The sequence below is a fragment of the Apium graveolens genome, chromosome 8, assembly GCF_009905375.1.
Source record: "Apium graveolens cultivar Ventura chromosome 8, ASM990537v1, whole genome shotgun sequence".
Classification (NCBI taxonomy): Eukaryota; Viridiplantae; Streptophyta; class Magnoliopsida; order Apiales; family Apiaceae; genus Apium; species Apium graveolens.
In genome coordinates, this window is record NC_133654.1 from 57,198,597 (window position 1) to 57,342,775 (window position 144,179).

The window sequence follows — 144,179 nt, forward strand, 5'->3', positions numbered from 1 at the left end:
CAGCTTGTCGAGATCTCTAGTCTTCACATCTTCACTATGACTTATCGATATCTCTGAGTTCTCGAATGAATGTAGACTTGTCGACAACTCTGAGTTCTCTAGTGAAGGAATGACTTGTCGATATCTCCAATCTTCAGTTCTTTAAATTGGCTTGTCGTTATCTTCTTGAGTTCTGGAGTAGCTTTCCTGACTTCTCCACTCCCAGTGGATATTGCTCATCCGTCGAGTAGATATATAGCTCATCCGTCGAGTAGAAATATAGCGCATCCGTTGAGTAGATATTGCTCATCCGTCGAGTAGATATTTCTCATCCATCGAGTAGATATTGCTCATCCATCGAGTAGATATTGTTTATCCGTCGGTACTTTCTGGAGTTCTCGAGTGACTTCTTTATAACATTAAATCTGTGACTTGTAGAGATCTTGACTTAGAATATTTTTCTCCAAACAGATTTATTCAACTCCAAGCTTCTTCAAAATTCTTCTGAGGCATGATCTTCTTGATCTTCTTCCAGATAGAATCCTTAGGCTTGATACTGTTTTAGGAAAAAGACTCCAGTATGCTCCTTTGCATTTTTATAGACTTTAAGTGTTACAAGTACAAAATACAAATTAAGATAACAATACAACTTACTTAGGGTTGAAAAATTGTCTTAGTCTTGTTTAAGTACAGGCATGTCTTTTACAACATTTTATAAAGAATTTATGGATTTGATAATTATCTTTCTAAATAATTATATACTATTTTATATAACCGGAAATTGTCCAACTTCAACCATTTTTGTATTTTTACAACCTAAAAATCTTCGGAAAACTCCTTCCTAACCTAATTTGATTATTCTGAACATTTTCCCGGGAGACTTTCTCCTTTTCAGGGTCAGAATACTCAGTTGGATCTTTAGGAGCATAATGAGCTGGTATGACCATGTCTCCATCTGTAGATTCCTCAACTCTTACCATAGGAATGAAGGGTCCATTCTTGAGGATCTAAATATAGAATGGATTGGCCATCTTGATAAACAACATCATTTTCTTTTTCTAAAGATTGTAGTTAGCTTTGTCAAAGGTAGGAATTTTGATGCTACTGATTTTCCATGTATTCATTCTTCCAAGATATTGAATCTGTTTACTTTCAGATTTTGCTTTGATACCACTTGTTAGGTAATGAATCACACATAGTGGGGGGGGTGAATGTGTTTTTTCTGATTTTAGGCTTTTCTTGAAAGTTAATGGTTAAATAAAGTAAATTAAATCATGTATTGAAAAATGTTCATGCAGAATCTAAACTTGCAGAAAATAAAGAACACAAATCTTCAAAACTCACTTAATTTTTATATTAAAAATTAAGATTATTTTGCTACAAAATTTCTAAGCTCTTTGATGTTAAAGAGCTCAGCTTCTTCTTGAGAGTGATACAAGAGATTTGATCTAAATTGTTACTTCTAACTAGAGGACAAGTGGTAACTTTATAACTCAGTTAACTGTTGGTTTACACAGTGGATAATAAACATGCTATTAGCTTTTCTAAACTGTCACTTGTCATTTCTATTTATAGAAAGCAAATCTTCCATTTCTGGCTTAGCATATCTTTAGCATCCCGTGTTCACTTTAATCTTCCTCTGTCAGGTAATCTTTGCCATTGATCTTGCACACTCTTCAAACTGCTTTTTGTAGACTTGTCAATCTAGCTGTTGGATTATTTGTTGATTGTTTATCTTGGATATTGAACTAATCTGCAATTCTGTACTTTGAGACTGTACTTCGAGATCTCCAGTTTAAATTAATAGAACACTTGACATCTCGATAAGTACATAGGCTTATCGAGATCTCTAGCATTCTATATTGAGTTTGACTTGTAGAGGTCTTCAGCTTGTCGAGATCTCTAGTCTTCACATCTTCACTATGACTTATCCATATCTCTGAGTTCTCGAATGAATGTAGACTTGTCGACAACTCTGAGTTCTCTAGTGAAGGAATAACTTGTCGATATCTCCAATCTTCGGTTCTTTAAATTGGCTTGTCGATATCTTCTTGAGTTCTCAAGTAGCTTTCCTGATTTCTCCACTCTCGATAGATATTGCTCATCCGTCGAGTAGATATATTGCTCATCCGTCGAGTAGATATATAGCTCATCCGTCGAGTAGATATTGCTCATCTGTGGAGTAGATATTGCTCATCCATCGAGTAGATATTGCTCATCCATCGAGTAGATATTGTTTATCCGTCGGTACTTTCTGGAGTTCTCGAATGACTTCTCTATAACATTAAATCTGTGACTTGTAGAGATCTTGACTTAGAATATTTTTCTCCAAACAGATTTATTCAACTCCAAGGTTCTTCAAAATTCTTCTGAGGCATGATCTTCTTGATTTTCTTCCAAATAGAATCCTTAGGCTTGATACTATTATAGGAAAAAGACTCCAGTCTGCTCCTTTGCATTTTTACAAACTTTAAGTGTTACAAGTACAAAATAAAAATTAAGATAACAATACAACTTACTTAGGGTTGAAAAATTGTCTTAGTCTTGTTAAAGTACATGCATGTCTTTTATAACAATCTCCCCCAATTTGTAAGAAGATTGCTTCACACAAATTCATGCTTATTAACAAGATTAACCCTAAGTTTAAAACTGATGGAAGATAAAATTAAAACATAAAGTTTGATAGAATTACAGCTTGTGCAACATAAGATTCACCATGTTTCATGATTACAAGAATCTGGTAAAGTCAGTTTTTACATCTGCTTCTTCTCTAAGTTTATCCTTCATGTGATCAAGAATTTTAAGTTCTTCTATGATGAGTGTTCCACTTAGAGCTTCCACAAGTTTTTGCCTTGCTGCCTTAGGGTAACCCTGGTCCAGATACTCTAGGCTGAATCTTGAGAATCCACCAACTTTGATGTTTAGAAATATACCATCTTTAGAAATTTTGCTCATTCCTTTTACTTTCAATTCTTCTGATCTTTTTATAAACATATCTATTTCTTCATCATGTCTCCTGTTAGATATATTTCATAATGTCATGTCTAATATGATTTATGTTTAGTTTTCAGATCTTACTTAAATAGGACAAATCAGTACTTAACTGAAATCAGCACTTATACTGAAGTCAGAACTTAAGTTATCGGTACTTAAGGTTCAGGAGATATTTATCAGGAGATAATATCGGGACTTAAAGGAAACTTTTAGATAAGGAAGGCAGCTGATTTACAGGAAGAGAAGATCGAGACAAACATAAGAAGAGATATGCATGAAGAAGGAATTCTATGAAGAATAGAATACTTGGAAGAAAAGATATCTGATTGATATATTTTAGGAAGCAGAATTATATTCCATATCAATTAGCGATTATCTTGTAACTGTTTAGTATATAAACACAGACATAGGGTTTACACTATAAGTGTTATTATTATCGAGAAGATTATTCATTGTAACCCTAGCAGCTCTCGTGATATTTGTTCATCACTGAGAGAGGACAGTTCCATACTGTAACAGAGTTTATTGTTTTGAATAAAGTTTGTTTTCTGTTACTTGAGTTATTAAAGTTCGATTTGATTGTGCTATACACTGTATTCATCCCCCTCTACAGTGTGTGTGACCTAACAAGTGGTATCAGAGCCTATCTGTTAACACACAAACAGTTTAAGATCCAAAAACAATCATGTCTGGAGTAGAAACTCCAACTAAGCCCACCAAAACTGAAGAACCTCCAAAGACACAAATCCAAAGCTGATATGAGACGATTAAAGTTCCCATATTGAGACCATCTGAATATCCCATATGGAAGGTGAGGATGACCATGTTTCTGGAAGCTACTGACCCAGAATATCTCGATAGAATTAAGGAAGGACTTCACAAACAAACCAAGCTCGCTGTTGCAGTTGCAGGTGAAGCAACAAAGTCTATACCAAAGGAGAAGAGTGATTACACTGCTGAAGATATCGCATCAATTGCTAAGGATGCTAAGGTACGCACTTACTGCATAGTGCCATTGATAATGTAATTTAAAACAGGGTAATAAACTGCAAGACTGCAAAGGAGATATTGGATGCCTTGGAAACAAGATGTCAGGGAACTGATACGATTAAGAAGAATATGAAGACAATACTTAGTCAAGAGTATGAACACTTTGACTCAAAGGCTAATGAGTCATTGACTGATTTATATGATAGATTTATCAAACTCTTGAATGATTTGTCACTGGTTGATAAGGAGTATGATCTTGAAGACTCAAACCTTAAATTCCTGTTGGCTCTTCTTGAAAGCTGGGATTTGAAGGCAACAACAATAAGAGACAACTATAATCTTGATAAAACGACTCTTGATGAAATTTATGGGATGCTCAAAACTCATGAACTTGAGATGGAGCAAAGAAGTAAGAGGAAAGGAGGAAAGTCAAGAATAGTTGCTCTTAAGGCTGAAGAAGAATCCCCCAAGGCAGCTACCTCAAGGAAAGGCAAGGGTAAAGCTCTCTTCACAAAGTCTGATACTGAGTCATCAAGTTCTGATAATAATGATGACTCAGAATCTGAAAGCTTGCCTTAGACGGATGCTGATGAAGAGATGATGAAGCTGTGTGCTCTTATGGTGAAAGGAATCACGAAGATTGCATACAGAAAGTTCAGGAAGGGAAAGAAGTTTTCCAAGAAAGGTGCAAGTTCTGATAAGAAGAATTTCAGAAAATCTGAGGGCAAAGGAGGAAAGTCTGACAGAGGAGATTATACAAATGTCAAATGCTACAACTGTGGTGAGAAAGGCCACATATCTCCTGATTGCAAGAAAGTGAAAAGTGACAAAGGCAAGGCTCTTGTCACAAAGAACAAAAGCTGGACAGACACCTCAGATTCTGAAAGTGAGGAAAATTATGCCTTGATGGCAAATGCTGATATGGCAAGTGCTGAAAGCAGTTCTGAAGCTGCTGAGTTAAAGGTACCTCAAACTACTTATGCCTTTCATATTGATGATATTAATGAGTTGGGAAGATATCTTAAAACCATGTTCATTAGCTATAGAGATCAAACTTTAACATGTGAAAGATTAACTTCTGAAAATCTTGTTTGCAAAAAGAGGAATGATTATTTAGAAAAAGAGTTAGTCATGTTCCATCAAACTCAGAAAGATAGAGATGATGTTTTCTATGTTAGAGATGAAGTGCTTAAAATAAATAAATCTCTAAAAGCTGAGTTAGAAAAGGAAAGAGAGATTATCAGGACTTGGACTAACTCTGGCAGAACAACTCAGAATTTGTTAAGTAGTGAAAACTGGAAAGAGGGCTTAGGTTAGGGAGAGGATAAGAATGATAAAGGAACTGTAGATATTAAGCCTATAGTTGTTAAACAAAAGCCAAAGTTAAAACTTGTTAAGTTTGTAGCTGTAAAGTCTGATACTGAGAAATCAGAAGTTAAAAAGGAATTAACTTGTGATAAACTAAAACAGGAAAAAACAATTGAAGTAAACGTAGGCTTAATGACAAAGAAGCAGCTTAAGCATAAGCTGAAAGATGTTAAGAATGCAAGCAAGGTAAAATCACCTAGGAAAAATAGGAATGGAAAGGAAGGTGTGAATAAAAGCAATGATTATAAGCCTGTTCCTGATGCTCCTAGAAAAACATGTCATAACTGTGGAAGTTCTAACCATCTGGCTTCTTTTTGCAGGAAGAATAAGAACATAAACTCCTTACCTTCAAAGTTAGGAGTTAAGAGTCAGTCTGTTAGATATAAGCCACAAAATCCTTGTTTTCATTGTGGTAGTTTATGGCATTCCATTTATACTTGTAAGGAATATCATAGTTTGTACTATGATTATTATCAAATAAAACCTTCTTTAAAGAATGATAGCATCGTTCCTTCTAGTGTAAGTTCTGATTCAAAGTCTGATAGTGTAAATTCTGACAAGAAAAATGTTAACATAAACTCTGATGCTAAATCCGCTGCAAATGTTAACAAACTTAATAAGGCCAAAGGATCCAAGCAAATCTGGGTCCTTAAAACTAATCATTAGTGCTCTTTGTGATTGCAGGGCAACAGGAAAAACATCCTAGTTCTGGACAGTGGATGTTCAGGACATATGACTGGAAATAAAGCCCTGCTATCAGACTTTGTGGAGAAGGCTGGCCCAAGTGTTTCTTATGGAGATGGCAACATTGGAAAAACATTGGGATATGGCAATATTAATCTTGGGAATGTCATCATTAAAGAAGTAGCTCTGGTCTCAGGACTTAAACACAATCTGTTGAGTGTCAGTTAAATTTGTGACAGAGATTATCATGTGGATTTCTTTGAAGAACACTATGAAGTTGTAAGTAAATCTACATGCAAAGTTGTTCTGAAAGGATACAGGCATGGTAACATTTATGAAGCCAAGCTTTCAACAAGTACTGATGGTTCTGCAATCTGTCTGATGAGTAGAGCATCAATTGAAGAAAGCTGAAATTGACACAAGAAACTCTCTCATTTAAATTTCAACAATATAAATGAACTAGTCAAGAAAGATCTTGTGAGAGGACTGCCAAAGTCAGTATTTGCTCCTGATGGCCTTTGTGATTCTTGTCAGAAGGCTAAACAAAGGAAATCCTCATTCAATAGCAAGACTGAATCATCAATTCTTGAGCCTTATCACCTTCTACATGTTGATCTATTTGGTCCAGTAAATCTCATGTCTATTGCAAAGAATAAATATGCTATGATCATAGTGGATGAGTTCACCAGATACATATGGGTGTATTTCTTGCACACAAAAAGTGACACTGCATCTATCTTGATTGATCATGTCAGGCAACTGGATAAATTGGTCAAAGATTCTGTGAAAATAATAAGAAGTGATAATGGTACTGAGTTCAAGAATTTGATAATGGAAGAGTTCTGTAAAAACCATGGAATCAAACAGGAATTTTCTGCTCCTGGAACTCCACAGCAAAATGGAGTTGTTGAAAGAAAGAATAGAACTCTCATTGAAGCTGCACGTACAATGCTTGATGAAGCAAAGCTTCCAACCTATTTCTGGGCTGAAGCTGTGCAGACTGCTTGTTTTACTCAGAATGCAACACTAATTAACAAGCATGGAAAGACACCATATAAGATGGTGAAGAAAAAGAATCCAAATCTGAAGTATTTTCACGTATTTGGATGCAAGTGTTTTGTTCTTAAGACTCATCATGAACAGCTATCCAAATTTGATCTAAAAGCTGATGAAGGCATCTTTGTTGGATATCCACTTTCCACAAAAGCCTTCAGAGTCTATAACTTGAGAACAAGAGTAGTTATGGAATCTATCAATGTCTCTTTTGATGATAAGAAGATTACTGAACTTGAAGATTTCAATGAACATGATCAGCTGAGATTTAAAAATGAAGACTTAAATTCTGATATTGAAAATCCTGACAGTCTAAATCCTGATACTGCAAACTCTGATGGATTAAACTCTGATGTTATTGAAACTGTGGTGACTACGCCAAAGGAAGATGCACCTATGCAGGGGGAGCATACTCAAGATACAACCACATCTCAAGAAGCATCAGAATATACATCTGGCTCTTCAAGTTCTGATTCATCAAGCTCTGATAAGCCAAGTTCTGATAATTCTGAAAACTTATATTCTGAAGAATCCAACTCAGAGAGCATAGTTTCAGGGGGACCATCAGAAAATGTTGATGAAGATAGCATGGATCACGGGGGAGCATCCAGTTCTAGAGAAAACCTTCCATCTGCAAGGAAGTGGACTAAATCACATACACCTAACTTAATAATTGGAAATCCTGATGCAGGTGTCAGAACTAGAACATCTACTTCAAGTGAATGTCTTTACAATTCTTTTCTTTCTCAGACTGAACCAAAGAAAGTGGAAGAAGCTCTTCAAGATGCTGATTGGGTGCAAGCAATGCAGGAAGAGTTAAATGAATTTGAAAGAAACAAAGTCTGGACCCTAGTGCCAAGACCAAAGAACAGATCTGTTGTTGGTACAAAGTGGTTATTCAGAAATAAAACTGATAGTGATGGCATAATTACAAGGAATAAGGCAAGGTTGGTTACAAAAGGATATTCTCAACATGAGGGAATTGATTATGATAAAACATTTGCACCAGTTGCTAGATTGGAAGCCATAAGGATATTTTTGGCTTATGCTGCTCACAAAAAGTTTACTGTCTTTCAAATGGATGTGAAAAGTGCTTTTCTCAATGGAGAATTGGAGGAGGAAGTATATGTTGAACAACCTCCAGGCTTTGTAGATCCCAAATATCCTAATCATGTCTACAGGCTTGATAAAGCACTTTATGGCCTTAAGCAAGCTCCAAGAGCATGGTATGAGACTTTAGCTCATTTTCTTCTAGGAAAATGGATTTAACAGAGGAACTATAGACAAAACACTGTTCTACCTCAACCATGGAACAGACTTACTTCCGGTCCAGATATATGTTGATGATATCATCTTTGGTTCTACAAATGACAGACTTTGCAAGAAGTTTGCCAAACTGATGCAGTCAAGATATCAAATGAGTATGATGGGGGAACTTAGCTATTTTCTGGGCCTTCAAGTCAAGCCGAATGAATAAGGCACTTTTATTTGTCAAACCAAGTACACCAGAAATTTGCTGAAGAAATTTGGAATGCAAGATTGTTCAAGTGCATCCACTCCCATGCCCTCTGCAACAAAACTGGATAAGGATACTGGTAAATCAGTAGATATTACTGATTACAGAGGTATGATTGGCTCTCTACTCTATCTAACTGCTAGTAGACCTGATATCATGTATGCTACCTGTCTTTGTGCAAGATTTCAAGCAGATCCAAGAGAACCTCACTTAACAGCTGTGAAAAGAATTTTCAAGTATTTTAAGGGAACAGCTGATCTGGGATTGTGGTATCCCAGAGAATCAGATTTTAAACTAATAGGTTACTCAGATGCAGATTTTGCAGGTTGCAAAATTGACAGGAAAAGCACAAGTGGAAGCTGCCAATTTCTTGGAGGCAGATTGGTTTCTTGGTTTAGCAAGAAATAAAAGTCAATTTCCACATCAACTGCAGAAGCAGAGTACATTGCTGCAGGAAGTTGTTGTGCACAGATTCTTTGAATAAAGAATCAGTTACTGGATTATGGGTTAACATATTTTAAAATCCCTATTTACTGTGATAATCAAAGCGCTATTGCTATGACAGGTAATCCAGTTCAACACTCAATGACAAAGCACATCAGCATTAGATACCACTTCATAAGGGAACATGTGGATGAAGGTACAGTGGAATTGCATTTTGTTCCATAGATATGGAAATCTATTGACACAAGCAAATTCTGATATTGAGCTTAGTTCAGTTTACTTTGTCTATCTTATTACTAAGTCAAAAACTAGAATCATGCTTCTCATCTGTTAAAATCTGATGTCAGTAAATCTGATGAATGTACTAAGTGTTGATAAATCTCACTCATCAAAAGAAAAATTAAATGAAAAAGAAATAAAAATCAGGTACTCCTTTGAGGTCTAGAGTAAAAATGTGGAAGGGACGACCCAAGTGCATTGTTGGTATTAAGTAATATGCATCAGAAAAGCAAATAATTATTTTTCTTAGTGACTTTTCACACTCTATGATTACTGGAGAAATACTCTGTTAATAGCATAAATTCTGATAAGCAGTCGTGACTCACTTACACTGAGAAGCCACTGTAAAATGGAATTTCAAAAGATGCATAAAATAAGCACAAAACAGTTGAGGTGGACTCATGCATGAACTCATTCAATAGTAGGCTTCCGAATAATGACAGATTTTAAGTACAGTTTTAGTTATGCCTTATTTCTAAGATGTATTGAAGTGAATCAGACCTTACTCTTTGTCTGATATTTCGCTTGATGCACACACTAACACTCCATATGAATAATGAAAATTACTGTGGCGTTCAATGGTGTTTTAGATGAACAGTTTATGTGTCAGATTGCATAAATTCTGAGGACAAGTTCTGCTGGAAGTTCTAATGATTAAGTTCTGAAGAACCAAAATCAGAATTTGTGTGAAGATTACAAAGATAGGCATTCACTTTTCGAGTAAAGAAATCATGTTCTGATGACTGTTAAGTTCTGATATAAGTCTAAGGGTGTGTTTGGTATTGCTGTTGCAGACAGCAACATCAGCTTTTCGCTGAAAAACAATTAAAAACTGTTTGGTAAAAATTAAAAGCTGCTTTTCGGAAAAGTGCTTTTGGCCTAAAATCTGCTGTTAGAGAACGCAAGTCCTCCCATGCTTTTAGAAAAAGTGCTTTTCAGCTGTTGCGGGAAGCAGATGTTGATTTCACCATCAAACCTTACCAAAAACATCATTATTTTTAATTTTTTCATCAACACATATACGTATCAAAAAAATTACCAAACAGTCATCTGATTTTTACAACAACACTTTTTTCAGCAGCACTTTTTCTAACAGCACAACAATTTTTAACATCAATCACAAACAGAGCCTAAGTGCTGATATTAAATTCTGATTCTTTACTTGACTTATTTGTGGTTAAAATCTGAAACAGTCTTATTTTTAAATCAGAATATGTTTTGGTGGAACATTAACAGTCAATACAATTAGGGTAAGTGGTACATGTCCATGCACAGTAATATTTACTTGTTTCTTGTGCGCATTAAACCCTGTTTTACACTTCAAATGACTGTTTTTCTTCTTTCCAGTCTAGGGAGACGAGGTAGAATTATTTATACCTGTCAGCATTAAATTCCCTTGCGTCTCCTGGCATTCTCTTGCCTATATAAACTAACACCTCAATTCAGCCTACACATCATTACTTTTCTCACACACTCACTCTCATTTCCTTCATACTAACACAAACATAGTTAACTACAATATGTTTTTGAATTATGAGACCTTCAACATGGAGCTGAGCTGTGAGGATTGGCAGCAGGAATGGCACGTAACTGTCATTCCTGATGAGATTTGGGACTTGATTCCCCAGGAGGTTCTCACACACCTCCTGTTCTTTTACATGGACTACCATCGCCATCTGGAGCGATTGGAAGAAGAAAGGCTGGAAGCTCTCCGCCAACAAGAGTGAATCATTCGACTCGCTATTCTTTTTGTAGAAAGTCGGAAGAAGAAATAATTTGTTTTCTTCAAACCTATAGATCTGTTTATCCTGATGTTCAATCTATCACCACATCTCTAACACCACACCAACCATCAGAACAAACCATAGATACATCTATACCTCAACCCTCCCTCAGAACATATCTTAAAACATATCTCACACCTTGAAAGACATCTCAACCTTCATCCTCAGCACCTACTGTGAAGTCTTCATCTTCCAAGCCCAAGAGGACAAAGACTGTTCCTCAGACACCACAAAAGAGAAGGAGGATTGTTCTGAGAGATGAGTCTGATAGTGAGGAACAGGTTTCTGCATCAGAACCTGTTGTTACAGAAGCTGAGAAGGTTCCTTCTCGGAAGGATTCTGGAATTGGGGGATCTAAGCTTCTCAAATGGCTTAGAAGAATGATTTATGCTGAACCTCCCAAGGAATCCCCACTTTCAAAGAGATACAAGAAACAGAGAGCTAAAAGGCCAGCTTCAGATGATGAGGAGGCAGCAGCTAAGGAAGGAGATCAGGAATCTCTGATCTCAAAAGAACCAGAATTTGCTGAAGCTACTGCATCTCCTTCTTCATTGTACCCAACTCAGGAAGCTGCTACTGACAAGGAAAACACATTATCTGTGTCTCCTGTACATGAAACTGTATCTCATGTAGACCTAGGCACAAGTGCTGAAATTGATATTCAAAACCTGGTTGTGCCTGAGGTTCTCTACTTAGAAGCTCCAACAACAATTAATCCATCAACAACACCTGTTACTGATGCTACTCAAACTCCAGAATTGTCTACCACACCTTCTCTGCATCTAGATATTGATGATCAGACTATATATGAGCATCAGGATATGGCTATTGATCAGAACTTGGAAACATATCAGCACTTAGAGGATGATGCTGAAGCCACGATTGCTTCTCATATTGTTGTTTTATCAGAAGATGCTGATTCTGTAAGTTCTGATACGGCAAATGTTGATGATACTGTTAATGCTGCTCCAAATGCAGATGCTGATGAAGCTGGTCCTTCAGGACATGCACCTCCACAAACTGTTTCTAAATCTGAACTAGTCAAGAAGTTTGTACGAGGAGAAGCACCAGTACCTTGGAGTAAAACTCCTAGAGGACAGGAGTGGATTAAGGAATGGAACTCAGTTACCTTTGTTCCATCTGAAAAGATTCTTGCTGAGCACTTGGCAAAAGCTGATGAAATGTTAATTAATGATGATTTCAAGACACAGCTTCGAGTCACTGCATTGAGTACTAGACATCTGCAAGGTCTCCATTCAACAACTCATGCAGAGTTACGTCAAGTTAAGGAAGAATTGCTCAAGCAAGAGATGACTAGGAAACTTGATAAGAAAAAATTCTTCCAACCTACCTTTGACAGAGTTGCTTACATTGAGAAGACCCAAAAGAAACAACAGTCTCAGATTGATGATATTTTGAAACATCAAGCTTCTCAGCAATCTCAACTCGATGAAATCCAAGCCTCAGTGGAATTGCTTATCTCTCTTCTCTTACCTGCTGATGCCAAAAAGGGGGAGAAAGTAATTAAGTCCAAATGCAAAACTGATCAGACACTGAAGGGGAATGATGATGAAAAAGATGACCAGGGAAACTCTGGAATGGGTGGAGGTCATGGTCAAGGTAGAAGTTTTTCATCAAGAAGAGCTGAAATTACAAGTCACAGGACAAGTTTTGATGCTGGAAAAAGAATTACTTCTGCTACTGGTAAAAGGATAAGTTCTGACGAACTTTTGGATCTTGATGAAGAGTTATCAAGACAATTATTTCTAAAGGAGAATCCAGGAATGGACTTGGAAAGTTTGATGGAAGAAGAAGCTATACTTAAGTCAGAAAAAGTCAAATCTAAATCTGAAGCTTCTATTGGTAAAAAAAACTTCCAAAAGTCAAAGGCATTGTGATAAAGGAAAGAACAAAACTTGAAGCAACCAAGACTATATCACAATTACAGATAGATCCAAGGTCTAAGGGCAAAGAGAAAATTGGTGAACCTATCAAGGTTTATGTGCCTCCTATGGATGAAGAAATTACTGTTGAAGATGCTGATCTTGCTCTGACTTCAATAAAAATTTCTAAGACAACCTCTGACATGGCTCAAGTTGTTCAGAGTAAAGATAGAGTTAGGTCTGATATCTCAAAGAAGCAAGTAACCTCTGACATAGCTCAAGTTAACTTGATATCAGAAGATAAATTAAAGGAAACCTCTGACATTGCTCATGTTAAACCTTCAAAGATACTCCGACCAGGATTCACCAAAGCCAAACAGACTCAACCTTTGAAGACTGCTGCAAGTGGTTTTGAAACAAGAGTGGTTACTGGAAAGGAAGCAAGAGATAAGACTGGATTGGGAAGTGCTGATCAAAGAAGAATACAGAACACAACCAATGATCCAACTTTCTTAAGTGAACCAGGTATTGGAGCAACTCCTGAAAGATTGAATCAACTAGAATCTGTACAGATGGTTTACCATACCTACTTGAAAGAACACATCTTGTTATACTTCATGACAAATGGTAGAGTTTATCATATAAGGGAAAATGCCATTCCACTGAAGTATAATGAAGAATTGGAACATGTATTAGTCTTACTTCAAGTGAATGACAAAATAACAAAAAGTGCTGCAAACTATTTGAAGAGTTAAATTCAGAGACAGAAAAGGCTTTATTCTGTTAAGTCTGACAGCACATATCTTCCAAAGTACAGAGATCACAAGGGTGATATTGTTGAGATGAAGCCTAACTCTGCTAAGATTATAACTACCTTTCTGGGTTACAGGGCTGTGGAATTCAATCTTGAGTCTGACAAGGCATATTTGATCAGACTGGATCAGGACATAAAGAAAGCTAAAATTAATGATCTCAGGGCTGCAATCTTTCAAACTGGTGAAGATTCTGTAGAACTTAAAGATGCTAAAAGGAGGATGATTGATGAACTCAGATATGCTGAGAGATGTTTGTTGAAGAACTATCTCAGAACAACTCCTGACATCAGAGAGATCAGAAGATGAAGCCAAGTCAAGATCTACAACTGCTCAAATTTTAATATGAATACAGACTGAAGTTGTTATCAAAAGTTAAAGTTGGTAAAGCTTTAAGGACTGTAAGTTGTAGTTATCTAGCAAAATTCTCATGTATTTGCACTTAATGTTTTTGACATCATCAAATATATGTTAACTTGTATATTATGCTAATTTATAAGTTGGGGGAGATTGTTAGATATATTTGATAATGTCATGTCTAATATGATTTATGTTTAGTTTTCAGATCTTACTTAAACAGGACAAATCAGTACTTAACTGAAATCAACACTTATACTGAAGTCAGAACTTAACTTATCAGTACTTAAGGTTCAGGAGATATTTATCAGGAGATAATATCAGGACTTAAAGGAAACTTTCAGATAAGGAAGGCAGCTGATTTACAGGAAGAGAAGATCGAGACAAACATAAGAAGAGATATGCATGAAGAAGAAATTCTATGAAGTATAGAATACTTGGAAGAAAAGATATCTGATTGATATATTTTAGGAAGCAGAATTATATTCCATATCAATTAACGATTATCTTGTAACTGTGTAGTATATAAACACAGACATAGGGTTTACACTATAAGTGTTATTATTATCGAGAAGATTATTCATTGTAACCTTAGCAACTCTCGTGATATTTGTTCATCACTGAGAGAGGACAGTTCCATACTGTAACAGAGTTTATTGTTTTAAATAAAGTTTGTTTTTTGTTACTTGAGTTATTAAAGTTCGATTTGATTGTGCTATACACTGTATTTACCCCCCTCTACAGTGTGTGTGACCTAACATCTCCTTCTTCTTTCTTCAGCTTCAGCCTTATCTCTTTTATTTGTTTCCTCCCTTTCAATCAACCATTCAGCCAGAGATGATCTCTATGTCCTTATAATAGTGTCCTTGCCTTTTAACAAACTTAACACTCTCTTAATTTTTGCAGGAGTCAAAAAATCCATTAAAGTTTTGTCTAGAAGAGTGAAGGTACCATCCTTAAAATAGACTCTAACTTCTCTCAGGGATACAACCTAGATTTTAACAATTTCCTCAGCTGGATGTTGGAAATGGTCTTCATCTGAGGTGCACCAATTTAGAGGTAGAAAGTCAGATTCTCTAAAGCAATTACAGATGGCCCTTTCAGTGACTTCTACTTCCTTTACATGCTTGACTTTATTAGGCTTTCTCCCAATAGATTTGAGATTGAATTTTAGTGAAGGTTTGGCTAAAGGTAGGGTTGTCATTTTCTTGAGATTTATGAGGCTTGAGGTGATTGGAATTTTTAGGAAGGAGTTGGCAGTTTATCTGTGAAGAAATTTTGGCTTAGATGTTTTGGAAGGTTTGATTTTAGAGATAGTTGATGTTATGGGTTGAGCTAAGGTTTGAGATGGTTGTATTTGGATTTTTAAGGTTGTTTGAGTTCCTGAATCATCATGAGGTTTTCTGCTCTTCCTCTCCCCTCTTCTCTTCTTCTCTTCATCTTTCTTGTCATCCTCATTGTTCTTCTCTCCACCCTTGCTACCAGATGGCTTACTAGACTGACTCGGATTTGAGCCAGAAGGATTCTGATCATTCTTCTTGTGCTCATCATCATCCAAGTCATCATTGTTAAACTTAGTTTTGGGCAAGTTGACTTCTGCATTGTCCAGATATCTCTTTAGTAGCTTTATCATTTCTAAATCATCATGGTTCTTGTTTTTTTTAGCTTTTAAGCTAGTTCCTAGGATCATGATAAGCTTCTCATTGCTCCTGACTCATTGTTTAGGGATATTGAAAAATCTGAATTGTTTGGTAGTTGGACAGATGTATGCTATATCTTTGCTTGGCTATAGATATACTTCAGGAAAGGCATCTAGATGAGCATCTTTCAATGCAGTTAGTAGCTTGGTATCTTCACGAGTTATAGCTCTAACTTTGCTGATAAATATATCTAACTCAGATGCCCTCCTTGAGACAAGGCAATTGAGAGACACCTGCATACATCTGTCTGTCAATGAGTCATTTATATTAACCACTATCCTATCTTCCAGAAAGTCGTCCTTGTTGACCTTGATCACTCTTATGAAATTAATTGTCTTATCCAGGGCCTTTTTATATGTGAAGTGATTATTGTTGAGAGAAGCTTTTAAGGCATTGAGTAGTTCTTCAAACTCTCTGCTCAAACTAGGTCCTTCAGCAGACTTAATAAGTCTCTCCTTGTCAAGATCAACTTCTTTAGCTTTCTTACCAGCACCCTGAACTTGAAGTTGAGATGACCTTGATTGTGCCAACTTGGCCTCTATCTCCCCCATAGTCTTGTTGGCAGGCATGAGAAGGGGAGTAGGAATTTCAGGCCTTACTTGTTCAGGCAAAGAAGGTAGTGGTATGTTGAGTTTACCCATGATGGCTCCTAAAGCTATAGAATTCTGCATTTGAAGATGCTTATGAGAATTCACCAGAGTTTGGTTATCTGTTTGTTGGATTTTGACAAGAGATGTCAAAACCTCAACTTATGCAGTGAGAGAGGAGTTGGAGTCTTGCAATGTTGTGACTTGACCCTGTAGACACTGAATTTGATAATTTTTGAAGTGGATCCAGGCTGATAAGAGCTGCTAGATGTGCCAAAGTGTTCTTCTATAGCCTCTTTGATCCTTTCCATTAGAAAAGCTGAGGGCTTAAATCTGCTTTGGTGAAGTTGATCCAGCTGAACCTTGGTCTCATTTGAATGAGTAATTTGTTTCTGGATCATTTCATGGAGATTGGTGAACGATTGTTTGAGGTTTTTGACTTCCTTCTCAATGGAGACAAGATCCATCCTGGTCATTTTCTCAGAAAATTGTTTGAATTTGGAAGAGATCTGCTCTTGAGATGGTATGATCTTGTCCATTGTCTCATTCACCAGTTTCCTGATTCTGTTTTCATGGGCAGTAAGTTTGATTTCAAGAGCCTTACCAAACAGATGAAATGCTTTAAGTTGAGCTTTGTATACATCTGTAATGGCATCATAGACAGCTTCTGGATTCAAGTCTCTTGCATTGCTGCTCAGAATAGTAACATATTCTTCTCGAAAGCTGGCTAGAACTTGATTCATCTCTAAGGCAAAGTCATTAGACAGCCATGCATCCACATTCCCATCTAACTCAGCATCATTGACAATTTTCTCTTTTTGCTCCTCAACCTCTTCATTGTAAGCAAGCATGATAGCTTGATAGTCTTCGTTGCTCATGTCTGAAGTTAGAAGATGCTGTGAGATGTTGGCCAGTCCAGAGATCTGCTCTAGTAGTAGATCATCTAGAAGTTGGTTGAGAGGAAAATTCTTGTAGCCACTGAGAGAGTATGTGAGGTTGTTGAGGTTGAGAGGTGGATGGTTTATCAAAAACTCCTGTGACTTAGATCACAGTTTGACTCACAGATTGCTCTATGGTTTTGACAGTGTGTTGTCCTCTACTTGTAGTGGGAACCTCCAATTGAATTTGAGGGGATTTGATTAGGTTACTGTCATGTACACCAGCCTCAAACCCTTGTGTGTCTTGCAACACACTGGCACTTGAATGTGCTATGCTTTCCTCCCCTATAACAGGATCATGGGCAATTGTACTCCTAGCTTCAACTGCAGAGGCAATTTCTGCTAGGGTTGTGAGGGGAGTTGTTCCTACATGAGGAACCTCCAATTGAATTGGAGAGGATTTAGATAGCTCCCCCTTAGGAGTACTACCCTCAAACCTTTCAGTCTGTAAAGACTGTTTTGCACATGAAGGTGCATTAGTGGTATCCATGGGGTCTTCAGTAAAGACTGATGAACCCCTCATGTTTATGATGGTATCATCAAGGTCTACCCCAACATGTAGCCTCTCACCATCTAAACGAGGTGTCTGGATGGTGAGCAAAGCTTCTTGAGATAGGTCACTTGATTTCTGGTGAACTTGAGAAATGGATTCAAGTGGAATTGGAATAGAAGAAATATTAGATAGAAGAGATTGTTGCTCAGTTGTGAGTGTTGGCAGCTCCCCCTGAATAGATGAGGGAGCTTCAAGGGATGTGCTCTCACAGTGTGTGCCTTCCTTATTTCTCCTACCATACATTTGAATTGCTTCTTGTGCAGGCTGTGCAGACTCACTCCTGGTTGTTTTTACAACTGCATCCTGTTGGGAGGATGTAGAGGAGAATAGATTGTCCAGCTCAGTTTGTTTACTTCTTTGGATCATTTGACCAGAGGTGGTTCTTTTCAGCTCTCTCCTCACCACTCTCAGTTATCACAGCTAAGTTTATCCCCTTTCTCTTCTTTTTACTGACCTCACCTGTTAGGTCACACAACATTGTAGAAGGGGGTTGCATACAGTATTACTACAATTAATTCGATTTTGAACACAAGTAACAGTTAATAGATATATTCAGTATGATAAACTCTATTACAATGGAACTGTTCTCTCTCAGTGATGAACAAATATCACTAAGAGCTGCTAGGTTATAATGTATAATCTTCTCGATAATGATAACACATATACTGTAAACCTAAAGTCTATGTTTATATATTACACAGTTACAAGATAACTCCTAATTGATATGGAATATAATTCTGTCTCCTAAAATATATCAATCAGATATCTTCTACAAGTCTTTCAGTCTTCTAACTCTTTCCATGCATATCTTCTTTTGTTTTAGTATTAATCTTCTACTATAAATCAGCTTCCTTTCTTATATGAAAGTCCTCCCACACTTAAGTTCTGATATGACCATAAGTTCTGACTTCCAGTAAGTCCTGATTCCAGTAAGTCCTAATTTGTCCTATTGTTAAGTTCAGAAAACTAAACACAAATCATATTAGATATGACATCTCAAATATATCTAACAATCTCCCCCAACTTGTAAATTATGCAAAATATACAAGTTAGTAGATTTGATGATGTCAAAAACATTTAAGTACAAATGCAATAAGAGTTTAACTAGATAACTAACTACAACTTACAGTCCTTGTAGCTTTTACCAATCTCACTTAGTCAATCTGAATCCATAATGATTCTTGACAAAGCTTGATATCAGCTTTTCTTCTTTAATCCTCAGGACTTGAGAGAGTGTAGTCTTGACTTGCTTCATCTCTTCATTCTGACTTCCAATCTGATAGATGACAGTCCTTAAAGCAGAGATATGGTTTCTTTCTAAACCATCATTCAGTCTTATTACCCTAGGATGAGAAGAATCTTCATTGTAGCATAGACATTTCCCTTTCAGAATCACTTCAAGCTTAGCAGAATTCTTCTTCATTGGAATTTCACTTCCATCATTTTCAACAATACTAGGAATGAATTCTGTAACTCTTGAACCAGAAATTCTAGCTTTATCTCTGATGGTCTTCAATATGAAGTTTGACCATCTCCTGGTAATATCAGAATTTACCTCTAAAAGGAAATGAAAGAATTGAAGTTCTTTCAGTGATTTGTTCAGCACATCTGATTCTGACATCTGATATGTCCTTCCATCTTCAAGAAATAGAATCAGATTTTCCTTTACATTGTGCTTGTCATGAGCATTCAGTACCACTTGAACAGAGATAACCTTATCAAAATGTTTCTGTGTAACATCTTTAAGCGGTCTGTTAGTCAATAGAATTAGATCTCTAGTAGCAACTTCAACTCCTATTTTAATCTTTGCTTCATCATAACCTAGTCCAACCCTGTCTCTTGGTTCTCTAGCATTTAACCCAATAGTCATGACAATAGATAACATTTGGCTTTTTTTAGATCTGATGGTTTGATATTTTTCCAAAGAAGTTTCTTTTTATCAGCTACTTCCATTTTGTCTAAATCAACTTGAGCACTGTCAAAGGTTGACTTGATGATTTTATCAGAACTTGCTGTTTCAGTTAAAGCTTGCTGTTCTTTACTCTGAACAACCTGAGCCTTGTCAGAGGTTGTCTTTGATTCTTCAGAAATCTTCTTTCTTTTTAGAGTTTGAACATCTTTATCTTCAGCAAGAATATCATCAGTACTTTGAACCATTTTGCACACTGGCTTTATCAGAATTTGAGGAATTTTCATCTCCAGTGGCCTGATTGGGTCATCAACTTTTTCTTTCCCTTTTTCTTTCGGATCAATCTCAGTTTGCGATCCTGTCTTGGCTTTAGATGCCTTAGAAATTGACTTCTCCTTGATCACAATGCCTTTTTCCTTAGGCCTTGGAGGTTCTTTGCAACAGAAGCTTTTGGCTTTAGATTTTTCTTTTTAGCTTTAAATCTAGCTTCTTCCTCTTTGAGATTTTCTAAATCCTATCCTGGATTATGCTTCAGAAATAATCTTCTAGCAATTTCCTCATCAAGTGTCTGAATCTTGGGATCCTTCTAGCAGACAGTAGTCCGCTTTCCCTTGAGCTTCAGAGTTTGCATGAACTTTTGAGAATCTTGACTTCCACCTTGTATCAGAACTTCAGGCTATATCAGACTTTGCTCATCAGAACTTGATATCAGATTTTGAGTTTCAGTACTTGCTATTAGATTTTGAGTTTGAGCAGCTTCAGAACTTGTTTTCTTTTGAGTAGAAGATTTGCTTGCATCAGTAATTAGTTTCCTTGAAGAAACCTTGCTGCTTTGCTCTTTTCCTTGAACTTGACCTTTACCCTTGCTAGAGTTTCCCTGGTCATCAGCTTCATCATCTTTCTTCTTCAGTAATTGATCATTTGAGCATTTGGACTTAACTAACTTCTCCCCCTTTTTGGCATCATCTGATAGTAGGAGTGAGAGAAGAAGTTCAACTAAAGATTGGATTTCATCCAATTGAGCCTGTTGAGAAGCTTGATTAGCCAAGACCTCATAGATTTGGGCATGTTGCTTCTCTTGAGTTTTCTCAATTGCTTCTATTTTTTCAAGTGAAACTTAGTATATGTCGATTCAAATTCAACAGTTGTTTGTCAAATCAACACAAATTATTAGTAACCACAATTTTAATCGAAACATTCATCAAGATATACAGTTCAAGTAGATGAAGTAACGATTAACATGTTTCAAATGAGAACATTCACATTCATATAATACGAGATAAACAAAGACTAAATCTTGCAATCAACAGAAATTTCATTAAAATATCAAAGTAGTACATTTTATGAAATTTGTAGATTACATGCAAAAGATTACAGGATAATCCTAGTCTAAGATCGGTTCCTCCTGCTGCTGACAAATATCACTGCAAGACGGATGATCCGTTCTTGGTGAAGAAGAGCCTCTCTCTCATAAAAGATTTATCATTTATATTATTTCCTAATAAGATGGAGTTGATAGTTCATCTTAAAGAATAAGAGATTTGTCTTAACCTCTTGTGGAACCAAGTTCCATATCTCATCAGGAATGGCAGCGACATGCCATTCCTGTTCCCAGTCACAACACCTGAACTCGACATTGAAGTTTTCATAGTTCATAAACATGTTTACAAGAACCATTTTTATGAAGAATGAAAATGGTGAGAATTAAAAAGAGAGAGAATGATTTTGTGTTGTGAATAGAAGATGATTTGTCTGAAATTAAATGGTTGTTTAATAGCCAATGGAATATCAAGGGACTAGAGGACTGATTAATGATTAAGTGTAGAGTTAATGATGCCTCTGAAAGGAATATGTCCTAAGTTCAATCATGTATTAGGATTTAGGAATAACTTTTATGTAATCTGTTTTGATTTCATTGATATTAATAAAAGACTTGTTTTGTTTTTATTACGGGCTCTATCTATTTAAGTGTTTAAATAAGATATACCATAGTTTAGAGTAAAGCTTTTTATGGATTATGATGAGATCATAATAGTGAGACCTAAAAAGATGATAACTCTAAACTTAAATAGTTCCTGGTCATAGGATTACTAACTGGTAATTAATAATCCGCAAAGATCGGTACATACTATGCTTGCTTCATTATGAAGGATGTCTGTTCTCATAGACATTTGTGTGGTGACACTATAGCTAGTATGTAGGTGCTTATTATAGAATAAGTTCACTGAACATGACTCGCACAGCTGAACAACTGATGGAGTTCACTCACGTGTCAGCAGTTGTTCACATAGTGATAGTTGTACAAGTATCCTTAGACTTGAGGTCATCATAGTCATCTTGTGTACACTGAATTATGCTTTGGTTTAGTTCTTAGTCTCCAGGGACAATTATTAGGGCTCTTCTGGGTATAGGAATTTGTACACGAAGATAGTGTATGATCAATAAAGGATCTACCCCTTCCAGTGAAGGAAGCGAATGTTCAAGGCTGATCCACTTATGCTAGTTCAGGAATCTCTGGCCAGAGTAAATGAAATTAGAAAGGAGTTTCTAATTTGCATAGAACTACGTATAGTAAATGGTAAGCAAGTGATTGAATTAGATAGGCTTGACACGAGATCCATGCCTTGTATTTAATCGGGACATTGTAGGGTAGAAGGAGTTTATTGTACGGTAACTATTCACTGAATAGGTTCTTGGTATTCTATGCAGTGAATTCATATTATCCGGATAGTCGCGATATGCTGAGAAGTATCCCTCACGATGTAGAATAAATGTGATTAATTAATTAATCATATTTAATAAATTAGAGAATTTATATAAATAATGATAAAATAGTTTTATTATTATTTATTTCTACTACCGGCTTAATATTGAACCTACAGGGTCACACCATAAAAAGAGAATGATTTAATGGTGGAGGAATTAATTAATAATGGCTAATAATTATTTATTTATGAAATAAATAATTAATTGGCAAATTTAATAATTGATTAAATGAGATTTAATTGATTATAAATTAATTAAGAAAAGTTCTTAATATTATTAATTAAGGATTTAATTTTTGGAAATTAAATCAAGAGAGAGAATTATTTCTAAAGTGTTTAGAAAAAGGATTAATAATTAAAAGGTGTTTTAATTATTAATGGGAATAATAAATGGGATAATAATAATATTATTTATGGGAAAATTTCAGCTGAAAATTTTGCCTATAAATACACTATTATAGACCCTATTTTATTCTAACCCCATCGAACCCGAAAATCCAAAAAGTTTGGAAAACCCAATTCTCTCCACCTCCTTCCTCCTCCTTAACATCGTTTTCTTGGTGGATACCGGTGGAGTGCTTCACACTTAAGGAGCAACTGCTAAGGATCTCTGATCGTTATCTCCGAATTATTTTTAAAGGTTAGATTCGATCCCTCGAATTTTTATTCACGATTTATATGCTTTTATTTGGATTTTGTATGTGTAAAAGTGTTTTGCCATGATCCCGCTGCGTTAAAAATCCAACAATGGTATCAGAGCATAGGTTGTATACATATAGATCTGTGGTAAAAATTTCAGAATTTTATGTGCTTGTATGAATTAATTATGAATTTTACAAGTTATATCATGGATTAATTTTGTCTGATGAGAAATCGTTTCTCTATATAATTTTGAATGTTGATCTGGTTTCTACAAGTGTTGTAGATCGTCTGGGTATTTTTTTCATAATTTTATGATGTATAGATTTTTTATTATGAATTTTTGAAGTTGTATCAATTAAATTCGTAATTAAATAAATCATATATATATATATATATAATTTGATAGTATGTATGTAAAGTATATATGCGGCTGTTGCCTGTCTATCTGTACTATTGTCTGTTGATTGATGCTAGACGGCTGTCAGGCGCTGTCAGGCGCGGTTTCCGAGAAAGCGGCGGCTGCTGAAACAAAAAAAAATAATAATAGGGGTGTCACGCATTCTGGGAATGCGTCAATGCGTTACACCCTTAAATGGCTTAAAAGGTGTGTAACGCATCACCGGAATGCGTTACAGGGCTTGTAACACGTTCCGGTAATGCGTTACAGCCCGTCTGTTGATTTTAAAATTGATTTTCTGGGAGTTTCGTAACTCCGTTTTAGGCGTGCAATATACCGTTGGATTCGTTTTTTCGAGACGGATCTAATGGAGTGATCAATTTTAGTTTATATAAAAGTTTTGAACTGTTTATATTCCATGAAGTGTTTTAAAGCTGTTTTTGATCGTTTGAATTGATTTTAAATGCTTCATGTGATACATAGAGATGTGTAATGCTTAGACTATTGTGCTAGATGATGTAACATGCCTACCTTGATGTTTATTCATGTTGATATATGTGATATATGCTTAGTTTATCATGCGATGATAGATTTAGGTGAACTTAAATAAACATAAGGCGTTTGTTAGACAACCTAGTATAGTGAAATTGTTTCATAACCTTAATAATAATATTATGAATACAATCATGAGATTCTTGTGTTTATGAAACACGTAATTGAATATGAATTTTCGATATGAGAGAAAGGATGATTCTGTCAACAACAAATTTCTATCTGTAAGAAAGGGTTATTAAGTGACGCCTCTTGACAATGCTCCACCCGATCTGGGAATCATCTGATTATTGATTATTGATTTGAAATATTTAATTTAAAAGGAAGAATTTCTTTATAATATGATTATGATTGTAACATAATATAATCCCTCTAAAATTAAATAATATCAAGTAGTAATTGGCCAATGATACAACGGGCTTGTGTCGGTCATAGCCTTCCAACATGGTAGAAAGTAGTTCTTATTTTTGAATCATTGTCGGTTCATGCTACAGCCGAGGGCTTTGATTTCGAAATAAGAAATACTTGTCTATTACATAGAGATGTATACATTGAATAAGAATCTAAAGGTCGTTACGTGCCACAGCCGTGGGCCTTTGGGGACTGATTCAATTGTACGGAATATTGGGTTAGACTCGACTTAGAATATTGAGTTTGTCGTGCCACAGCCGTGACTCAATTATTCAAGAGGCTAAAGTTTGATTAGGGAATAACATTAGATATAATTGACAAGAGTTGTTTGCCTATTGAACATTACATGGCGTTTCGTGCCACAACCGGGGTTGTGTAATGGAATGTAGGATCCCTATTCCCACTAACATTATGAATGCTTAATTTTTCATGTAGGGGGTTGAATAAATTAGGAAAACTAGTGGGAGCCACTTATGAATAAAGACCCGATTCATATTGTGTTTTGAAATTAAATCGAATATTTGCTAAGTGTTGTTATGTATTTATCATTTACAGATTTACTTTGTACGTTATGTCTTCTGCACTATCACTTAGGAGCATACTGGATGCTCACAAATTGACTGGTCCTAATTATGCTGACTGGCTTCGAAACTTGAGAATTGTTCTCAGGATTGAGAAGCTGGAATACGTAATTGACTCACCTAAGCCTACTGAACCTGCTAGTGATGCACATAATGATGAACATGTTATGTATCGTAGGTGGATAGATGATGCAAATGTTGCTCAATACATCATGCTAGCTTCCATGAACATTGAGCTACAGAAGCAACATGAGCATATGGATGCTCACACTATCCTCATGCATCTACAAGAGTTGTATGATGTGGCGGGGAGGACAGCTCGATATGAGATATCGAAGGAGTTGTTCGGTTGTAGGATGTCTGAGGGATCATCTGTGAATGACCACGTACTTAAGATGATCAATTTGATTGAACGTCTTGGACAACTTGGTTTTTCCATGGATGGGGAGCTGAGCCAAGACTTGGTCTTGCAATCGCTTCCAAGTTCGTTCTCGCAGTTTGTTGTGAACTTTCACATGAATAAGTTGGATGTCAGCCTGCCTGAACTCCACAACATGTTGAAGATTGCAGAATCGAATTTTCCCCCTAAGAAGAGTTCTGTTCTTCTAATTGGTGAAGTTTCCAATCCTAAGAAAAAGAAGAGGAACCCTTCCAAGAAGAAGAAAGTAGGTGAGAAAACGCCGGTTCCACCAAAAGCTGAAGACCCCAAGAGCAAAGTTGTTTGCTTTCACTGTAATAAGGTGGGGCACTGGAAGAGGAACTGCAAGGTTTACCTTGCACAATTGAAGAAGAAGAAGGGTAGTGAGACTACCGCTTCTGATTCAGGTATGTTCATGATAGAAATGAATATGTCATTAAATCAAATTTCTACTAGGGTATTAGATACCGCCTGTGGTTCTCAAATCTGTAATTTGTTGTAGGGACCAAGGAGAAGTAGGACTCTTGAGGAAGAGGAGGTGATTCTACTGATGGAAATGGAGCAAGAATTGCTGCTGAAGATGTAGAATCATTTCATTTACATAGGCCTACGGGCAAGACTATTATTTGAAATAATTGTTATTTTGTTCCCTCGATTGTGAGGAATATTATTCCCATGTTAGACTTGGCTGAATTTCATTTATTATTGAGAATAATGAATGTTCTATTCTTAGAGATAATATTCTCTATGGACGTGGTGCTTTAAATAATGGTCTGTATGTATGTGACATAATTTACTTCAGATTGAACAAACTAATAAAAGAAAAGGGATGATGAAAATCTCACTTTATAGTGGCATTGCAGTCTCCATTTAGTAGACATGGAGAGAGGGCTGCAAATTTGCTAGGAATGGTACACACAGATGTATGTGGACCAATGTCTACGCAAGCCATGGGTGGATTTTCGTACTTCATTACTTTCATAGATGATAGATCTGGATTCAGATATGTGTTTGATGAAACACAAGTCTGAGGCCTTTGAAAAGTTCAAAGAATATAAGTATGAAGTGAAGAAACAACCAAACATAGTATTATAACTCTTCGATTAGATCGAGGTGGTGAATACTTGAACGAAGAGTTTCTGGATTATCTCAAAGTAAATGGTATAGTCTCCCAGTGGACTCCTCCAGATTAGTATCTGAAAGGAGAAATCAAACTTTGTTAGACATAGTTCGGTCCATAATGAGCTATGCAAATCTTCCAGTATTCCTATGGGGTTATGTATTGGAAACCTCAGCATATTTACTGAATAAGGTGCCTTCCTAAATCTGTTTCTCAAACTTCATATGAGATATGGAAAGAAAGGAAACCGTGTCTTAAAAATGTTTAGATTTGGGCATGTCCAACTTATGTCAAGAAAGTTGACCCAGATAAGCTGGAATATCGATCCGTAAAATGTAGTTTTGTGGGATATCCTAAAGAGACTTTAGGGTATTACTTTTACACCGATCATCGGGTGTTTGTCTCCAGACATGCTACCTTCTTGGAAAATGAGTTTATCCTTGAAGGAAACAGTGGGAGCAAAATTGAACTTGATGAAGTTCAAGAAGCACAAACTACTACAGATCGAGTGGAAACACTTGTTCTGACTGAACAACCTTTTGTGGAACAGCCCATTCATAGATCAGGGAGAGTGTCTCGCCAACCTGAGAGGTATTATGGCCTTGTCATTAAGAATGACAATGAGTTGTCGATCATTGATGATGACGACCCTGTAACCTATAATGAGGCTATGAGTAGTGTTGACTCAGAGAAATGGCATAGTGCCATAAAATCCGGAATGGAATCTATGTATACGGTATACAAAAGATAGATTATAGCAGATGGCCAGGTGGTGACCTATAAGGCCAGGCTTTTGGGAAAATGATTCAAACAAAGGCAATGGATTGACTTTGATGAAACCTTTTACCTGTAGCCCTGTTATAATCAGTTCGGATTTTGCTTGCGATTGCTGCTTACTACGACTATGAAATCTGGCAGATGGCCAGATGGTTTTCTTTCCAAGAGAAATGAAAACCTAGTGTGTAAGCTACTGCGAACCATATGTGGTTTAAAGCAAGCTTCTCGAAAGATGGAACATTCGTTTTGATGAGACAATCAAAGAGTTTGATTTTATCAAAAACGTAGATGAACCATGCGTCTACAAAAGGGTTAGTGGGAGCGCGGTAACATTTCTTGTATTGTATTGAATTAGAGTTGACACAAATAACAACATAACAGACCCACTCACAAAGCTACTTTATGAAAGTCACTTTGATCGTCATGAAGATAAGATGGGTATTAGATACCAGAGTGATTGGCTTTAGTACAAGTGGGAGATTGAAAGGAATATGTCCTAAGTCCAATCATGTATTAGGATTTAGGAATAACTTTTATGTAATCTGTTTTGATTTCATTGATATTAATAAAAGACTTGTTTTGTTTTTATTACGGGCTCTATCTATTTAAGTGTTAAAATAAGATATACCATAGTTTATAGTAAAGCTTTTTATGGATTATGATGAGATCATAATAGTGAGACCTAAAAAGATGATAACTCTAAACTTAAATAGTTCCTGGTCATAGGATTACTAACTGGTAATTAATAATCCGCAAAGATCGGTACATACTATGCTTGCTTCATTATGAAGGATGTCTGTTCTCATAGACATTTGTGTGGTGACACTATAGCTAGTATGTAGGTGCTTATTATAGAATAAGTTCACTGAACATGACTCGCACAGCTGAACAATTGATGGAGTTCACTCACGTGTCAGCAGTTGTTCACATAGTGATAGTTGTACAAGTATCCTTAGACTTGAGGTCATCATAGTCATCTTGTGTACACTGAACTATGCTTTGGTTTAGTTCTTAGTCTCCAGGGACAATTATTAGGGCTCTTCTGGGTATAGGAATTTGTACACGAAGATAGTGTATGATCAATAAAGAATCTACCCCTTTCAGTGAAGTAAGCGAATGTTCAAGGCTGATCCACTTATTCTAGTTCAGGAATCTCTGGCCAGAGTAAATGAAATTAGAAAGGAGTTTCTAATTTGCATAGAACTACGCATAGTAAATGGTAAGCAAGTGATTGAATTAGATAGGCTTGACACGAGATCCATGCCTTGTATTTAATCGGGACATTGTAGGGTAGAAGGAGTTTATTGTACGGTAACTATTCACTGAATAGGTTCTTGGTATTCTAAGCAGTGAATTCATATTATCCGGATAGTCGCGATATGCTGAGAAGTATCCCTCACGATGTAGAATAAATGTGATTAATTAATTAATCATATTTAATAAATTAGAAAATTTATATAAATAATGATAAAATAGTTTTATTATTATTTATTTCTACTACCGGCTTAATATTGAACCTACAGGGTCACACCATAAAAAGAGAATGATTTAATGGTGGAGGAATTAATTAATAATGGCTAATAATTATTTATTTATAAAATAAATAATTAATTGGCAAATTTAATAATTGATTAAATGAGATTTAATTAATTATAAATTAATTAAGAAAAGTTCTTAATATTATTAATTAAGGATTTAATTTTTGGAAATTAAATCAAGAGAGAGAATTATTTCTAAAGTGTTTAGAAAAAGGATTAATACCTTTTAATTATTAATGAGAATAATAAATGGGATAATAATAATAATATTATTTATGGGAAAATTTCAGCTGAAAATTTTGCCTATAAATACACTATTATAGACCCTATTTTATTCTAACCCCATCGAACCCGGAAACCCAAAAAGTTTGGAAAACCCAATTCTCTCCACCTCCTTCCTCCTCCTTAACATCGTTTTCTTGGTGGATACCAGTGGAGTGTTTCACACTTGAGGAGCAACTGCTAAGGATCTCTGATCGTTGTCTCCGAATTATTTTTAAAGGTTAGATTCGATCCCTCGAATTTTTATTCACGATTTATATGCTTTTATTTGGATTTTGTATGTGTAAAAGTGTTTTGCCATGACCCCGCTGCGTTAAAAATCCAACAGCCTCATCTCCCTAGACCGATGTGTAATAATAACAGTCGGTAAAAAGTTAAGGCAGGAGTTAATGGGCACGAGAAATAAGTAACAATTACTGTGCACATGCAGTTTTCCAAGACAAACACGTTTATCACTAACCCAAATGATTATGACTGTTTTTATCTCAACTAATTATATTCTGATTAAATATGACCGTTACAGTATTTACCACAAATAAGTCAAGTAAATAATAATACCACATAAGCATCAGAGTGTCCATCAAGATTTAATATCAGAACTTGACTATTATCAGATTTTAACAGTCATCAGAACATGGCTTTTGTACTCAAAAAGTGAACGTTTGTATCTGTGATTCTTCATACAAATACTGACTTGTTTTCTTCAAATTTTAATCATCAGAACTTCCATCAGAACTTGTCCTCAGAAGTTATGCAAATGAAACTTAACTGTTTATCAAAAACAACTTAATCACCGCAGTAATTTTCATCATTCATATGAAGTGAGAGTGTGTGCATTAGCAGAATATCAGATAAAGATTAAAGTCTGATAAACTTCAGTACATCTTAAAAATAAGGCATAACTAAGAAAAATGCTTAAAATTTATCGTTAATAAAGAAGTCTACTATAGAATGAATTTATTCAAAAGTCCACCTCAACTGTTTGTGCTCATTTTATGCATCTTTTGAAATTCCTTTTTACAGTGGCTTCTCATTATAAGTGAGTCACAACTGCTTATCAGAATTTATGCTATTATCAGAGTATTTCTCCAGTAATATGAGAGTGTGAAAAGTCATCAAGAAATTTTTATTTTCTTTTCTAATACATATTACTTAATACCAGCAATGCACTTGGGTCTTCCCTTCCACATTTTTACTCTAGATCTATAAGGAGTACCTGACTTTAATTTTCTTTTCTTTTCTTCATGTGGTTCATCCTTAAGATTTACTGACATCAGAATTTGGCAGATAAGAAGCAAGAATCTAGTTTGTGACTTAGTAATAAGATACACAAAGTAAATTTGACTAAGCTCAAAATCAGAATTTGCTTGTGTTAATGAGTTTCCACATAAACAACTAATTCAAACATGGGATTTCTAGTATGTTAAAGACTACTAGGTCAGCATCTAGCACAGTAATCCTCATTGGATTGAACAGTCATAGAACATTCAAATCACTATTAGAGTATATAGATCCACATCATAAGATAATTAGCATTTAATGTATTTCATTTTAAGCACGGATTACATGAAGATAAGACAATCTGTAAATACTAATCATAAATTCTGATGCATGAGAACAAAAACTAAGCAGATTTAGAGAAAGAACGTGAAACCATTCCAAGTTCATTTACCAGTCTTGGAAAAGTAGCTTCACATAGTGGTTTTGTGAAGATATCTGCTAGTTGTTGATCTGTTGGAACAAAATGCAATTCCACTATACCTTCCATGACATGTTCCCTTATGAAATGGTACCTTATGCTGATGTGCTTTGTCATTGAGTGTTGAACTGGATTACCTGTCATAGCAATAGAACTTTGATTATCACAGTAAATAGGTATTTTAGAAAATTCTAACCCATAATCCAGTAACTGATTCTTCATCCAAAGAATTTGTTCACAACAGCTTCCTACAACAATATATTCTGCTTTTACAGTTGATGTGGAAATTGATTTCTGTTTCTTGCTAAACCAAGAAACTAATTTGCCTCCAAGAAATTGGCAGCTTCCACTAGTGCTTTTCCTGTCTATTTTGCATCCTGCAAAATCTGCATCTGAGTAACCTATTAGCTTAAATTTTGATTCTCTAGGATACCAGAATCCTAGATCAGCTGTACCCTTGAGTTACTTGAAAATTCTTTTCACAACTATTAGATGAGGTTCTCTTGGATCATCCTGAAATCGTGCACAAAGATAGGTAGCATACATGATATCAGGTCTACTAGCAGTTAAATAGAGTAAAGAGCCAATCATACCTCTGTAGTTAGTAATATCTACTGATGAACTAGTATCTTTATCTAACTTGGTTGCAGTGGCCATGGGAGTGGATGCAGTTGAACATTCCTGCATTCCAAATTTCTTGAGTAAATTTCTGGTGTACTTGGATTGACAGATAAAAGTGCCTTCTTCATTTTGCTTGACTTGAAGTCCCAGAAAATAACGAAGTTCTCCCATCATACTCATTTGATATCTTGACTGCATTAGCTTTGCAAACCTTTCACGAAGCTTGGCATTTGTAGAACCAAATATGATATCATCAACATATATCTGTACCGAAAGTAAGTCATTTCCATGGTTGAGGTAGAACAGTGTTTTATCAATTGTGCCTCTATGAAATCCACTTTCCAGAAGAAATTGAGCTAAAGTCTCATACCATGCTCTTGGAGCTTGCTTAAGGCAATAAAGTGCTTTGTCAAGCCTATAGACATGATTTGGAAATTTTGAATCTATAAAACTTGGAGGTTGTTCAACATACACCTCTTCTTCTGATTCTCCATTGAGAAAAACACTTTTCACATCCATTTGAAAGACTTAAAACTTTTTGTGAGCAGTATAAGTCAAAAAGATTCTTATGGCTTCCAATCTAGCAACTGGTGCAAATGTTTCATTATAATCAATACCCTCCTGTTGAGAGTAGCCCTTAGCAACTAGCCTTGCTTTGTTCATTGTAATTATGCCATCACTGTCAGTTTTGTTCCTGAACACCCACTTTGTGCCAACAACTGATCTATTCTTTGGTCTTGGAACTAGGGTCCAAACTTTATTTCTTTTAAATTCATTTAACTCTTCCTGCATTGCTTGCACCCAATCAGCATCTTGAAGAGCTTCTTCCACTTTTTTGGTTCAGTCTGAGATAGAAAAGAATGATAGAGACATTCATTTGATGTTGCAGTTCTAGTTCTGACACCTTCTTCTGGATCTCCAATTATTAAGTCAGGTGTATGTGATTTGATCCACATCCTTGCAGATGGAAGCTGATTTCTAGAACTGGATCCTCCCCCATGATTCATGCTATTTCCATCAGCATTTTCTGATGCTCCCCCTGTAGTTATGCTTTCTGAAACTTCAGAATTTAAGTTAGATCCTTCAGGACTTGAAGTATCAGAGTTTCCAGAATTATCAGAATTTTGCTCATTAGAACTTGATGAATCAGAGCTTGAAGAGCCAGTGACAGGTTCTGATGCTTCTTGAGAGTCTTGTGTTGTGGTAGGATCTTCAGCTTGCTCCCCTTGGACAGGTGCATTTTCCTTTGGAGTTGTTACCACAGTATCAACAACATCAGAACTTAACCCATAAGAACTTACAGGATCAGGATTTAAGTCATCAGAATTTACAAAATCAGAATTTAAATCTTCATTTTCAAATCTCAGCTGATCATGATCATTGAAATATTCAAGTCCATCTTCTTATCATCAAAAGATACATTGAAAAACTCCATGACAACTCTTGCTCTTAAATTGTAGACTCTGAAGGCTTTTGTGGAAAGTGGATATCCAACAAAAATTCCTTCATCAGCTTTTAGATCAAATTTTGACAGCTGTTCAGGATGAGTCTTAAGAACAAATCACTTACAACCAAATACATGAAAGTATTTCATATTTGGCTTCTTTTTTCTTAACTTGTTTATGAGTGTAGCATTCTGTGTAAAACAAGCAGTCTGCACGGCTTCAGCCCAAAAGTAGGTTGGTAGCTTTGCTTTATCAAGCATAGTTCGTGCAGCTTCAATGAGAGTCATATTCTTTCTTTCTACAGCTCCATTTTGCTATGGAGTTCCCGGTGCAGAATATTCTTGTTTGATTCCATGCTCTTTGCAGAACTCTTCCATGATTAAATTCTTGAACTTAGTGCCATTATCACTTCTTATAATTTTAACAGAATCTTTGACTAACTTATCCAACTATCTGACATGATCAGTTAGAGTAGTTGCAGTTTCATTCTTCTTGTGCAAGAAATACACCCAAGTGTATCTTGTGAACTCATCCACTATAACCATAGCATATTTCTTCTTTGCAATAGACATGACATTGACTGGACCAAATAGATCAACATGCAGTAGGTGGTAAAGCTCAAGAATTGAAGATTCGGTTTTGCTCTTGAAAGAAGATTTTCTTTGTTCTTCCTTTTAAAATGAATCACAAAGGCCATCAGGAGCAAATACTGATTTTGGCAGTCCTCTCACAAGATCTTTCTTTACAAGCTCATTTATGTTGTTGAAATTTAAATGAGAGAGTCTTTTGTGCCAATTCCAGCTTTCTTCAATTGATGCTCTACTCAATAGACAGATTGCAGAACAATCAGAACTTGTTGAAAAAGTTACCATGCTTGTAACCTATCAGAACCACTTTGCCTGTAAAATTGCTTACAACTTCACAGTGTTCTTCAAAGAAATCCACATGATAACCTCTGTCACAGATTTGACTCACACTTAGAAGATTGTGTTTAAGTCCTGAGACAAGAGCTACTGTTTCAATGATGATATTTTCAAGATTGATATTGCCATATCCCAGAGTTTTTCCCATATTTCCATCTCCATAAGAAACTCCTAGGCCAGCTTTCTCCATAAAGTCTGATAGCAGGGCTTTATTTCCAGTCATATGTCCTGAACATCCACTTTCCAGCATTATGATATCTTTCCTATTGCCCTGCAATCACAAAGACCACTATTGGTTAGTTTTAAGGACCCATACTTGCTTGGATCCTTTGGCCTTTTTAAGTTTGTTAGCATTTGCAGGGGATTCAGTTTCAAAGTTTATGCTAACATGCTGTTTATCAGAACTTATATCAGACTTTGCATTAGAATTTACACTAGAAGGAATTAAAGTAACTTTTTTCAAAGAAAGTTTTATTTGATAATAATCATAGTACAAACTATGATATTCCTTACAAGTATAAATGGAATGCCATAAACTACCATAATGAAAACAAGGATTTTGTGGCTTAAACTTAACATACTGACTCTTAACTCCTGATCTAGGAGGTAAAGAGTTTATATTCTTATTCTTCCTGCAAAAAGAAGCAAGATGGTTAGTGTTTCCACAGTTATAGCATTTCTTTCTAGGAGCATTAGGAACAGGCATATAATTATTGCTTTTATTCACACCTTCCTTTCCATTCCTATTTTTCCTAGCTTCCATTACCTTGTTGACATTCCTAATCTCTTTCAGCTTATACTTAAGTTGCTTCTTTGTCATTAAGCCTATGTTGACTTCATCTGGTTTATCCTGTTTTAATTTGTCAGAAGTTGACTTATCCTTAACTTATGTCACAGACTCTTTCATCTTTTCAGAATCAGACTTTACAGTTTTAGCTAGAAACTTAACAGGATTTACCTTTGTCTTATCAGTCTGTTTAACAACAATTGGCTCAATTTGTTCAGTTCCTTTTTCACTTTTATCATCTCCATAACCTAAGCCCTCTTTCCAGTTTCCACTACTTAACAAATTCTGAGTTGTTCTTCTAGAGTTAGTCCAAAATCTGATAATCTCTTTTTCCTTTTCTAACTCAATTTTAGAGATTTATTCAATTTTAGCAATTCATCTCTAACATAAAAAGCATCATCTCTTTCTTTCTGAGTTTGATGGAACATAACTAACTTTTTTTCTAAATAATCATTCCTTTTCTTAAAAGTAAGATTTTCAGAAGTTAATCTTTCATATGTTAAAGTTGGATCTTTATAACTAATAAACATGGTTTTATGATATAATCTCAACTCAATAATATCATCAGTATGAAATGCATAAGTTGTTTGAGGTACCTTCAATTCAGCAGTTTCAAGACTGCCATCAGAATTTGCCATCAGGGCATAGTTCACCTCATGTTCAGAATCTGAAGTGTCTGTCCAGCTTTTCTTATTTGTGACCAGTTCCTTGCCTTTGTCATTTTTTCCTTTCTTGCAGTCAGGAGATATGTGGCCTCTTTCACCACAGTTGTAGCATTTGACATTTGAGTTGTCTCCTCTATCGGACTTTCCTCCCTTGCCTTCATACTTTCTAAACCCTTTCTTATCAGAACTTCCACTTTTCCTGGAAAACTTCTTGCCTTTTATGAATTTCCTGTAGGCTATCTTTGTGATACCCTTCACCATAAAAGCACACAATTTCATCATCTCTTCATCAGCATCCATTTCAGATAAGCTTTCAGTTTCTGAATCATCATCATCAGAATATGATGACTCTGAATCAGACTTTATGATAAAAGTGTTTCCTTTGCCCCTCTTTGAGAAATCAACTTTAGGAGATTCCTCCTCAGCCTTAAGAGCAATTTTCCTTGACTTTCTTCCATGCCTCTTGCTCCTTTGATCCATCTCAAGTTCATAAGTCTTGAGCATACCATAAATTTCATCAAGAGTATTTTCAGTAAGGTTATAGTTGTCTCTTATGGTAGTAGACTTCAAATCCCAATTTTTAGGAAGGGCTAAAAGGAATTTTAGATTTGAATCTTCAAGATCATATTCCTTGTCCACCAGTGACAGATCATTCAAGAGTTTCACAAACCTGTCATATAAGTCAGTTAAAGACTCATCAGCTTTTAAGTCAAAGTGCTCATACTCTTGAGTGAGTATAGTCCTCCTGTTCTTCTTGATTGCATCAGTTCCCTGGCATCTTATCTCCAGAGCTTCCCATATCTCCTTTGCAGTCTTGCAATGTATTACCCTATTTGACATGACATTATTAATGGCACTATGCAGCAAATGCCTTACCTTTGCATCCTTGGCAATAAATGAGATGTCTTCCGATGTGTACTCACCTTTCTCCTTTGGTATGGTCTTTGCTGGTTGATCAGCAACTACAACAGAGAGCTTGGTAGGCTTATGTGGTCCTTCATTAATTCTATCAAGGTATTCTGGATCTGTAGCTTCCAGAAACATAGCCATCTTAACTTTCCATATGGGATACTTAGAAGGTCTCAGTATGGGAACCCTAATAGTCTCATATTGACAGTGGGTTTGAGTATTTTGAGTTTCTTCAGTTTTGGTGGGTTTGGTTGGAGTTTGTGCTTCTTCAGACATGATTGTTTGGATCTTTAATGTATGTGTGTTAACAGAAAAGCTCTGATACGACTTGTTAGGTCACACAACACTGTAGAACGGGGTTGAATATAGTGTTACTACAATCAAATCGATATTGAACACAAGTAACAATAAACAGATATATTCAATATGATAAACTCTGTTACAATGGAACTGTTCTCTCTCAGTGACGAACAAATATCACTAAAAGCTGCTAGGTTACAATGTATAATCTTCTCGATAATGATAACACATATAGTGTAAACCCAAAGTATGCGTTTATATAGTACACTGTTACAAGATAACTTCTAATTGATATGGAATATAATTCTGTCTCCTAAAATATATCAATCAGATATGTCCTACAAGTCTTCCAGTCTTCTAACTCTTTCCATGCATATCTTCTTTTGTTTTAGTATCGATCTTCTACTGTAAATCAGTTTCCTTATATCAAAGTCCTCCCGCACTTAAGTTCTGATATGACCTTAAGTTCTGATATGAAGTTCTGACTTCCAGTAAGTCCTGATTCCAATAAGTCCTGATTTGTCCTGTTGTTAAGTTCTGAAAACTAAACACAAATCATATTAGACATGACATCTCAAATATATCTAACATCATCCTTTTGAGAAGATGAGGTAGTTGGTTTCCTAGCTTCTGAAGGTTGTGAAAGAATGGTTACAGCTTGGGAAGATCCCTATTGGTGATCCTATGTTTGTACTTCCACAGGTTCAGAAATCTTAGTTGTACTAGATTGTGTATTAGATCTCATGTTAGGCATAGGATAAGGATAAGTCCTAAATCTCTCCAACAGAAATGAAGTGATTTTCAGACTTACATTGACCTTATTCTATGTAGTAAGTGAGCCAAATATTATTTTGGACACTTGCTTACAGTTGCCTGTCTTAATACTATCTATACCATTCAACCGGTGTATGTCAGCTACTTTATTATTTAAAATGGACATAATAAATCTAGGAAATAAAATTTCCTTACCTCTAGCTGTCAGAGGCATAACCATCCTGGTTGCAAGTTCATCCAGGATCAGCAGACCAACATTCAGGTGTCTGTTGTGGGCAATTGAATAGACCAGCTTTTGTACAACACTTGAGATATTGTCATATCCTGTTTTTCTGCAAGTAAAGACCCTTACTACAGAGTCAAAGATGAATGACCACTCCTTCCTTAGATTGGTTCTGTTTAAGCTTGATAGGTTGATTCTCCCACCATAATTGATGAAGTCCATGAACTCAGTCAGCTCATCAGGAGTTGGTACCTCCACCAGATTCTCAAATGGCAGCCCCAAGGCTCTATTCACATCTTGGTTATTGAATTCCATTCGTTGGCCTCCAATTGTGCATGTCACCACCAAAGAAAGAGAGTTGTTGTTAACATCAGTCCTCACTACAGCTGTAGTCCAGAATTCATGTAGCATGTTTAGATACAGTACTGGATTTGCAGTCAAAGCACATGCAAGATAGGATTCAGACAACAGCTTCACAAACCCCTTGAGACTATTAGGAGCTTGGTTTGCATCAGTGAAAGCAAGATAATTGGTTCCTTTTTCTGGGATAAATGTCCTAGCAAGATTTTGGGCCATTGTTGATTGATGAGAATGAATAGGTAAGAAAAATTTCTGAGAAGGAATGAAAAATGAGGGAGAAAACGGTTTCGAATTGAAAGCTAGGTCACTTTAGATCTCGAAAGTTGTAAGTAAGAGTATGTATCGAGAAGTCTGGGTATTTATAGTAAAAGTAGATGACTTGTCGAGAAATCAAAAATAGACATTTGGAGTTTGTCTATCGAGAAGTCATTTTGAGAAGTGAAATACATGTCGAGAAGTCATTTTAAATTACTCTTATAGAGAACTCAAACTTTACTTATCGAAATGTCAAATAAATACCCAATTTTTCCAAAAAGTGGACTGAACTAATTCTAACTTTTACTTGAATAAATTCAAAATAAAATTAGAATAAATTTTCCAAAAGTATTTTACCAAAATAATTTATCAGTTTAAATTATGTCAATTCTGAGTTATTGATAAGTCAAGAATTGTACTTGTAGAGATCTATGTGAATGAACACTATTAGAGAATTCTACAAGGACTTATCGATAAGTCATTTTAAACTTATCGAGAAGTCACTCGAGAAGTCAGTAAATTGACTTATCGAGGACTTACTCGAGAAGTCCTAAAATGACTTGTCGAGAAGTCAATTTATACTTATCGAGAACTCAGCTTTCTAAAGACTTTTGGTTATTTGTAATTCTGCCTTGTGTTAATTTTACATATTAAGAATGTAAATTAACAACTGAGCAGTTTACTTAGAATTTGAAAAATTCCAAGTTAATTGAATTTAAAAAACAAATATACATAGATTTCTGAAATATTTACAATTCATATTTCAGTTAATTTCCCATTTAATGAAATTAATTTTAATTTACTGGAGATTAATCTGCTGCAACACATTAGCTGAGTTCTTGCTTTAGGATGAAGAATTGAGCAATCCAATTTCACTTACAAATCTAGTGAAAGTTGCTTCATCCAAAGGTTAAGTAAAAATGTCAGCTAATTGTTTTTCTGCTGGTACAAAAAAGAGATTGATGCTATATCAGGATACAGGTCTTTGAAAGATAAAATTGACATCTTCCACTGGAACTCTTTTCGCCAACCCTCCATCCAGCAAAATCTGTATCTGTGAGTCCAACAGCTCCAAAACTGATTCCCTTGGGATACTCTAATCCCAAGTTGAGCTTCCTTCCAGTATCTGAAGATCCTCCTTCTCCCCCTGAGGTTGTGCAGTCAAACTCAGGTGTATGAGATGAGCTTCCATTTCCATGATTCTCTTGTTGAGTAGTTTCTTCATTTCCTTAGTCTGACAGACTTCACAAAATTCAACTTGAGCAAGCTCCATCTTAGGCATGTCTCTAACCAACTCCTTTTTGACAAGGTGTTAATTTTCTTGAAAGTCAAGCGAGACAGATTTTTAAGCCAGAGCTTGTTTATTTCTCCTGATACCTTGGTGTATAAGCAACAAATACCATCCATATTTGTTGAGTCAAAATTTTCAACAAACAAGCTTCCTTTCTTTGCTCCTTTCAGAGCAACTTCACCGGTTTTCTTGCTGATAACAGTGCATTCTTCTTGTTGAATAAGACTTGAGACCATTGTCTATAATATGCTAATTCTGAAAAGATTCACTTCAAGATCAGCTACCAGTGCTACATCATTTAAAGACAACATTTTTAGAACAATCTTGCCATATCCCATTTTGTATCCTTTGCTATTGTCTCCAAAGGTCACCAATGAGCCAGCTTTCTCCTCAAACTGTGATAGCAGGGCTCTACCACTAGTCATATGCATGGAACATCCACTGTCTATGATCTAGATGACTTTCTTCACTTGCCCTGCACACAATGAGTCTTAAGTGTGTTTGGAAACCCAAGCAGTGTTGGGTAGTTTCTTCTTCATAACTTGTTCAGTAGAAGTAGAATGATTAATTTTAGAATAAACAAAATTCAGTGATTGTTGTGCATGTTTTCCTTCTGATGTAGACTCATTTCTTGATTCTTTAAGGTCTACTCTTAGTTTGTGGCAACTCTTCATTACCTTCATATTGCAAGGAATGCAGTCAAACTTGTCATAGAATGAATAGGGATCATTAGAATTTGCTTCATTGTATTTGCAAGTTCCTTCAGCTGGCTTGCTAACAACCTTTTTACAAAGGTGAGTTAGATGATTTGAAGAGCCATATTTTTCACACTTCTTTCTAGGAGCATTTGCAACATAAGAAAAATTATTGCTTTTGTTTATCCCTATTTACCCATTTCTATTTTTCTTTCTCTTTCTTGCAACTTCAGTTTTGGTTTCTTGAACAGGAGTCTTGGGACTCTATTTGTTCATGAGTTTCTTTTCAGTAGTGAAAGACTGAACTGATTCTTCAGTTTTTCTCTCTTTATCTTCATCAGCAATTTCCTGCTTGATAATCAATTCTTCTTCACTAAAGTTGACTACACATGCTTTGAATATAGGTGCATTGACCTCTTTCGAAAAGGTTGAAGCATTCTCAGTCTTCTTGGCTTTCCCTTTGTCACCTACAGTTTTCTTTTTGTCACTCATGTCATCATAGTCAAGGCTAACAGCAATGTTTGCACATGGCTTATTCTTCTCATGATACCGTCTGACCAGTTCAGATGCATTTTTGAAAGATTTCATCTTTACTTCATTCTTTTCTAGATTCTCCCTTAACACTACTTCAATTTCATTTACACACTTGAGCTTGTTCTTAGATAAGCATTTTCTTGTTTTAATGCTTCAAGCTCAACTAGAAATAATTCAGTTTCTTAATTTTCACTCTCGAGCTTCTTATTTATCTTTGTTAATCTGCTAACTTCTTCATTAGCAGCAACCATGCTTGTGTGAATGTGAAACATTTCCGTGCTCATCTTTTAAGAGTTGGTGTATGTGCTTTTGATGAGGATGATTCACCTTGCTCCAAAGCCATTAGAGCATAGTTTCTAACTTCCTCATCTTCATCATTATCTGAATCATCCCAACTTTTTCCCTCCGCAATGTAAGCTTTGCTCCAAAGCCATTGACTGATCTAGCTCATCCAGTTCTTCAAGAGTATAGAATCAACCTTTTCCAACTCTAGTATGACTTGCTCCTGTAAATCAATTATTCTCTGCTCACTTGTTGAGGCAACTGGAATATGAGATCTTGGTTCATCATTAGCTGTTTGACCTTCATTTACTATTAAAGCACTTGAACCATCTACAACATGTCCTTGGCCAGATATCAATGATTGCCTTTGAATCATCTCTAGTTCATAGGTTTTGAGAATTTCATATAGAACTTCCAGAGTTATTCTGCTCAAGTCTCTTCCTTCTCTGATTATTGATATTTTCTGTTCCAAATGGTCAGGGAGAGTAAGCAAGAACTTTAGATTCACTTCTTCAGCTTCATAGTATTTGTCATAAAGCTGTAAGTCATTTATCAGCTTATTGAATCTTTCAAACACATCAGTAATGCTTTCCCTAGGCTTAGCCAGGAAACCCTCATACTGTGAAATCAGTATCCTTCTTTGATTATATCTAACCTCCTCAGTTCCTTCACAGAGTATTTCAATCTTCTCCCATGTTTGCTTGGCAGTGTCACAGTTAACAATATTGTTTTACATCACATTGTCAAGTGACTCAATCAATATCAATTGTAAGCTGCTTTCCAGGGAGACTTTCTCCTTTTCAGGGTCAGAATACTCAGTTGGATCTTTAGGAGCATAATGAGCTGGTATGACCATGTATCCATCTGTAGATTCCTCAACTCTTACCATAGGAATGAAGGGTCCATTCTTGAGGATCTAAATATAGAATGGATTGGCCATCTTGATAAACAACATCATTTTCTTTTTCTAAAGATTGTAGTTAGCTTTGTCAAAGGTAGGAATTTTGATGCTACTGATTTTCCGTGTATTCATTCTACCAAGATATTGAATCTGTTTACTTTCAGATTTTGCTTTGATACCACTTGTTAGGTAATGAATCACACATAGAGGGGGGGGGGTGAATGTGTTTTTTCTGATTTTAGGCTTTTCTTGAAAGTTAATGGTTGAATAAAGTAAATTAAATCATGTATTGAAAAATGTTCATGCAGAATCTAAACTTGCAGAAAATAAAGAACACAAATCTTCAAAACTCACTTACTTTTTATATTAAAAATTAAGATTGTTTTGCTACAAAATTTCTAAGCTCTTTGATGTGAAAGAGCTCAGCTTCTTCTTGAGAGTGATACAAGAGATTTGATCTAAATTGTTACTTCTAACTAGAGGACAAGTGGTAACTTTATAACTCAGTTAACTGCTGGTTTACATAGTGGATAATAAACATGCTATTAGCTTTTCTAAACTGTTACTTGTCATTTCTATTTATAGAAAGCAAATCTTCCATTTCTGGCTTAGCATATCTTTAGCATCCCGTGTTCACTTTAATCTTCCTCTGTCAGGTAATCTTTGCCATTGATCTTGCACACTCTTCAAACTGCTTTTTGTAGACTTGTCAATCTAGCTGTTGGATTGTTTGTTGATTGTTTATCTTGGATATTGAACTAATCTGCAATTCTGTACTTTGAGACTGTACTTCGAGATCTCCAGTTTAAATTAATAGAACACTTGACATCTCGATAAGTACATAGGCTTATCGAGATCTCTAGCATTCTATATTGAGTTTGACTTGTAGAGGTCTTCAGCTTGTCGAGATCTCTAGTCTTCACATCTTCACTATGACTTATCCATATCTCTGAGTTCTTGAATGAATGTAGACTTGTCGACAACTCTGAGTTCTCTAGTGAAGGAATGACTTGTCGATATCTCCAATCTTCAGTTCTTTAAATTGGCTTGTCGTTATCTTCTTGAGTTCTCGAGTAGCTTTCCTGACTTCTCCACTCCCGGTGGATATTGCTCATCCGTCGAGTAGATATATAGCTCATCCGTCGAGTAGATATATAGCGCATCCGTTGAGTAGATATTGCTCATCCGTCGAGTAGATATTTCTCATCCATCGAGTACATATTGCTCATCCATCGAGTAGATATTGTTTATCCGTCGGCACTTTCTGGAGTTCTCGAGTGACTTCTTTATAACATTAAATCTGTGACTTGTAGAGATCTTGACTTAGAATATTTTTCTCCAAACAGATTTATTCAACTCCAAGCTTCTTCAAAATTCTTCTGAGACATGATCTTCTTGATCTTCTTCCAGATAGAATCCTTTGGCTTGATACTGTTTTAGGAAAAAGACTCCAGTATGCTCCTTTGCATTTTTATAGACTTTAAGTGTTACAAGTACAAAATACAAATTAAGATAACAATACAACTTACTTAGGGTTGAAAAATTGTCTTAGTCTTGTTTAAGTACAGGCATGTCTTTTACAACATTTTATAAAGAATTTATGGATTTGATAATTATCTTTCTAAATAATTATATACTATTTTATATAACCGGAAATTGTCCAACTTCAACCATTTTTGCATTTTTACAACCTAAAAATCTTCGGAAAACTCATTCCTAACCTAATTTGATTATTCTGAACATTTTCCATGTTTTGACTTTTTCCATCCTGAGTACGGTTTGAACCATATGAGTCCCGAAGCAAATTTTTCGATACGGTAGTCATTTTAATAGATCGATAAAACCCGTATTCTCGAGAGACGAGACATTTTGATTATACTATAACATTATCTTCTCGTAGGGTGTATAATAAAAAGCCCGGTTTTGATAATTATTCTAAACTGGTACCAAATTGAATTGTTTATATTGTTACATAGCGGCTAAGTAATCTATTTTAGTATCTGATATGATCCAACAGGTACTAATATTTTGTAAGTATAAATAGCATTTTCTTATTTTATTTTATACAGATAATCATAAACAAACAATTAAATTATACAATTTACAGAGAAAAAAAACTTGAATATTCATCACGTTCTTCAAAATCAAACCTAAAAACAAAGACGTTAGCGAAATCAAGCGTGTGAGTAACCGAACTGAAGCTCGTGAAAAGTACTTTCAGAATCTACAACTTCTTTACTGCAGAAATCAAAAGTATTTTATTTATATTTATTTTAATTTGAATTTAACTATGATTAATATATGAATTTTTGATGTTGATGTTGTTTGTTTGATTTGATGATTGTATCTTGTAGATAATTTTGTCCTGATCATTTTGGTATATTATATTTTGAATTTGGAGTTCAATAACATATGGAAAATTGAGTTTAATTCTTGAATTATTAAAATTAGGGTTTATAAGGGGTATGAATGTTCTCAATTGAATTTAGGGCTTTTTGATTTTGGGGTTCTTTGTTTGTTTAGATGATTGAAATAGCTTCCTCGCGTGATTTGCAATTGATTCATATAGTTACTTGTATCAAACGATTCATATATATATATATATTAAGTCGAGCCATTGATTTTTTTTTAGTTTTGAGTTTTTATTTTTGATTTTCTGAAGTTCTGTGGGTTTGTTGGATGAGTTGAATGGTAGTAGTTAATTGTACATGTTATAAGCTTTATTTTGACATAAAATCCCTCGAGTTTGGTTCAGGTTTGAATGCTTTCGGGTTTTGGCCGGGTTTATATTCGATTTCGCCAGAGAAATCGATAAGATGGTTGATAGCTATTGTTGTTGCGTTTTTGATAATCTGGGAAGCATTTGGATCGATTTGGGACAAAAATCCTTGCAGAAGGCCATGTTTTGGGCTCGTTGGAGATGACCGGAACTCGGCCGAAATCTGGAGAATTTCCAGAAACCGGTGAGTCGCCGATCGTCTTCTCCGCAGGTCCAACGGCTACTCCGCCCTCTGTTGTTGTCGTTCGATCCTGAAACCCCAAACCCGTTTTCAGAACTTTGTTTGTATGATTTATTTTAAAAAATAAATCTTAAAAATCCAATTTTAATCCCAAAAATATTCTTTTAATTTCCAAAATAATTTAGTTAATTATTCTAAATATTTAACTAATTTTTTTAATCCAGGATATTGATTTATTTTATTATTTTCAAAGATATAAATTTGATTTATTTATTTATAATTTATTTTAATTAATTATTTATGGATTTAATTAATTGATTAATTTATTTATTATATTAATTTTATTTATAAATAGTTAAATAAAATATAAATATCTATAATTAATTTATATAATTCCTAAAAATCATTTTGAGCCTTTGAAAAATGCTAAAGGTCTTTAAAATTCCATTAATATTATTATTAATTGAATTATTCTTATTTTATTCATAATAAATCAACCGTTCGTCCGTTTAATACGAAACGAATGCCTATAGACTCAAAAAAAATATTCCGCTTTCAGTAAAAATACTTTCGAGAACTAATTTTTTTGTATCAAAAGGTTGCTTGTTTTACGAGTCATTTTGAGTCAGTTAATGATTGATAAATACTATTTTTGACCCTATTTCAGTTATAAAAGTTTCGAGTCCTACCTATTAACGATTTAACGTATGTGTTACATGAATTATGTGTTCATGTGTTATATGAATAACATGATTACGTGCTATGTGACCCGCATGCTATCTGTTTACATTTTCCAATGCCATGATTAGGTATAAACGATCGGGTAGACGTCGAGACATAGAGTTATGTTGGTTTAGTTTTGTCTTGTTAATTGAAATAGTAGTTTTTTATGATAGATACACCTAGTTCAAGGCATTCAAAGCCAGACAATGATAGTAAAAGTAAAGTCTGATTGTGTGTGGTAATTAAATGAGTAGATACAGACTAGATGTGAACATAAAATGGTGACTGAAGACTAGAATGCGGATCAATTGAGGCAAGTATTCTCAAACTTTCTATTGCAAGTATTTCTTTCCTATTCTAAATCCAGAATAGTTATAAGTTTTTATATTTCACTGCAATTACTCTTAATTATACCAGTACCTTTTTGATCTTGTTCCTAATTATTATTGGTGATCTCTTGAGCACATACCTATTATTCTGGGTTATTTGCAAATCCTGAATCGGGATGTTTTGAAATTAAATCGATTTGGTATCAAAACACTCTACGAACTGGATGGTTATGATGAGGGCCAGGAATGAACTAGACCCTATGGGCCGAGGATGGACCTGGCTACCTTGTTATGACGTGAGTCTATGCAGTTAGGCATAGGTCCGTACTGTATCCTGACTGATCAGCAGAGTATAGTGCATATATTGGTTCTAGTGTCTAGTCTAATTTATTGTTGATCGCCATTAATGACATTCCTTCTTGACAAAATTTTATGATTACAAAACTTGAAATAGACCTGATTCAAGAGATGAATCAGTGAATTGCTCGTTGTTTTTAATTTATGAATGCGGGCTAATAAAGTCCAATCTTTTATTGCTCAACTACTTCAAATAAATAAAGATGTTTATAAAATTATTTAAAGATTGTGTCCGGGAATTTCTTTAGATATTGATACTTGGAAACCAAATATGATACTTGTTGGGCATTTTTGGCTCACTCTTGTTTTGTAAATTCTTATTTCTTTCAGTTTCGAATAAGGATAAAAGTGAATAGCTCTTAATATACAGAAAAATTAGAGAAATCCCAGCTGTGAGAAGTTGGAGATGTTAGAGTGAATAAGACGAGGAAGTTAGTAAAGAGGTAATAAAATTGTATTTAGTTGTTATAAATTTTAGAAGGTTAGATTCTTTTTTATACCATAACATGTAAACGATCCATAATTGAGGGGTTTTTGTACATTTATTTTAATATACAGATTTATATTGTTTAAACTTATTTGGTGACACCCAATCCTGACCCAGGGATTTGGGAATGTTACAAGTTGGTATCAGAGCTACATGTTATTGGTCTGAAATAAGAATAGGGGGAAGTAAGATAGGATTGATAGGTCATATAAGATAGGAAAGACCCTAAGTATACTCATTTTGAGTTTGAGTCGAGTGTGAGTTAAGATTGTTATTTAGGATATTGATTATTAAGATAATATGTTGATCATATAGGTGTGAGGTGAATATAGTGACACTATAGGTATATTGAGTATCCAGATCCTATGGTTGCGAGGAATTAACAGATCGACGAAATTGAGTAAATTTCCTTGATTTCCCTGTGGTTTAAAGTGAAACTGAGATTGATTCTTTTACGAATATTGTATAAGGATAGATAGATGAATTTTTTTATGATCCAACTTAGAATTGTGTAGTAGGGCAGGATCCAGGCAGGACACAATGAGTTGATGAGACAACTAGCATTACAAGTTTCAAAGGAACTACTGTTGTGAAAAGGTTCTTATCATTTGTCGGGCACTGCGCAAAGAACGACATATTTACCTTATTAGGTATACGTAATGTTAACAAAAAGATACGACTTTATCTATGGATAGAACATCAAATTGCGTTAATTGGTTGTAATTATGACATCAAGGACAACGATGAGGATATTAAATGTTAGCATTGAAGTTAGAGTTACGAATATGATAGTATGCAACGGTAAATGAAGTTTTCGTCGATTAATGATTGGGAAATGAATATGAGAAGTAGAAGATATATCAAGGTGAATGCACCCTTATGTGGTCATTTCTTTAATTAGGTACCTTATTAGTAGATTATGAGAATAAAAAATAGCTCATATAGTAATGACGACCATGTGCGTGATTTTCAAAATTTTAAAACAAGTTTTCGAAAATGATTTTTTAATAAATTTCTAAAAGATCTTTACATAAAATGAGTTTTAAAATTTGGTTGTCAAATTACTACTTGAGCTTCTTGTTTGTTATAAACAGTAGATCACCTGAAAGAATAGTTGATCTAAACTCATTATTAATGTAGAGGGCCAAGTAGATCCGCTAATATAAAAAAGTTTAAAATTTTCTCAGAAAAAGAGTGTAAACTTTGCTTAATAGTATCAACACTGGAAGCAATGTGCGGAAACACTATTTATCCAATTTATGAAACTATTAAAGTTTAAAAATATTCGTTGATCCAAAAGAAGCCAGAAGATGATTGAATAAAATGGAGGAATCTTCCAGACGATTGAAGAAGAATAATATTCTTATCGAACGGAATCGAGGTGTTGCATGATAGATGGTTATTCTACGTGGCATAGACAAAATTAGAAGTTATGACTATAAATTTTGTAAGAACACGATTATGGTCGAATTATTAAAGTAATGAACGTGGATGGCGAGCAACGGTATCATTCTTTTTAATAACATGATAGCGTATATTTTTCTTAATTCTTGATTGAATATAAATTTCTTTCATTAATTCGTTCAATGAGGCAATATAGAAGAAGAGGTTATTGTGTCCCTTTTCAAATCATTCTTCCTTCAAATACTTCCTTCTAATTGAGACAAATAGTGTTATGGTGTGACGCTTTGTCGGAATGACGAAGAGTCTGGTGGGACGCCACCTAATCATGTGGTGCATGCCATATAGTATGAAAGACTGACCATCTTGAGTATAAATATTATTGTCTCATTCATATATAAATCATCACTCATTCCTTCTTCTTCAATTATGATTTACTGACTTATGGATTCTTCCAATTGTTTCGTTGCACTGTGTTCTTTACAAAACTTTCCAATTAAAATCATATACACAAATTCTTTTCTAATGTAAGGTCTACTCTTTGAGTGTTTTAAAAGAAGCAAAATATTTATGTGTAGCAGATGGAATTATATATTGAGTATAGATATGATTGCAAGCCAATAAATGTTAGGAATTTATGCGCAAAGAAGAATCAATATGCAGACGACGTGATTAACACAAAGACATCAAATCTGAAACGAATATCTGTTATACATGATATATTTCAAGTCTAAGATTTTTCCGTGAAAGGAATTGTTAGGAATATGTTGTAAACTTGATGATAAGTTAAACAAAACACCTTCGTAGATTTAACTTAGTCAAATTTGTAGCTCTCGACGGATGTTCTATTATAGTCCCGACGGATGAAGTTTATTGTTAGGAATATGTTGTGTACTTGATGATAAGCTAAACAAAACATCATAGAAGATTTAACTTAGTGAAAATTGTAGCACCCGACGGATGATCAATTGTAGTCCCGACGAATGATTCAATATAGTCCCGATGGATGACTAATTGATATCCACCGGGTGAGTAGCTTATGTAACAATAAGTATTGTAGCACATTTTTGCAAACAACTTTATATAGATTCTGTAGTAGCTTATGAATCATGTAGACTGCTAGTAGATGTGCAGAATAGGTTGATTAAATATAAATATGAGATGTCTTGTAATTTTGCACAAATGAAATGGAGTCAAATGATAAATGGCTACCCGACGGATGATCAACAAAGCTACTCGACGGATGATCAACAAGGCTACCCGACGGATAACAAGCATGTACCCAATGGATGATCAATTTAAAAATCTGTTGACAGTGACAACACAGTAACATGCGTTGAGTGTTTGCAAAATGAATGTGGCAGCCTGTTTAGCAGGGTTTTGAGAACAAAGAAGCATTACCATTTCCATGCTATTATGAAGATATTCAAAGATGCTGGAATAGAGTAGTGAAGCAACATGGAGTTTGATTTGATAGGTTTTGTTTTATTATCTTATCTTATTATCATGTAAAATTGGTGATATATAAACCAAGTGTATCTACTAGAACAAACAACTAAGAAAACACATTTTTAGCAGAGAAACATTTATAAGCTGTATTCTGTAGAATTTCTCTGTGGTTTGTTTGTTCACTTGTACAAGCAGCTGTGAGCTATTCAAGCTTCACAGGGTTCTCTTGATATTTATATATATCTCTGGTGGATACATTCATATCCACCAGAAAGTTTTAAAGACTTGTGTTTTTATTACTTGTGTTTTGATTTATATATTTCTTTCATTCCGCACTTTGCAAATCAAACACTGAGATATAATTGAGTTAGAACCAGTTTTCATAAATCCCAAAAAGTAGCCAGAAGTACATTCAACCCTCCCTTCTGTAATTCTTGTTGTATTGTTAGGGAATAACAATTGGTATCAGAGCAAGCTCTTGAAGTAAAAAGAGTTTAAAGATCACAACAAACAGCAAGATGAACAAGAAGGATGTTGGAGTGAAGATTCCATTTCGGGACAAAGACAATTATCACCACTGGAAGGTGAAGATGCACCTACATCTTCTTTCTCAAGATGAGGCCTATGTGGATTGCATAGAGAGAGGTCCTCATGTGCCAATGAGAGTTGCAACAGGCAATGAACCATCTGTTCCCAAGCCTAGGCATGAATGGTCAGACCTAATATTGAGCAAGTCAGGAAAGACAAGAAGGCCATGAATATATTATTCAATGGAGTTGATGGTGATATGTTTGATAAAATCATTAATTGCAAAACAGCCAAAGAGGTTTGGGACACAATACAGATTATCTGTGATGGTACTGAGCAAGTAAGGGAGAATAATATGCAACTGCTAATTCATCAATATTAGCACTTTCATTGTGAAGATAGTGAGTCTCTCACTGACATTTTTAGTAGATTTCAAAAACTACTAAATGCTCTGAAGTTGCATGGAAGAGTCTATCAGATAAAAGGCTCCAATCTCAAGTTCCTTAGATCTCTTCCAAAGGAGTGGAAACCAGTGACAGTCTCACTGAGAAATTCTCAGGATTACAAAGAGTTTATTGTGGCGCCCCAAAATCCGGGGTCAGGGATCTCGGAGGCCACACCATCTCAATCACTATAAACCACATACCTCACATCACAATATATAAATACTCACACTTTAAGACCCCACACTTATCACACACACACTTACAGGTTATTGTCTTGGAAACGAACCATTCATTACTATAGTAGATCAACCACAAAGTGATAATTATTATAACCCAAAAGTAATTAAGTCTTATCGGGGAATAACCTTTAAGTAAGGCTAGTCCATCGGCCAAATATACATTTCTTATTTATTACCTTACATAAGTCATACTTATAAATAAGCCGAACTAAAAACAACTGAAAACCAATCCAGCTTATTCGGACTACCTATGGTACATCACCAAACAACCTACGGAACAGCTGGCCATTTCCTACCCGTTTCCTGGCTATGGTTCTCATGGTAGGCATCTTGATTCACTATTTTGTTGTGTCAATTTAAGAAAACAAGTGTGAGCTATAATGCCCATCATAAAAATGTACAGTATGAAAATGACTATATGATAACTCACGTAAAACATCATATATGATAATTATGTTTTATTAGAAAATAGTTTTCCTTGGTGATACACACCTTCTTATGAAAATAATTCTTCATTGGATTTTATTATCCTGCGAATACCCTAATAGTAAACCTAGCTCCTAAGCTTGGGTTACGGTATTGCATCACAATTCCAATTGGAAGAATAGAACATTCAACGGAACCACCGTATACGATGATCAGTCTTACTACGGAAATAGTAACCTTTTCTACATGTAGATGGATGATTCCCTTTTATTATTGGTTATCACCCTAGCCGTATTTGGGCCTTTTCTGTGTCCGTCCCTCTCAGGTACACACTTCGTGTCTATCCCTCTCAAGACACGGTTTTGTGTCCATCCCTCTCAGGTACGCATACTCCATATGTTCATCAGTATATAAGATACCTTCTCATGTGGTAGTAAATTGGTAGTCTCCCCATTCCACGAAGTACTGGAGTCTACCCCTCCTTGTCCTTGTAAGAATCTCATCATCAATCTGGAACTTATATTGTTCCTCAAGCATATTGCTTGTTGATAGGTACACTTTGATTTGTACGTATATATATGAACTTCCGAGAATTTTCGGAGGAAGTACTAGGGATGTGAGTTGACCGTTGTCAACATATTTGTTATATAAGGGGGAGTTTCTTTTGAAACTATAATCCAAATATTTAAAATAAGTCGAGATAATATTCTCCGATGATCTGAAATTATTTGAATGATTTTCTGAAAATCAGAAAGTATTTTGAATCAGGTTCTATAATTTTTAATTCATAATTAAACCATTATATAACTAATGCTTAATAATCAAATATTAATCGTTGAATAATTAAACCTTGAATAATTATACTTTTAAAAGAATATTTGAAATAATATTCCTCAACTAATTTATATTTAAGTAATTTAATAATCTTTAATATTTAATCGAGTCTGAAATTAATATTCACTGGAGAATACTTCTCCCATAATAAATGAATAGTAAATAGATATTTATTATTAGAATGATAAAGTATAGTTGAGGGAATATGATCTTTAGAAATAGTTTTAATAAAAGTTCGAGGTGTTTAGTATTTTGTAAGTGGACGTTGAGTCCTTTTAAACCGTACTTCTATGGACTTTTAATCGTCCTATAATATCACCGGGATGATCACCGGGTTTTTATCTTAAAATCCCGACCGACTCACGGTCTTATACTTATACGTCATGCTTAAAGCGGAATTAAACATTCTACGATACTTACTTATCGTACAACATCACTATATTATGCGAAAAGTTCAATTACTACGTATCATGGCAAGCATGGTATTTATGCAATGATAATAAAACAATCCTTTAATAACACAATAGTAAATGAAGTTGGGTTCCTAAACTTGCCTGGGTATCTCGAGGTGGAGGATGCTCTAGGTTCCGCTCGGAAATCTATAATCATAAACACAATTCGTTTCGTTAGGTCTCGTTCTAATTTACGGCTACCCGCACTCATGCACTAATTATTATGCACCCTCTCAACTTATATTACCCTTATTATTCCTTTAAGTCCTTATTCACATCATGTTCGCTTCCTTTTTCAAAGTATCTTAAGTTCATTTTCATTATCGTCATCGACTCCGCTTCTGGATTCTACGGTTTCTAATCGCGCGATCTCGGCTCCGATATTTTTATAAAATTGAAAAATCATTAATTTCAATTGAAATTTTTATGGAAGTTAGTAAACTCAATATACTACTCTTTGTAAAAATTTCATGATCTATGAACATTCTTAAGTCGATCCTTTATATTTTCAAAATTCGTAATTCGTAGCAGTTTTTGTCGCGTAAATTACTTTTAGTAAAACGGCCATAACTTTTGATCCGTAAATCGGAATCAAGCGATTCAAGAGCCTAAACGATCCTTATAACATTTTCTATCATAGTCAAGGTTATTTTTCAAGAAACTAAAGTTTCCATCTTCGGGACTTTCGCAGAAACTTAAAGTTATATTTTGTTCGTTTTAACAAGATTGCGGTTACGATCGGAGTTTCGTTTATGCCTTAAATCTTTATACTACCACCAATAATCAACATATCATCATCACCACACTAACTCCTCTCAAGAACATCATGTTCTTGAGGCAACAACAATCAAACTTAAATCTACTTAGCTAAACATGAAGATTACAAGAATCCTCCCACCAAAACTAGATATAACTATATACTAAAAGGATCTTGAACTTAGATCTTAAATAAGGTAGTCTTCGGATGATGATGTGGCCCCAAGAAGGAGGTTACAACAATACTCCCACCAAAACTAGGTTTACAACTATATACTAAAAGGATCTTGAACTTAGATCTTAAATAAGGTAGGGTCAAAGATTTATACCTTTCTTGAGAGCTTGAAATGTGTTTTTGATTATGGTGAAGTCTTGGGAGTGCTTAGTATAGTTTTTGGAACCTAAAATAACCATTAAAATCAAGAAACCAGAGAAGAGTTACTATTCACAATATTCATTATCAACTTTCTTGACTTTATTTCACCCATCAAACCTTGATAAAAAGAGCTCAAAGATTTATCTTACCTTATTTTGGTTAGTAGGAAGCTTGAGAATTAATGGGAGGATTTATCCATGGCTAGAGCTTGAAGTTTTGATTTTGATTTCTTGGTTGAAGATGAAAAAGCCGAATGGAATGGCTGGGAGAGAAAGAGAGAGTTTTTGGTGATGCTTCCTTGGTTGCTTCTTGGAAATGAGGCTTGTGATATCTTTTTATTTGATTGTTATTCCTTAGTATCTATCCTAGGATTTGATCTTTGTTGCCAATCTTGGAGACAAATCTAGCTAGCATTGGTAGATTACAAGCTAAGCCACTTGTTTAGCTCTTTAGCTTACTATTTGATAGCCTTGGTTGATCATCCTACACCTTAGCTCACTATTTGATAAAGTAACCATGGTTACTTTTCTACCATGGTTAGTTAGTGCGCTACGTTTATTTAATCATTTACGCGTTCGCTCGATCGCTTAAACGTTTTCGTAATACTTCCTCGTAAATGGTTCGTAACGTAATTCCTCTCGTATTTATGCCTTATGTTTTGAATTATGATACTTGGATATAAATCCGTAGGGTTTTAAATTCGTAATTATATTGTGATTCCCGTAATCCTTGATGATTCGTAAATATGGTCGTTTTTCAAAGTTCGTTTTTTCGAAAACTAATAGCGTTTACATACACTCATTTGGTACGTATAATTATAATATCAACTCCGAAACTCATTTTCTCATGCACTACATAGTGTGGGCTAAAAGTTTTCCCCATCCGTCAGGGTTACTATTTATTAAACGTTTTACAAGGTCTCAAAAAATCGAGTTTTTACATTTACCTTGAAGAGACTGTATGGCATCCTGGAAACTTATGAGCTTGAAATAAGCAAGATGAGAGGATGGACAAAGAAAGGAAGAAAGGATGGTCCATAGCACTGGTTGCTGAGTTAGAAAAGGAGAAGGAAGTGAAAGTAGAAGGTGTTGAGTCTACTACAAAAGTCTGTGAAAACAAGGGCAAGGGGTTGGTAGCTGAAAATGAAGATTTTTTGAGCCAAGATGATATGGATGATATTGATGAACATCTTGCATTCCTTTCCAGAAGATTTGCCAAGCTCAAGTTCAAAATGAACTTTGGAGCAGCTAAGCCAAATAGAAACATGGTGGATAAATCAAAATTCAAATGTTTCAAATGTGGCTTGGCATGGCATTTTGCCAGTGAGTGTAGAAAGTCAGATTCCAGCAAGAAGAAGTTTGAGCCTGTGGATTATAAACAGAAATATTTTGAGTTGCTCAAACAAAAGGAAAGGGCTTTTATCACATAAAAAATGACTGGGCAGCAGATGGTTTGGATGAGGATGAAGATGTCAGCTATGTAAATCTAGCCCTAATGGCTAAATCTGATGAAACAGAAACAAGTTCTTCAAGTAATCAGGTAATCACCATTAATCTAGAACATTTATCTAAAGCTGGGTGTAATGATGCAATTAATGACATGTCTACAAAATTATATCATTTGTGTGTTAACATAAGTCTCTCACTAAGGAAAATGCTAAAATCAAAGAAAACAATCTATTTTTAAGTGAGAGGAATAATGTGCTAGTCTCATTTTATTGAATTTGAGAAATTGAGAATAAAATGTAAGATTGCTAATGAGGAATTAACTGTACTTGAAGAAAGAAGATATTTTGAAAAAGCAACTTGAACGAGAACAAGAGGTGAATAAGGCATGGAAATCATCTAGTGATGTTCATGCTCAAATCACCAAACTTCAAGGTATTGAGTCCTTTTATGATGCGGACTGGAAAAAGAGTAAGGAGAAGCTGGAATCCAATTCGGTTGAAGGATTGCTAACAGATGTGGACTCGACGGATGATGAGAGTCATCCGTCGGATAATCAAAAGGATTATCCGTCGAGTGACACAAATCCTCATCCGTCGGCTTTGTGCAAACCTGTGAGCAAAGCCAAACTTACCAACTTAAATGAAAAGTATGGATCAGTTTCCAAAAACTTTGTTCCAGGAGAATCAAGTCAAGTGAAGAAGGAGAAGAAAGTGAATGTTGGTCGTCTGTCTATCAAGCAATTTAATGACACATTAGAAAAAATTGAGGTTAAAACAAAAACCAAAAAGAAAAACAATAGAAATGGAAAAGTAGGGATTAACAAACATAACAACTACACACCTCATAAATATGCTCCAAGAAAAATCCGTGTTAAGTATGGTATTGTTAATCATCTGTCTGTTAATTGCAAACTTGCTATGCCTACTCCTATATCTGTACCATCTCCTTTTCCTAACATGAATGCCATGCCTTCTATGCCTATGAATGCTATATCTGCACAGAATATGAATGCACAATTTGGTAATATACCATTTGCACCTAATCCTTATTATGCTGTATTTAGTATGCCTCAAATGCCATTTAGCATGCCTTACTGGAATAACATATTTGCAAACAACATGCCTTTTCCTGTTAATCAAAATGTGCATGATAATTCTATTTTAATGACTGGTTTCAAAGGTCCAACCTAGATGACTAAGGATGAATCTGATATCCCCAAGTCAAATGAGATCAAACCTAAGAAACAAAAGAAGAAAGCTAACAAGGCAGGACCCAAGGAAACTTGGGTACCAAAATCAACTTGATTTGGTTTTGATGTGTGTAGGGAAACCAGAAAGAATCTATGGTACTTGGATAATGGTTGTTCAAGACACATGAATGGAGATTCTACCCTGCTCACAGAGTTCAAGGAGAGAGATGGCTTGATTTCTAAAGACAATGTCATCATTGAGGAGGTTGCCTTAGTGGATGGTCTCAAGCTCAATTTGTTGAGTATCAGCCAGCTTTGTGATAAAGGCAATTCAGAAACCTTCAATTCAGAAGCTTGTGTTATGACTAACAAAAGAAGCAACAAAATGGTTATCACTGGTGTGAGAAGAGGAAATGCGTATCTAGTTGACTTCAACTCATCAAATGCAGAATATGTTACTTGTGTTCTCAGTAAAGCAAGTCAAGATGAAAGTTGGTTGTGGCACAAGAAGCTGTCCCATCTACATTTCAAGACGATGAATGAGCTTGTCAAGAAAGAACTGGTTAGAGGTATTCCTCAAGTGGAGTTTTCTAAGGATGGAATGTGTGATGCCTGCCAGAAAGGAAAGCAGATTAAAGTATCATTCTGGAGGAAGCTTGATTCAACAATCGAAGAACCTCTGCAATTGCTACACATGGATTTGTTTGGACCAGTCAATGTGTTGTCCATCTCAAGGAAAAGATTTTGCCTAGTAATTGTAGATGATTTCTCAAAGTTCTCTTGGACATATTTCCTAAAGTCTAAAGATGAGGCTAGTGAAATCATCATCAATCACATAAGGCAAATTAACAATCATCCTGATTTCAAAGTTAGAAGAATTAGGAGTAACAATGGAACTGAGTTCAAGAATTCTGTTATGAGAGCATTTTGTGAAGAGAATGGGATTATGCATGAGTTTTCAGCACCAAGAACTCCACAACAAAATGGAGTAGTGGAAAGAAAGAACAGATCACTTATTGAAGCTACAAGGGCAATGCTTGAAGAATCAAAGTTACCAACATACTTCTGGGCTGAAGCTGTAAATACTGCATGCTACACTCAGAATATTTCCTTGGTTAATCAAGCAAAGTGAATGACACCCTACCAATTGTTCAAGAACAAGAAGCTAACTCTAAATTTTCTTCATGTCTTTGGATGCAAATGTTATATCTTGAGAAATCAAACTGATAAAAATGGAAAGTTTGATGCTAAAGCAGATGAAGAAATTTTTGATGGATATGCTGTTGGTAAAGCATATAGAGTCTACAATCTAAGAACCAACATTGTTATGGAATCAATACATGTTGTGTTTGATGATAAGAAGATTGAAGGACTGCAAGATGGAGATTTCCATGAGAGCCTCAAATTTGATAATGTGGAGATGATTAGTGATGACATTAATGATGAAAGTGATCAAGAAACAGTATCAAAGGATAATGCAAAAAAATCTGCTACCAATGAAGCACAAAATTCAACATCTGTCGAGTTGCAAAATGCTTCATCCGTCGGAGGACAATCTGCTTTATCCGTCGGGAGACAATCAGCTTCATATGTTGGAACTCAAAATGCACCATCCATCGGGTCATAAAAAGAAGCTGAAATTCAGAATAGATCACTTACAGAAAGTTCCCTTTCTCAAATCAAAGATCCATAAACTCAAGGGGAGTTTCTAATAATCAAAACTCAGTTACACATCAAGACAACAATGAGGCCTCTTCATCTAGAGCTAATCTACCTCAATAAAGGAAATGGACAAAAGATCATCCTTTTGAGCTCATCATTGGTGATGTGTCTTCTAGAGTTTAAACAATGAGAGCAACTCAAGAAGAATGTCTATATAGCAGCTTCCTATCTAAGGAAGAACCAAAGAAGGTAGAAGAAGCTTTGTTGGATCCTGATTGGATTTTAGTTACACAGGAGGAGCTAAACCAATTTGAAAGGAATAAAGTATGGAAGCTGGTACCCAAGCCTAAAGGAAAGAATCCAATTGACACCAAATGGGTATTCAGAAACAAGATGGATGAAAATGGTATAGTTGTCAGGAACAAAGCTATATTGGTTGGTAAGGGCTACTGTCAACAAGAAGGAATAGATTTTGATGAAACTTTTGCTCCTATTGCAAGACTTGAAGCCATCAAAATTTTCTTAGCCTATGTAGTACATGCAAATTTCAAAGTCTATCACTTTATGGACTAAAGCAAGCACTTAGAGCCTGGTATGACACTTTATCAAAGTTTCTTTTGGAAAATTACATCACAAGAGGTACTATTGATAAAACTTTATTCTTTAGAAATGTTAATGGCTCTAATATACTTGTTTAAATTTATGTAGATGATATTATATTTGGCTCTACAGATGAAAAACTTTGCAAAAAGATTGCCAAATTGATGCAAAGTAAGTATAAAATGAGCATTATGGGAGAACTAACCTACTTTCTTGGTTTACAAGTTAAGCAAGTTAATGATGGAATATTCATTATTCAAACCAAATATATTTATGATCTTTTAAAGAAGTTTGATCTAATGGATTGCACATCTATAAAACTCCCATGGCCATTGCAACTAAGCTTAAATTAAACACTACTGAAAAGTCTGTGTGTATATTTCAAGCTATAGAGGCATGGTTGGCTCACTTATGTACTTAACAACTAGTAGGCCAGATATAATGTGTTCTACTTGTCTTTGTGCTAGATTTCAGGCTGATCTTAGAGAATCTCATTTAGTAGCTATTAAGAGAATTTTCAGATATCTCAAGGGAACACCAAAACTTGGCATTTGGTACCTTAGAGATTCTGGTTTTGATCTAACTGGTTATTCAGATGCAGATTATGCAGGTTGTAAAATAGACAAAAAAAGTACAACAGGAACCTGTTAATTTCTAGGAAATAAGCTTGTATCCTGGTTCAGTAAAAAGCAAAATTCAGTTTCTACTTCTACAGTTGAAGCTGACTATATTGCTGCTGGTAGTTGCTGTGCACAGATTTTGTGGATGAAAAATCAATTGTTGGAGAATGGTCTACAAGTGGATAGGATTCCTATTTTATGTGATAACACAAGTGCAATTGCCATCACTGAAAATCCAGTACAACATTCAAGAACAAAGCACATAGACATCATGTACCACTTCATAGGGGAACATGTGATGAATGGTACTGTGGAACTGCTATTTTGGGAAATTTTTTTTGGTTACCTTATTTTACTTTATTATTTTTGTCAGTTAATTTCTGAGATAGTATAAAAGCAAATTCAATTTTATTCATTTCTTTTATCATTCTCAAGATTCAACTGCTCTAATTTCTTTCTTCTCAAAAGCAAACTCTCTCTGCAAATTCTAAATCTACAACAATGGCACCTAAAATGAAAATCATGTCTCAAACCGGTTATATCTATGAGAAAAACAACTTCTCAGCTTTGGTGAACAAGGAGATTCAACAGTCTGGTGACTATCACAAATGATAGATTTTGTGAAGAACTGCAAACTCAACTATGCCATGCTGGAATCACCCACCATTTATTGTGAGGTTGTTGAAGAAATATGGACAACTGCAGTATACAACTCGACATACAAGACCATCACATTCACTCTGAAAGGTAAGCAGTTTTGCATAAATAGTGATATTGTTAAAGCATGCTTCAAGATTCCTGATAATACTGTAACTGCTCCACACACAGACACTGACATTATTAATATGCTTAATTCCATGGGCTATGCACTCACTACTTCTAAATTAAGTAAAATTAGGAGGTCGGGTCTTAGAAAGAATGGAGTTATTTGTGTGATGTAGTAACTAAGGTATTTTCTGGTAAAGTTAGTAAATTTGACTCTATAAACATTTCTTTGTTTGACATGCTTTACATGCTAGTTACAAATAAGTACTTTAATTTTAGTGATTTGGTTTTGTTTGAATTAGGCTTTAAGTTAGGAGAGATCAATAAGAGAGGTAAAAGTGTCTATCATGCTAGATTCTTTATGATGCTTGCTAACCATCTTATTGAAGATATTATGATTGAGAACCCAACCAACAAGTTAAATTGTTGGGTTCAAGAAAGAAGGATCATTGCATATTTAAACAAGGCAAACCATCACAAGGAGGTTCCCTTATACTAATTTCCAGTAATGGAGGGACCTAAGGTAAGTGAGGTAATTTCTTCTGTCTCCACTCTTCCAACCTCACAAATTTCTTTGCTTTCTAGTGTAGCTATGGTATCTGTGCCAATGACCAAACAGAAGCCTACCCAAGCTACCAAACCAACAAATGTTTCTAAATCCAAAGCTAAGAAAGCCCCCTCGAATTTCTTTCAAAAGAAATTAGTTGTAAAATATACTAAACCTAAAGAGGGGAGTGTGAAGGAGGATAAGAAAGGTGAGGGACAGGGTGAAAATCAAAGAAGCCCTAATGATAAGGCTGGTGAGAAGAGTGTATCCAAACCTAGCCACACCACAGTTTCCCAACAAACTGTGGTTGTTAATAAGGATATTAGCTCATTAATGGTTTCATCCTCCCAAAAGGATGTTACCATTGAACCAATCTCCCAACCAGGAGCACAGGCCAAGAGGGGTAGGGACACTAGCGCACCACAAACTTATGCTAGAAAGAAAAGATCAAACACCCTTGGGGATGCACAGGGCTCACACACTGTGCAAACTGGTGCAAAAGACCCAGTCACTGCACCTTCTCAATGTCAGGTTGATGTGGCTCAAATAAATGTGGAGTCACAGCCAAAATCTCTTATAATTGAAGCACCTGATACACCAAATTCTCCCACACACTCACTGGATGTTGACATGATCAATACATCACTGCCAAATTTTGCATCTTTAACTCTCTTGGAGAAGCCAAAAATCCAAGTGAAATGAGCATCATCTTTTAGATGATTTGTTGGCTCATTTACTTTTCCAATCTGAGACTGTTGAGACATCTGTGCCAAAATTTTCATCAATCTGCACATAGTCTACAATAGTCTCTACTCCAAACTCAATTATTTTTGCTATTCCGATGGATATTCATCATCCGTCGAGTATTGATTGTACCCCGACGGATAAGCTTAACAGCAGTCATCCGTCGGATAGTCAAACTGCTAACTCGATGGATATTCCTCATTCGTCGGGTGTCTCTGCACAAATTCAAATTTCATCAATTCTTACAAGTGCAGAGGACTTAGTAGTAGTGCATTCACTCTTAGAACTGAGGGAATGGAGTGAATTGAGTGAGACTCTGGGTTGCTCCCAGGAAAAAGGAGAGAAAAAGAGTGATCAAATGCAGTCCATTTCTTCAGGACTGGAAAAAGTGAGTGAGAGGAGTCCTACCTTAGATGGTGAAGATCAGGGTGTGAGGGTGGGGAGCCAAGGGGAGCCCTTGATGCAAAAAGAGAGAGAAAATGAGAAAAATGCAGGTATAGGAGGGATAAGGCTGGATATCAATGCTAGTGAGTCAGTGAATGCCAATGTTGGAGACATTGAGAGACTATCTCAGCATCCTCAAGTTATTATAAGTTCCATCTCTTTGGATGCTGAGGCATTTACTCATCCTGTTTCAACATATCAAATTTTGGCTGGACAGGGCAATGAAGATGCAGAAAGGATACTGAACTTGGTGCACACTACCCAGTCAATGCAGAGAGCTAAGAATGTCATAACAGCTATGCCACCTAGAGCTGATGATGATGTTGACTATGAGACTGGGGAATCTGCTGATTTATTTGGTGATGCAAGTAAAGAGGGTTCACTGGACATAGGGGGAGAAGAAGGCCCTAGTTCCAGATCTGGTATGCCATCTTGGACATTTTCAAAGCAGTGTGATGAACACTATTTCAAGACTACCCTGATTCAACTTATAAGTCAGACACAATCTGCTCTTCAATCCACAACAAATGCCAGCACCAAGAAGTCCTACAAGCACACCTTGTTTCTCTTCAATTACAAGAAATCCAAGGTTTTCAACATACTCAGGATGTCACCTCTATCAAAGGTGAAATTGATCAAATGAAAAAGGGACATTTCTGAAAGGTTGTATTTTAAACTTCCAGAAGCTACAATGCTTGACATTACAAGACAACTCAGGAAAAATTCTGATCTTGCCACAAATATAGATTCCTTGGATACCAGAATGATAGCAATGGAAACCTCTCTAACAGCTATACATCTACAGCAGGCACAACACACAGACTTGCTTCAAAGGCTAGTGGCAGTACAAATCCCTTCTTCTACTCAACTTGCTGATAATAAAAAGGGGGAGAAAGAAACCTCCTCTAAGGGGGAGAAAACAAGCTCAATTGTCTTATTCAGTCAAGGGGAATCTAGAAGTGAGGGGATCAAAAAGTGCTAAACATACAAGTGAGCAAAGTGATTGTGCCAACAATTGCTTTCACAAAGCCACCAGTGTTGGATAACATTGATCTTATCCAAAGAGCAGCTAAAAAGCTTGAATTAAAATCAAATTCTAAGATGATTGATGTTACAGCCTTAGAGAAGGAAATTAAAGAAAAACGGAGAAAGATAGATGCAGTTATCCAATAAAAGTTTGGGCCAATTCAGAAGCCAGACAAAGTCTTCAATCATCACTCTAAAGTCATGAAAATTTCTGTGAATGACATAAGTATGAACTATCTGGAAAGAGGTCAAACATCCTGCATCAAATCTCCAAAGAAAGATCTCATCATGAAAGCCAAAAGGAACTACTCTAAGTTTTCAGAGAAGAATCCTATGGATACAGTGTTTGAAACACCTAGGCCAGATGAGAAGAAGCTGCTGGCTAGGTCTATTACATTCTACAAGGATCCAACAGATTCAGCACTTAAAAAGTGAATTACAAAGATCTACAGAAATGGTAACGAGATATTTGTGGTTGTTGGACACCCACTATTTGTGGAAGCTAAGAAGGAAGAGAAAGAAAGAATTAGGCTAGAAAAGAAGCAAGCTACTTTGGATGCTAAGAAGCAAAAGCAAAAGAAAGAACAAGTTGCTATCTTGGCCAAACTTCAAGCTGCAAAAACCACAACAGAACTTCCTGTACAACCAACTGTAATTACTGAACCTAAGGATCTGAAAATGCAAAAAGAATCACAGCAGAAAAGAAGATTTTGATACAAACTGCATTCCAAGAGGAAAGTGAACTTTAATGATGAGGAATTAGAAGACCAATTTCCCAAAAAGCCTACAACTACAACTCAGACATCAAAACCCTCAGTGGTATTTGAAGAATTTAAAGTGGTTGATCCAACAAGAAATATTCATGGTGAACTAATTGTTCCTAAGGATGAGCCAGTAGACTGGGATAGTTTACCAATTTCTGAACTAAATTTACCCATCTTCAAGACAAAGAAGACAAAGACTAGAGCTAGCAAGAAATTGAAGCCTGTATCTCTCAGATCCGAAGCTCTAACCAAATCCCAACCCAGAGTCAACAAGAGAGATCTCATGTACATTTGTGATATCATGGAATTTTCAGACTTGAATCTCTACTTGGATGAACTGGAAGAAGTAATAGGAATTGATGCTTACATATATCTTCCTGAAAGACTGGTATTTTGATACAAGGGAGTGAATGAGATGAAATGGCCTCTTCAAAGGATTCTCCAAGAAAGCCAATATGTTCTGATTAAAGTCTACTCATCCGTCAAAAAGAACTTTGGATACAATATGACTGCAAGAAGAATAGTTCTAAAGAGGATTGAGGAACTAAGGAGAACTAGAGCTAAAAATGCACTTCCAAAAACTCTATCTATTCCCTTTACAGGAAGAGTGCATCTAAGGCCCTATTGGCTGATGGAATTCATGGATGACAAAGGTGTTAGAAGATTCTTTAGATTGGAGGACCAATTGATTATCTCTAGCAATGAGACTCTTTTGGAGATGCAGGAAATGCTAAATCTCTCAAAAGCTGATGAACTTGAATTCCACAAACAACTTCAGAATCAAATTGAAGAAAACAACAGAAGGCTTGGGAAGAAATCCAGACAATGAAGGAAATAGACCTATCTGTTTAGACTAGAGGAGCATCTTGATAACAATTGTGAGCAATTTCTTTGTGTAGTTTGCATTGTTCAACTTTCAGTAATTTGTAGCACTTAACAGTTTTATGTACTATTTTTCAATCTGTAATTTAAGGATGTTTTGTTATCATCAAGTTACTCTTAATTTATGGCTACAATTCCAATAGACATAAATTGGGGGAGATTGTTAGAAATATGTTGTGTACTTGATGATAAGCTAAACAAAACTCCATAGTAGATTTAACTTAGTGAAAATTGTAGCACCAGACAGATGATCAATTATAGTCCCGACAGATGATCAATTATAGTCCCGACGGATGATTCAATATAGTCCCGACGGATAACTAATTGATATCCACCGGGTGAGTAGCTTATGTAACAATAAGTTCTGTAGCACATTTCTGCAAACAACTTTGTATAGATTCGGTAGTAGCTTATGAATCATGTAGACTGCTAGTAGATGTGCAGAATAGGTTGATTAAATATAAATATGAGATGCCTTGTAATTCTGCACAAATGAAATGGAGTCAAGTGATAAATGGCTACCCGATGGATGATCAACAAAGCTACTCGACGGATGATCAACAAGGCTACCCGACTGATAACAAGTATGTACCCGACGGATGATCAATTCAAATATCTATTGACAGTGACAACACAGTCACATGCGTCGAGTGTTTGTAAAAGGAATGTGGCATCCTGTTTAGCAGGGTTTTGAGAACAAAGAAGCATTACCATTTCCATGCTATTATGAAGACATTCAAAGATGCTGGAATAGAGTAGTAAAGCAGCATAGAGTTAGACTTGATAGGTTTTTTTTATTATCTTGTCTTATTATCATGTAAACCTGGTGATATATAAACCAAGTGTAGCTACTAGAACATACAACTAAGCAAATACATTTTTAGTAGAGAAACATTTGTAAGCTGTATTCTGTAGAATTTCTCCGTGGTTTGTTTGTTCACTTGTACAAGCAGTTGTGAGCTATTCAAGCTTCACAGGGTTCTCTTGATATTTATATATATCTCTGGTGGAGACATTCAAATCCACCAGAAAGTTTTAAAGACTTGTATTTTTATTACTTTTGTTTTGATTTATCTAATTCTTTCATTCCGCACTTTACAAATCAAATACTGAGATATAATTGAGTTAGAACCATTTTTTATAAATCTCAAAATGTAGCCAGAATTATATTCAACCCCCCTTCTGTAATTCTTGTTATATTGTTAAGGAATAACATTTATAGTCCCGATGGATGACAACTGAACATTCATCGAGAGTGTAGCTTATGTAACAATAAGTATTGTAGCTCATTTCTGTAAATAACATGTTTTTGTTGATTAGATGCTGTAGGATTTTGTAAGTTATAATGACTACTAGATTGATGTACAAAATAGGTTGGCTAATTGTAAATATAAGATGTCTTGTAATTCTATATAAGTGAAATAGATTCAAGTGGCAGAAAGACTCCCAACGGATAATCTATTAAGGCTCCCGAAAGATGATCACCAAAGCTCCCAATGAATAATCAACAAGGCTCCCGACGGATGACCAACATAGTCCTGATGAATGATCAAATTCAAAATAGCTATTGATAGTGACAACACAGTCACATGTATCGGGTGTTTGCAAAAGGAATGTGGCAGCCTGTTAAGCAGGAGTTTGAGAACAAAGAAGCATTACCATTTGCATGCAAATGTGAAGATATTTAGAGATGTTGGATAGAGTAATGTTGCAGCATGATGTTAGACTAGAATTATTTTGTTTTATTATCTTCTCTTACAGTCATGTAACTTGGTGATATATAAACCATGTGTAGCAAGTAGAACAATTAACTAAGCAAGCACATTTTTTCAGAGAGATAGATAAAGCTGTACTTGTTAAGAATTTCTCTGTAGTTTTGTTTATTCACTTGTAAAGCAGCTATGTGCTATTCAAAGTATCACAAACTTCTCTATCTGATATATATATATATATATATATATATATATATATATATATATATATATATGGTGGATACTTTCAAATCCACCAGAAATTTTTAAAGCTTGTGTTTTATTATTTAGTGTTTTGATTTCTATTATTCTTTCATTCTACATTACTGCAAATCAAACACTATTATATATATTGAGTTAGAACATTTTTAAAATCTCAAAAGAAGCCAGAATTACATTCAACCCCCCCATTCTGTAATTCTTGTTGTATTGTTAGGGAATAACAATTAGTATCAGAGCAAGCTTTTGAAGCACAAAGAGTGTAAAGATCACAACAAATTAACAAGATGAACAAGAAGGATGTTGGAGTAAAGATTCCATTTCTGGACAAAGACAACTATCACCACTGGAAGGTGAAGATGCACCTACATATCTGAAAGAGATATGTCCTAAGTCCAATCATGTATGAGGATTTAGGAATAACTTTTATGTAATATGTTTTGATTTCATTGATATTAATAAAAGACTTGTTTTGTTTTTATTGCGGGCTCTATCTAATTAAATGTTTAAATAAGATATACCATAGTTTAGAGTAAAGCTTTTTATGGACTGTGATGAGATCATAATAATGAGACCTAAAACATGATAACTCTAAACTTAAATAGTTCCTGGTCATAGGATTATTAACTGGTAATTAATAATCCGCAAAGATCGGTACATACTATGCTTGCTTCATTATGAATGATGTCTGTTCTCATAGACATTTGTGTGGTGACACTATAGCTAGTATGCAGGTGCTTATTATAGAATAAGTTCACTGAACATGACTCACACAGCTGAACAACTGATGGAGTTCACTCACGTGTCGGCAGTTGTTCACATAGTGATAGTTGTACAAGTATCCTTAGACTTGAGGTCATCATAGTCATCTTGTGTACACTGAACTATGCTTTGGTTTAGTTCTTAGTCTCAAGGGACAATTATAAGGGCTCTACTGGGTATAGGAATTTGTACACGAAGATAGTGTATGATCAATAAAGGATCTACCCCTTCCAGTGAAGGAAGAGAATGTTCAATGCCGATCCACTTATGCTAGTTCAGGAATCTCTGGCCAGAGTGAATGAAATTAGAAAGGAGTTTCTAATTTACATTAAATAGAACTAAACATAGTGAATGGGAAAGCAAGTGATTAAATAAGATAGGCTTGACACAAGTTCCATGCCTTGTATTTAATCGTGACATTGCAGGGTAGAAGGAATTGATTGTACGGTAACTACTCACTGAATAGGTTCTTGGTATTCTAAGCAGTGAATTCATATTATCCGGATAGTCGCGATATGCTAAGAAGTATCCCTCACGATGTAGAATAAATATGATTAATTAATTAATCATATTTAATGAATTAGAGAATTTATATAAATAATGATAAAATAGTTTTATTATTATTTATTTCTACTACCGGCTTAATATTGAACCTACAGGGTCACACCATAAAAGAGAATGATTTAATGGTGGAGGAATTAATTAATAATGGCTGATAATTATTTATTTATAAAATAAATAATTAATTAGAAAATTTAATAATTAATTAAATGAGATTTAATTGATTATAAATTAATTAAAAAAAGGTTCTTAATATTATTAATTAAGAATTTAATTTTTGGAAATTAAATCAAGTGAGAGAATTATTTCTAAAGAGTTTTGAAAAAGGATTAATAATTAAAAGGTGTTTTAATTATTAGTGAGAATAATAAAGGGTTAATAATAATAATATTTTATGGGAAAATTTTCAGCTGAAAATTTTGTCTATAAATATACTATTATAGATCCTATTTTTGCCTCAACCAAAAAGATTTACAAAACCCTAATTCTCTCCATCTCCTCCTCCTTCATTACATCGTTTTCTTGGTGGATACCGGTGGAGTGCTTCACACTTGAGGAGCAGCTGCTAAGGATCTCGGTTCATCGTTTTTGGATCGCCATTAAAGACCTCTATCTTTCCATTAACGAAAAGCTTCTTAAGTTAAACATACTAAACTACGAATTAAATATTATTTTTTGCATGGATCCTGCAGAGGGGTTCAGTTGTTTATTTAAAATTAAATTTACGTTTTCGCTGCGTTTATGTGCTAAAAACCCTTCAATGGCATCAGAGCTACTTGCGAAAAGTTTTTAATTCGTTTATGTATTTAACTATTTTCGATATATGAGCATGTACGTGATTCGCCATGATTTGATGTTGATATAATATGCTTATATATGTATGGTTTTAAAAATATGATATTCATGTGAGTTGTATAATCATAAGATGATTATGTAATCTGTATATATATACTGATATATACATGATTTATGTTTGTTCTAATTATGAGAATCATATTAGATACGGATTCTGAATTGGCTGATGCAGATTTGCTGAAATCTGGGTCTGGTGTCCGATTTACGCAAACGAGCGTCTGAACAAAACTGATAGCTAAAGCTATCAACGACTCGTCTGTAAGGCTTTTGACGTCATTTACTGGCCATAAACAATGATTCTTGTTTTTCTGATTTGATTCTGATTTTTCTGATTTTTGTCATATTTTCTTTTTATGATTAGATCATGGATAATATGATATGTTAAGATCAGATTATGTGTTTTAACATGCTTTTATGTGTTGTATGAGAATGGTGGATGGTTATGACCTTTCGACCTTAGTGTAATGGTTTTGGTTTTAGTTTTAAATACGACTTGCATGTCGTCAATCTTTGTAATCATAAATCTCGAATGTAACTCGAGTTATTCTTGTAAGTTCATTAGATTAGTTTTACTTTCAATCTATGTAATGTAATTGAAGACTCAAGAAGGCTATCCAATGGAGGTGATACAAAGAAGAAGACGAGGCATACAAGAAGTCTAAACAAAGAAGAAGACTTATGTAATAAGTAGTTGTATTTATTTCCATCACCATATTAGATAGACCTTGATCTTTATCATGAGCTTGATAAAGATCACATAGGATGGGGCCATAACCCAACACATTTAATTTATTGCACTTTACATTTACTTGTTTATTTAATTTTATATATGAGATATATGCCTATGTTTATCATGCGATGATAGATTTAGGTGAACTTAAATCAATTTAAGGCGTGCTCTAGAAAATCTAGAATAGGAATCGTTTCTTGCCTTAACAATAAATATTATGAATACGATCATGAGATTCTTGTGTTTATGAAACACGTAATTGAATATGAATTTTCAATATTGAGAGAAAGGATGATTCTGTCAACAACAGATTTCTATCTGTAAGAAAGGGTTATTAAGTGACGCCTCTTGACAATGCTCCACCCGATCTGGGAATCATCTGATTATCGATTATTGATTTGAAATATTTAATTTAAAAGGAAGAATCTCTTTATAATATGATTATGATTGTAACGTAATATAATCCCCCTAAAACTAAATAATATCAAGTAGTAATTGGCCAATGACACAACGGGCTTGTGTCGGTCATAGCCTTCCAACATGGTAGAAAGTGGTTCTTATTTTTAAATCATTGTCGTTTCGTGCTACAGCCGAGGGCTTTGATTTTGAAATAAGAAATACTTGTCTATTACATAGAGATGTGTACATTGAATTAGAATCTAAAGGTCCGTACATGCTACAGCTGTGGGCCGTTGGAGACTGATTCAAGTGTACGAAATGTTGGGTTAGACTTGACTTATAATATTGAGTTTGTCGTGCCACAGCCGTGACTCAATTATTCAAGAGGCTAAACTTATATTAGGGAATAACATAAGATGTAATTGACAAGAGTTGTCTACCTATTGAACATCACATGACGTTTCGTGCCACAGCCGAGGTTGTGTGATGGAATGTAGGATCCCTATTCCCACTAGCATTATGAATGCTTAATTTTCACTTAGGGGGTTGAAAAAATTAGATAAACTAGTGGGAGACACTTATGAATAAAGACCCGATTCATATAGTGTTTTGAAATGAAATTGAATATTTGCTAAGTGTTGTTATGTGTTTATCATTTATAGATTTACTATATTCGTCATGTCTTCTGCACTATCACTCCGGAGCATACTAGATGCTCACAAGTTGACTGGTCCTAATTTAGCTGTTTGTTTTCACTGTAACAAGTTGGGGCACTAGAAGAGGAACTGCAAGGTTTACCTTGCAGAATTGAAGAAGAACAAGAAGGGTAGTAAGACTACCGCTTCTGATTCAGGCATGTTCATGATCAAAGTTAATATGTCACTAGGTCAAATTTCTACTTGGGTATTAGATACCGCCTGTGGTTCTCATATTTGCAATTCGTTGCAGGACTAAAAGGAAGTAGGACTCTTGAAAAATATGAGGTGATTCTACATATGGGCAATGGAGCAAGGGTTGTGGCCATATCTGTAGAATCATTTAGTTTACATATGCCTACGGGCAAGACTATTATTTTGAATAATTGTTATTACGTTCCTTCTATTGTGAGGAATATTGTTTCTATTCCTATGTTGGATGTGGATGGTTTTTCATTTATTATTAAGAATAATGAATGTTCTATCCTTAGAGATAATGTTCTTTTTGGACGTGGCATTTTAAATAATGGTCTGTATGTATGTGACGTAGAGCATGATTTACTTCAGATTGAACAAACTAATAAAAGAAAACGAGATGATGAAAATCTGACCTATTTATGGCACTGTAGGCTAGGTCATATTAGTGAAAATAGACTGCGGATATTGCATAAGGAAGGGTTACTTGACCCCTTTGATTTTGAATCATATCTTACATGCGAGTCTTGTCTATTGGGTAAAATGACTAAATCTCCATTTAGTGGACATGGAGAGAGGGATGCAGATTAGCTAAGATTGGTACACACAGATGTATGTGGATCAATGTCTACGCAAGCCATGGGTGGATTTTTGTACTTCATTACTTTCATAGATGATAGATCTAGATTCAGATATGTGTATTTGATGAAACACAAGTCTGAAGCCTTTAAAAAGTTCAAAGAATATAAACATGAAGTGGAGAAACAAACCAAACACATTATTATAACTATTCGATCAGATCAAGGTGGTCAATACTTGAATGGAGACTTTCTAGATTATCTCAAAGAAAATGGTATAGTCTCCCAGTGGACTCCTCCATAAACTCCACAGTTAAATGGGGTATCTCAAAAGAGAAATCGAACTTTGTTAGACATGGTTCGGTCCATGATGAGCTATGTGAATCTTCCAGTATTCCTATGCGGTTATGCATTGGAAACCTCAGCATATTTACTGAATAAGGTGCCTTCCAAATCTGTTCCTCAAACAACATATGAGATATGGAAAGAAAGGAAACCGAGTCTTAAACACGTTAAGATTTGGGGATGTCCAGCTTATGTCAAGAAAGTTGACCCAGATAAGCTGGAATCTCGATCCGTAAAATGTAATTTGTGGGATATCCTAAAGAGACTTTGGGGTATTACTTTTACACCGATCATCGGGTGTTTGTCTCCAGACATGCTACCTTCTTGGAAAAGGAGTTTATCCTTGAAGAAAACAGTGGGAGCAAAATTGAACTTGATAAAGTTCAAGAAGCTCAAACTACTACGGATCAAGTGGAAACACCTGTTCAGACTAAACAACCTTCTGTGGAACAGCCCATTCGTAGGACAGAGAGAGTGTCTCGCTAACCTGAGAGGTATTATGGCCTTGTCATTGCGAATTACAATGAGTTGTCAATCATTAAAGATGACAACCTTGTGACCTATAATGAGGCTATGAGTAGTGTTGACTCGGAGAAATGGCATAGTGCCATGAAATCCGAAATGGAATCTATGTATACCAACCAAGTATGGACTCTGGTTGAGGCGCCTGAAGGTGTTTAGCCTATTGGGTGCAAGTGGGTATACAAAATAAAGATTGGAGCAGATGGCCAGGTGGAGACCTATAAGGCCAGGCTCATGGCAAAAGGATTCAAACAAAGGCAAGGGATTGACTTTGATGAAACTTTTTCGCCTGTAGCCCTGTTAAAATCAATTCGGATTTTGCTTGCGATTGTTGCTTACTACGACCATGAGATCTGACAAATGGACGTGAAAACGGCCTTCCTCAATGGGAAACCTGAGGAGGAAGTGTATATGACACAGCCAGAGGGTTTTCTTTCCAAGGGAAATGAACACCTAGTATGTAAGCTGCTGAGAACCATATATGGTTTAAGGCAAGCTTCTCGTAGATGGAATATCCATTTTGATGAGATAATCAAAGAGTTTGGTTTATCAAAAACATAGATGAACCATGTGTCTACAAGAAGGTTAGTGGGAGCGCGATAACGTTTCTTGTATTGTATGTGGATGATATACTTCTTATAAGAAATGATATATCGATGCTACAATTAGTCAAAGTATGGCTATCAAAGAACATCACCATGAAGGACTTGGGAGAAGCATCCTACATTCTCGGTATGAAGATCTATAGAGATAGATCTAGAAGAATGATAGGTCTTACCCAGGGTACATACATCCAGAAAGTGCTTAAAAGGTTTAGCATAGAAAACTCCAAAAGAGGTCTCATGCCGATGAGCCATGGAGTGTCCCTTTCCGAAAAAATGTCTCCTAAGACACCTGAGGAAAGAGAGCGTATGAGTAAGATTCCTTATGCTTCAGCAATAGGATCTATCATGTACGCGATGTTGTGTACAAGGCCTGATGTTGCTTATTCAATTAGTGTGACGAGCAGATATCAGTCCAATCCAGGTGAAGACCACTGGAAAGCAGTGAAAAACATCCTTAAGTACTTGCGAAGGACTTAGGACATTTTTCTTATTTTTGGTGGTGAATCTGAGTTGAAAATAGAGGGTTATACTGACTCTAGTTTTCAATCAGAAAGTGATAACAAATCCATGTCAGGGTATGTGTTTACTCTGAATGGTGGTGCGATTAGTTGGAAGAGTTCCCAACAGTCTACAACGGCTGACACCACAGCGGAAGCAGAATATATAGCTGCAAGTGAGGCTGCAAAAGAAGCCGTTTGGATGAGGAAATTTGTTTCTGAGTTGGGAGTTGTTCCTAGCATTGAAGAGCCTATTGTGTTGTATTATGATAACAATGCAGCAATAGCACAAAGCCAAGGAACCTAGGTCTCATAGAAATTCTAAACATGTCCTGCGGCGCTTTCATCTTATTAGGGAGATTGTTGAAAGAGGAGATGTCAACGTCGAGAGAGTTGACACACATAACAACGTAGCAGACCCACTCACAAAGCCACTTTCTCAGAGTCACTTTGATCGTCATAAAGACAAGATGGGTATTAGATACCAGAGTGATTGACTTTAGTACAAGTGGGAGATTGAAAGAGATATGTCCTATGTGGCGCCTTCCAAACCCAGGTCAGAAGTTTGGGGTCCACACACACACCTTATTTATAACCTGCTTATAACAATAATAAAGATAATAATAATATGCAGTGACCCTACTTACCAACTACCACGGACCGCAACAGGTTAAAGTATGCACACAAGCCGAACACACACTTATATTATAAACCGTTCAAACCCCAACTATCTTAACTCAGAACTGAGTATTAAACATTATTACAAACTTTTACAAACTTATATTATCTCAAAAGAAGCCTACTAGCTCAGCTCGATCAACCTGAACCCCTAGCTCTCGCGCTGGATTGGGGATCCTCGTTACCAACCCGTTCCTTCTTAACTGGAAAAGAACATAAACAACATCACACAAATGAGCTAACTAGCTCAGCAAGTCACAATGACAAAACTGAGAATAATGATCATGTAACACCCCCAAATCCGGGGTCGGGGATCCGGGTTGTCACGAGTTCCATTTCCCTTAATAACACCCAATCTTAATAAATAATCAACTACTCTGTATTGTGACCCCACAATAAACACACACACCACAAGTTATAGTCTCAGAGATGAACACTCAAAAAAAATAACACAAGTCCTTATATTCCACAATTATAAACCGTTACACCTTAAAAAGGTTCTGAATAAATTTACATATTCCTTGCAATTATTAAAATTCATATTATACATAAGTCTGGTTCATCAATAGTTGAAAACCTAGCCTATTGGTAGCTTCTACCTCAGCTATGGCGGCATCAACGCTTCCAGAAGACTGCGGAACGTTTTCTAACCGCTTGCGAATCGGGAGCTTGGTCCTGTTCATCTTTTCTATCTGTTGTTGTGTGATGAAAGAAGAAAGCAAGGGTGAGCAACAAGCCCACCAAAATAATATGTATAATGATTTACAATATGCGAGCCTTCTCATAGTACTCATAAAAGTCTTGGTCAAAAGAAATGAACCAAGTTTGATATCTTAATGCAATGAAGTCGCAAAATATTCAGTATATATACATATATACTTTTCACAATCTTTGAAATCCTCTGACATGTATAATATACACAGAGTTCCAGTTTATAACTGTATAAAAATATCGTTGCAAGGTGATCTCATATATCTAACCTTGTCTCAACGTTTTTCTGAAAATCTTTGACATGCATAAGGTAATCATTTACTAGATATAAGTTTAAAAGATGAAGTTACAAGATACTCCAATATACTTATATCTTTTTCGAATACTACTTGAACTACCACCGTTCAATGTATAAATAGTTCATCCCATAGATTAAGCTATAAGACAAATCTTGTATAGAATCAATCTTTAAAATATCATCAAAATAAAATGAAGTTATGAGATACTTCATTTGATGCAAACATCATTTTGAAAACTTGACCCTGCCAACACTCAACAATCGCCCAACCGTAGCCTTTCTATTGAAGTGCTCTGGGTAGTGTTGCAGAAATATCCAATTGGATGATGAACTCATTACGGGAGTTTGTCGCGCCAGAAAGACCACTTACGATGATCAGTCGTAGTAGTAAAACCCCACCATTTTCTACATGTAGAGGAGAACCTGTCGGATTTACTTGTCAACCGAACACTGAACTCCTAAGGAATGGACCGCCTTAGCGGAACTTCCGGGCCATTTGGGCCAATATAATAAGGCTGGGCCGGCGATACTCGACCACTTATGCCACTCCTAGTTCAGATGAAATCCATGACTCTGAAACGTAAAGCTCGTTCCCCCTTTCCCCAAGTAGAAACTTGTTGGTATGGCTCCACCAAGAAGTCGTATCTAGTTGGAAAGGAAAACTCACCAATATTTCCCAGGCGATGCCTGTTAATGGATTAACTTGTTCCAAGAATTTTACTTCCCGAGTATTGGGTAAGTAATCAAAAACTCTTTTATCAAGACAGCAACCTTGTTGCGAATATAAAACACACCACAAAGTCGGATCCCTCAGGTTTTGAGCGAGTATTTAAATCCCCTTCGAAAGGAGGATCTTAAATATAAAAATGAGTTTTGGGATCCGCTCTAACTTTTAAAAATTATTTTGAAGGCTCGCGAAACATTTTTAAGAATGTTCGGAGTGATGCTGATTTAGTAAAATAAATCAGTCCCGATATATTAGAAAATATCTGAATATTATTATTTAAATAATATTCCCATAAAGAGTAATCTTTATGAAAATAATTGAAGTAGAAGTTGTAAAACTTATACTTGAAATGAATATTAAATAACCAAAGATATACTTATACGAAAGTACTATCTTTATTTGAATAATCAAAAATAAGTTTGATTATCGACACCTTATTCTTTAATAAAATAAAGAATATATCTCAGCAAATAATCGGAGTCATAGATCCTCAAATGAATATTCAAATAATATTCAATAAATAAAATAAGCTGAGTCATAAGCCCTCGAATGAATATTCGAAATAACATTCAATAAATAAATAAGCTGAGTCATAAGCCCTCGAATGAATATTCGAAATAATATTCAATAAATAATATAAAGGAGTCATAAGTCCTCGAATGAATATTTAAATAATATTCAATAAATAATATAAAGTTATCGAATAAACCTTATTCGATTAATAGTTTTGAAAACTATTTATATATATATATATATAAATAATAATATACTCGGGAGCCTCGCCTCCCGGTTTTAGAAAATGTTTTCACCTTTGGGTCCCTATACTAAGGGTATATGCAAATTACCGCTATTCTCTAGCATAGGTATTATCAACTGAACCAATAGATATATATGGCAAGAATACGAAACAGACATGCATATGTACCATATCACATGCTACAATATATCGCAAGAATTTGCTAATTTAACCATCATGCATCTATCACAAGATAATGCATATACAAGTGTATACATCACAACAACAGTATAACGGATAGAAAACTTGCCTGAGTGCTCCCGGATAGACTTAAGCTTAGAGTGGGTCCGATAACCTATGAACAACAACATAAGTCGGAATTAAACCCCGGTCGCTTAAGAAACTAGACTTTAACCATTTAGAGTCCTAACGTTCGCTTTCGCGCTTAATGATTCACTTAAGTCGCTCGAGTACTCTCGGCTCCACCATTTTTAATAAATTAACCATTAAGGGTTTTAAGGTGATTCTTTCGCGAGTGTCTTACCAACTGTCTAGCACACTTAACATAATTGTTTCATACTTCAATTAGTCTTTTAAGGTCTTTAACCTATGTTTCGAAGTAAGGCGAGGGGTAATGATTCGTTCGCGAAACGTCGTTACTTAAAACAGCCGTTTCTCCTAAACCGTACATCGGAATCAAACGAACCACATATCAAAACGAAGCTCGTAACATGAACTATCTAAACATGGCAATGGTCAAAACCTAGCAGGGAGTTCTCGGGTCCTAATGTTATGAACAAAAGCAGTCTAAAGTAAATCGGACATTACGATGGCTATGTTTACGCGATTTCCCAATTTTATACCATTCAAATTCAACCACCAATCAATCCCAATTCATTCATACAATCAATATTCATCCAAAACACACTAAAACAGTCCCAACACCTCAAGTTCTTCCAATTTATGTTATTCTCATCATGAACTTAAACTATACTAAATTCGTTTAACAAATCAACAAGATTCAACATTCATACCACTACCACTCCAACCCAAACTCTAAACAAACAAGCTTCATGCTTCACATATACTATATTACTCATAACCATTCCTAAATACTCAAAACTAAAGCTAGGGTTTGGAGTTTATACCTTCTTGAAGCTTCTTAATCAATGAAAGATCCTTGGAATGCCCATGGAAGCCTTGATCTATGCTTAAGCTACCTTGAACTTTTATAAAAATCAAGAAAACCAAAGTTATTTCTTGAAGGTTACTATTCACCATCTTCTTCCTTAATTTATTGGAAGAGATTGTGAAAGAATTAGAAGTTTAAACTTATAGGATATCCATATCTATGTACAAGGAACCTTAGATAATTACCTTGTGATTTAACAATGCTTGGAACTTGATTTTTGATTTTTCTTCCTTTGAAAAAGAAGAAAAGCCGAGAGCAAGATGATGAGAATGAAATGATTTTGTGTTTTTTGATTTGTTTGGCTTAGCTTGGTTGTTTTTGTTTTGTTTTTGGTTAATTACCTTAATAACCTTATATTTGTGTGGTTATAAACCAACCACACCTCCTCCTTCCCTATGTCATGCTTGTATCACCTTATTGTGTCATCATCTCTTACTTGCCCTCTTCTCATTGGTTGGATGACCTCATCATCCCTAACCTCCTTGATTAACCTCCTAATTGTTTGCCTAATGACCGCTGATCTGTTATACGGTTCGCTTAACTTTCGTTTTCGTTTATCGTTTGAGGGATCATACCCGGGATCTTATTACTTGGGTTTCCTTAACCTTTCTCAATACATTATAATCCTTTTATGATCCTCTCTTATAATCCTTTAATTTAAATCCTTTTTATCCTGTTACCTTATACTCAATTCTTTCCGTATCTAGTGGATTTCCAGGATAAGTCAAAGTGTTCGGAATTGGATTCTGACGATCTTTACATACACTTATATACCATATAGAGTACTAATAAAATCTCAGAATATCCATAACAGAACCCCTACATAGTGTAGCATGAAAAGTTTTCTCATTCAGCATAATCTGCAAAATCACTATTCATAAGGGTTTCAAAAATTTCCAAAAATTGGGGTTATTACAGTCTCCCCTCCTTAAAAGGATTACGTCCCGGAATCAGATAGAAAATGAATAGGGATACTCTCTTAGCATTGCACTTTCTAATTCTTGAGTAAATTTTCCCACATTGTGGTCTTATCACCAAACTCTGCCTAGTTTGATAACCCTTCTCCTAAGCACTTGTTCATTTTCACTCTATAACCCTTCCTGGTTGCCCCATATAGGTTACGTCGGGTTGCATGTCTATGCGCTCATATGCCCCTATTTATCTGGCATCCGAATTACACTTCCTTAACATTGATACGTGGAACATGTTATGATTTGCTACATGTTCAGGGGTAGGGCTAGCTCATATGCTCACTTCCCAATATGTCTTAATACCTCAAAGGGTCCAACAATTCATGGGCTTAGCTTTCCTTTCTTTCCGAACCTCATCCATCCTTTCCAAGGGAATACCTATAACAACACTAGGTCCCCTACTTCCTATTCCTTGTCCTTTCGTGTCAAATCAACATACTTCGTGTTCCCATCTTGGGCTACTACCAGTCGTCCTCTGATTAGATCTATTATATCCTTGGTCTTTTGGACTACTGCGGGTCCGAGCATCTTGCGCTCTACAACTTCATCCTAACATAAGGGAGATCAACATTATCTTCCCTCAAGGATCTCATAAGGCGGCATCTCGATAATGACATATGATCTATTGTCGTAAGAAAACTCAATCCGTGTTAAGTGATCATTCCAATTTCTTTCAAGTCTATTGCACAGACTCTAATTATAGCTTTTAGCATTAGAGCTTTTGCTTCTCAATACCCATTCTTTTCCAGTTCGTAATCGCTACTACCTTCCGTTCCTAATATTATACTGGTTATACTTCTGCTCGTTAGCGTTCTATAACCTTTTAATAACCACGTCAACCTTAGTATCACGAATGTGTTTCCATTCCGAATACCACCATAACTTTACTACTCCTTTTTCAGCTGTTTCTATTTTTGAAAGCTTGATCCATCATATAGAAGTAAAAGAATTCATTGAGAGGTCACTATGATCATGAACACTTGTTACATTGCATAGTTAGTACAGAAGGTGGCCAGCCTTTAGTACTTGACAAGCAATTAAACAATAGCTGGTATCCTACTCGGCTTCTATCACATAGATAGATAGTCATTCAGCAATACCTCCCCTTCTGGAAGGGTTGTTCTTCTCAGTTTATATGAAATGAAAAGAAGAGAAAAGAACGAATTGAAGAGAATTGTATATATGAAAAAAAAATATACTGCCACAAAATATCTGGCTTGGAACCTACCTCTGAATTATAGAGGTTTGTTATAGGAGAACAAAACATATGTGTATATATCAACATCAAGTATTATAGCATCGTATTTCACATGCCTAAATATTTTTGCTATTCCGTCCATCATTCTATGGACCCATGCTCTTCCTCGAGCTTATACACAATCACCTTTGAAACTCCCTCGATATCGAAAATCGAATCTGGGATCTCATTCTAGACATCATCATTACTAGAATTCTATGCTTGTACCGCAACCTTCCTCATATAGTAATACGACTCTCTTTTCATAAGAAGGAATAAATATTCAATAGGTAGATACTCTACTTAATTAGTCTATCAATGATAACTTATACATTACCACGACCCGATTAGTGGTACTCAATCTCAACATCCATTCCAATATAACTCTCACGGTTGTAATCAGCTCATTACTCGCAGAATCATTGCTGCATTACTATGGTCCACCACTGACCTACTGTCGTCATTCACTTTCCACGAAATCTTAATATCTAACCACACGGAGTCCATACATGTCGTATCAAATCCTTCTAAGGAGGTAACATAATCACCATTCATGATTCATGAAGAACACTCCTGATCCTGCCATACATACATGACATGAAGCAGATAAAATTGCAGAAGAGTTTCAATCAAAGCAACGATAGCAGGTTAATACCATTCTTTATCATATGCCTTCGATAGAAGACTTAACTCAAAGGTTCGTTTAGTCCTTTTGAAACATGGTCCAGGCTCATTCTCAAGATAGTACCTTCTAAGATAGATAGCGCGCTCATGGCGATTACACGAATTAAACCTTTACCAACTACTATTATGGTTGGGTATTGCACAGTCATCAGAAGGAATGTCAATCTTCCAAACCATAATACAACCTTCAGCTTTAACCATCATCACTGTATTCCTTTGGTACAAGTGCCTATAATTATCCTCTTACCTTTAAAGTGTCGGCCACCTCTTTGGCCCTTCCTGATAGTAAAATTTCCTTACAATCAATGTCATTTTAACCACCTCCAAATAAATTTTCTACCTCATTTCAATCACAGCTTATGTGAAGATGTTTTCCTTAAAATCTGATGAGTAAAAAAATCACCATTTTTTTCCATAAGTTATTGCCTCAGTCTTTAGAGGTTAATCACTGTCACGACTGACTCTCAATCATACTTAGAACATCTTTAATCTTAGGTCCTAATTGCCTGGAACAAATTCGACCTTTACTGGTTCGATCCATACTTTCTCGTGGTTTAACACGTGCCCCACTTGGCATCATTATAATTACGTCATATTTCCTTTATCAACATTTTTATTCTTGAGAATTTTGAATATTACCTTTCTCCTTGTAAAACCTCTAAGGTTATCCTCGAATCGTTCCTCCTGTATTCCCTAGATACAGGGCATATCAAGATACCATTTATTAATACCAGAATCATTGTCTATATACTTCTGAAAAATTTCTCCACTGATTCTTAAAGGTTGTTATTAGCTTAATCCTTTCCAATTCATACTGTCAAACTCATACTATCCCTATTAAGGGTGAAATTCCAACCTTTATGCATTCCCCTAGGATTCATTTTAAGTCACCGATGTTCTATCCTTAATTCCACCTTTAAAAGGTACCTGCATCCTTCCAGGGACAAGTCATATATCCCTGATAAGGGTGTCTTTTTCAATTATTCCCACCTCGATAGTATATGTCTAATTTCACAATAACATCTGTATTCAAAATGGGGTCAATCAATATGGCCTCCAAAAGATAACAACGGTTATCCGCTTGTCTTGCCTAATTTGGTAACGATAACAAGGATGTTCTGGAAGATATTGGTCGTGTTCAACGTGAACCTCTTCTTAATAATTCCTTATTTACTTTTGTTGTTTATCTCCACAGTCACCTCAATATTGGGATATCTTTCATACCTGGCGTCTCCCTTTCTGGGTATCAAGCCATCGGTCTTACACTTCACATTCTTGAAGGTCACTTCCTTCATCCAATTTTCCTAATTTCTTACTTTCTTGTCTCCTCAGTCTATCCGCGTCTCATTATTTATCCTTCGAACTATTTCAAGGTTTCTTCGAATCCTCCCAACTTACAGGGGATAAAATATATGTATCTCTTATTCCTTCAATCATCAACTTTAACTCATGGTGAATCACCCTCATCCTGACGATTACATACTTTTCTATTTCTATTGCTACGAGTCTTTAGGGTTTCCTCATACCCAACTCCCTTATCATTCCTCAAACTCTATTGCCTTTATATTCCTTTCCACTTCAGTTTCTTTTTATTTTCCTTTCTCTTATCATTATTTCATGAACCCAATAATCATTGACTTCAAGCATCACATCATTCTGGGATTCTTGTCATCAGAACGAATCTTGACAACTTTTACAACTTAGCTTCATATTTCATCATACTCGTCCGCCTTTGTTCTGACTCTAAAGCTTTTACACTATCTCCATAACCTTGGGAATTACTTTCCCGAAAAAAATTGACTGAACTTTAATCAGTTTATTCTAACCTCTGGCTCCGTGCCTTTCTTGGTCTTTCACCAGCGGGTGGCCTCTCTCTTAGGAGGGTAAGTGACAAAACAGTCTTTTGTGATTCGTCCATCATTTAGAATCTCAAATGATTCCTATATTTCCTTTAGGGAGGTTCTTGCCTTGACTGGTTCAGCTTGTTCCTTGGAACTCTAAGGGCTTAGCGACTTAAAGGCCCTGAAAGAATTTCTCACTGCATTGTTTCCTCAAGGTGGTGGTTGGGGATAATAGTCTAAGTTCTGTCTAGAAAGGTCCATAAATTTTCTTATAGGAGTACCGTCTCGGGTCTCCTATCCTTACTCGACTTCTGTTTCCTTAGTCTGAACATTCCCTCCTCCTCCCCATAATCGGGGTCCTCCTACATATTTTAAATCCTTATTTTCCACTTCATCATGTTATGGGTTCCTTCGATCTTGATGGCGACCTCCCTGACTATCACGTTCAGGGTTTGCTCTAAATCTTATTCCTCAAACTAGCTTTCATCTAAGATCTCATCTTTAAGCTCTTGAACATTTGGGACCCAAATTCTGTAGGAATACCTCATTATTCCCTTATCATCTTTCTCGGTATTAATCTCTTATCTATTTGTTGGCTCTCTGCCTTCATTCATCACTTTTTCTGGCACAATCTGTTCTTTTCCAATAATTTGAACTGTATTGCAATCTCAAACAGCTTTTCGGTACCGGCTCCGGTTACCTTCACTTCTATTTCCATTTTCTCATAATCTCTTATAAACTCTCCAAAAGACATTATCATCTTGAGTCTCTCCTTTTTACTAAGGGCATCAACCACCACATTGGCTTTCCCCGAATGATAAAGAATCTCCCAATCTTAATTCTTGATTAGCTTTAACCGCCTCCTCTGGTGTATGTTGAGCTCTTTCTACGTAAAAATGTACTAGAGCTCCTATGGTTTGTGAGTCTCGCACTTCTCTCCATACAAGTAGTGCCTCAAATCTTTAGGGCAAAACTATTTCCATGAGCCCAAGCTCATGGGTGGGGATATCGAATTTTAAATTCCCTTAATTGTCTTGACGCATACGCGATTACCTTGTTGTGCTGTATAAGAAGCACCCTAATTCCTTATGCGAAGTGTCAATACAAATTACAAAATCTCCTTTTTCCATCCGACAATGCCAACATAGGGGCCGTCACCAACCTTTGCTTCAGTTGTTAAAAGCTTTTCTCGTATTTCTCTGTCCATTCAAACTTCTCAGTCTTACGAGTAAGCCGCGTTAAAGGGGCTACTATCTTTACAAACTTGAACGAACCTCCGGTAGTGACCGACCAATCCTACCTTTGGTAGTTTCCCTAACCATGGTCATCAATTCCTCAATTGTCCTTTATTCATTCTTGTTAGGATCTTCCACGAGATCCTCCTCAGCAACAATCCCATCTAGGACAACATCCTCAACCATTACATCCTCAATATGAACATCATCCGGTCCTGCGTTAGGACGCTCTATCAGATCCATAATCCGATCTCCAATTAGTAATAAAACATCATCGCGCTGTCACTTCTCAACCTCAGGGTTCGGAGTCCCGCTACCATATACGATAACGAACTACGCTACTATCACGATATTTATAAGGGTTCCCATAAGGGTTTTAACTGTCAGTACTACGTTAGGTAGTCCGACTATGAACTTGGTAAGAGTTCTTATTATCTTAGTGAACTTATTATCTTAACGTCACATCATCTCTGAGGTTTATAACGCTTAGCTCTGATACCACTTCTGTAACACCCCCAAATCCGGGGTCGGGGATCCGGGTTGTCACGAGTTCCATTTCCCTTAATAACACCCAATCTTAATAAATAATCAACTACTCTGTACTATGACCCCACAATAAACACACACACCACAAGTTATAGTCTCAGAGATGAACACTCAAAAAAAATAACACAAGTCCTTATATTCCACAATTATAAACCGTTACACCTTAAAAGGTTCTGAATAAATTTACATATTCCTTGCCATTATTAAAATTCATATTATACATAAGTCTGGTTCATCAATAGTTGAAAACCTAGCTTATTGGTAGCTCCTACCTCAGCTACGGCGACATCAACGCTTCCAGAAGACTGCGGAACGTTTTCTAACCGCTTGCGAATCGGGAGCTTGGTCCTGTTCATCTTTTCTATCTGTTGTTGTGTGATGAAAGAAGAAAGCAAGGGTAAGCAGCAAGCCCACCAAAATAATATGTATAATGATTTACAATATGCGAGCCTTCTCATAGTACTCATGAAAGTCTTGGTCAAAAGAAATGAACCAAGTTTGATATCTTAATGCAATGAAGTCGCAAAATATTCAGTATATATACATATATACTTTTCACAATCTTTGAAATCCTCTGACATGTATAGTATACACAGAGTTCCAGTTTATAACTGTATAAAAATATCGTTGCAAGGTGATCTCATATATCTAACCTTGTCTCAACGTTTTTCTGAAAATCTTTGACATGCATAAGGTAATCATTTACTGGATATAAGTTTAAAAGATGAAGTTACAAGATACTCCAATATACTTATATCTTTTCCGAATACTACTTGAACTACCACCATTCAATGTATAAATAGTTCATCCCATAGATTAAGCTATAAGACAAAACTTGTATAGAATCAATCTTTAAAATATCATCAAAATAAAATGAAGTTATGAGATACTTCATTTGATGCAAACATCATTTTCAAAACTTGACCCTGCCAACACTCAACAATCGCCCAACCGTAGCCTTTCTATCGAAGTGCTCTGGGTAGTGTTGCAGAAATATCCAATTGGATGATGAACTCATTACGGGAGTTTGCCGTGCCAGGAAGACCACTTACGATGATCAGTCGTAGTAGTACAACCCCACCATTTTATACATGTAAAGGAGAACCTGTCAGATTTACTTGTCAACCGAACACTGAACTCCTAAGGAATGGACCGCCTTAGCGGAACTTCCGGGCCATTTGGGCCAATATAATAAGGCTGGGCCGGCGCTACTCGACCACTTACGCCACTCCTAGTTCAGATGAAATCCATGACTCTGAAACGTAAAGCTCGTCCCCCCCTTTTCCTAAGTAGAAACTTGTTGGTACGGCTCCACCAAGAAGTCGTATCTAGTTGGAAAGGAAAACTCACCAATATTTCCCAGGCGATGCCTGTTAATGGATTAACTTGTTCCAAGAATTTTACTTCCCGAGCATTGGGTAAGTAATCAAAAACTCTTTTATCAAGACAGCAACCTTGTTGCGAATATATAACAAACCACAGAGCCGGATCCCTCAAGTTTTGAGCGAGTATTTAAATCCCCTTCGAAAGGAGGATCTTAAATATAAAAATGAGTTTTGGGATCCGCTCTAACTTTTAAAAATCATTTTGAAGGCTCGCGAAACATTTTTAAGAATGTTCGGAGTGATGCTGATTTAGTAAAATAAATCAGTCCCGATATATTAAAAAATATCTGAATATTATTATTTAAATAATATTCCCATAAAGAGTAATCTTTATAAAAATAATTGAAGTAGAAGTTGTAAAACTTATACTTGAAATGAATATTAAATAACCAAAGCTATACTTATACGAAAGTACTATCTTTATTTGAATAATCAAAAATAAGTTTGATTATCGACACCTTATTCTTTAATAAAATAAAGAATATATCTCAGCAAATAATCGGAGTCATAGATCCTCAAATGAATATTCAAATAATATTCAATAAATAAAATAAGTTGAGTCATAAGCCCTCGAATGAATATTCGAAATAACATTCAATAAATAAATAAGCTGAGTCATAAGCCCTCGAATGAATATTCAAAATAATATTCAATAAATAATATAAAGGAGTCATAAGTCCTCGAATGAATATTCAAATAATATTCAATAAATAATATAAAGTTATCGAATAAACCTTATTCGATTAATAGTTTTGAAAACTATTCATATATATATATATATATAATAATATACTCGGGAGCCTCGCCTCCCAGTTTTAGAAAATGTTTGCACCTTTGGGTCCCTATACTAAGGGTATATGCAAATTACCGCTATTCTCTAGCATAAGTATTATCAACTGAACCAACAGATATATATGGCAAGAATACGAAACAGGCATGCATATGTACCATATCACATGCTACAATATATCGCAAGAATTTGCTAATTTAACCATCATGCATCTATCACAAGATAATGCATATACAAGTGTATACATCACAACAACAGTATAACGGATAGAAAACTTGCATGAGTGCTCCCGGATAGACTTAAGCTTAGAGTGGGTCCGATAACCTATGAACAACAACATAAGTCGGAATTAAACCCCGGTCGCTTAAGAAACTAGACTTTAACCATTTAGAGTCCTAACGTTCGCTTTCGCGCTTAACGATTCACTTAAGTCGCTCGAGTACTCTCGGCTCCACCATTTTTAATAAATTAACCATTAAGGGTTTTAAGGCGATTCTTTCGCGAGTGTCTTACCAACTGTCTAACACACTTAACATAATTGTTTCATACTTCAATTATGTTACGACCGGCATTTTATGTAATATTATTTGTGAATTGGGTATAATATTAAAGTCAAATGAAAATATATTCAGTGATTGTACGCTAGTATGAGTGAAAGTTTCTGCATTATATATTTGCTTTGTGTAGTATATGATTTTTCAAAGCAAGAGTTTATTTAATTTCTTTATTTTTGATTTATAAGGATTATTCTAAGCTTTGGAAAAAATTTCTTTTAAGAGGTATTTTGTTCACAAATTTTGAAAATTATTTTATAAAGTCTCTAAAAATCCAAGTTATTTTATGATATAAATTTTATAATTTTTGAACTTGTATTTTATTTTATAAAAATAAATCATTATAAATTTTAGTTGTCATATTTATCAAATTACATAAGAGACCATGCATGCAAATCACCCATCTATTCTCTCAAAGGGCAAACAAGACTTTTCCAACCCCACTAACTCATTTGATTATTACCAAATTACTACCTTAGCCTTGCATGCAAAATGGCCTAACTTTAACCAAGGGACATTTTTGTAAGTTCTCACTTCCACTCATCATTTGTAAACCAAATAGCATAAAACAAAGAAATCAAAGTGGGAGAAGTCATTCTCATTCCACACTCCAACACCCCACAAATTTTCTCTCCTCCCCCTCCCACATTGCTCTCGGCCGAAGGCCAATTCCCCACCCCCCTTCCATTTTTCAATTCATTCTTCATCTTCCCAAGTGTAAATCTTTTACCTACATTCATCTTATATACTTTCCAAGTGTTTTGTGACTTGGAAGTTGAAGTTCCATGGATGCATGTGTAGTTCTCATATAATCTCCAAAGAGAAACTCTTGATTCTTGTGAATTCAAGAGCTCTCTATGAGATATATTATGTATATGTGCTAACTAAGTGTTTTATGGAGATATTATGCTTTAAAATCCTTTGCATGCTACTGAAATTTCATTATATATTTATGTTTAGCCATGCATGTTAGTTTTAAGACATTAAAATGATGATCAACCATGTTTTGCATGCTACTCTTTTCGAAATCATGTAGTTATGTTTAAAAATCTATAAATTCGAAATATATGTGTTTAAAATAGATTGTTTTCATGATAAATTTTTTATTAATACTTAAAAGAAGTTATATTTCATGATTATTAAGGATGAGTAATAGGTGCAAGTCGATTTTGCAAGCATTTAAAACTTTATGCCTAGCCGAAATCTTGTTATGTGCTTTCCATGAGTTGCATGTTATATATTTAGTTGCATGTTGTTGTTTTTGGGCATGGATGATCTCAACCAAGTTTATTTTGAGAATAAGGGAGTTATTTCAGTAGATCACCATGTATAAGTCTTGGTTTAAGTATTGAGTTTTTGTTAGTTGAGTTTGTCAAGTCAAAACCTTGGAAAATGAGAGTTATAGTTTCTGCAGAAAAATCAGTATAGCACCCTGAGGTTTAGAGTGAGTTTTGATCATGTCATTGGTGTGCACTTTGAGGCCCAAGCTACCAGAAGTTAGTATTGGGAGTATATATAAGGTTTTAGGAGTTGGTTGGAGGTTTGCATGTCATTTGATTAGGTGCACAAGTAGAATCACAAAATCTGTCCAGCAGGGGACAGTTTTGTTGCAACTTAGAAATAGGGAGATTTGACCATGTCATGGGTAGGCCCTCATTAGGACCAATTGGGCCTTAGTTACAGGGTATGTCAGAGAAGTTTTTCCAACCATAGTTCGTAGGATATGAGCTAGAACCATGTGTCACAAGTTAATTCAAGTCAGGGCATTTTCTGCCCAGAAAAACAGGGGAACCTTGGACTTTTAGCTTAGGCCCAAGAAGGCCCAAGCCAGGCCCTTGAGCCACATCAAGCTTGTGAGATGCCCTTAGGTCTGGAGAGTCTTGTGTAAAAGTTTTGAAGGAAAACTTGTAGTTTAAGAGTGTCTAATGTACTCAAGAAACCATAGTTGTCATTCTGAAATTTGCACCAGCGAGCACTATCACTTATCACATAGTTTTAGAACGCTTAGAAGTGAGTACTAGGTCGACCACCATAGTTGTAAGATAGTATAAGGTCAGTAGGGAAAAAGGCACAAGTGAGGGTCAATAGGTTTTGGATAATTTAGGAAAGGCACATCGAGTTAGGAAGCCAAATTTAGAAGACCTTGTCTAGTTTAGCGACCAAATGACTTAAAGTGGTGAGTCGAGATCATCCAAGCCTAGTGTTGTATTATGGCATATATGGTGTTATTTGGTGTTAATATATGATATGTGAATATGTGGCTATGTGTGTGCAATTATAATTTAAAAGTGAATATAAATTAAGTGCATATAGGCCTAAGTGCCATCCGTGTTTAATTTCGAGTTATAAATAGGTTAAGTTGGTGAGAATATATTATAATGAGGATTATTATTATTTATGTAGGATCTCGAGACGAGGGAAAACTTGCCATAAAAGTCGAGTGAAGCTCCAGTTGTTGCTCCTACCAGTCAGACCAGACCAGCCTATCTCAAGGCAAGTGATTCAACTTGACCTTCGTATTTACTACAAATAGTTCTTATATATCGATGCAATTATCCTGAGTCATTTTGATATGTTTAAATCAAGCGTATCTCTCGCTTATCTTCGAATTATATAGAAATGCCATGAACCCTCAAGTATGTATTGCAAGTAGTTCAAAAGTCTTTTCATGATAGTTAAATGCCATGATAAAATAAAGAGTTGTTATATTACTTGATTGATCCTCTTGATTAGCATGCTGTTGATTCCTAAGTATTGATATCTCATCCAGATACTTGAACCCCTATAGAACCTTACCTTGAACTCTGATAGTCAGAAACTTACCAACATGATTCCTCATTGATTGATACCCTCTTTCTTATCCTAAAGCTTGTCAATTATGATATATCCTAAGCTAAAAATCATTTCTTCATACCTTAACACCTTTAGTATTCATGAAGCTTACATTCTTGATGATCCAACACTTGAACCTTGACGAGAAACCATTGCTTTAAGCCCAGTTTGGCATTACCCCTTCATATTATCCATAAGACTCACCATATTTTCCTGTTCAAGTTCTGACATATGAAAACCTTTTGGTTACCCTAATAGAGTAAAGTTTTGTGAATCATGGCCCTGAGATTTAGTACCATATTTCCCATGTTTCAAGTTGATCTATAACCCTTTGATAAAAAAATGTTTACCGCAAAAAGAGATTTTGTCATAATTCGGCATCAGTTTTTGAAATAAATAAAATGTGGGTTTTTCAGTCCCAAAGGGGGATAAATGTTTTCTTTGAATGCTGGATCTGGACTGAGACGCGAGTCCTTTCCACACTTATATTAGGCTTAAAAGTTGCCTAGGGATTCCCATTAATGTTTTAGAACCCAGCGAGGTTCGGGATTACTTCGCGGCTGATCACCGGCTGTAATCCATAGCGTCATAAAATGATTTTGATTAAGACATGATTTTAAAATTGTTTTGATGCAAGCAAAATGATGCCATCTCACATAGTTTTTATCTCTCGTTACCTTTGGTTATGTCTTTCCATTGTCATTCTTAAAATTATATCTCAATTTATGTTTTGTGTCGTACTGTTAGCACTTGTTGAGCATTTGGCTCACTCCTTGCTTTACCCTGATATTACAGCTAGCAGCTATGGTTAGATTCAAGCAGACTGCCCGTAAGACCTGTGATGCTGATGCTTATGTTCGAGCTCAGGTAGAATAAGTAATAATAGTTGTGTGAGGACTCGGTATTTGTAATCAAATATAATAGTTGGTAGTGTTGGGCTGTTCCAAAATCTAAACTGTAAGATCTTGGAGTTGGTTGTGTATTCTTCATTTAAAATATTGTAATAGCTATATTTATTTTACTGTTTAAGTTGGGGGTGTGACAAATTAGTCTTTTAAGGTCTTTAACCTATGTTTCGAAGTAAGGCGAGGGGTAATGATTCGTTCGCGAAACGTCGTTACTTAAAACGGCCGTTTCTCCTAAACCGTACATCGGAATCAAACGAACCATATATCAAAACGAAGCTCGTAACATGAACTATCTAAACATGGCATTGGTCAAAACCTAGCAGGGAGTTCTCGGGTCCTCATGTTATGAACAAAAGCAGTCTAAAGTAAATCGGACATTACGACGGCTATGTTTACGCGATTTCCCAATTTTATACCATTCCAATTCAACCACCAATCAATCCCAATTCATTCATACAATCAACATTCATCCAAAACACACTACAACAGTCCCAACACCTCAAGTTCTTCCAATTTATGTTATTCTCATCATGAACTTAAACTATACTTAATTCCTTTAACAAATCAACAAGATTCAACATTCATACCACTACCACTCCAACCCAAACTCTAAACAAACAAGCTTCATGCTTCACATATACTATATTACTCATAACCATTCCTAAATACTCAAAACTAAAGCTAGGGTTTGGAGTTTGTACCTTCTTGAAGCTTCTTAATCAATGAAAGATCCTTGGAATGCCCATGGAAGCCTTGATCTATGCTTAAGCTACCTTGAACTTTTATAAAAATCAAGAAAACCAAAGTTATTTCTTGAAGGTTACTATTCACCATCTTCTTCCTTAATTTATTGGAAGAGATTGTGAAAGAATTAGAAGTTTAAACATATAGGATATCCATATCTATGTACAAGGAACCTTAGATAATTACCTTGTGATTTAACAATGCTTGGAACTTGATTTTTGATTTTTCTTCCTTTGAAAAAGAAGAAAAGCCGAGAGCAAGATGATGAGAATGAAATGATTTTGTGTTTTTTGATTTGTTTGGCTTAGCTTGGTTGTTTTTTGTTTTGTTTTTGGTTAATTACCTTAATAACCTTATATTTGTGTGGTTATAAACCAACCACACCTCCTCCTTCCCTATGTCATTCTTGCATCACCTTATTGTGTCATCATCTCTTACTTGCCCTCTTCTCATTGGTTGGATGACCTCATCATCCCTAACCTCCTTGATTAACCTCCTAATTGTTTGCCTAATGACCGCTGATCTGTTATACGGTTCGCTTAACTTTCGTTTTCGTTTATCGTTTGAGGGATCATACCCGGGATCTTATTACTTGGGTTTCCTTAACCTTTCTCAATACATTATAATCCTTTTATGATCCTCTCTTATAATCCTTTAATTTAAATCCTTTATATCCTGTTACCTTATACTCAATTCTTTCCGTATCTAGTGGATTTCCGGGAAAAGTCAAAGTGTTCGGAATTGGATTCTGACGATCTTTACATACACTTATATACCATATAGAGTACTAATAAAATCTCAGAATATCCATAACAGAACCCCTACATAGTGTAGCATGAAAAGTTTTCTCATTCAGCATAATCTGCAAAATCACTATTCATAAGGGTTTCAAAAAATTTCAAAAATTGGGGTTATTACAGATCATCAGGTGAAAATGGTTACGATATCAAGTGAATAATGAACTATGATTTAGAATTGTACATTATACTTTCATTTTAAAAACCAAGGTTAGGCTGCTGATCAATCACGCATTAACCCCGAGCAAAGCACACAACATTGCTCTAACTACTGGATCCAAGGCACACATTGGCCTAACTTGACCATTATATGGTCTGACCACGAATCTGGTCCACAATTTTATAAAAACAATCCAATTCTAACATAATAACAGAATAAGCAATAATAAATAATAAACAGGATCATTAACAACATTGGATGTTTCATAATTAAATGGTTTCAGTGTTCATGAGGATCAATATGGTATTTTCAAAGCTTAGCTGTTGGGTAATGAAAGAATTGGATAACAAAGGAATCAGTGTTTCAAGGTTTCAAGGATTTTGCCTTTCAAAGCATAGGATACAATGGTTTGAGTGTGTAGGTAATTCAATTCAGTGTTCGGTATTTAGTTTGTATGTATTTGTAGAGTAGTATCGTGTGCTTGAGGTTCGTATTCGGGTATGCAATAATCAATGGCTTAGAAAGAATAGGGTTTACGGTTCAAGATCAAAACTGGAATTAGGGTTTGGGTTTTAGTGCTTCAAAGCACTTGCAATTTAGAACAGGACTATCAATCACTACAATATCTCGAGAAAGTTCAGAACACTTGCCTGGTGTTAGCTTACTACACTGTACTCGCTTCCAATCTCAACCGCCTTACTCCTCAATTACCTGTTTCCCTTTCCTACGTTTTGCCTCTTCTGCTCACATATCATAAGAATATATCAATAATCAACTCATATGATTCTATTCAACACTTACTTCTATTTACCCTTCGTTTCACCCAAATCCGATTAACGGATTGAAAGTTATGCAATAAACAAGTATACATCGAATATAGAGACCGATAGTCATCCAACAAATCATATATAACACATAACACGTCACATAATCAATGACATATCATTTATAAAGAAGTTTCGGGTCACAAATAGGCTTTCTGGTATTTAGAATGATTTTTAAAACATTTTTCGGAATTAAAACGGGTCGTTGGATCAATTTCGGGTTAATAAACAGCGTTCGGTTAGCTAATTCTGGCTCCAAAGAATTTTATAATAATTATCGAGCCTTGGAAATAATTTAGAATAATATTTTAAAGCTCAAAACTATTTTTCAGAATTTTTAAATCATTTTTAAATAATTAAATCTAATTAAATAATTAAGTAAAATTATTTAATAATTAATTAAATCAATTAATCAATTAATTTTCGAATTAATTGACCAATTAATCAATTAAAAATTAATTGAAATTAATTAACTAAATAATTTAGATTTATTTTTGAATTAAAAATAATTTTCGGAATTAAAATAATAGTTTTTAGAATTTTTAGAAATTAAAAACGAATTTTTCTAATATAAATAAATAGGAAATATCATTTTTAAACATTTTTAAAACAGGAATCCTAAATTTGCAAAGTCTGGAAACTTCAGGGATCTAACTGTATCGTCCCCAAAAGTCCAGGGACCAAACTGTAATTTTTACAGGGGGTCGCCGGAAAACACCCTGCCTCACCGGAGAACACGATCCAGGGGTGCTCAGGCCACCACCACCTCCAGATCACAACTACACTTCACCAGGAACACATCCATGCCAACAAGTCAACCTAACAGTCCCTGAGTTGGCCGGAATTTGGCCGTGAAGTTTGCCAGTTTCTGGCGAACTTCGGAAATATTCAAAACACAACTCCCTTCTCTACAGTCCTCGTTGATTCATGAAACTTATACGACTGGATTGCAAATTTCACAGATAACACAACCCACTATATCACAACATCAATCTATTCCAGAAGAAGAAACCCCCAAATTTCAATTAAGAACATTCATACGGGTTATAGACCCTAATTTTAAAATTCGAAAATCAAACTCAAATTTGAACATGTTATTGGACTCCAAATCAGACATAATATATCAAAATCACCAGGAAAACAATCTCTATAACATGCAATCATTAAATCATACAAACAATCATCCGAACAAAAATTCATATTTTTAATCAAAATAATTCGAAAATAAATAAAATTATAGAAAAATAACCTTGATTTCTGCAGGTGTATGGATTACAGAATCTGGTAGAGCTCTTCAAGACCTTCAGATTGGTTACTCGAGCTTTCCAAACCGAATTCAATAACACCTCCAAAAGCTTGTTTGATTCTTAGAACAGTTTATGAAATTAGGGTTTTTCTCTGAAAATTATATAATTATCTGTCTGCAAATGATTTTGATACGAAATAAAATACGGGTAAAGGCTATTTATATTTAAGGAAAATTAGTATCCCGTTGGATCATTCCGGATATAAAACGGTACGTTTATTTATAAAAACTGATCCAAACAGTATCGGTTTTCGGGATAATTATCCAAATCAGTACAATTTTTACTGCGGTCTTGGTCTCAGCGCCTGGTTACACGTATTACGAAGTGATAATTGTGATAGTTTAATAAAAAGCTCCCGTTTATCAAAAATACGAGTTTTATTGGTTTACCGAAACGAATATTGTATCGAAAATGTTGCACCGGGACCCGCGCAGGACAAACCGTACGCCGGATCGAAAAAGTCGAAACATGGAAAATGCTCGGAATATTACAATTAGGTTAGGAAGAAGTTCTCGGAAAAGTTCCGGGTTCCAAAAACGTAACAACGGGTGATGTCGGTTGGTTCCCGTTTTTATAAAATAGATTTTAAATACTCGGAAAAAGATTTTATAAATTTCATATGATTCTTATAAATTCATAAATCAACATAAAAATAATTAGGAAGATATGACAATTATCTATATTTTATTTTGGACATATAAAAATTAAAATACTCAATTAATATTATTTTTGAATATCCAAATACAAATAACACTTAACAATTAATTCACAGAATAGATACTAGACACATATAATAATTATTTAATAGCAAAATAATTACACGATATATCACGGATATTACATCCTTCCCCCTTAAAAGGATTCTGTCCTCAGAATCTCTTAAGTAAATAAATGAGGGTACTTTTCTCTCATATCACTTTATAACTCCCAGGTTGACTCTTCAACCTTTGGGTTTCTCCATAAAACTCTTACTAACTTTACCACTTTATTCCTCAATACTTTCTCTCTTTACTCTAGAATCTCTATCGGGTTTTCTACATATGACAAATACGCCTGAAGCTCTATTGGCTCATATTCTATTATATGCCTGGAGTCTGGATTGTACTTCTTAAGCATTGATACGTGAAAAACATTGTGAATGTGCTCCATGTGCGGTGGTAACGCCAATTCGTAAGCTACTTTGCCAACGCGCTTTAGGATCTCAAAAGGTCCGACATATCTTGGGCTTAGCTTTCCTTTCTTTCCAAACCTCGTTAGTCCTTTCCATGGTGATACTTTCAGTAATACCAAGCTTCCTTCTTCAAATTTCATGTCTTTCCTTGACTGGTCTGCATATTTCCTCTGACGATCTTGTGCGGCTATCAATCTCTTCTGGATAACTTCAACAATTTCCTTTGTATGCTGTACTAGTTCAGGTCCAAGTATCTTGCGTTCTCCTACTTCATCCCAATATATTGGAGATCTGCATTTGCGTCCATAAAGGGCTTCATAGGGTGGCATACCAATACTGGCGTGATAACTGTTGTTATAAGCAAACTCTACCAGGGGTAAATGCTCGTCCCAATTTCCTTTAAAATCAATAGCACAAACGCGTAACATGTCCTCGATTGTCTGGATCGTTCTTTCACTTTGGCCGTCCGTCTGGGGGTGATAGGCCGTACTCATATTCAGTCTTGTTCCCAGACATTCTTGAAAACTCTTCTAAAATCTCGAGTTAAATCTTGGATCTCAATCAGATACGATAGACACAGGAACTCCATGACGAACTACGATTTCCTTCAGGTACATATGGACTAACTTGTCGAGCGAAAATCATTCATTTATAGGCAGAAAATGAGCTGACTTGGTAAGTCTATCCACTATAACCCAAATGGCATCATGATTAGCCCTTGTCCTTGGTAATCCAACTATAAAATCCATGGAAATATATTCCCACTTCCACTCTAGAATCTCCAATGGTTGTAACAATCCACTTGGTCTCTGATGCTCTGCTTTAACTCTCTGACAGGTATAACATTTGCTAACCCATTCCGTAATTTCCCTCTTCATGTGTGGCCACCAATAATTCTTCTTTAAATCTCTGTACATTTTGGTACTCCCTGGATGGATGGAATATCTTGAATTATGTGCCTCTTGTAAAATTTCATTTTTGAGCTCCGTCACTGGTGGAATCCAAATTCTAGATAAAAACCTCAGAATACCTTGATCATCCTTTTGCGTGCATAACTCTTCACCTACCAAACGATTTATATCTTGATCCATTACATCTTCCTGACCTTTCTTTATTTTCTCCAGCAACTCCGGCTGGAAAGTCATACTGTACACTTTCGCTTCTTCAGGCTTGCAAACTCTAATCTCCAATTCCAATCTCTGAAATTCCTTATATATCTCTTCAGGTACTGATAAATCATTTAACCTTTCCTTCCGACTTAACGCGTCCGCTACAACGTTCACTTTTACCGGGATGATAATTAATCGAGCAATCATAATCTTTGATCAATTCTAACCATCTCCTTTGCCTCATATTAAGTTCCTTCTGGGTGAATATATACTTCAAACTTTTGTGATCCGTATAAATCTCACACTTCTCTCCATATAAGTAATGTCTCCAAATCTTCAAAGCAAACACTATAGCTGCTAGCTCCAAATCATGAGTAGGATACTTCTGTTCGTGTGGTTTCAATTGCCTTGATGCATACTCAATCACCTGGTCGTGCTGCATAAGAACACATCCTAATCCTTTATGAGAAGCATCGCTATAAATTACGAAATTCCCTTGATCATCTGGAAGTAACAAAACAGGTGCCGTGATTAATCTTCGCTTCAACTCCTGAAAACTCTCTTCACACTTATCGTTCCATATAAACTTTTCGTTCTTTCAGGTAAGCTTTGTCAATGGTGTCACAATCCTTGAGAAATTCTGGACGAATCGCCGATAATATCCTGCCAATCCCAAGAAACTTCTTACCTCGGTGGGTGTTCTCGGTCTCTCCCAATTCGAAATTGCCTCGATCTTTGTCGGGTCCACTTTGATCCCTTCATTACTAACTATGTGTCCAAAGAACTGAACTTCCTGTAGCCAAAACTCACACTTCAAGAATTTAGCATATAACTTCTTTTTCCTTAAAATCTCCAAAGCTGTTCTTAAATGTTCCGCATGATCCTCTTCCATCTTTGAATAGATCAAATATCGTCTATAAATACAATAACGAACTTGTCCAAATATTCCTTGAAAATTTTGTTCATCAGGTCCATAAATGCTGCCGGGGCATTGGTCAATCCAAAAGACATTACTAAAAATTCAAAATGTCCGTACCTTGTTCGTAAAGCTATCTTTGGTATATCTTCTGGCTTGATCTTCAGTTGATGATATCCCGACCTTAAATCTATTTTGGAGAAATACTTGGCTCCCTTCAATTGGTCAAACAAATCGTCGATTCTAGGTAACATATACATGTTCTTGATTGTAAGCTTATTGAGCTCCCTATAGTCAATGCACAGTCTCATGCTCTCATCTTTCTTCTTGACAAAAAATACCGGTGCTCCCCACGGGGACACACTGGGTCTGATTACTCCTCTCTCTAATAGCTCTTGCAATTTTTTTGCTAACTCTTTCATCTGAACGGGCGCCATTCTATACGGGGCCTTGGATACTCATTCTGTTCCAGGTGTTAAGTCCATCGCAAATTCAATTTCTCTATCTGGAGGAAGTCCTGGTAATTCATCGGGAAACACGCCTGGAAATTCATTTACTACTGGAATATCTTCAATTTTTGCTGGTTCCTGACTTCTATCGATCACATATGCTACGAAATGCTCGCATCCTTGCCGTAATAACTTCTTAGCTTGAATCATTGTTAAAAACTTCTTTACTTGCTTCTGTCCCTTGAACGTTACTATCCTTTCATCTGGCGTCTTCACCATTACCTTCTTATTTCGACATTCTATCTGGGCATCATGCTTAGATAACCAATCCATCCCTAATATAACGTCAAATTCTCCTAACTTAAATGGTATCAAATCTACACAAAATTTACTACCAGAGATCTCAATCTCACAATTCCCACAGACTTGATTAACAGATATACGTTCTTGATTTGCTAATTCCACAGTCATTATTTCATTTAAATACTCAACTGGACAATTTAACTTACTAACAAAATCCTGTGAAGCAAACGATCGAGTTGCTCCCGAATCTATTAACACTTTGGCACATAAAGAATTCACATTAAGCGTACCTTCCACGACATCCGTATCCTGGATAGCATCCTTCACAGACATGTCAAAAACTCTAGCCCTTGGAGTCTCATTCACTGTTGGGGTAGATCCCATAATCCTCAATGCATTACTGACTGGGGCTGGTGTCTTGCAATCCCTAGCAATATGTCCTGGCTTTCCATATTTGAAGCACGTAAATCCAATGGTTGGAACCTTCACTGCTGGATTCCGGATAGACTGATCCTTATTTGCTGGCTCTCTTGCTGGCTGATTTCGGCACTCCCTCGAATAGTGCCCTTTCTGGTTGCATTTGAAACATACCACATTCAACTTATTACAAACTCCTCCATGCTTCTTTCCACAAACATGACAATCTGGAAAAGTTAGTCTCAACTGATTTGGCTGATTCACATTAACTGGACGGTTGCCTTGGCCTCCGTCGCCTGCATTCTGTCTCCTGAAATTAAAATTTCTCCCTGGCTGAAACTTGCCCTTCTTAAAATTTGGAAACTTTCCTGGTTGTAACTGACACTCACTTCCCTCAACTTTCCTTTTCTTACTTTCCTTCTCCTTCTGTGACATCTCACTCTCTGTCTCCGCGATCATGGCCTTCTATACCACTCCTGCATAAGTCTCCAATTCAAAAATAGCTACCTTCCCCCTGATCCATGGCTTCAACCCTTGGTGGAATCTCTTAGCTTTCTTCCTGTCAGTATTCACATACGACGACACATACCTTGACAATTCTTCTAACTTACTTTCATAATCTGCCACCAACGTAGTTCCTTGCTTCAACTCTAAAAACTTCAGCTCCATCTGATCCTGGACAAACTGAGGAAAATACTTTTCTAGAAACAATTCCTTAAACCTCTCCCAAGTAATAGCATTTGTACCTTCTAATGTCTTCACCATCTCCCACCAATAGGTGGCCTCATTCTTCAAATAGTAACTTGCAAACTCAACCTTTTGCTCCTCTTTCACTTTTACCAAGGCAAATGCCTTCTCCATTTCCTTTAACCACACATTTTCTTCAATCGGCTCTAAGGAACCCTTGAATTATGGTGGATTTATTGCTTGAAAAGTTTTGAAAGTTACCTGGGGATTGGTCTGTCTTTGTTGTTGTTGTGCCAGGTGAACTGTTTGTTGGGCCAAGATTTGAAGAATTTGGGCTATTACTGGGTCTATGGGTCCTGGGTTCACATTCGGGTTCGTATCATCTTGGTTGTTATTGTTGTTGGTTTCTTCATTCTGGGTGTAGGTACGGGTATTTCTTTTAGGAGGCATTTTCTGAAAAGAATCAAACAACTTATTTAGCTTTTGAATCAAATCTTTTGCATAAAAGAAAAGTTTTGTAAAACAGAAATATCTCTTTTTAAAAACAGTTGTAACTAAGTAAATTGTATGCTTCTTTACAGAATATAGACAGTTATGAAAAACAGGGTACATGGTATCACAGGGTATAACTGGTGCAATAAATAAGGTAAAGTAAAACAGGTGCAATAAAGGAAATGATAGTAATGGAAAGAAAAAGGTACTGATATATATAGATCAAAAGTTTTGGGTAGTACAGGCGTAAAGACGCTTCGAAAGTAAAAGCAAAAGGGTACAACAACCTACTCACTAGTCAACATAATTAGTCTGTAAATACAACTCAAAAGCTTACTGATACACATTACACACTACTATACATACTATACAACCATACAACACTACCCAGCATCTCTATCTTTGAATCTCTGACTCAGCTCCAAGGAAACTCTGGTCCTGCCAGCCTCTCAAAGTCCTCCATCACCTCAGTAGCCCAGCCCATCAGTGCATCAGGGCCTCTGCCAGGTAGTGTAGCTCCATGTAGCCTAGCCTCAAGAACCCTCCATATCACATGAATCTCCTCTCAAAGCTCCCTCACACCACAATCAACATCTGTAGTCCTGATGATATGCTATAGCTCTCTGATCTGAGCCAACAAGGAATAACGCTCCAATAGAAGGGCCTCATACCGGTAATAAGGAACTGGGGGTAATGTGGACTGAAATGGGGCACTCGCAACTGAATGCCCAGTGGAATCTGAATCAGCTAGTGGGGGTCCTCTAATAGGTGGCCCCATGCCTGGGGGTGGAATAGCCTGCAGTGGTACGGGCAGCAACACAGGTGGAGGTAGAATAGCCAATGCTGGTGGAATAACAGGACGTGGATCTGATGCTGGTGCTCCAACTGAAGGCTCTGAGTGCTCAGCTGATACGGGGATAAAAGAGTCGGCCATCGCTGCTATCTGAATTCATATCGCAATATAAGAATCTTGAACCACGACGCGAATTATACTAATACCGGTTATATCGTAACACTTAACCTCTCGACGTTCTATCATTTTATTCCTTACTTCTAATCCTAACCCTCTACCCATTCCCGTCAACCTAGGCTTGTGTTAGTGACTTATAACCTGTGGCTCTGATACCAAACCTGTGACGCCCTCCAAACCCGGGTCAGAAGTTTGGGGTCCACACACACCTTATTTATAACCTTCTTATAACAATAATAAAGATAATAATAATATGCAGTGACCATACTTACCAACTACCACGGACCGCAACAGGTTAAAGTATGTACACAAACCGAACACACACTTATATTACAAACCGTTCAAACCCCAACTATCCAAACTCAGAACTGAGTATTAAACATTATTACAAACTTTTACAAACTTATATTATCTCAAAAGAAGCCTACTAGCTCAGCTCGATCAACCTGAACCCCTAGCTCTCGCGCTGGACTGGGGATCCTCGTTACCAACCTGTTACTTCTTAACTGGAAAAGAACATCAACAACATCGCACAAATGAGCTAACTAGCTCAGTAAGTCATAATGACAAAACTGAGAATAATGATCATCAGGTGAAAATGGTTACGATATCAAGTGAACAATGAACTATGATTTAGAATTGGACATTATACTTTCATTTTAAAAACCAAGGTTAGGCTGCTGATCAGTCACGCACTAACCCCGAGCAAAGCACACAGCATTGCTCTAACTACTGGATCCAAGGCACACATTAGCCTAACTTGACCATTATATGGTCTGACCACGAATCTGGTCCACAATTTTATAAAAACAATCCAATTCTAACATAATAACAGAATAAGCAATAATAAATAATAAACAAGATCATTAACAACATCGGATGTTTCATAATGAAATGGTTTCAGTGTTCATGAGGATCAATATGGCATTTTCAAAGCTTAGCTGTTGGGTAATGAAAGAATTGGATAATAAAGGAATCAATGCTTCAAGGTTTCAAGGATTTTGCCTTTCAAAGCATATGATACAATGGTTTGAGTGTGTAGGTAATACGATTCAGTGTTCGGTATTTAGTTTGTATGTATTTGTAGAGTAGTATCGTGTGCTTGAGGTTCGTATTCGGGTATGCAATAATCAATGGCTTAGAAACAATAAGGTTTATGGCTCAAGATCCAAACTGGAATTAGGGTTCGGGTTTTAGTGCTTCAAAGCACTTGCAATAGAACAGGACTATCAATCACTACAATATCTCGAGAAAGTTCAGAACACTTGCCTGGTGTTAGCTTACTACACTGTACTCGCTTCCAATCTCAACCGCCTTACTCCTCAACTACCTGTTTCCCTTTCCTACGTTTTGCCTCTTCGGCTCACATATCATAAGCATCTATCCATAATCAACTCATACGATTCTATTTAACACATACTTCTATCTACCCTTCGTTTCACCCAAATCCGATTAACGGATTGAAAGTTATGCAATAAACAAGTACACATCGAATATAGAGACCGACAGTTAACCAACAAATCACATATAACACATAATACGTCACATAATCAATGACATATCATTTATAAAAAAGTTTCGGTTCATGAATAGGCTTTCTGGTATTTAAAATGATTTTTAAAACATTTTTCGGAATTAAAATGGGTCGTTGGATCAATTTCGGGTTAATAAACAGGGTTCGGTTAGCCAATTCTGGCTCCAAAACAATTTTATAATAATTATCGAGCCTTGAAAATAATTTAGAATAATATTTTAAAGCTCGAAACTATTTTTTTGGAATTTTTAAATCATTTTTAAATAATTAAATCTAATTAAATAATTAATTAAAATTAATTAATAATTAATTAAATCAATTAATCAATTAATTTTCGAATTAATTGACCAATTAATCAATTAAAAATTAACTGAAATTAATTAACTAAATAATTCAGATTTATTTTTGAATTAAAAATAATTTTCGGAATTAAAATAATAGTTTTTAGAATTTTCAGAAATTAAAAACGAATTTTTCTAATAAAAATAAATAGGAAATATGATTTTTAAACATTTTTAAAACAGGAATCCTAAATTTGCAAAGTCTGGAAACTTCAGGGACCTAACTGTATCGTCCCCAAAAGTCCAAGGACCAAACTGTAATTTTTACAAGGGGTCGCCGGAAAACACCCTGTCTCGCCGGAGAACACGATCCAGGGGTGCTCAGGCCACCACCGCTTCCAGATCACAACTACACTTCACCAGGAAGACACCCATGCCAACAAGTCAACCTAACAGTCCCTGAGTTTGCCGGAATTTGGCCGTGAAGTTTGCAAGTTTCCGGCGAACTTCGGAAATATTCAAAACACAACTCCCTTCTCTACATACCTTGTTGATTCATGAAACTTATACGACTGGATTGCAAGTTTCACAGAGAACACAACCCACTATATCACAACATCAATCTATTCCAGAATAAGAAACCCCCAAATTTCAATTAAGAACATTCATACGGGTTATAAACCCTAATTTTAAAATTCGAAAATCAAACTCAAATTTGAACATGTTATTGGACTCCAAATCAGACATATAATATATCAAAATCATCAGGAAAACAAGCTCTATAACATGCAATCATTAAATCATACAAACAATCATCCGAACAAAAATTCATATTTTTAATCAAAATAATTCGAAAATAAATAAAATTATAGAAAAATAACCTTGATTTCTACAGGTGTATGGATTACAGAATATGGTAGAGCTCTTCACGACCTTCAGATTGGTTACTCGAGCTTTCCAAACCGAATTCAATAACACCTCCAAAAGCTTGTTTGATTCTTAGAACAGTTTATGAAATTAGGGTTTTTCTCTGAAAATTATATAATTATCTGTCTGCAAATGATTTTGATACGAAATAAAATACGGGTAAAGGCTATTTATATTTACGAAAAATTAGTATCTCGTTAGATCATTTCGGATATAAAACAGTACGTTTATTTATAAAAACTGATCCAAACGGTATCGGTTTTCGGGATAATTATCCAAATCAGTATAATTTGTACTGCGGTCTTGGTTTCAGCGCCTGGTTACACGTATTATGAAGTGATAATTGTGATAGTTTAATAAAAAGCTCCCGTTTATCGAAAATACGAGTTTTATTGATTTACCGAAACGAATATTGTATCGAAAATGGTGTGCCGGGACCTGCGCAGGACCAACCGTACGCCGGATCGAAAAAGTCGAAAAATGGAAAATGCTCGGAATATTACAATTAGGTTAGGAAGGAGTTCTCGAAAAAGTTTCGGGTTCCAAAAACGTAACAACGGGTGACGTCGGTTGGTTCCCATTTTTATAAAATAAATTTTAAATACCCGGAAAAAGATTTTATGAATTTCATATGATTCTTATAAATTCATAAATCAACATAAAAATAATTAGGAAGATATGACAATTATCTATATTTTATTTTGGACATATAAAAATTAAAATACTCAATTAATATTATTTTTGAATATCCAAATACAGATAACACCTAACAATTAATTCACAGAATAGATACTGGACACATATAATAATTATTTAATAGCAAAATAATTACACGATATATCCCGGATATTACATCGTAAGTCCAATCATGTATGAGGATTTAGGAATAACTTTTATGTAATCTGTTTTGATTTCATTGATATTAATAAAAGACTTGTTTTGTTTTTATTGCGGGCTCTATCTATTTAAATGTTTAAATAAGATATACCACAATTTAGAGTAAAGCTTTTTATGGATTGTGATGAGATCATAATAATGAGACCTAAAAGATGATAACTCTAAACTTAAATAGTTCCTGGTCGTAGGATTACTAACTGGTAATTAATAATCCACAAAGATCGGTACATACTATGCTTGCTTCATTATGAAGGATGTCTGTTCTCATAAGACATTTGTGTGGTGACACTATAGCTAGTATGTAGGTGCTTATTATAGAATAAGTTCACTGAACATGACTCACACAACTGAATAACTGATGGAGTTCACTCACGTGTCAGCAGTTGTTCACATAGTGATAGTTGTACAAGTATCCTTAGACTTGAGGTCATCATAGTCATCTTGTGTACACTGAACTAAGCTTTGGTTTAGTTCTTAGTCTCAAGGGACAATTATAAGGGCTCTATTGGGTATAGGAATTTGTACACGAAGATAGTGTATGATAATTAAAGGATCTACCCCTTCCAGTGAAGGAAGAGAATGTTCAATGCTGATCCACTTATGCTAGTTCAGGAATCTCTGGCCAGAGTGAATGAAATTAGAAAGGAGTTTCTAATTTACATTAAATAGAACTAAGCATAGTGAATGGGAAAGCAAGTGATTAAATAAGATAGGCTTGATACAAGTTCCATGCCTTGTATTTAATCGTGACATTGCAGGGTAGAAGGAATTGATTGTACGGTAACTACTCACTGAATAGGTTCTTGGTATTCTGAGCAGTGAATTCGTATTATCCGAATATTCGCGATATGCTGAGAAGTATCCCTCACGATGTAGAATAAATATGATTAATTAATTAATCGTATTTAGTGAATTAGAGAATTTATATAAATAATGAAAAAATAGTTTTATTATTATTTATTTCTACTACCGGCTTAATATTAAACCTACAGGGTCACACCATAAAAGAGAATGATTTAATGGTGGAGGAATTAATTAATAATGGCTGATAATTATTTATTTATGTAATAAATATTTAATAATTGATTAAATGAGATTTAATTGATTATAAATTAATTAAGAAAAGGTTCTTAATATTATTAATTAAGAATTTAATTTTTTGAAATTAAATCAAGTGAGAGAATTATATCTAAAGAGTTTAGAAAAAGGATTAATAATTAAAACGTGTTTTAATTATTAGTGAGAATAATAAAGGGTAATAATAATAATATTTTATGGGAAAATTTTCAGCTGAAAATTTTGCCTATAAATATATAATTATAGACCCTATTTTTGCCTCAACAAAAAAGATTTACAAAACCCTAATTCTCTCCATCTCCTCCTCCTTCATTACATCGTTTTCTTGGTGGATACCGGTGGAGTGCTTCACACTTGAGGAGCAGCTGCTAAGGATCTCCGTTCATTGTTTTTGGATCGCCATTAAAGACCTCCATCTTTCCATTAACGTAAAGTTTCTTAAGGTAAACATACTGAACTACGAATTAAATATTATTTTTCGCATGGATCCTGCGGAGGGTTTCGGTTTTTTTTAAGATTAAATTTATGTTTTCGCTGTGTTTATGTGCTAAAAACCCTTCAATCTCCTCTCTCAAGATGAAGCTTATGTGCACTGCATTAAAAAAGGTCCTCATGTCCCTATGAGAGATGCTACAGGGAATGAACCATCAGTTCCAAAGCCTAGGCATGAATGGTCTGATCCAGACATTGAGCAAGTTAGGAAAGATAAAAAGGCCATGAATATACTGTTTAATGGTGTTGATGGTGATATGTTTGATAACATCATTAACTTTAAAATGGCCAAAGAGGTTTGGGACACAATACAGATTATCTGTGATGGTACTGAGCAAGTATGGGAGAACAAGATGTAACTCTTGATTCAGCAATATGAGCACTTTCACTGTGAAGAAAGTGAATCACTCACTGACATTTTTAGTAGGTTTCAAAAACTGCTGAATGGTCTAAAACTGCATGGAAGGGTCTATCAAACAAAAGACTCTAACCTCAAGTTCCTTAGATCTCTCCCAAAGGAGTGGAAGTCAATGACAGTCTCATTAAGAAATTCATAAGATTACAAGGAGTTCACCTTGGAGAGACTGTATGGCATCCTGAAAACCTATAAGCTTGAAATAGAGCAAGATAAAAGGATGGAAAAAGGAAGGAAGAAGGGAGGATCCATTGCACTTGTTGCTGAGTTGGAAAAGGAGAAAAAGGTGAAGATTGAAGTTGTTGAGTCTACATCAAAGTTCTGTGAAAGCAAGGGTAAAGGGCTGGTAGTTGAAAATGAAGATCAGTTAAGCCATGATGACATGGCTGATATTGATGAACATCTAACATTCTTATCCAGGAGATTTTCCAAGCTCAAATTCAAAAAGAATTTTGGAGCAGTCAAGCCAAACAGAAACATGGTTGATAAGTCAAAATTCAAGTGCTTCAAATGTGGCTTGACGGGTCATTTTGATAGTGAATGTAGGAAGTCTGATTCCAGCAAAAAGAAGTTTGAGCCTGTTGATTATAAGCAGAAATACTTTGAGTTGCTCAAGCAAAAAGAATGGGCTTTCATCACAGAGGAGAATGACTGGGCTGCAGATGGATTGGATGAATATGAAGAAATCAACTATGTCAATCTAGCCCTAATGTCCAAGTCATATGAAATAGAAACAAGTTCATCAAGCAATCAGGTAATCACAACCAATCTAGCTCATTTTTCTAAAGCTGAGTGTAATGATGCAATAAATGACATGTCTACTGAGTTATATCACATGCATGTTACACTTAAGTCCCTCGCCAAGGAAATGCTAAAATTAAAGAAAATAGTTTGTTTTTAAGTTAGAGGAATAATGCACTAGAGTCTCAATTTACTGAGTTTGAAAAATTGAAATTAGAATGCAAGGTTGTTGAGGATGAACTTACAAAATCCTTAAAGAAAGAAGAGATTTTAAGGAAGCAGCTTGAACGAGAACAAGAAGTAATTATAGCATGGAAATCATCTAGAGATGTTCATGCTCAAATTACTAAGGTTCAAGGTATAGAATCCTTTTGTGATGCAGCCTGGAAAAAGAGCAAAGAGAAGCTTGATTCCAATCTGGTTGAAGAACTCTTTACAGATGTGGACTCGATAGATGATAAAAATCATCCGTTAGATAATCAAAAGGATTATCCGTTGAGAGACAAGGAGCCACATCTGTCGGCTGTGAGTAAACCAGTTAGTAAAGCTAAGTTAGTTAAATTGAATGAAAAATATGGATCAGTTTCAAAGAACTTTGTTCCAGGAGAATCAAGTCAAGTTAGAAAAGAAAAGAAAGCTAATGTTGGTCATATGTCTATCAAGCAATTGAATGACATACTGGAAAAGATTGAGGTTAAAACATAAACTAAAAGGAAAAATAATAGAAATGGGAAGGTAGGGATTAACAAATATAACAACTACACACCTGATAAATATGCACCAAGAAAAATCTGTTTTAAGTGTGGTACTGTTAATCATTTGTATGTTAATCGCAAGATTGCTAGGCCTACTCCCATGTCTGCACCTTCTTCTTTTTCCAACATGACTGCCATGTCTGCAATGCTTATGAATGCCATGCATGCTCAGAATATGAATGCACAATTTGCTAATATGTCATTTGCACCTAATACTTATTATGCTGTATTTAGTATGCCTCAAATGCCATTTAGCATACCTTACTGGAATAACATGTTTGCAAATAACATGCCTTTTCATGTAAACCAAAATGTGCATGATAATTCTGTTTCAATGACTGGTTTTAGAGGTCCAACTCAAATGACTAAGGATGAATCTGAAATCTACAAATCAAATGAGGTCAAACCTAAAAAACCAAAGAAAAAGGCTAACAAGGTAGGACCCAAGGAAACTTGGGTACCAAAATCAACTTGATTTGGTTTTGATGTGCGTAGGGAAACAGAAAGAATCTTTGGTATTTAGACAGTGGTTGCTCATGGCACATGACTGGGGATTCTACCCTGCTCACTGAGTTCAAGGAAAGAGCTGGACCAAGTATCACCTTTGAAGATGACAACAAGGGTTATACTGTGGGATATGGATTGATTTCTAAGGATAATGTCATCATTGAAGAGGTTTCCCTAGTGGATGGACTCAAACATAATTTGTTGAGTGTCAGCCAGCTTTGTGATAAGGGCAACTCAGTCACTTTCAATTATGAAGCCTGTGTTGTGATCACCAAGAAAAGCAACAAATTGGTTCTCACTGGAGTGAGAAAAGGAAATGTGTATCTAGCTGATTTCAACTATTCAAATGCAGAATCAGTAACTTGTCTTCTCAGTAAAGCAAGTCAAGTTGAAAGTTGTCTATGGCACAAGAAGCTGTCTCATCTAAATTTCAAGACCATGAATGAGTTAGTCAAGAGATAATTGTTTAGAGGTATTCCTCAAGTGGAGTTTACTAAGGATGGATTGTGTGATGCCTGCCAGAAAGGAAAGCAGATTAAAGCATCATTCAGAAAGAAGCTTGATTCAACAATTGAAGAACCTTTGCAACTGTTACACATGGATCTGTTTGGACCAGTCAATGTGTTGTCCATCTCAAGGAAAAGATATTGCCTAGTAATTATAGATGATTTCTCTAAGTTCTCTAGGACATATTTTCTAAAATCCAAAGATGAAGCTAGTGAAATCATCATCAATCATATAAGGCAAGTCAACAATCATCCGGACTTCAAAGTAAGAAGAATCAGGAGTGACAATGGAACTGAGTTCAAGAATTCTATGCTGAGATCATTTTGTGAAGAAAATGGGATTATGCATGATTTCTCTGCAACTAGAACTCCACAACCAAATGGAGTGGTGGAAAGGAAAAACAGATCTCTTATTGAGGCTGCAAGAATAATGCTGGAAGAATAAAAATTACCAACATATTTTTGTGCTGAAGCTGTGAATACTGCATGCTATACTTAGAATATTTATTTGGTTAATCAAGCAAAATGCATGACAGCCTACCAATTGTTCAAGAATAAGAAGCCAACTCTAAATTTCTTACATGTCTTTGGCTGTAAATGCTATATCTTAAGGAATCAAACTGATCAACATGGAAAGTTTGATACCAAAGCAGATGAAGGAATTTTCGTTGGATATACTGTGGGAAAAGAATATAAGTCGACAATCTAAGAACCAACATTGTTGTGGAATCTACACATGTTGTGTTTGATGATAAAAAGATTGAAGGACTGCAAGATGGAGATTTCCATGAAAGCCTCAAATTCGATAATGTTGAGATGGTTAGTGATGACAGTGATGATCAAAGTGATCTACAAATAGTGGCTAAGGACAATACAGAAAAATCTATAGCTAATGAAGCATATAATTCAACATCCGTCGAGTTACATAATGCTTCATCCGTCGGTAGACAATTAGCATCATCCGCCGGAACAATGACAGAAGCTGAGAGTCAAAACAGATCACTTACAGAAAGAACCCCATCTTTAAGTCAAATATTCATAAACTCAGGGGGAGTTTCTTATTATTTAAAAATTTAGTCACACATCAAGACAACAATGAGGCCTCTTCATCTAGAGCTAATCTACCACAACAGAGAAAATGGACTAGAGATCACCCTTTTGAGCTCATTATTGGTGATGCATCCTCTAGAGTTCAAACAAGGAAAGCAACTCAAGAAGAATGTCTATATAGCAGCTTTCTCTCTAATGAAGAACCAAAGAAGGTAGAAGAAGCTCTGTTGGATCATGATTGGGTTTTAGCTATGTAGGAAGAGCTAAACCAATTTGAAAGGAACAAGGTATAGAAGCTGGTACCCAAGCCTAAAGGAAAGAATCCAATTGACACCAAGTAGGTATTCGGGAACAAGATGGATAAAAATAGCATAGTTGTCAGGATCAAAGCTAGATTGGTTGCTAAGGGCTACTGTCAACAAGGAATAGATTTTGATGAAACTTTTGCTCCTATTGCAAGACTTAAAGCCATCAGAATTTTCTTAGCCTATGCAGTACATGCAAATTTCAAAGTCTATCAAATGGATGTCAAAAGTGCCTTTCTGAATGGAGATTTGGAGGAGGAGGTCTATGTCAGTCAGCCTCCTGGTTTTGAAGATCCAAATTTTCCAGAATATATCTACTATCTTTTGAATGAACTTTATGGATTGAAGCAAGAACCTAGAGCCTGGTATGATACTTTGTCAAGTTTTCTCTTAGAAAATCACTTAACAAGAGATACTGTTGACAAAACTTTATTCTTTAGAAATGTTAGTGGCTGTAGTATACCTGTTCAAATTTATGTAGATGATATTACATTTGGCTCTATATATGAAAAACTTTCAAAAAGTTTGCCAAATTGATGCAAAGTAAGTATAAAATGAGCATGATGGGAGAACTAACCTACTTTCTTGGTTTACAAGTTAAGCTAGTTAATGATGGAATATTCATTATTCAAACCAAATATATTTATAATCTTTTAAAGAAGTTTGATCTAATGGATTGCACATCTGTAAAAACTCCCATGGCCATTGCAACTAAGCTTAAATTAAACACTACTGAAAAGTGAGTGTATATTTCAAGCTATAGAGGCATGGTTGGCTCACTTCTGTACTTAACAGCTAGTAGGCCAAATATAATGTTTGCTACTTGTCTCTGTGCTAGATTTCAGACTGATCCTAGAGAATCTCACTTAGTAGCTATTAAGAGAATTTTTAGATATCTCAAGGGAACACCAAAACTCGGCATTTGGTACCCTAGAGATTCTGGATTTGATCTAACTGGTTATTGAGATACAGATTATGTAGGTTTTAAGATAGATAGAAAAAGTACAACAGGAACATGTCAATTTCTAGGAAACAAGCTTGTGTCCTTGTTCAGTAAAAAGCAAAATTCAGTTTCTAGTCTACAGCTGAAGCTGGAAATATATTGCTATTGCTAGTTGCTGTGCACAGATTTTATGAATGAAAAACCAACTGTTGGACTATGGTCTACAAGTGGACAGAATTCCTATTTTATTTGATAACACAAGTGCAATTGTTATCACTGAAAATCCAGTACAACATTTAAGAACAAAGCACATAGACATCAAGTACCACTTCATTAGGGAGAATGTGATGAATGGTACTTTGGAACTTTTTTTTGTTCCAAGTGAGAAGCAGCTTGCATATATCTTTACCAAGCCACTTGATGAATCCACCTTTTCTAGGTTGGTAAGTGAGTTAGGTATGCTTAATTATTCTTAAATTATTTCTGATAATTTTACAAGTTATGATGCAGCCGGAAACTTAATTGATTTTTCTGTTTTAGATGAAATTTTGTCTAAGTCAAAATTTACATCTCGATAGATGCTCATTATCCATCGAGTTTGATCATCCATCGAAATAGAATAGCTTAGTAAAAATCAATTACTTTTATGGATTATTTTATACCCGACGGATAATTGTTTTATTCTCATTCGTCGAATTGTCTACATCCTAGCCGTTAAAAGTATTGAACATTAACCATCGAATATACTTACAGTCTGTAAGTATGTCACGATGGATAATTAACAGAATTTTGACAGTCTATTTTATTTTTAAACGGCTATTTTGGGCAATTTTGATTGGGTCTTTAATTCTTAACTTTAACTTTTATTCCTTTTTTAATCTGAGAATACATAACTTCAAGTTTATTTTAACTTTTATAATTCTCTGTTGCAATTAACTGCTATCTTCTTCCTCAAACCAAAATCCTTTCTCTCTCACTGCAAATTTCCTCACCTTAATAATGGCACCAGTAGTCAAAATCATGTCCCAGTCAGGGTTCATCTATGAGAAGAACAACTTCACTGCTCTTGTGAACAAAGAAATTCCTACTTCTGAAGATTTTCACAAAATGATGGACTTTGTGAAGGGATGCAAACTCAGTTATGCTATGTTGGAATCACCCAAAATTTACTGTGAAGTTTTAGAGGAGATATGGACAACTGTTGTGTATCAGTCTACTGAAAAAACCATAACTTTTACTCTCAAAGGTAATCAATTCTGCATTAACAGTGATGCAATTCAATCATGCTTTAAGATTCCAGAGAACACTACTACTGAACCACACACATATGCTAATTTAGTTACCATGCTTAATTCTATTGGCTATGCCCTTCCTACCACAAAGTTAAGTGATATTATAAGGCTAGGTCTTAGAAAAGAGTGGAGTTATTTGTATGATGTAGTTACCAAAGTTTTTTCTGGTAAGATAAGTAACTTTGATTCTGTCAACATTGCCATGCTTAACATGCTGTATATGCTAGTTACTGATAAGTACCATAATTTCAGTGACATGATCATATTTTAGTTAGGTTACAAGTTAGGGGAAATTAAAAAGAGAACTAAAAATATCTATTATGCTAGATTCTTTATGATTCTTGCTAACCATTTTGTTGAGGATATTGTTGTTGAGAACCCAACCAACAAACTGGATTGTTGGGTTCAAGAAATGAGGTTGCTTGCAGATCTTAACAGAGCAAGTCATCACAATGAGGTTCCCCATTTCTATTTTCCAATCATGGAGGGCCCTCAGCTAAGTGAGGTAACCACCACTGTCTCTACTATTCCAACCTCCCAAATTTCCTTTCCTTTGAGTGTGGCTATGGCATCTATGTCAATGACCCAACAGATGCCTACCCAAGCCACCAAAAATAAAACTTCAAAATCTAAAACAAAGAAAACCCCCTCTGGTTTCTCTCAAAAGAAACCAGTTGCAAAATCAATCAAAACTAAATAGGGGAGTGTGAAGGGTGGCAAGGTAGGTGAGGGACAGGGTGAACATCAAAGAAGCCCCAAAAATAAGGATGGAGAGGTAAGTGTACCCAAGCCTAACCATACTACAGTTTCCCAAAAAACTGTGGTGATTAATAAGGAAATTAGCACTACTCTAGTTTCATCCTCCCAAAAGGATGTTACTATTGAAACAAGCTCCCAACCAGGAGCACATGCCAAGGTGGTAAGGGACACAAGCTCACCTCAAACTTATACCAGAAAGAAGAGATCCAAAACCATTGGGGATGCACAGGGAACACACACAATGCAAACGAAAGCTAAAGACTCAGTCATTACACCATCTCAAATTCAGATTGATGTAGCTCCAATATATATGGAGTCACAGCCAAAATCTTTAATCATAGAAGCACCACAAACACCAAACTCTCCCACAAATTCTCTGGATGTGGATATGATCAACACATCAATACCTGATTCCCCTTCTTTAACTCTGTTGGGGAAGCCAAAATCTAGTGTAAGTGAACATCGTCTTTTAGATGATTTGTTGGCTCACTTGCCAATTCTTTCAGGAACTGTTGAAACATCTGTGCCCAAATTATCATCAATCTGCACAGAGTCTACAATAGTCTCCACTCCAAACTGATTCATTTTTTCTATTCCGGTGGATATTGTTCATCCGTCGGTTAGTGATTGTATCCCGATGGATGTGCCTAACAGCAGTCATCCGTCAGTTATCCTAACTTCTACCCCGATGGATGTTCCTCAACCCTCGGTACTTACTACATACACTGAAATTTCAATAATTGTTACAAGTGTAGATGAGTTAGTAGTTGTACAATCACTCAGAGGACTGAGGGAAGGGAGTGAATTGAGTGAGAGGCTGAGTTGTTCTCAGGAAAAAGGAGAGGAAAGGAGTGAACAAATGCAGGCTATTTCTTCCAGCCTGGAAAAATAGAGTGAGAGGAGTTCCACCTTAGTAGGTGAAGGTAAGGGTGTGAGGGTGGTGATCCAAGGGGAGCCCTTGATGCAAGAATAGAGAGAAAATGAGAGAAATGCAGATATAGGAGATATATGGGTGGAAACCATTGCTAGTGAGTCAATGGATGTCAGTGAGGCAGAAAATGAGAGACCATTTCAGCAAGAATATCAAGTTGTCATTGATTCTATCTCTTTGGATGCTGAGACATTTACTCATCCTGTTCCAACTTATCAAACTCTAGCTGAACATGGTAATGAGGATGCTGAGAGGATGCTGAACCTGGTATATACAACTGCCTCAATGCAAAGGGCAAATGATGCCATCACTGCTATGCCATCCATAACTGGCAGTGACCTTGAATTGTCTGAAGAATCTTTTGGGGATGATGGTGAGGATGATGAGGATGATACCATGAGCATAGGAGGAGATGCAGATATTCCTTCCTGGATGCTAGGCAAAGAATGTTCATAATTACATCTCCAATCCACCTTATTCAAGCTTATTCATGACACCCAAACAGCTATTCAAGCATCCACAAGTGCCAGCACAAAAAGGTTACTCAAAGCACATCTGGAATCTCTACAGCTGTACGAAATTTAGGCTCTCCAACACAGTCAGAATATGGATGAAATTAAGCAAGAAATTTCAGAAGTCAAACAAGATTATGTAGCAAGGTTGGATTCTAGACTTCCTGGAACAACTATGATTGAAATAGCTCAAAAATTAAGAAAAGAAGCTAATTTAAACAGGAAGGTTGAGGCTATGGACTCTAGACTGACAAATCTGGAGAATTCAGTGGCCAAAATACTTGCCAATCAGGAAGCTCAGACTGCTTTGCTCCAATAGTTAGTGGCTGCACAACTCCCTACTTCTCATCAACTTGATGCTAACAAAAAGGGGGAAAAAGACTCACTCATCCCAGTTAGTCAAGAGGACTCAACAAGTGACGGGGGGGGGGTGCTCAACATCTAAGTCAGTAAGGTAATTGTGCCAGCAATTTCTTTCACTAAGACACCAGCTATGGATAACATTGATCTCATCAATCTAGAAGGAGCAACACTGGAATCAAATGATAAATTGAAAAAGATTGATGTAGCAGTAGTTGAGAAGGAATTAGATGATAAATGGAAGAAGATTGACGATGACATTCAGAAGAAATTTGGTCAGATAAAAAAACCAGACAAGATCTTTCTTCACTACTCTCAAGTCAAGCAATATCAGTGAATGAAATGAGTCTAGGTAGCTTTGAAAAAGGCCAAACTTCATGAATCAAGTCTCCAAAAGCCAATCTGATTTTGAATCCTAAAAGGAACTATCCAAAGTCATCAGACAAGAATCCCTTGGATCTCATATTTGAGACTCCAAAACCAAATGAAAAGAAGTTGTTGGCAAGGTCCATAGCATTTTTCAAAGATCCATCTAATTCAGTATAAAAGAAGAAAATTGTCAAAATTTACAGGAATGGAAAAGAGATTTGTGTGGTGGCTAGACACCTTCAGTTTGCAGAACCTAAAATGGAGGAAAAAGAAAGGATCAAGCACGAAAAGAAGCAGGCTGCTTTAGATGCTAAAAAGCTCAAACAAAAGAAGAAGCAAGTTGCTATCTTGGCCAAACTTCAAGCTGTAAACACCGCAACTAAGATCACTGAGAAACCACCTGTGATTATTGAAGCTCAAGATCATAAAATGCTCAATGAACCTCAACATAAAGAAGATTTAGATACAAGCTCCATTCCAAAAGAAAATTGGATTTCAGTGATGGATAAATGGAAGATTATATTCCTAAATAGTCTAAAACTTCAACTCAAACATCCAAACCCTCAGTGGTGCATGAAGAATTCAAGGTAAATCATACAAGGAACTTTTTTGAGGAGCCAATAGTTCTTAAGAATGAACCATTAGAATGGGACAGTTTGCCAATTCCTGAACTTAACTTACCAATTTTTAATAAAGCAAACAAGAAAAATAATTAGAGCAACCAAGAAGGTCAAGTCTGTGACTTTCAGAACCAAGACCCTAACCAAATCTCAACCAACAGTCAACAAGGGAGATCTTATATACATCTGTGCCATCAAAGAATTTACAAAGATTAATCTCTACATAGATGAACTAGAAGAAGTGAGAGCAATTGATGCTTACAGAAATCTCCCTAAAAGACTAGTGTTCAAGTACAAGGGAGGGAAAGAAATCACATGGCCACTTCACAGGATTCTTCAGGAAAGCTGCTCTATACTGATAAAGATCTTCTTATACTTCAAGAAAAACTTTGGTTTCAATGTAACTGCAAGGAAATTGGTACTAAAGAAGATAGAAGATCTAAGGAGTAATAAAGCCAAGAATGCACTTCCAATAATTCTAAAAATTCCCTTCACAGGAAAGAGAGTGCATTTAAGGCCTTATTGGCTGATGGAATCCATGGATGACAAGGATGTTAGAAGATTCTTCAGACCGGATGACCAATTGAGTATCTCTAGCAATGAGACTTTATTGAAAATGCAAGAGAAGTTGGATCAATCAGAAGCTGATGAACTTGAATTCCATAGAAAACTCCAAAATCAAATAGAAGAAAATAACAGAAGCTTGGGAAGAAGCCCAGATAATCAAGGAAATAGAAATCATCTGCTCAGACTAGAGGAGCACCTTGATAATGATTGTGAGAACTCTTTGTACACTTTACTTTGTTCAATTTCAATAAATTGCATCACTGATCAGTTTTATCTGCTATAATTCAATATGTATATTTAGGGTGTTTTGTTATCATCACTCTTAATTTATGGCTACAATTCCAATAGACATAAATTGGGGAAGATTGTTAGGAATATGTTGTAAACTTGATGATAAGTTAAACAAAACAACTTAGTAGATTTAACTTAGTGAAATTTTAGCTCTCGACAGATGTTCTATTATAGTCCCGACGGATAAAGTTTATAGTCCCGACGGATGACAACTGAACATCCATCGAGAGTGTAGCTTATGTAACAATAAGTATTGTAGCTCACTTCCGCAAACAACATATTTTTGTTGAGTAGATGCTATAGGATTCTGTAAGTCATAATGACTACTAGATTGATGTACATAATAGGTTGGCTAATTGTAAATATAAGATGTCTTGTAATTCTGTACAAGTGAAATAGAGTAAAGTGGTAGAAAGACTCCCAACGGATAATCTATTAAGGCTCCCGACGGATGATCACCAAAGCTCCCAACGGATAATCAACAAGGCTCCCGACGGATGACCAACATAGTCCCGACGGATGATCAAATTCAAAATAGCTGTTAATAGTGACAACACAGTCACATGCGTCGGGTGTTTGCAAAAGGAATGTGGCAGCCTGTTAAGCAGGATTTTGAGAACAAAGAAGCATTACCATTTCCATGCAAATGTGAAGATATTCAGAGTTGCTAGATAGAGTAATGTTGCAGCATGATATTAGACTAAAATTATTTTATTTTATTATCTTGTCTTACTGTCATGTAACTTGGTGATATATAAACCAAGTGTAGCAAGTAGAACAATTAACTAAACAAACACATTTTTTAGAGAGATAGATAAAGCTGTACTTGTTAAGAATTTCTCTGTAGTTTTGTTTGTTCACTTGTAAAGCAGCTGTGTGCTATTCAAAGTATCACAGAGTTCTCAATCTGATGATATATATATATATATATATATATATATATATATATATCTCTGGTGGATTGTGTTTTATTACTTAGTATTTTGATTTCTATTATTCTTTCATTCCACATTACTGCAAATCAAACGCCGTTATATATATTGAGTTATAACATTTTTAAAATCTCAAAAGAAGTTAGAATTACATTCAACCCCCCTTTCTGTAATTCTTGTTGTATTGCTAGGGAATAACATGAATTAGTTAGCAAACGTTTGACTGGACATCAGAAGAAGATGAAGGAATTTCCAATAATGAACCGGATGAGTGATTAGAGCTTGTAAGTTTCATATCTTAATGGATAAATACCTCATAATATACTCATATTCACCTAGAAATACTGTAATATAAGCTAAAATTTATTGCAAAGACATCACATTTAATCTTAAAACTGATGTATAGCACTGTAATAGACATTGGCTGTTAACCGATGTCAAAGGCTGATGACATTTAACATCACACGCGAAGACATCGGTTTAGATTTTTTTTAACATCGGTTCTGAACCGATGTCTGATCCCATATTTCTAGTAGGGCATACCGCTATCGCGGGGAGATACTTGTCATGAGGTTATGAGATCGAAGAAATTCTAAGTACGAATAAATTCCGAGCGTGTTCTTCAAGGAATTGTTAGGCTTTTCAACTCAAGTAACTGAGTTATAGTGAATTTGACGCTCATAACTCAGCCAGCTACGAAGGTCCGTATGGAAAGGCATAAGTGGAAATGAAGAAATGGTGACCTAACTGCAAAATTATTTTTAAGAAAAAATGTTTTAAACCAATTGCATTTTTCACAAGAGCATGATAACTGGGATCATGTATTGGTTATCAGAAATTAAACAAGTTAATTAATGAGAATAAATACATATTGTCAAGGATAAATGAGTTGCTCCATCAGTTGGAAATATGCAATATAATTTCTTAAAAGATAAGTATGTACAGGCGTTACCAATAAAGAATAAGATTAAAAGAGATTCTTCAAAGAGATTTATGGACAAGTGTGAGTAATATGAATTGTTAATTAGAGAACTTGAATTGAAAAATAAACTAGAAAAATCCTGGAATAAGTTTTTTGAGAGAATAATTTTATATTCATTAGTGGTATTCCGAGATATTTTGAAAGAATAGATGAAAGGTATGGTTATATTAATAATTATTTGTTTATGACCTTAGCTCAATAAACAGATGTATGCTATGTTGGTTAATAGTATATGTGGTTGTCAGTATGATAAGTCCTAAAGTAAGGTGAAATGATGAGGATGATGGATTGGTATGGTGATGGATTGTTGGTATCGGCTTGAGTCCTACTGGTAGTCAATAACACGGAGAAAATGCTGCCCAAATTTTCAGAAAATATCCTATTTTTAAAGATAGAAAGTATACTTCTGTGTTTTATTGATACTCCAAATGATTGCGATCTCGGTCCTTGAAAAAGATTGTTATGACCAAACTGAGTTTATATAACTGGTTTTTTATTTCATTTAACTAGTCATTACTTGGTTCAATTGATCAATTAAAAGAGTTAATTTGTTAATTTTACCAACTTATGGTCAGTTAGATGGAAATTGATTTCAATTAGATTAAGTCAAATTCTGACATGATTTTCTGATCCGAAATTAAAGCAATTAGAAATTTGGAGGAAGTAAGGACACCGGTAGAATTTAGAAATTTAGTGGAATTAGCACAATGTTACTGCAAGTGTGCGAGACCTTATCTAGATGAATATGCCCTTTTGCAATAGACAAGAGAATTAAAAAGTTATTTATACATGCAAGTGAGAAGAATGTTTTCAATAACTAAAGGTTCAAGATAGAGCAAAGAGAAGGAAGGAAGAGAATGAAGAAGGGAGGTTGAATAAGGAATAGATTAGTAACTATGCTAATATGGATGATGTTAGACGATTAAAGAGATTTTATCATCTACAATAGGGTTTTATTAAAGGAATTGAAGGTATAGCAATATAGAAAGATGATGTAATGAGAATTATTCCAAAATACCTATTAAACTCGCGAATACAAGTATCTGATGTATGATAGAAGCTGGCAATGTTAGCATGTAAACTAAAGAAGGGGAAATGTTGATTATGTAGGAAAGAAGGCATATAACTGGCATATACCTCAATAATATAAAACATATCTTCAATTCAAGGAAGCCAGACATTAGACAGAGGATAGTTGGAATTGGTTAGAAAGGATAACTGCGCGTTTAACAATTATTTTGGCAAGGCTAATGAGGTAGTTGTTAATTCAACAAAAAGAAAAGATGGACTTTGATATTTTTATTAGCAAGAGTAGTAGAAGAGTTCAGATAGTTATAAATTAAAAGCTTTTATCCTAGAGTTAGCCACAGGACTGGTTTGTTTGATAAAGAACTGATTAGTACTATTGGGAAGAAGAATTCCCTTATTTTAAGAAGAAATCATGAGCCAGGATAATAGAGAATTTAAATAGGAAAGGAAGTGGAATCAAAAGGATGATAAAGAAGCTTTCACTACGTGAAAAACTGGAATAGACATCACACTTTTTACATCAGTTACAAAAAACCGATGTAAAAATATTTTTTGACATCAGTTGCTCTCAAACCGATGTGAAACAGCATTATTCACATCAGTTTCATGGCCGACAGTTGTATATAACTGCTTTTTAAAAAATTGAAAAAACACGGAACAAATTGTTCCCCCTTTACAACTAAAAAAACACGGGGGAAATTTTTACTTAAACAAAATTCATTTCCCACCTTCTCTCTCACTACTCTCCCTCCCCGACCTCTCTCTCTCGGTACACTCTCCCTCCCCGACTTCTCTCTCTCTCTCTCTCCATCTCCGTCTCCGTCTCTCACCTCTCAACTATCACTCTCCCCTCTCTTTCAACTCTACCCGTTACAAGCCCTAAAACAAAGTTAAACCCTCTAATTACAGATCGAGCAAGAAGGTTGACATGCAGCCCTGAGAAGTGTTCATACAACCCGAATCAAGCAAGTTTTACATAAATTGAGCTCTGTTTCACTGAAATCGAACCCTAATTCGTAAGTGTATTTTCAATTAAATTTGATTTTTTTGGGACTTTTGATTGGTGTGTGTGTGTGTCTTACAGTCAGATTATTACTGAATTTGTGTATCTTTATGAATTGATGTGTATGCATTATTTTCACTTGTGTGAAATGGGGCTTTGTTGATATATTTGTGCTAATGTTATTTAAAATGATTGTAATCCTCTTTCTTTTTTGATTGTATGTTTTAAAATGTGTATGTATTTTAGTAATCCTCTTTCTATTTTGATTGTCTGTTTGTGCTCATATGGGGCTTTACAATTTTTTTATTTATATAAACTGTGCAATTTATGGAAGGAAGTTGTGTCGTGTATGAGCTTGTGAACAAGTTCACAAGCTTAATTAGATATTTGTTAAAAAAGGTATAAAATCAGTGAAATACAGAAGAGATGTTAATAATTTTGAAAAGAACTAGTCGTAATTGTAATTTAGGTATTCATTAAAAAAAGGTATAAAATTAGTGAAATAAAATGTAATTGTATATGGTATATAGGTTTATCATAATTTGTTAAATGGGTAACCATGATAATTTAACCAAATAAAATTATGCGTAGTTATTATATACTCAAGAAAATGATTAGGTGTTAGTAAATTATGAATTTTTATTTAATATTTGAAATTATGATCAAGTAGGTTATATGGATAAGTCATGGATATCTGCAGATAGGGATTCATTAGACTATGAAATTGGGGTTGAAAAGTTTTTGATATTTACCGAAGAAAACTGTAAGGATCCTAAGATGATACCCTATCCATGTGCACGTTGCTGCAATTTTAAGAAATTCTCGGTAAAAATCATTAGGGGTCATCTATATGAAAAGGGTTTTAGTTTAGGGTACATCGATTGGATTTGGCATGGAGCTAAAGCTAGCTGTAGGTCATCGGCTGGTAGCACAATGCCACCTCCGTGTTCGGAAAATATTGAACAGAATGTTGAAGAAAATTTTGTTGCATCACAGGTAGGTGATATCTGTGAAGCAGCATATAATAACCGGGGTAATTTGGGTGATGATTGTGATAAGGATTTATAGGAGTTTAAGAGGTTTTTGGCCGATGCCGAGCAACCTTTGTTTGAAGGCAGCGATTCTAGTAAATTAGATTCGATGCTCAAGTTACATAACTGGAAAGCAAGATTTGGCATTAGTGATAGTGCGTTTATGGATTTACTTTCTTCCGTTGGGTCCTTACTTCCTAAAGATCACGTCTTGCCAAGTAATGCATACACATCTAAGAAAACCCTATCCGATTTAGGTCTTGAATATATTAAGATCCATGCATGTCCGAACGAATGCATTCTATATAGAGGTGTAAATTCTGATTTTGTCGAGTGTCCCAAGTGCCACATATCTTGCTGGAAGTTAGGCAAGGATGGTAAAGTGAGAGTTAACGTCCCGGCTAAAGTTATATGGTATTTTTCAATCATTCCAAGATTTAAACGGATGTTTAAGTCGAATTCTACCTCTGAGCTTCTGACTTGGCATGCTAACTAAATAAGTCAAGATGGGCAGAAGCGTCATCCAGCCGACTCTCCTTCATGGCGGAATGTCGATTATAAATGGCCAGAATTCAGTAATGAGCCGAGAAATCTTCGATTAGCCATGGCGGCAGATGGTATAAACCCCCATAACAATGGCATGAACAATAGGTATAGCTGCTGGCCAGTAGTGTTGACAACATATAACCTTCCTCCGTGATTGTGCATGAAAAGAAAGTTCTTGATGTTAACAATATTAGTGTCCGGTCCGCAAGAGCCAGGTAATAACATTGACTTCTTTTTGCAACCACTTATTGATGATCTCAAAAAGCTCTGGAAAGAAGGTGAACCAGATGTGTAGGATGCTCATACTAAATCTTCTTTCACTTTGAGGGCAATATTAATGTAGACAATAAATGATTTTGCCGCTTATGGGAACTTGTCCGGTTGTGTCAACAAGGGTTATATGTGTTGTCCAGTTTGTGGCGACGATACCGTAGCCAAGTATTTACCTCATACCAAGAAAATGTGTTTTCAAGGCCATCGTCGATATTTACCTAGGAATCATCCTTATAGGAGGAAAAAGATGGCTTTTAATGGTGAGTAAGAGTTAGGAAATGCTCGTCAAATCCTTTCTAGAGAAGAGGTGTTAAGGCAGCAGGAGCGGTTAAATTTGCTTTCAGGAATGCAGTAAAGAAGTCCAAAAAGATCGACTATCCATGGAAGAAAAAGTCAGTTTTCTTTGAGTTAGAATATTGGAAGTTTCATCATGTTCGTCACTGTCTCGATATTAGGCACATCGAGAAGAATGTGTGCGACAATCTTATTGGGACACTCCTAAATATTAAATTTAAAACTAAAGACAGCGAGGCCTCCCGAACTGTTATCGTTGAAATGGGCATTAGGACATATTTGGCTCCACAAAAAGTAGGAGCACGGAGAACGTACCTGCCCCTGCTGCTTATACTCTTTCAAAGGAAGAAAAAAGAAAACTGTTAAAGTCATTGTCATCAATGAAACATCCCTATGGACATTCATCAAACATAAAAAATTGCGTCTCGATGCCTGATGTAAAGTTATTTGGGCTGAAGTCTCACGACTGTCATATACTACTTCAACAGCTGCTCCCAGTTGCAATTCGTGGAATTCTCCCAAAAAATGTCCGGGTTAGCATCATTAGGTTGTGTTTCTTTTTCAATTCTTTGTGCACTAAAGTTGTCGAGGTATCAAAATTGGATAAATTACAGTCAGATATAATATTAACCTTGTGCGAGCTGGAGAAAATATTCCCTCACTCTTTTTTCGATGTAATGATACATCTTACGGTTCACTTGGTTAGAGAATTGCATTTGTGTGGTCCGGTCTTTTACAGTTGGATGTATCCATTTGAACGGTTCAATAAGGTGATGAAAAGTTATGTGGGAAACCGTTTATATCCGGAAGGTTGTATAGCTGAAAGCTATCTCGGAGAAGAATCTGTAGAATTTTACAGCGAGTTTGTTCGGCAGAGTTGCACAACTACAGGTCTTCCGAAGGACAAAGCCAAACTTGATGGTCCGTTATCTCCTGCAATAATAAAGTCAGTCGAAGAAAAAGAGCGAGATGAGGCACACCTACATGTTCTTCAAAACAACTCGGAAATGTATCCATACATCACGTAAGTTAAATTAATTAACCTTTGTCTCAATCTTCTTTTAGCGAGTATTTATGGTATTTCCTTATCAATACTTTTATTTCTAGGATGCACAAGGAATTATTAGAAGAAACCTATCGAGGAAAAAAAAAGACCGTGCAATGGCGAATCGGAGAGCGCAATCGGTTATTTTCTAGTTGGTTTGAAAAAAGGTCAGTGAAATGATAAGGAATGGAGAAGATGTTCCTGAAATGATAAGATGGCTTGCATGCAAACCGTCTTTTTCCATATTAACTTATGAAGGCTTTCTCGTTGATGGGGTTCGATATTTCACAAAAGACCGAGATAATGCGCGGGTGGTCCAAAACAGCGGCGTGTCTTTATTTGCTAAAACTGTCCAAGTGAGTAGTGCCAAGGATTTAAATCCCGTGGAGAGCGATATGACATTTTATGGCGTTATGGAAGAAATTTGGGAGTTGAATTACCGTGCATTTAAGGCTCCGCTGTTCTTGTGCAGATGGGCAAATAGCGATAGAGGTGTCAAGGTCGACGATCTCGGCTTCACACTTGTGGACCTTAGTCGACAAGGTCACAAAAATGATAAGTATGTATCGGTTGACCAGGTCAAGCAAGTTTTCTATGTCGACGATCTAGTCGATATTATCTGGTCAGTTGTATTAACTTCCACGAATCGAGATTACCATGAGGTGTATAATGACGACAATTTAGGGGATACAACACTGGAAAATCCTCCATTCTGCTCTCAAATCCCTAAAGTAGATGTCCCAGTACATGTAGATGATGATGCAGATGAGCCTAGTCTTGGAAATCAACGAGAGAATGTCGAGGGAATTTGGATTAGAAAATGATTACATTTTGAATTTGGATGTCGATGTATTTTAATTAATTTCGATATTTGTATTATTGTGAGAGACAGAAGTATGCTTTTGGGACATGTTTAAAATTGTACTTTTGCTAAACCCTGGATAATTCGTCTTTGATTTTCAGTTGTTTCATAGTTACAATGCATTTTACATTTGTTACATTTGTGTTATTTCTATATAATTGTCTGCTCTTTATTTTAATTATTTTTTTATGTTTTACTATAATGCATTTAGAACGCTTATTCCCACTATTGATTATTATATATAGCTAATTATGTACACCATGTATTTCAGGAATTGCAAGCACAGGAATGGGGAAGAAGCAACCCAGAACACTGATATCTAAAAAAGCAGTGACAAAGGAGGGCGGTGAGAAAAATGAAGAAAAGCAACGAGAAGTGAAGCAATTGACACCTGAAAAGCAAACTAATGTGAAGCAATTGACACTAAAAAAGCAACTGGATGCCGCACAGCCTACAGATAACCCTGAAGAAGATGAAAAAAGGCAGACTCTGATGTTCCACAAGAGACGGTTACAAGTACAGAATCTGGGAAAAGAAAAACTAGAGCAGCACGTGGTGTTTGTGCTATGCACAAGGTCGTGACGAAGAAAGCTCAAGGGAAAAAGTTCAAAATCAGATACAACAAAATTGGAATTCCCATTGGTGACACAAGGCACACCTTGCAGTCTTATATTGGCATGCTGGCGAGGACGATTGTGCCAATTGATCTTGAAAATTGGCTAACAGTGGATGAGGAGTTAAAAGCGAAGATATGGAGTGATGTTCAGGTAAAATAAATCATGTTTATTTTACCTAAATATTGTAACTTGTTTAGTATATGAGTTTTTACCTTGTACATGGTTATTTTTTCCTCTCATGATACTTTCAAAGTAGCTCTGGAAAGTGAGGGGTTGGTCTTAAAGTCAGCGGGTATGAAGTGGAGACAATTCAAGTCTGAATTAACCAGAAAATTTATGAAGCCGTATATTGGAAAGAAGAAGAAGCTAAGAAAGCCCCCTCCAAAATATGCGTATGTTGGCAAGGACTGTTGGAGAAGATTTGTGGCTGTGAGGACCGGTAAAAGCTGGGAGGTATATCTTTCATATTTATATCTTTCACATTTATCGTGGTATATTTGAATTAGTGTTGAATTTAATATATCTTGTATGCAGGAGATTAGTAAAGTACAAAGCGAGCGAGTTAGCGAGCGAAAATATCCACACAGAACCTCAAGGAAAGGATATATTGGTTTGGAGGAAGATGAAGTACGGGTGTCTTGCTATCTCTGAAATTTAGTATAGTATTGCACTTATTTTTTTAAACATTTTTATTTCTTCATTTTTAACAGATCAAAGCAGGGCGGTTGGCCCCTGAAGAATTACCTGTTTGAACAATTTTCTGGAAAAAAGCTTGTACGCCACCAAACGGAGTTATTGATGAAGAGTTGGCTAAGACATTTGAAAAAATTGTAAGTTCCAGATTTAATTGAACTTCTTTTAATTTTAGTTGCACCGTTTTTCAATTTAATTGCATTTTTAAATTCATATGCAGTTTTAAATTTAATTGTACTACCTTTCAATTTAATTGTAACGACCGTAAAATTTTAATATAATGATTATTTGTTTCTGTACTATTTATGTGAAAGAAGAGAATAAATATATATAATAATATATTTATTCTAGTCTGATGTATTTCAGAGGAATTGTGATAAAGTGAATTGTGGATTTATTGATGCTATAATAGCATTATAAAATTTAAAGACCGAAATTAAAATGTGAAAGTGAAATATGAAAGTGGAAATTGAAAAGTGGAAAAGTGGGAATTATGAAAATATGAGAAGTTAGTTAGAAAAATAAAATATGTGATATTTATATGCTAAAGTATGGTTTAAGTGATTATTAGTATGTTTGAAATTTATTTATGTGATTATTAGAGTGCTTGGAAATTTATTTATGAAATTTTAAGTGAATATTGAAAAATAAAGTGTGAATAAATGTTTATTTAAATTTCTGAAAAATACTTGGAAAACAATAAAACTTTTATTATTGTTCTACATTCATTATTTTGGTATTAAAAACTTTATAATAATGTGGAAGTGAGTATTTTGAGCTATTTTCTATTTTTAATTCGAATTAAGAACTGTTTTTGCACTTTTCGTAGTCAAACTTGTAAAATTCATACAAAAATAACCGTGCATCAGAAAAGTATTTTAAAAATATGCACGCGAAGCTAATTTCGTGCTCTACATTTTAAAAATATAAAATTTATAACTTTCAGAATTTTCAGAACAGTTTGTATTTTATTAAAGAAACGTTTTTGCATTCATTTATCAAAAGAAAACTATTAAAACAAAAACTTTTATACGTGAAATTACCAAAATACCCTTGTTTTATTAAATAAAACATCAGCCTCCCTCTTTCTTTCCTCATTTTACCCGAGTCATCATCCTCCCCCATCTCTTCCTCTCGTTTTCTTTTCCCTCCGGCCAAAAACCACACACACAAGCACACAACTTTTTCTTCTTCCTTTGTTGCTAGGTAAGGATCTAATCTTTTATCTTCTTTTATATTAAACTTGTACTTTACATGCTGGTATCCGTGTGTATGTATAGGTGTGTGTATATTTGAGTTTGGTGTTGTCGAGGGAGAAACTAGAGTTTCATGTGATTTCACTTGAGTTTATTGAGTAATAGTGTGTTAGTGTTAGTTAATTCGAATTGCATGTCATGGATTATAGTTGCATGTTGGAAATTGGTGTCTTATGTGTGTTTTATACATGCGGGTGTATGTATATGTGAAGAATGTGTATGTATATGGTGTTTCTTGGTGAAAATAGTTGTTAATTTAGTGGTTTAAAGTACTAAAGTTTTGTATCATAGAAGTATATATATATGCGGCTTGTGTATATGTATATATGCGAGAATGGATTTCTTGACTTATGTGATGTAGTTGATGGTGATAAGAGTGTTTAAGTGAATCTAATTGTTTAAAAAGTGTTGTATGTAATTAATCTCCTTTGTATGTAGTGTTCTTTTATGAATTTAAGTTCTAAACATAATTATGGCAATAAATTAGTAATGCATGCTAAGATATCTTGATGTATATTAGTTTTGATATATGCATGTCATTGTTTTGTTGTTGCTGAGAGAAACATGTGTTTAAATGGTTTTTCTATGTGAAATTGATTGTTAATATAGTTATAAAGATATAAGGTTTGATTTCAAAGTATTAGGTTCTGTTTTCTTTCTAAATTCGTATAAACTTCATTACAGGTCGGAATGTTATGATTTCAGAGTCTCTAGAAAGATAATTCAATTCTCTAGAACTTTGATTCTTTAAGTTTTTCGAAATTCTGCTTATAAGGAGGTGATTTCTGCAGTTTTTGTAACCTGCCAGAAAATTTTCAAAACTAAGAGGCAGACTTTGAAAATTTATAGTAAATCAAATATTTATCAGAAAATTTTGAAGAATACCATTCTGAAAAGATCTTTTCAAACTCTACATTTTGTGTTCACAACTCTGAGTCATATTCTGGGATTTAGGAGTCTTAAATGACAAATTACTTCTGCGATCAGGGCCAGACTCTGTTCAGGCAGCCCACATTTATCCAATTTTCGAATTCGTTATTTATCCGTTTTTAATGAGCCTTACCCTTTTGGAAAGATCTCAGAAGTATCTACAACTTTCATGTTTTATGATTTTTCATTTGACTTTAATATAACAGAGTAAATTGGCATTCTTTCGAGATGGTCGGGTTATACTTTAAACTCTTAAGAGTCTATGTATAAGATATTGTGATGAGTAATCTTGTATCTAGCTTTAATATGGTAAATACGATAGAATATGTGTGTTTGTGTGATGGAGTGTGCTAGTATGTGCCTTATTAAAATTGGTTTATGTCCTTGGTTGTTAAATATGTTTGGCTATTTGGTCTGTTTTGATTGTAAACTAGTATACATAATAATGTACTAGTTGTGGAAAGTATTTATAAGTCAATGTACTTAGTTTTTATAGAATGGTTTATAAGTATGTTAAATGGTATGTTTGTGATGAAGTTTGTATAGTAGTATTATACTACCATAATATAGTATTGTGATTGTATATGAGACTGATTTCATGTGTTTGGGTGTCGACAATGGTCGACTGGTATGTTGGAAATACAAAGGAAATGCTGCCGAAAGTTCGTTAAAATCTTTTAAAGATCTAACGTAGTTTGGCTAGCTATCCAATGTAGTTTCACTTGTCGAGTAACTAGACTATCTTCGAAAAGCGATTACGTTTTCAAGATGCTTAAATACTATTATAGTTTCATTAGGTTATTTGCTAGTCGAATTAAGTTATCAAATGACGATCAATTATTCGAATTAAATTAGTTTGACTTACAATTAATTCGTCAAACTATAATATGGATTTCAAATTCTTTTAAACTTAAAGTTTGTTTTCTAAACATGATCAAATAATTTGCAAGAGAGTTTTAAATTTAAAATTTTGTTTCAAATAAGGAATTATTTCCCAAGTTTGAAATTGAAGATCGGATAGTGACCATATGTGCAATATGTGTTATGTGCTATGTGACATGTTTATGATATGTGTGCTATATATATATATATATGAAATAATAGTACATATATAAGTATAATGTAGGTATCGCGAAAGGGGTAGTTAAGGTAGACGTTTAAAGTGAACGTCGAACTGTATTTAGAATGATTCTGAAATAGAGTTCTTACTCGTGTAGAGTTAAAGAGTGAGTACGCAAGCATAGGAAAGGAAAAAGTTAAAGCTAAGATCCAGTGAAAATTGTGGTTAGGCAGGACTGTGATAGTGTGATACTTTTGAGAGGCAAGTAACGAAACCTCAACTGCTCTCTCTCTCTTTTACTTATATTCCTGCCTGTTAATTTAAATTTTGAATACCATATCTCAGCCATTGATAAATAAGCCTGTTTTCTTTATATTTTCAAATGCTCACAATTTCATTCATTATGAGAACCTTTTGGTTTATTGATGATAATACCTATGTTTGAACCCATTGCGTTCTTTTTGATACCTGATACTTGACATGATATCCCTGAGTTTCAAAAATGAACTTAAATATGATTTCAGACTTTCCAATAAGGTCTTATTTCATCAAAAGGTTGGTAAAGCTTAAAATTGAAAGATATTTTCATAAATGATATAGGAATTCCGTCAAAAATGTTTTCTACGAATTCCTATAGATTGGAGGCGTAAGTGGCCGAGTGACGCCGGTCCAGCATTTTTGGTTGTGTTGCGCTAGCAATGAATAAGTCTAGCTGACTAGTTTTGGAACTAGTCTTAGGGGACCCTATATACATGGAAGCTCAGAAGGACGATTAGGTCCTGATGGGAGGCATTACGTGGCTGATCACACGTATTGTCTATGACGTTGTGGGAAAACTCCAATCAAAAGATATGTTTTGAAATAAAGATTTCCTTAGAAAATGTTTGCTTGAAAAGGTTTTTGAAAAGATGTTAGAAAGAATTTTATGAAGAGTTTTGAAACAAAACTTGAATTTTGAACTGACGATAAGGAATTTTTTTTCTATAATTCCTTTCCTTATTCCTTATATTAGATTTCCATTTGAATAACATAGCTGGCCTTGATACGTATTGATCCCTGATAGCTTAACTGTTTTAATGTATTGTTACTTGCTGAGCTTTTGTAGCTCACGTTGCTTTGTTATCTAAATTTTACAGTTAAGCTCGAGTATTGTTGGATTTAGAAGGTCAGCTAGGAAGAATACTAACTTTGGACCTTCACGCACAGTTAGATTCTCTATGACATCGCAGGTAGCTAAAAAGGGGGTAGATCAGTGGCAGCTTTTATATGAAGTTATCTTTTGTATTTAGAAAAGATTGTAATAGCATCATGTTGTGTAGTTAGATGTAACTTGTTTCATACCTTAACCTGTATTAGATCCTGTAGCAGTGCAAGGGGCCATGGCATTATGTTTATGATTCTGTTTTATATTATTGTAATTTGTAGCATGGTGACTCCACAATCTAGGCCCCTGATTGTGAGGGTGTCACATTAATTGCATTTTTAATTGCATCTGTTTTCAATTTAAATGTATTTAAAAATTTAGTTGCAGTTTTAATTTTAATTGCACTTCTTTTTAATTTTATGTGCGCTTCTTTTTAATTTTAATTGCACTGCTTTTTAATTTACTTGCTTTAATTTTAATTGTACATGTTTCCAATTTAATTGCATTTTTAAATTTAGTTTTAATTGCACTCCTGTTTAATTTGTTTAATTTTAACAGGATGAACTACTTAAAAAGAAACGCAAGGGTGAGTTTGTACCGTCTGGAAGTGAGGATGTACTTTCTGTTGCACTGGAAACTCCTGAACATTTTGGTAGAGTTCGAGGAGTTGGAAGCTTTGTAAATCTATCGACGTACTTTAATTTACCGAAAGGGAAAGACAAGAAGAGCAGAGTGAGCAAAGCAGAGTTTGAACAAACAAAGAATGACTTTGAGAAAAGACATGAGGATCTTATGTTACAGATTGCTGAGCTGCAGGATGCGATGAAGGAAATGGCTAGTGCAGCCAAACTCCACTCGCCGATGTTGTCTGATAAGGAAAGTTATCGAGTAGAATAAAAAGAAGGAGTTGCTGAAATGAAGCAAAAGTGTGATGTTACTGTTGTACGTGAATTGATGGTTGAAAACAATAATGGTAATGGTGATGACTGTGTGGACATTAATTATTTTGATCCTCCGCCTGGGAAAAAGGTAAAAAAGTATTGTACGTATATCTCTCAATATTTTTGCAATTGTTGCCAGACTTTCTATTTGACAATGCTTATAAATGTAATTTAGGATCCGCGAAAGTGCGAGATGGCAGTGGATGTAATTGAAAATAAGGTAGCTTTTGGTATGGAATTCTCCGAGGATGAAATGTCTACATTAGTACATGGAGTACCTCTTGAGCCCAGATATGCTCGTGTCCAGGTAGACGGAACCATCAAGGAAGACACCTTATTTCCGGTACCAATAGCTGGTAAAATAGAGACAGTCCGCCAAGCGGTTGGCTCCCTTGTAGCATGGCCTAAAAATTTGATCATCTTCAGTCCCCCCACTGCTGAGGTATTTTCTTAAAAATCAGAGAATTATAAATGCATTTTTTAAAAACCGTTAAGGTTTATGGAATACTTGTTTAGTTGTTTATTTGTTTGTAGAAAAAGAAGGAAGTGAAGCCAAGGAAAACAAAGATTGTCAATGCGTATCAGAAACTGTCGGCTGAGATGAAGAGTGTAAAACCTACTGACAATGTTCCTCGAAGGTTTATGTTGTTGTACAGACATGCCATGGTCATATTGAAAGAAAGTGGAGACTCGATACAAATACCGTGTGGTGCTGAGGTGTTTGGAGTCAAAAAAGTCATTTTTTTATTGCACGAGAATGTTATGGCCTTGTTGGAGTTTAAAATGATTGGTCAGGGCAGAATATCCACATATATGGCGTATGTATTTTTTCCTTCTTATTTTTCCTTTTCAATTCATTAATATTATTTTATTTTATTTTTTCGTGTGAACAAATTATGGAGAATGTTTTATTTTTATTTGTAGGTATTTGTATACCGAGGTTCGTAAGAGAAAACTATCCGACATGTATGCATTTGTTGATCCAGCGGCCACTTTTAAGCTCAATGACGATTTTGAAGCTTATATTGTCGAACGGATAAATACAGGAGATTCTCGCATATTCCTCATGCCTCATAATGAGAAATAAGTTTTAGCGTTTACAAAATTATAAAAAAATATAAATCGTCTCTATATTTTATAATTTCTTGTTGATTTATTTAACATTAAACAATTATCACTGGATTTTGATTATGATTTGAGAATCAGAAATCTTCATTCTCAACCCCTTGGCCCATCCGAAAAATTTTCCAAAATTGGAAGCAGCATTAACGCGGTAGTGTTAATTAAACCTTTTTTTTATATATGTTTGTTGTCTATTCTTTTTTAGAATTTTTTATTTATGTATACTGCATGTTTACTCTGTACAGAGCGGTGAGATCTTATAATGCTCAGAAAGGATTGGTAAACAAAAACCCCAAGATTAAGAACCTTACCGTAAGTATTCATTTGTGCACATTTGACTGTAGTAGGTTTTTTTTTATAAATTCTTTCTTTTTTGGGATTGATTAATTATTAATTTTTTGTTGGATTAGGGATCCCCGAAACAACCAGTGGATACGAGTGTGGGTACATTATCATGCGTTACATGAAAGACATATTCGAAGATAAAGAAATGAAATTCATTACCAAGGTAATAAATGTACATTTAGCACAATCTGCAAACACCTAGAATAAATGTACATTTATCAGGCCATATTTATATTTATAGTATAGTATGTTAATTCGCTGTTTTTGCACTCTGTAAATTTCACAGTGGGCAGCTAAGACTCGAAAGTGCTATACAAGGGAGGAACTTGATGAAGTGCAATTCGAGACTCTTCAATATATCCAAGAGTTTGTTTAGTTTTCATGTTACCAGGGAACAATATTTAGTTTGATCAGTACACTATCATCTAGTTGGTCATTCGTTTGGTTGGTCTTGTAATCTGCTTAAGTAGTCTACTACCACGCTAGTACCACGCTTTGCTGAAAATAACTTGCATAATTAGACTAGTTATGGCAGATCATGAATTGTGGATATTCGGTCTGACTTATTTAAATAATTGTTATAACTTTTGTTGGATGATTTGCAAGTTATTATATAACTTTTGTTGCATTTACGTGCTTGTTTGGTGCTTGATATATAGCTAAAAAGCTTTTAGTATTTCAGTTTTGGTTTGCGATTAGTCAATTTCAGTTTTGATAGTTTTGGTTTGCGATTGATTTGGTTTGTGATTGGTTTGCGATTGGTAATTTTTGGCTAGTTGAATATGTGAATAATACACATCACTGAAAATGTAAAAACCGATGTCTATGCTAAAAAAAACAACAGGCATATTGTGTTCTTTTGTACCTAAAACTGATGTATATACAACACAATAACATCAGGCAAAGAAATTCCAAGCTGATGTTAAATCAAATAAACAACGGTTTTGAACCAATGTCTTTGATTTTAACATAAATTATATACTTTAGACAACGGTTCAAAACCGATGTCTTTGACCTTAAGAAAAATTATACACTTTTTACATCGGTTAGTAACAGATGTGTAAAATATGTTTTAATATCAGTTGAATGAACAACCGTTATAAAGTATAGACATCGGCTAAAAAGCGATGTCTATGTTAATCTTTAACATCAGTTTTTAAACGGGGGTGATGTTAATAGTCTTAATAAATATCATTTTTTAGAAAAAAAATGATGTAACAGGTTATTATCACACTGGGTGTGATATCTTTAAATTGATTATAATCTATTAGTTTGAAAAATTAAAATGCTGTTAGGTACTTATATAAGATAAAGGACATCAGTTTATTGCCAAAAAATGACGTGGAAAGCTATGTTTTACATCGGCTAAAAACCGATGTCATAGGGGGGGCCTTTCTCTACACCGACGAAGACATCGGTCAGGATTTTTTTTTACATCGGCTAATAATCGATGTCTATTCCAGTTTTTCACGTAGTGTTTATAAGTTGCTTATGATGTAAGTAAGTTATGGACATCATATGTTCCAGGACTGAAGTAAAGGAAGTAATGATACATCTAAACTTGAAATAGGATTATCATTTTGAGAATATAATTAAATACTGAAAGTTGAACGAAGGTATTGATTGACTTGGTATAAGAATGGAGGTGGCAGAGTATGTACGAAAATATAATATCTACCGAAGAATCAAATCCAACATCAAAGGTTGAACATACTATCGTAACTATTTCAAAAATGAGTATAGCTCGTTAAGGAACGATACAATTGAATCACTTGAAAACTAGAGGCGAAGGAAGCGTTATTTGAATTATTAAGGATAGGTTAACCAAACCTAATCATTCTTTTACTAATGAATATTTTACCCGATGAGTAAGTTCTATATTTCTTAAAGGAGATTGTGGTACGTTATCAGATTCAAGTATGGATTGTAATTGATCGATATTATTATTTGATTTAATATATTGGCAGAAGTATGGGAAACACTATGAACCGTGCTGTACCGGAATAAGATATACCATTCATGAATAAATGGGCACTAGGTAAGGCACGATTACGAGATAGGAGTTGGATAAACATCCCTAACTCCAAAGATTCAAGTTACTCCGAGAATATGATACAAGGCATAAATGAAAAAGAAGACTTTCTCATCATATGGCGTGAAGACAAGAATGAACATTATGTGTGGCGGAACGTCAGAGAAAAGCATTGCAATAAATTTTATATCGAGACTCTCTAGAACCAAATAAAATATGTGTGGGCGAGGTATCCAGGTTAGTACATTTTCTTCTAAATAGTAAAAGATTTTCGCACGATGAATAAATTCGATTGTCATTCAAAGAAATTAAAGTATGATAATAAGTTGTGTGTCACTCGTATCCAGTTTTCTCTTTAATTCTAAAATTTTGGAATTAATTTAGGAACGTTTAGAAACCGAAGGCGACATGGTCTCAGTATATCATCCGCAGATGGATGAGAAGAGCAAGGGAACGATTAAAGAGCGTCAAATGCTATTGGAAGAGATTACAAGCTAGACTAATTGAACAAAGAAAAAAATGAATGAAGTAAAAGAATCAGTAAAAGTGAAAGCGTTCATAAGCACGGTTGATTAGAATTAGAAAGAAAAGAGGGTAAATATGGATTATGTTGGTCCTTTTGAGACAGTACGAGAGGCAAGAAGATTGTGAGTGAGTTGGATTTACCGCCGCACGTATAGTAAGTTCATAGGGTGTTTATATGTGTATACCCAAGAAGAGTAATTTAGCTCCATTGTATATAAAATGGAGACCTGAGTTAGATTGCATGAACAATTGGTAGAATATAAGCACGGTTTATGAAAAAGTTGTAAGGTTAAGAGGTCAACCTGAGAAATTATAATTGAGATGAAGTATCATTATCTGTTTCTTAGTATCATTCTGAGGACCCAGTCCTTTTAAGGGGGGAAAGATGTAATAACCAGGAAATATCGTGTAATTATTTTTATTAATAAATAATTATTTTGTGATTATTAACTGAATTTTGGTGAATTATCTGTTAATTGGAATTGATATTTGGATGTTTATATGTGATAACATTTGAGTATTTTAATTTTTATATGTCCAAAATAAAGTATTGATAATTTTGGTATTTTTTTCTGGTAATTTATGGGTTGTTTTATGATTTTATAAAGAATTTATGGATTTAATAATTATCTTTCTGAGTAATTATAAACTATTTTATATAACCGCGAATTGTCCAACTTTAACCATTTTCCATGTTTTGACTTTTTCGCTCCGGAGTACGGTTTGAACCGTACGAGTCCCGGCGCAAAATTTTCGATACGGTAGTTATTTCAATAGATCGATAAAACCTGTATTCTCAAGAGACGAGATATTTTGATTATACTATAACATTATCTTCTCGTAGGGTGTATAATAAAAATCCCGGTTTTTATAGTTATCCTAAACTGGTACCAAATTGAATCATTGTTATTGTTACTTAGCGGCTAAGTAATCTATTTTCGTATCCGATATGATCCAACAGGTACTAATATTCCATAAGTATAAATAACCTTTTTCTTATTTTATTTTATACAAATAATCATAAACAAACAATTAAATTATATAATTAACAGAGAAAAAAAACTCAAAAATTCGTTGCGTTCTTCATAATCAAACCTAAAAACGAAGGTGTTATCGAAATCGAAATCAAGCGTGTGAGTAACCGAATCGAAATTCGTGAAAAGTACTGTCAGAATCTACAACTTATTTTACTGCAGTATTCTAAAGTATTTTTATATATATTTATTTTAATTCGAATTTAACTATGATTAATATATGAGTTTTTGATGTTGATGTTATTTGTGTGATTTGATGATTGTATCTTGTAGATAATATGGTCCTGATCATTTTGGTATATTATATGTTGAATTTGGAGTTCAATAACATACGTAAAATTGAGTTTGATTCTTGAATTATTAAAATTTGGGTTTATAAGGGTATGAATGTTCTTAATTGAATTTAGGGCTTTTTGATTCTGGGGTTATTTGTTTGTTTGGATGATTGGAATAGCTTCCAGATGTGATTTGTAAACGATTCATATAGTTAATTGTATCAAACATTTCCTATAAATATTAAATCGAGTCATTGATTTTTTTTTAGTTTTGAGTTTTTATATTTTATTTTCTGAATTTCTGAGGGTTTGTTTGATGAATTGAATGGTAGTAGTTAATTGTACGTGTTATAAGCTTTATTTTGACATAAAATCCCTCGAGTTTGATTCAGGTTTGAATGATTTCGGGTCTTGGTCGGAAGTTCGCCGGGTTTATATTCGATTTCAGGTGAGAAATTTGACAGTTGTTGTTGTCATTTTTGATAATCTAGGAAGCATCTGGATCGATTTGGGACAAAAACACGTGCAAAGGGCCATGTTTTGGGCTCGTTGGAAATGGCCGGAACTCGGCCGTAATCTGGAGAATTTCCTGAAACTGGCGAGTCGCCCATCGTCTTCTTCGCAGGTCCAGCGGCTACTCCGCCCTCTGTTGCTGCCGTTCGATCCTGAAACCCCAAACCCGTTTTCAGAACTCTGTTTGTATGATTTATTTTTAAAAATAAATCTAAAAAATCCAATTTTAATCCCAAAAATATTATTTTAATATCCAAAATAATTTAGTTAATTATTCTAAATATTTAACTCAATAATTTTAAATATAGGATATTATTATCTTTTATATATAAATTTGATTTAATTATTTATAATTTATTTTAATTAATTGATCAATTCATTTAATCAATTAATTTTATTTATATATAGTTAAATAAAATATAATTATTTATAATTAATTCAAATAATTCCTAAAATCATTTTGAGCCTTTAAAATTGTTATAAAGGTCTTTAAAATTCAACTAATATTATTATTAATTGAATTACTCTTATTTTATTACATAAATTATTTGTTCATGTTGTATATGAATAACATGATTATGTGATATGTGACCCGCATGTTATTTGTTTACAGTTTCCAATGCCACGATTAGGTATAAACGATCTGGTAGCCGTCGAGACGTAGAGTTATGTCGATTAAGTTTTTTCTTGTTAATTGAAATAGTATTCTTTTATAATAGATACACCTAGTTCAAGGCATTCAAACCCAGACAGTGATAGTAAAACTAAAGTCTGATTCTGTGTGGTAATGGAACGAGTAGATACATAGTAGATGTGAACATAAAATGGTGATTGAAGACTAGAATGCGGATCAGTTGAGGCAAATATTCTTAAAATATCTTGTGATATATTGCAAGTATTTATTTCCTAATCTAAATCCAGAATAGTTATCTTATTTTATATTTCACTGCAATTACTCTTAATTATGCCAGTACCTTTTTGATCTTGTTCCTGATTATTATTGGTGATCTCTTGAGAAAATACCTACTGTTCTGTGTTATTTGCAAACCTTGAATCGGGATGTTTTAAAATCAAAATAATTTGGTATCAAAATACTCTACGGACTGGATGGTTATGATGAGGGCCGGGAATGAACTGGACCCTATGGGCCGGGGATGGACCGGACCTTTTATTTATGTAGGCCATAAATGGGCCTGAGTACCTTGTTATGACGTGGGTTTATGTAGTTGGGCATAGGTCCGCACTTTATCCTGATTGATCAGAAGGGTATAGTGCATATATTGGTTCTAGAGTACAGTCTAATTTATTATTGATCGCCATTAACCGAATTCCTTCTTGGATAGTTTTATGATTACAAAACTTGACAAAGACCTGATTCAAGAGATGAATCATTGAATTACTCGTTGTTTTTGATTTATGAATGATGGCTAATAAAGGCCAAAATTTTCTTGCCCAACTACTTCAAATAAATAAAGATGTTTATAAAATCATTTAAAGATTGTGACCGAAAATTTCTTTTGATATTGATACCGGAATACCAAATATGATACTTGCTGGGCATTTTTCGATCACTCTTGCATTGTGAATTCTTATTTCTTTCAGTTTGAAATGAGGATTAAAGTAAATAGCTCTTAATAGACAGCAAAATTGGAGAAATCCCAGCTGCGAGAAGTTGGAGATGTCAGAGCGAATAAGACGAGGAAGTTAGTAAAAAGGTAATAAAATTGTATTTAGTTGTTATAAATTTTAGAAGGTTACACTATGCCATAGATGGCCTATCGCAACACCCCTCTTCAAGAATGTTACTTAATATGTTATCCTAGATATGGTACTCATGAGCTAATTTAACATTGTATTTTTTGTGTTACCTTAGCCAAAAATGTGAAGTTGCACTAGGTAAAAAGTGTTACAGCTTGTAACATTTTTGTCAAAATGTTACCTTAGAGTATTAAAACATAAATATAATATTTTTTAAAATTAAATCTTTATTTTATAAGAATACTTAAGGTGGTATAAAAATTTAATAAATGAGTTATAAGTGGATATAATAAATATTTAATGAAATTTTAAATAGGAACTTTTAAAAGTAGTAAATTTAAAAAACTTAAAAATTGAACTTTAAAAATAATAAAAATTAAAAATAATTTAAATTCCTAGTTTATAACATGAGCACTAATATATAAATTTTAAAAATAGAAAATATATACAAAATTTTAAAAGTAAACAAATAGAAATAGGTAATTAATTTTTTGGTAAAAGAATAACTAAATTTTAACTTAATAAAAAAATAAAACATAAAATATTTTATGAAACTTTTTAGGCAGTAAAATTTTTGTAAAACGGGGCAAAATTTTAACAAAAAGGTGGCCCAAACTTTGGGCAAAAGGCCGCCCAAATTCTCAATAACCCTAAATTGACACACTCCTCTCTCAAATCTCAGAGTCCAACAATCTCTCTCTCTCATATCTGGCCGCCCAAATTTCCAGTACACTCTGATCTCTCTTATATCTCAATTGTTAGCTTCCAAAATCTCTTCAATTCAATTAGCCGATCATCGGTGTTTGAATCTCCAACAACAGGTTGCTTCTAAGTATTTTGTTATTTTGTCGATAAAGACTCTAATTGATCTCCTCGATTCTGAATATACAGACATTTGACAACAATTCAGGTTGTTTTTGGTTTTTCGTAATTGTCGATTTAGTTGTTTCTCATAATGACATTGTTATAGTTGTTAGCTGAGATGCACCGATTGAATCATTTGGTTATAACTCATTTTGTCGAAAACTAGGGTTTTGAAGAGTGAAGTGCAGGAGCTGGAGGAGTTGGATAAAGAGAAGGAGAGGTTTTTTGCGTCCAAAATGAAGGAAATGGAGAGTTTTAAAGCGGAAGAGGCGAAATTTGCTGAAAAAAGTGGAAAAGAGATGCAGGAGCTTAAGAGTCATACGGAACAAGTATATTTTAATGTTATTTTAGCTATATTGTATGTTTATTGAAATGGGATGCTTGCTTAATTGTGATTGCTTGTTCTGTTACGTTTTTTATTGATTTAAAGTTTTTGTAAGTTTTGATCGAGTGATTTGTTGTGTATGATGTTATAAGATTTTCCAGACCGTATCTAAAAGCTAGAAGGGGTTGCAGTTTTGTATGTGGAAGATTTGGGTTTTTGCAAGCCTCATTCGAATATCCCCTGTGCTAGATACGACCTTTCCATTTCGCTACTTGGTTACTTATTGCCATATCTTCACATGTAATGTTTTGGATTTTAGCATCAATATGAATCATTATTAGTTTACCATCCCACGACATACACTTTGTCCATTCTCTAATTTACATTTCAAGTTTCTTCTTGCATTTCTCGAGAAATTAATGGTGTATATATGCTCTTGTCTGAAATTGTTCTGTGCATAGAAGTGTTTATGATCTTAATTTCTTAAAGTGCTACACTCTTTTGCTTGCATTTAAATTGTTCTCTGGATATTGTTTAAAGCTAGAAGCAGTCCGAGCATCTTGTGGATATTTTCTTAGAAGCGGTCTTGTTCTCTGGATATGCCAGCAAGGAACCCTGCTACTTCCATGGCTCTCGGTGGATGGTTTATAAGCAGTCACTAATTTCCACATATATGGTACTTAAAAATATGGATTTATGTTAATACATATTGTTATAATGTTATACACGTAGTATAATGCAATTATACGTATCATTCTTTATATTAATTTCTCATTTGTACTGGCATTACATCAATTTTATAGCTATTACAATTATGGTTTTACAAACAAAGAGAAAGAGTTTCAACTTCAGATATTTGCTGGTTAATAGCTTGTTATCATCTGGATTTTAAATATATGTACTTGTAGGAAATGTGGCGAGCTTGTTTCATATATTTAATATATAATGCTTCATCTGACAGATATTGGCTAGACTATAATCACTGGTAATCATAATGTGGATGATGGATGGACAATATTTAACAGCGCCACATTTAGTAAGTTTCTCAATCTACAATCAATTTTAATATTCCATGTGTCCATTATGCTTGTTTTTTACGTCTAAAAAATTCAGACAAGAAAGAATTCTATCAACAATTCTAAATGATTTTATTAAAATACACAAACACACACACACACACTTATAATGTCTATGAGATATCTGAAATTAAAAATTAATACACCTAAATATTATACAGTTGTAACGGGAAAAGGATTTGTGGGAGTAGACATTACCTTCCCTAACACAGCAGGAGCAGCAAAACATCAAGCAGTTGCTCATCGCAGTGGCTCTGACTTATCGACATTTTACAATTTTATAGAGAATGTGATGTATATGGAACCGTAGATTACATATTCGGAAACGCATCAGTTGTTCTTCAAAACTGCAACTTATATCCAAGGCTTGCGATGCAGGGTCAATTCAATGCCATAACTGCACAAGGTAGAACAGATATAAACCAGAATACATGGACTTCAATATAGAACGACGCCATTAAGGCAGCTGAAAGTTTATGGCCAAACAAACCAACAGAACTCAAGTATGTTCTTGTATCCACCATGCTACTATTTCAACGTTTCCATATTTTCTCTATAATAATAATTTACAATACTTTTAAGTTGAAATGTTATACGTGCAGAGGGGTTGTTGAAGCATACTCTGTTGAAATTGGAAATGTTAGCAGAAGACACTCTGGTTCCTTATCCTTGATAATGGGGATGGACAGTAATGATCTTCCTGAACTACACAAGGAAATGCAAATATCTATGTGAGTAAATTACTATCCTGTCTGCTGTGAGCCTGAAAAAGTAATGGGAATGAGTCCACACTCTGATGCAACCACCATAACTATACTTTTACAGGATAACAATATTAACTATACTTTTACATGATAAATGTGCCTTAATAATCAGTTTAATAATCTGCAATCTCTGTATCAGCTGCTCTTTTTTTCTTATTGCATATTTTTTATGTTTCACTTCTAGATAGCCAAAGTAGCATGCAGAACTCGGTGATTTCTGAGTACACATGTATGATCTTGCTTGAGGAAGAGAGGGGAATTAAAGGCAAGACAAACTCGGCAGAAAAGGTAAGGGAAAGAAAGGCGCGTCACACTCATCTGAAAAGAAAGAGGTATGTTGTTCATAGTATGAACATAGTTGTATGCGTGCATTCAGTAATGTGGCATGTGCACCCGTCTTATATTGGAAATTTCAGGGAGATTAGCAAACACAATAGTTTGAATGTAAATGTTTGATTCAGAAAACTTTAAGATGCATGAAGCCGCATAAATAATCTCATGGTTATACAACACATGGATTGGTTTTTATGCAGAGTTCATAGAAGGTAATACTCCAGTACTTAGTAATTTCACTCCAGGAGCCTAACAAGTTCATAAAACAGGTGTCACTGACCTAACCTCTAATGGCAGAATAAGAGAAAGCTTCTTTGGGTACTTGGACAAATTATGACATGCCTTGATCTTGAAGTCGAGGAGAAAGTGAAGGAAATCCAAGCAGAAGTCCGAGAGCAGTGGCTTGTATTATTAATTTTTTTATATATAGTTTACATTCTTTCTTTTTTAAAGTCTATAATCTTTAGCAGTTGGTAACCTGTTTAGATTTTGGATGAGCGGATGTTTGATTTGTGTAAATGGAATTATTGTGGTAATGAATTCGTATTTCGGGATTGTATATATTCTAATAGAAATTTTTAATTTTTTTTGGAAAAGTGTTACAATAGCTTTATAAAGTGTTACAGTGGCCCCTTGTGGGCCCCAATGTAGGTCCCACTTTTTTAAAAACATTTTGGAACTCTAAGGTAACATAAAAAAAAGTTACATCTGATCTCTCTTTTTGTTGCATTAGCAAGCTAAGGCAACATATAAACAAGTTAAAAGTACGATGTTGCCTTAGGCACCAAAGATGTTACCTTAGACCCCTAAGGCAACATGGAAAAACCTATCTTTAAGAAAATGTTACCTTAGCTTAAAAGTGGGGCAAGAGCAACATATTTACCCCCTAATGCAACGTTTTTTTGGTGTTACAGTAGGCATTTTATGGTGTAGTGTTAGATTCTTATTTCATACCATAACCTGTAAATGATCCGGAATTGAGGGGTTATCTGTACATTTATTTTAATATACAGATTTATATTGTTTAATATTGTTTGGCGACACCCAATCCTGACCCCGGGATTTGGAAATGTTATAAAGATCATAAGAAATGATAATAAACTGAATTCAAGAACAACACTATGGAAGAGTTCTGCAAGTACAAGGAATCAAACAGGAATTTTATGCCCCTGGAACTCCACAAGAAAATGGAGTTGTTGAAAGAAAGAATGGAAATCCCATAGAAGTTGCAAGAACCATGTTTGAGGAAGCAAAATTGCCGACCTACACTACGCCATAAGTGCACGTAGGCAACCCCTACTATACAGTTGCATAAGGCCCAAATGGTGTTGCATAAGGTAATAGACAACACCAGGGGGGTTTGCCAATGTGGATGTGGCCGTAGACACCTAATGCAACATTTTGTGCAACACTTGAAAGTATTGCATCAGGTAGATTTTACAACAGTAAATCACCTATTGGCAACAACAGAAAGTGTTGCATTAGACCTAACAGGATAGTACACTTGGTCCTACCTGGAAACTGACACATCAGATGCCACGTCAGCAACAGGGGGTCCCAGAGCCACATTAGCATGCCACGTCAACATGCCACATCAGCTGGGTCCCATCCTGCCATGTCAGCTTTGG